At 52.2% G+C, this 141,091-nt stretch overlaps 2 protein-coding genes, 1 non-coding gene and 1 pseudogene across 6 annotated transcripts; 3 read left to right on the top strand and 1 right to left on the bottom strand.

Annotated features, from left to right (window-relative positions):
• Positions 1–19,622: 19,622 nt before the first annotated feature.
• LOC111754645 (small nucleolar RNA SNORA2/SNORA34 family) lies at positions 19,623–19,759 on the top strand. The gene has a single exon (XR_002789327.1). It is a non-coding gene; the product is annotated as a small nucleolar RNA SNORA2/SNORA34 family (small nucleolar RNA).
• A 22,121-nt stretch (positions 19,760–41,880) lies between these two features.
• On the bottom strand, positions 41,881–69,358 carry LOC134477947 (uncharacterized). Of its 4 annotated transcripts, none has more exons than XM_063257704.1 (3): positions 69,172–69,290; positions 45,052–45,225; positions 41,881–44,831 (listed from the first exon to the last, which is right to left on the bottom strand). In XM_063257704.1, the coding sequence occupies exon 3, from the start codon at positions 44,442–44,444 to the stop codon at positions 43,533–43,535; it is 912 nt and encodes a 303-aa protein (XP_063113774.1). In that variant the 5' UTR covers positions 44,445–44,831; positions 45,052–45,225; positions 69,172–69,290; the 3' UTR covers positions 41,881–43,532. The 4 variants fall into 4 exon arrangements, 1 of the variants encoding a protein (XP_063113774.1); XR_010050281.1 differs by lacking the exons at positions 41,881–44,831; positions 45,052–45,225 and adding exons at positions 49,095–50,280; positions 51,563–52,802 and having other exon boundaries at positions 69,172–69,358; XR_010050280.1 differs by lacking the exons at positions 41,881–44,831; positions 45,052–45,225 and adding an exon at positions 49,095–52,802 and having other exon boundaries at positions 69,172–69,358.
• Positions 53,425–54,786, top strand: LOC100720308 (transcriptional adapter 1-like; annotated as a pseudogene).
• Azin1 (antizyme inhibitor 1) lies at positions 69,172–94,848 on the top strand. The gene is made up of 12 exons (NM_001291480.1): positions 69,172–69,546; positions 73,394–73,529; positions 82,570–82,766; positions 84,697–84,870; positions 85,381–85,553; positions 86,776–86,910; positions 88,738–88,819; positions 89,088–89,162; positions 90,022–90,184; positions 91,520–91,632; positions 92,162–92,376; positions 92,476–94,848. The coding sequence occupies exons 3-12, from the start codon at positions 82,665–82,667 to the stop codon at positions 92,585–92,587; spliced, it is 1,344 nt and encodes a 447-aa protein (NP_001278409.1). The 5' UTR covers positions 69,172–69,546; positions 73,394–73,529; positions 82,570–82,664; the 3' UTR covers positions 92,588–94,848.
• Positions 94,849–141,091: the final 46,243 nt, after the last annotated feature.

Raw genomic sequence — 141,091 nt, 5'->3', positions numbered from 1 at the left:
TACTGAAGTAGTTGTAGTTGAGTAATAGCATCACACTGGGCTACCCAGGAGCCAAATATGGAGAAGGTCATGCTGTGACTAACACCACTTCCGGGCCTTGAGAAACACTTGTGGGATTCTAGAACCCAGGTACAAGAAATCAACACACAGGCCAGCCGGTGAACACGGGCTGACTGGCTTGCTGGCTCGCTGGCTCTGTGTGATTTTACCTGGCTCATGAGGACACAGGCACACTGCGGCCTCTTGGTACCCTCGCCCTTCTGTGGTCATCATCATCATCACTGTCGTGCTTTGTATTCTCCTCAGTCTCAGATGCAGGTCTGCAGCCATCAGTGGTGGTCTCACTGTGACGGGTCTCACTGTGGTCTCACTGTGACGGGAGCAACAGAGATGAGAGTCCAGCAAAAGGACTCCTCCAGCAGCCCAAGCTCACGACTTGATCATGAGTAATGCCTGACCACAAGAGGGGACATGTTGTTTAAAGAGCATCCCCGCTGGGGGCCATTAGGCTGAGACATCACCTGTATTTTGTTTCCACGAAAAGAGATCAGAGCCCAAAATAAAGCAGCAAAACAAAGCCAGAGACCTAATCTCTGTGGTTACAGGCTTTACATTCGAAACCAGCTGAGTGCAATTTCCATGCCTTTCCTTGCTAGATTCTCTTGACTCTGAGCGCTAAACAATTCATCAGTTGTTTTCGCTCAATTTAGACTGTTACATCCACTTCCTCCCGAGCTGGGGAACAGAAGCTGGCTTATCCAGAGGAGTGAGGACAGGGCCGGCCTCAGCCTCAGGCTGTGTAGCTGTGATGCATGGAGGCTGGTCCTTTCTGAGCCCCAGCAAGTTGCTGTTCTGAGTCTGGATTGGCTGTCAACATTTTACCCAGTGACTTGAGAAATCTCCTGAGTTGCTTCACTGTGAAGCATCTGCCAGGCCCCCTCCCTGGGGACAGCCTCCTGCTGGCCACATCCTGCCTCACTTGTGACGCTGGCTCTGGCCAGACTTTCAAGTGGCACTACGTCCACACTCCCACAGTCATGACTCATTTGATTTGAAATTCACCTCCCCATGATGACTTGTTGGATTCCTTACCTGACTTTTGTCTTCGCGGGCCAGTTTTCTCCTCTGTGTACTCACTAGGTGCCTGTTGCTTTATTCAGAGGGACATTAGATAACACGCCGCATGTTCTGCTGTCTGTGAGCTGAATAGATCACAGCGACCAACAGGGAACAATGAAGGGAACAATGTGACTGGTGCACTCCTGACCATGGTGTGCACCTGTTATTTATTTAGTGATTTTTGGACCAAAGAGTTAACCTCAAGGCTTTCACTTTATCCATTTGCACGGGGGTAACAGCTCCACTGTACCTGGGGCTGGAACCACGATGTTTAGGAATCGATGCAACTAAACTAAACCACAGGGGCTGAAATCCACGTGGACTGGAGTCCTATAAGATAGAGTCTACAGTGAACCCCGAGTTACCACCGGCCCCGCACTGGTTACCACCAGAAAGTCTTGAGTTATGACCCAAACACCAGCTGTTTGTGCAGCTGTGGACAAAGACTTGTGATGCCAGAAAAGCCTATGTAAGTGTGAGTTCAGATGTGCGGGCTTGTGGCTGTGATTTTGGTCAGTGCTTTGTATAATTACTATAATTACTGCTATTAAAAAAGCTTGAAAAGAAACCAAGGAAGGAGGGAAAGGTAAGGGAAGCAATCTCAGCTGAAAAGAAGGAAACCGGGGAGGCATTAGAGAGTGACGTCCAGGTGAGTGATCTCGCTGATATGTACAGCATGTTGAAATGTACGGCTTTGATGATCTCACAGAGACAAGATTTGTATACAGAAACTAGCATTGCTACAGATGTTACTCGGGTGAGTAAGTCATGACCAACAGTAGTAGATGAATCAGAAGGGCCATGGTTAGTGTGGATACACAAAAGGCAAATGGCAGGTTATACCTTATTTGAGTCTATAATTTGTGAAAAAGCGAGGGCCATAAATACTGATCTCCTAAAGGATAATCCATCAGCAAATGATAATGGTGAAACATTTTGTGCCAGTGAGGGGTGCTTTCACAATTTTAAAGTGAGAATATAGCTAGGCACGGTGATACAGCTAGTGCTGATTAAAAGGGCTGCTGAAAATTCCATACCCCACTTCAGAACGACGACAGAGAAACGGCTTTTGCTCTCAAGTTTTCAACTGTGATGAAACTGGCCTTTTCTGGAAGAAAATGCCCAGGAGAACACACACTTCCCAGAAGGAAGGAAAATGCCAGGCCACAAGCTGGGAAGGGAAGACTAAACTTGTTGCTAGGTGCCCATGTGAGTGGTGAGCTCAGGATAAAGCCTCTCTTGGTTCATCACTCTGAGACCCCTGCAGGGTTCAAAAACATAAACTCTTGAGAATAGGCTAGGGCTCATGTGGAGATCTAATGCAAAAGCTTGGGTAACCAGAGTACTTTTTCTTCAGTGGATCAGGGAGGCTTTCTGTCCTACTGTTAAGAAATACCTAGAGGACAGAGATTTACTACCCAAGGCTCTCCTTGTCGTGATCAATGTTCCTGCCACTTGTAAGATGGGGAAGAACACATGGCTGAAGAATCCCCAGGGCTCTTGGTTGATTTCCTCCCACCTAATACAGCTCCTCTCTGCAGCCCACGGGCCAGCACATTATAGCTGACTTTAAGAAGCTATACACCAAGAGCTCTTCCTGAAGTGCTTCCAGAGGGTCTCAGACACAGAGTTAAGAGTTCTGGAAGGAGCATTACAACATCCTTTCCTGTGTGGGGTTGATTGAGAAGTCCTGGGCCAGTGTCTAAGGACACTCAGATCTGCCTGGAAGACAGTGCACCCTAGAATTATACAGGAGAGGGACTCTGAGGGCTGGGTAGAGGAGCCCGAGCCTTCAGCTGACCCTGTGCTGATGACACTGTCACTCCAGCAGAGTCCATAGCCTTGCAGGTAGACATGGTATGCTGGGGACCTGGTGGAGGAACACTCAGAGGAATCGTCTACAGAGGAACCTCAGCAACTTCTGGCTGAGCTGAGGCACTTTCTGAAGAGGAGAGGGGCACCAGCAGTCAGCACAGCAAAGTTCTTCTTCAGAAATAAAGGAAATCCTGGAAGAATGGCCAGAGCTACAAACGTTTATAGAGAAAGCCCACCCAGACAGAGAACAAGCCAGCTGCTGGATTCACTTGGTTAATGACTGTCACGTTATACTACAGAACAGTGGTAAGAAAAGACAGAAGCAGAGAGCCTTAGACCAGCCTTTAGTTCTGAACAGGTTGAGCCCTAGCGAGCCAGGAGCAGGTCCTGGAGGGCTACAGGCTTTCCCAAGGGGAGAAAGGACAGCAGAGAGCGGGATTCCTGACGTTCTTAGAGATGGACAGGGACTCTGCTTCCCACAGTCACCACCTCCCGTCCACCCTCCCTCTGCAAGCCACAGGTGTCAACTTGAATGGTGAGTCAGTGTGAAATTGTTGCTTCTGGGAAACTAGGCATATTCTATAACCTTTTGGTGAACATACTAGGAAAATGGTTGGTGACTCTGGTGAGTTGTGCACATTATATAATCCTTTTTATTATGAAAAGGTTCATGAAGGGGAGCTTTAAGAGGTTAGGGATGCATTATGTGTATTTCCATTACGTTTTCTTTTCTTTCTTTCTTTCTTTCTTTCTTTCTTTCTTTCTTTCTTTCTTTTTTTCTTCCTTCCTTCCTTCCTTTTATGTTAGTATAAATCTGCATTTTGGGAGGAAGTTAGTTGTCATTAACTCCAGAGCCCAGCAAAGTTCCCATGGAGCCCTAAAGGGTGGGGATCGCCTGCCACAAAAAGTTTCATTAGGGACGAGACATAGCAGTGTGTGTAAACTGTGCTGGGGAAGAAATCAATGTCTGAAAAGTAATTCCTCCAGCCCATTGTTGCTTATGAGAAAAACAGTCTTGGCTTACAACCAACATGAGTTACAACCAACCCTCACAAATGAATTGTGTTTGTAAGTCACAGGTCCGCAGTAATTATAATTCTACCCGGGCAGCACGATGCCAGTTTTGTTCACAAAGGTGTGTAACACATACATTCTTTAGAGTATTACTATTGATAAATTATTCATTTTAATTTTGTGAGTTTTATGTTAAATAATGAGGAAAATAAAAGGAAAAATGTCAAAGAATGAAGCAATGAGTTTTTAATATTGTTTATGAAAAAGCATCAAAGTTTTCAACATTGACTGTTTCTGGTGTACTAAGTCTATTTTTCTTTTGTCCTTATGAGACAAGCTTTCACTGTGTAGGTCAGGCTGCCTTGAACTCACTTTATAGCCTGAACTGTCTTGAACTTGCAGCCATCCTCCAGCCGCAGCCTCTGGAGTGCTGGGATTACAGGTGTCCGCCACCACATCCAGTCATACGAAGTTGAAAAATGACAACAGAAATAATTCCTAAGTGATCTACCATGAATACACCAATAGAACTCTACAACAAAAGTCGTTTTCACTTCAATTATCACACCTAAGGCTGTCTTCACACAGGCCAACGGCACATTCCAAATGCATGTATTGATTGTACTGACGGCACGGAAGACTTGCTCTCCCTGCCTTTTTGTAGGACATACTTGACACCTTGCTGGTCTTGCTGTTTTGTCAGGAGCCTCTTATTATATTATATGATGTGTATTTAATAAGAACATAAACTATCAATAAAACGATATTAAATTCTTAATATATAAAATATATATATTTAGAATAAATATCACCATTTTTACATCAGCTATGTACATGATTACAAAACCTAAAAGATAACATCAGAAACAAATTTCTGTATAAAACTACAATGAAAGCACCCATAGAACCCTACAACAAAAGTAACCTTTCCTTCAACTGTCACATCCAGGGCAGTTTTTGTATTTGTCCATTCCATCCACACATCTCACTGACACTGACAGCACACATGCTTAGCTTTCCTTCTGTCTGGCAGGCCATTCTTGTCAACTCTCTTCCCTTCCTGTTTTATTAGGAGCTTCCTGGTTTATTGTACAATGCACATTTAGCAGAAAAATAAGATCTCAATAAAATAAAATATCAAATATGTAATGAGTGCTTACAGTAGACATCATTTTCACACTGGCTATTTACTTGCTTACAAAACCTAAAAATTACATCAAGAAATAAAAGCCTGGGGCTGGGGATTTAGCTCAGCAGCATAAGCACCTGCCTTGCAAGCAGGCGGTCATGAGTTCGATCCCTGGTACCAATAAAAAAATTGCCTGACATGATGTACAAATCTGTCAAACCATGTGCTGATACCAGCCAGATTATCAGTTTTTTTTCTTTATTGGTGTGTGGTTTTGTCATTAAACCTGAGGCAACTTTTGAATGTCCTCAGTGTCATCATTATTCTACAACCTCAAGCCCACACCCATCAGTTTTCCATAAGTGCTTTACATTCCTACAATGACAATGAAAAAGCCCTGCTAAGCACAGCAGTCCTATGAATGTTTTCTGTTCAGCTAGTGCAGTGTCATAATAAATACATTTTAGAATTTGATTACTGGTTCGTATAGAATGTTTTACCTATATTTCAGCATTTGTGTATTTCACTACATATTGTAGCACTTTGTCTGTTATAAACAGTTTCCAACATTGCCTGGAAGTGTTGCCATTCCACTGAACAGGTTTTACCCCTGCCAGATCCTGTATTTTCAGACACAGGTTTTTTTGTGGGTATTTTTGAAACAGGCTCTCTATATGCAGTTTAGGCTGGCCTTGAGCTCACTTTGTAGTTTAGGCTGGTCTCGAACTCCCAGTGATCCTGCCTCAGCCTCCTAAGTGCTAGAATTACAGGCATGCACCACCACACCTGGCTCAACATGGTTTTAACATTGTATCATTCCATTTGGTTGTGTGACCATTTTCTTTTAGTCAACTATGTACTTATATTGCTGTTTCCTTTATCAACTAAATCAAAGACATCTGCATTCCCTGTGTCTGTACTGGTCAACCCTTGCTTCATTTCACTGTTACAAGAACTTTGACACACATGGCCAAAGTCAAAATCATTATCATCTTCATCAGCATACATGAATGATCTGTTGATTCACTTTTGACCGCCCCTAAAATTTGAAAGTCTTGTTTTTGATATGTCATTGTACTGAACTGGACTACTTCTATCAGAAAAATCAAAATAATGCTTTCTTTAAAATAAATCATAAATGCATAGAAATTTAGCAAGGAGCATTTCATGGGTAAAATTCACGTGTTGCTGCTCCAAATCTCCTGTACACATCTTGCCATTCAGCTGCCAAGTAGGTAAATGCACAAATGGGTTTTTTCTTTCCCCAGGAGCAGCTACTATGAGTCACACCCACATTCAATTATGTTACAGTGCAAGTTTACACAACAGAAGAATGATGTGGGTGTATCTTACCCCCCATGATGTTTAGGTAAACATATGCAAAACCTGTTAAATGGGAGCATACCTGTCGGTAAAAATCTCAGTTTGACACTTTTACACACATGTACATACCTTGCCACTTATCATACCAAGTGGATAAACATGAACATTGCTTCCTGTATCCCCCAGATGCAGTTACTGACACATAGCTGGTTCCTATTATGTTAAAGTACAAACTTACAGCAAAAACTGTGGCATGGGTTGTTGTAACCCAATATTATGTCCCAAGAGCTAACTGGTGCTTCTGTGTATAACAGAAACCAGTGCTGAGCCCCTTTTCTGACACCCGGTCTCAGGAAGACCAAGGGGCAGGTAATTGAAGTTAACTACTTGAGGCCCTTTCCATCCCAGAAGAAGCAGTGATTTGACCCGACAGGGATAGATTCTGATTATGTTTTCCATTCCAACCTGGAGAGCCTCAGCTAGCACCTTAACTGAGCACTTACGATGGAGAGTGTAGCCCACCTGCATGAGATCCTATACCACATTATGTCAAACAAGGGGCCAACTAGACAGGAAGTGCTGAGATGGGTTGTGACCATGGAATTTTCTGATCATGTTGCCTGCTGCTCTGTTGGAACAAATAGCTAAACATGCTGCAGTGCCAGCTCAGGCACAACCTTCAGTTAGGACACATCCTCCAGGATACAGCACGTGCATTTGACCCAACAGCCCATGAAACAGTCCTGTTCCCCCAGCAGGAAGAATAAGCACATCCAAAAACCAAGGATGGAAGGAGGAGTGGCCCTGGGAACTCTCACTCTCAATGAGTCTCCCAGTGGCACGTTGTGTTCTCTGTATCCCATTCCCTGGCCTTTGCTTAGACTCCTAGATCACAAAGAACCTCACTGCCAGGGACCTAGCAGGAGTCTGCGTGATTATCAGTGATTGTGGTTTCCTAGGCACTTGTGCATCCTTGTGGCCAGAGATCAGAAGACAAGAAAAGGAGCCAGGGTCTTGGTAGGGGCAATTGACCCAGGGGAAGGCGAGGTTATTATCACACAGTATGGGAAGGGAGGAACATGTGTGGGACTCTGGCGATCCTCATGGGCATGTCTTGGTATTTTCTTGACCAAATATGATCACAAATGGGTAGATACAAGACCCTGGCCTGAGGAGCACAGTGACTGTGGCTCAGACCCTGCAGTGGTGGGTTTGGGTCAAGCTGCCAGGTAGGACTCCACAGTGAGAAAGTGTGGCTGAGGTGAGGAGAATATAAAATACACAGAGGAGGAAGGTGATGGCAGTCAATTCTGGCCACAAGCCTAGCTGCAGAGATGGGAGTAGTAGCTCATCTCTCCAAAAGTGTCACTGTAGGAAGAGAGTCCTACAGATCCTGGAGAAGCTGCTTTTTAAAAGTCCTCAGAGGACTAGGGATTTAGCTCACTGGCATAAGTGCCTGCCTGGCAAGCATGAGGTCATGAGGCTGATCCCTGGCACACACACACACACACACACACACAAAGGCCTCAGAGAACACAGCCAAGGGGTGGACTGTGGTCAACACAGAGAAACAGCACCTAAGGCCTCCTTCTAGGGAAGGGGTGTGGGGCCCAGCTGCAGGGAAGAGCCAGCGGGCAGCCTGCAGCTATCATCCTCAGGGTCCTGCAGCAGCGTCAGGAATTCAGATGACCTGAGGGCACTTTTCCCCAGGCACCAATCCCCCTCAACCCATCAGGGCCATGGGCGGCTGACACTAGGGCACAACTTTTGCTGGCACTTACAACACAGTTCAGCGGCGTCTGTCCTGCCCTACTTTTCCCCATCCTCTTACAAATGTCGATCCCTAATAAATATCTTACACTCCAAATTCCATTTGGGAATGCAGCATTTTTGTGTCTTGCCTTTTTAAAATGAATCTTGAGACCCTGAACTGAAATGATAGCCTTAACACCTTGTTGGCTGAGACCATCTGTCATGTCGTCTTCATATTTCAATTTGTCTATCTATCTAATCTACCTATCTGTCTGTCATCTATCCATCTATCTATTAATTTGAGACAGGGTCTCACTATGTAGTTTAGGTTGGCTTTGAACTCAAGGGAACCCTCCTGCCTCAGCCTTCTGAGTGCTGAGACCTCAGGCCTGTGCCACTAAGTCTAGCAATTACTAACACTTTTTACCCCTCTCGTCCTAACCAAAGATGCCTCTCTTTCTTACAGGTTGAAATCATCCAAGAGAATCAGCTCACCAATATGTTTGCAGCTTGAAATGAAGGGAGAAGGCAAGATGATGTCAAAATATTTACATATTGAACTTTAGGAAGCGATTCTTTCCGCTGTCTGAGACACTAATGTATTCTGTATACTGAGCTCAACTACAGGTTTCCAGGAAGCCGAGCAGACTGTTCCATTCTTGACAGTAAAGATCAACTCTATTCACAAGCCTGGGCTATTTGAGGATAGAGAAGGATAAAGCCAGGGAAGCATGCAGTAGTGTGCCTCCTGTGTGGAGCAGTGCTGAGGGCTGGCTGTGTTTATGGGCATCATGTAACCTTGGTGCAGCTTAGGAGCCTTCAGTCCTCTAAAAGATACAGGTAGCTGTGGGTAAATTACCTAGGGCTTTGTTAAATGGCTGAGGTCTGACAGAGGTGTTTTAGGGCGTGGAGGATTTTCTGGGAATTGAACTCAGAGCCTTGGACAAACAAAGCATGTGTTCTGCCACGGAACTATATTCCCAGCCTTAAACCTGGTTCTCCTGGTTCCCTTGTACGAGGTCAGCCTGTCCCTGGAGCATTCCAATTTCCAGAACTTTTCCAACTGCAAAAGTCAACCCTGCCCAGGAGGGTACCCAGGGATGACTGGGTCATACTCTGCTGCTCACACCTGACTCACTCACAGAGCGTCCCCAAAAAGTAACCCTTAAAATCCTTTCCCCAAACTGGTGTCTCTTTGGCTGCAAGGCAGTCCACCCTCTACCCAATAAAACATCTTTCTCATAGCACAATGTCTGCTCTGGCTTTGAGTGGGTTCCGGTCAATCATCTTTCTTCCCAGGTTGCTAGAGTCCTAACGATTACTAACAGGCTGGGGTGGTGGCACACACTTATAATTCCAGCACTTGGGAGGCTAAGGCAGGAAGGTCGACACAAGTTCAAAGGTAGCCTGGACTACACGATGAGACAGTCTCAAAAAGCAAACCAAAAAGAAAGAGACAAGAAAGAAAAAGACAGAAAAGCAGGCAGGAAGAAGGGAAGAGGGGAAAGGGAAAAAGAAAGAGGAAGGAAGGGAAGGGAAGGGAAGGGAAGGGAAGGGAAGGGAAGGGAAGGGAAGGGAAGGCAACACATTAACAAACAGTCCTGGGCCCGTGGCCTGAGATGGTAAAGAATGACATGCACTGTCAAAAGAAATCTCCTGCACAGTGAAAAGAAAACCCACAAACTGGGAAAAAATCTTAGTGAACTGTCCCTCAGACAAAGGACTTCTGTGCAGAACACATAAAGAATTTTTTTAAAATGAGACCCCCAAAATTCAAAGACCCAATCCAAAAATGGGCATCTGAGATGAATACACAATTCTCAGATGAAGAAATACAAATGGCAAATAGATACATGAAAAAATGTTCATCATCATTACTCATTACAGAAATGCAAATTAAAACTACACTGAGATTCCATCTCACTCCAGAAAGAATGGCCAGAATCAAGAAAACTACCAACAACAAATGCTGGAGAGGCTGTGGGGAAAAAGCTGCGGACCATGGAGGGCAGGGCTGCTGTGGTCCCTTCTTACCTGGGATGCCCACGAGCGAGGCCACCAAGCCCACGTAATCATCACCAGATGGCCCTGCATGGGAGGCCAGCAGACCAGGGCAGTGTCAGGGGCTGGTGAGGGTGCTCAGCCAGCTCTAAGATGGGAAGGGACACGGCTGGCTCCTGAGCAGCTCCCAGGCTGCTGGGCCCTGGCACCCCTGCCCACCTTCTTCTCAGGATCTCTGGAGAGAAGGCCCTGCAGCCACCAGACGTCACTGGCAACGAAACCACAGAGCAGCTTGGTGGTGCCCACACCTGGCCTCTGAGCATCCACAGCCAGCAGCTCCTAACGCAGCCGCCCTCCTAATACTCAGCCTGGGAGGTGGGCCTCAGGGGCTCTGTGCATCACTGGCGCTCTGTCACTCCCCAGCAATTCGGGGCCGCCAGCCACCTACAGTGTCACCAGCTCCTGAAGCCGCCACCTTCATCATCTCCATGGCCTGTGGCATTAGCAGCTCTCAGGGCTCCAGCTCCGCATGGTGCCCTCACACATGATGCCCTCAAGATGGCGATGCCAGCTGGCGACAGTCTGCTGCAGAAAGGAGGAGCATGTGGCGCAGGGGCTGGGGAGAGGGGGCTGCTCACTGGGACTCCCCAGCTCAGCCCAGACTTCCTGCTGGGTCACGGGGAATGCGCTGCAGGGCAGAGTCACCTGTGAGAGATGCCCCACTAAAACCTGCTGCGGCCAGCAGAGGCCCTGGCCTGGCCTGGGGTGCAGGCTGGAGCTAAGCCAGTTCTGGGGGTGGAGGGAGCCACAGGAGCTAAAATTAACGAGTCTCTTGAAGTGTGTCATCCTTCTCTCCTGTCTCAGGAGGACAGTGTGGTCAAGAAGGGAGTCAGAGCCGGGCACTCCCAGCACTCGGGAGGCTGAGACAGGAGGCTCACCACAAACTCAAGGCCAGTGTAGGCCACATAATGAGTTCAAGGCTGAAAGAGTTTGCAGTCTATGGTCATGGATTCCTCTCCACAGCCTTGGAACAAAGGCTACATTTTACTTTATATTTTCTCTTTTATCATGCTGAAAACTCTAACAAAGGCAGGCCTGGACTACATACTGAGACCCTGTCTCAAAAAAAAAAAAATGAAGAAAAAAGAAATGGTAAAGGCGGGGCTGGAGGTTTAGCTCAGCGGCATAAGTGCCTGCCTTGCAAGCAGGCAGTCGTGAGTTCGATCCCCGGTACTGGTAAAAAGGAAAAAGACAAAAGAAAAAAAAAAAAAAAAAAAGAAATGGTAAAGGCAGCCACACCTAGTGTGCAACTAAAGAAACTGAGTCCAGAGAAACAATGATGTCACAAGTTAGAGTTTTCTTGGGACACAGTAGGGTAAAAAGTGCAGATGTCCTGGCCCCTCATGCCCTCCACCCCACTGCTGGGGATCCCTAGATCACTGGGTCCTAGGTAGACTTTCCTGTGCCTCAGGACAAAACTCTTTCTCAAAAATGAACAGGGAAAAAAAATGAACAGGAATTAACACATTTTCTGTTTCCTTATATACCAAATAAACCGTTGATGCTGGTTGTGTGTGTGTGTGTGTGTACACAGCTGCTATGGTATGCGTATACACGCATACAAACATGAACGCATGTAGGCACGTGTGCACACATTAGACACTGGGGTTTGGATCTAAACTGTCCCCGAAGGCTTGTCTGTTGAGGGCTTGGTCTGCAGATGGTGCTGCAGCAGCTGGTGGAAACTTGGAGACACAGGGCCTGCTAGGGGGTCCCTAGATCACTGGGTCTGTGCCCTCATTTTTGAGGGACCCTCACTGCCTCACACTTTATGCTTCCTTGGGTGTCAGGTGGCGGTTTCCTCCCGTCATGCACATCCACCACGACGTACTGCCTGGCCCCGAGCACCCAGCAGTGCAGCGAACTCTCTAATCATCTCTGGTACTGTTATGCGGGTGCAGTGTGTGTGTGTGTGTGTGTGTGTGTGTGTGTGTGTGTGTGCGCGCGTGCATGTGTGAAGGAAAAGATTGCTTTTTACACTCAGCCGGAGTAGAAGTGCTTGAAAAGGTTCTGACATTCTTCCTTGAAACTGGGGTGAGTTACAGGGTAACTTTGTCCTACGCCAGGTGGCAGGCCCTCGTTATCTTCAAGTCCCGAGGTTCCTCATTTTTATCAAGTTTTCTAAAGCTCACTCCCAAACATTTGAAACACAGGGTCTAAGCTCTCCTCGGGAGCCGTGGCTGTGGCTGAGTGGGGGGAGCCAGACCACCACTGCGCATTTCCCCATCCTGCCGGGGAATCGCCCAGTGCACAGCGGGGCTGTTTGCCCTCCTCACACATCTGGCAGGCTTGGCTGGCTCACTGAGCACGGCTGATCACTGGACTGTGTCCCACTAAAGTGCCACAGAGGACACAGACAGAGGACAGGGCTATGGGGATCTGACACCTGAGGCACAGGCCGCTTCTGCCTGGGACCTTCAAGGCCTCGGATGAACCTCATCCATTTGGCCTTTCTTTCTGCAGGATGGGCCAGCGGGAGTCACCCCCAGACTATGCTCAGGCCCCCAGCTGGAAGCCAGCGGCCACCTGGGCCTGTGTGTGCAACCAGGGTCCCCTGCAGATGCTGGGGTGCTGCATGTGGTAACCTGCTTTGCTGGGCATGGAATCTATGCTGGGGTGCAGCTCGGAGGCAGAGCATATATGAGGCCCTGGGTTTCATGCCCAGCACCACACAATCAATTGATCAGTCAATAAAATAAACTTTATGCAAAATAGTCACATGTATTTAAGTTACTTATGTTCATTCAAAAAATACTGATTCAGTGCCTTTTTTTTAATACAGCACCTCACTATGTAACTCATTCTGTCCTTAAATTCATGGCAATCTCCTGCCTCAGCCTTCAAGTGCTGGGATAACAGATGTGTGTTACCACCCTAGCTGGATCCACAATTTGATGGCATCCCTGAGGGACAATGGAAACTTAGGAGGTGGAAACTATTAAAGGGAGGAGGTCATGGGGGTCCTTCCTGTGGGGGCCATAGTTTGTCCCTGGCTCTTTCCTCTCTGGCTTTCTGCACTGTCTCCAGTTACCATTAGGTGACCTGCTATCTTTTTCTTTTTTTTTTTTCTCTCGGTACTGGGGATCGAACTCACGACCACCCGCTTGCAAGGCAGGCGCTTATGCCGCTGAGCTAAATCCCCAGCCCCCGATCTTCTGCCATGCCGTTCTGCCTGGACTTTGGGATTAAAGTAATGGGGCAGCTAACTATGGACTGAACCCTCTGAAACTGCAAGCCAAAAGAAACCTTTCTTTCTTCTTTTTTTTTTTTAATTTTATTTAAGGAGGAAAAAAAAACAGAAAAAGGGTACAAGTTATACAGAATTTCAGAAAGAATAAACAGTAGGAAATCATCAGCTAATAGATTACATATTGTTATCCCAGAAATAGTTGTTCAAGTTACAAAATTAAAGCAAACAAAGTGGACTTTCAAACAGTGAGTCTGCAAACAGTTTTGTTCAATGATCCAACAAAACTCAGTAATATGGTTATCTACCTTATACACTTAAATATATATGCAGTTATGTCCTTTAGAGCACTTTCTTTTCCTCTCTTTTGTACAATGACAATTACACATTTTGGGTTTTATTACTCCCACAGTTCTTATTACTTTTTTTTTGAAGAGAGTAAAACCAAATATGACAGAACAAAACAGAGTCAGTCAAATCAAAAGGATGGACATAATAGATAATGCAAAAACAAAATACAAGGTGATCAACAATGGTTACCATAATGCCTCTTGCTATCTTAAAAAGAATTGCCTATATCATCAGTTATAATAAAATTGAGAAAAACAGTAAAGAATAAAACCAAAACATTGGAGACATTACAGGGCTTTAAAAGGAGATAATAGTCAACCAGAATGGGCGTCATAATGAATCTTATTGTCTTCACAGTTGTTGCTTATACTTTCGAACTTGGTACTATCAAACAAAGCAGAATAGGGGAAAATCAAAAGAAGTCAGTCCATAGTCAAAACAAGATGGTGAGGGCAATACAGGGTTTCAAGTCAAGTTAATAGGAAGTCAAAGTGGGTTACTATAATGTATCCTGTGATTTTTTATTTATTTTTCCCTTAATTAAAAAGATAAAAAGAAAAAAGAAAATAATTTTAAAAAGGAGATTGAGATAAAAGAGGGCATAAAAACAAAACAGCGCAGGTCAAAGCATAACCATTTAAGCAAAATAGTGTTTCACCACATAAACTGACATAAAAGTACTTACCATAGTGTCTCTTTCTTTGAAATCTTTGAGTATAACTTCGTATACTGTAGCACCAAACATATCAAGACAATGTAAAACCATTCAAGAGAATGACAGTATTACAGGGTATTTACAACTAACTATCAGAAAATGAACAATGGTTTCTGTATAATCTCCTTGTCTATAAAAGTTTTTGCTTATATTATCACATATAATAAAATCCAATAAGATACAACCTGTTAAGACCTATGGAGACAGAAGAATAAAAGCTTGATGGGACTTCAAAACAAGATGATACTAAATCAGCACTAGCTATTATGATGTCTTGTTTTCTCCAAAATAGCTGTTCCTACCATCCAACCTTCTCTGCCTCATTTCTGTTGAGCTCTTTTCTGTCATTAGTTGTCAGTTTGTCTTCTTCATTTCTCTTTCTGCTCCATTCATTGTGGCCTCTCTGCCACTGTTTCTGGAATCTTGGTGTTTTCCTTTTTTAGAATATCCTGCAGTATTTTCTGTAGAGTTGAACTGGTGGTTGCAAATTCCCCTAGTTCCTCTTTATCCTGGAAGCACCTTGTTTTTTCCATCAATTTCCAGGGACAGTTGTGCAGGATATATCAATCTTGGCTGGAGGTTATTATCTTTCAAAGCTTGAATTATTTCCCCCCACACTTTTCATGATTTGATGGTTTGTGCTGAGAAGTCTGCTTTAATTCTGATGGGTGCTCCCTTGTAAGTGATCTGTTTCTTGTCTCTGATGGCTTTTAATATTCTGTTCTTATATTGGATTTCTGGAATTTTGATTATGATATGCCTGGGTGTAGCTCTGTTTGGGTTGTAGGTGACTGGGGTCCTGTTTGCCTCATACATCTTAGTATCTTTACCTTTTGCTAAATGAGGGAAATTCTCCTGGATTGTTTCTGAGAATAGCTTTTGTAGTCCATTTGTTTGTGTCCCTACTTCTTCTTTTATGTTCTTAATTCTTAAGTTATAGATCCTCTTATCATCTTCTAGCCTTTGTATTATTGCTGTTTGTTTTCTTGTTATTTTAAGAAGTTTTTCATTTCATGCTCCCACATTACAAATCTGCCCTCCAGTTCAGATAATCTATCCTTAGTTTCTTTCAAGCTGTTATGCCAGCTTTTGATAGTTTTTAGTTTCCTGGTAATCTCTTTGAACAGGCTTCACATATTCTATGTTTTCTCTATTTTCTCTATCAAACAATTCTCCCCTTTTTTTCTGTCCTTCCATTCCACCATCTGTTTTTTCTTGGGCGGTGCTTAGCATTTCTCTAACTATTCTACTTATATCTTGCTTTATTTCATTAAATACTTTGCTTTTGAACTCATCTATGAGGCTCCGGAGATATCGCTTTATGTCTGTTGGTGCCATGTCTGATATTGCATGTTTTCTTTCCTCATTCTCCTTTGCATTTACCTTTCCTGTCTGTGTTCTCAGTATTGGGGACTGAGGACCCTTTCTTGTTGCTTCCTCTTCCCATACTTTTTGTTCCTTCCATACAAGCGAATATAGGAGGCCCAGTTTTTTTCTCTTTTTGTCTGTTACAGTTTGTTTGAATCCGATGGCTAGGTGTTCCCACCCACTGCAGTGTACTAGGGAGACACAGACCTGGGCAGCCTCTGCTAGGCCCGCCCCTCCAGGTCAACCTGCTGAAGGCTTCACTGGTAGGGTGCACCTCCAGGCCCTGGGACCTGGTTTGGACTAGCCTACTGGGTCTTAGTCAGCGGTGTCACCCAGGCCAGGCACTCCCCACCAATCCCGCTTGAGAGGGAAATATGCAACTAAAGTTACTGCAGCGTCCTGTTCCAGCAAGTCTGCCCAATCCCAGTATGTTCTTTGCTGAAGCTTCCTACTCTATGGAAGGGTTCCTGATCCGCTCACTCACCACAGGTCAATTTAGGGCTCCCCGCCAGTCCCGTCCTCAACTCCATTCGGTGATTCCCACTCTGAGAGTTTTTGCGCGTCTCTCTCCCTGCTGTACCGATTTGGACGCAGCAGTGGCAGCAGGAAATTCAAATCATGGTTTCCAATGGTGCAAGATCCAGCTTCCATGCTGAGATTTTATCTGTTCCTATTATAACACCAGGATTGCATTTCCAATTGGTTTCTCTTAGCTTAGTTCATTCCTGGGTCAGCAGGGTATATCTCCCCTTGCTTAGGACTCCTCACACCGCCCCATTCCTGCATTCTGAGTGGGGTATCTCAGTGCCTTTGTAGCTGCTGTTATCTATCTGTCATGTTCTCCCAGAAGTCCCCTGTTTTTTTTTTTTGTTTTTTTTTTTTTTTGGTGGTACTGGGGATTGAACTCACAACCTCACACTTGCCAGGCAGGAGCTTATACTGCTGAGCTAAATCCCCAGCCCTCTTTCTTCATGTTGATTTTATGAGGCATTTCATCACAGTGAGGGCTGACTGACAGTCTCATTGGGAAGGCTCTCTGGAATTCAGTTCAACCCTTTCTTTCTGTGAACTGCCATACATGGTGTGCCTCTCTCTAGGATTTGTACTGGGTTTTCAATCCCAGTTGTAGGACATCCAAAACTTCTCTTAATCTCTGGCACTCCAGACCTACAATTCTAGCACTTGGGAGGCTGAGACAGGAGGAATGCTGTGAGTTCAAGGACAGCCTGCACTGAACTACGTAGTGAGCCTTTGTCTCAAAAACAAAACACTCTCCCCAGTTGCACATACACAGTTTACTCTGAAGTTCAGCAGCCTTTTTGTCAATATTACCTATTCACAAGCACTGATTATAGTGAGTCCACAGGATGCTAGAATTTAATTTCTTCTGCAGCAGCACACATTTTCCACAGTTCAGGCTGAAATGAGACATTTGCTGTTCCCCTGACTGGACCGTGGCTTCTGGTGGCCAGGTGAACTGTGGAGAGTACCCTGAGGAGTTTTGCAGTCACACACCCTCCAGGAAATGGGGAACTGCCAGCTGGGAACAGTTACAGGTACTTGAACTACCTGGAAGAGCATCCTCCATTGCTCAGAAGTCCCTGAACACTCTGGTGCTTCCTGTTCCGTGCCGTCAGAGGTTTCCTCCGAGGCTGGCCTCTCTCCCCACCGTGTCTGACCTTCACCCAAAGGCCTCTTCCGGAGCTGCTACCTGAGTTCAGGGTCCCAGTGTTAAGTGCTTTGTTCAGCACACCAGGCAAGGGGTGGGTGACTGGAGATGTCTCCTGTGAGCTTCCCTGTATCAACGCCCACTTCTCTGACTTGCCCAGCCAGACAGACTGCTCAAGCCCTGGCTTTTGGCCATTTTCCCTAGATCTTCCTTCCCTTCTGTTTTGTTTTTCTTTCTGCAGTATTGGGGAGTGAACCGAGGGTCTTCACAATGAGCTATATTGACCCCTTCCTCTTATATGAGTTTTTATTTTGAGACAGGGTCTTACTCGGTCCCCCAGGCTGGGTTTGAATGTGAAATTCTCCTGCTTCAGCCTCCCAGAGTGCAGGGATTATAGGCATGCACCATTACACCTTGCTTCTTTTCTACACCTCTAACGAATTGCTTTATTTTTCAACAATCACACTTTAAAGTCAAGGGCACAGTTTTTGAAATCACTCAAAGATAAGACTTGATAGATCTGAGCTCTCGAGCCAGGAGAAAATGGCTCAGGTTCCCTGGTCTAGAAAATGACTGGAAGGCTGTCACTCTTCCTCATCCTAGGGTTCTACCAAGTTAGCTTGCCAAACGTGGTCAGGTCATTTCTTCTATTATTTAATAGAAGAAAACTATCAGACTGAGATGAAGCTCAGATCTAGAGTACTTGTCTAGCATGCAGGAGGTCCTAGGTTTGTTCCTAGAGACAGGAACCCCAAAGAAGGGAGAGGGGGAGGGCAGAGAAGGGGGGTGCTGGAGGCCACAAATTCACAATGGCTAATTTAGATTCTTCCCTAAGGGATACAAGAAAGTTTGGTTGTTGGTGTAATCTTTTTGAGACTTCCCATTAACTCTAGGGTTGGGCCATCCTCTCCTACCCACTAAGACTAGGACTACTAAAATTAAAAAGAACCCTCCAGGGCAAGATCTTTCTTAGCAAAAAATCACCTCCACCCTCTTGAGTCATCCCAGGATTATCTGTGCCTGGTGAATCATGGCCCTCTGAATGTTCTGCCAACCTTGAGTCTTCCGATAGGCCTCCTACCTTGTACACACCCAACAAAGGGTGGCTGGTTTGGAGTGTCTTGGTCTCTGCCCACCTGAGACATTGATCTCCCAGCCCCTCATCATGCATTATTAAATGTGTCTCTCTTATTTCATCCTTTCGCTGTACCCCTCATACAGGCAGCTGGGGATCTTGGCCAGGTCCCCGATAGGGGTGGGTGTCAGTTATTGCATCCCAACCATGAAAAAAGTGATGATCACAACTATTCAGCCTGAAAAAAGGATAAAATACCGCTATTTGTGGCATGGAGAGACCTGAGGACCACAACGTTAAAGGAAATGAGGCAGGCCTGGGGCACGTACTTCATGATCTCACTCAAACGTGAAATCTACAACTGTTCCTCTCTTGGAAGGTGAGAGTGGTGATAGTTCCCGGGAGCGGAGAGCGGAGGGAAGGCGGGTGTGGAAAGGCCTGATCAGTGGGCGCGAGGCACAGTCACACAGGAGCAAGTTGTCCCATGTGCTGCTGTACAGCCTGGCGACTGCTGGACAGTGTAATGTTTGGATCAAAAATATAGGAATAAAACAGGAAGACAGGATTCTGGGTGTTTCCACCACAGAAGGACCCACTATTTATAAGGTAATTTGAAGGCGTAATGACCTTACAGATCAATGTGGCTTGCGATCTTTGCTTTAGTATTTACCTGGCCACGGTGGCAGGTACTTTCCGTGTGGCAGGGAGTTCCACGTGGCGTAGGTGCTTCCAGTGCTCCTGGGGGAACTCGGAGCTGTCCTTCCCATCCTTCTGCTGCAGCCCAGGACTGCATCACAGAGAAGCCTCGGTCTTGGGGATAGGAAAGTTCCCTCAAGGATGTGCATTTCACAGCCAGCTTGGAGGAGGGGACTCAGAGCTCTGCTGTGTCGCATTTGCCAATTTGACTGTGCCACTCTTGATCAGGGGAATGAAACTCCTGGACTACTGTGTCCCAGACAAGCTCATGTTCTCTAAAATTGAAGAATTTTAGGAACAACGGAGGTGAAGAGTAAAAGATATTTATTGAGAGACAGAAAGCTTCTGCTGGCCCTGAATCAAGGCTAGAAGTTTCCTGATGCTGTTGGTTTCAAGCAAGAGCCTAAAGAGATGTCTTTCTATGGTCTGTTGGCCATTTCAGAACTTGGGGAGTGAAATGGTCAGTTCATTAGGAAGAAAGAGCTTGAAGCAACCCCTCCTCCACCCTGGTGAGCAGCTGTGAGCGAGGCAGGATGCGGTGGTCCAGGACAGAGCCACTGGCGTTTACTGGGCCCTGAAGTGCTGGGAAACCAAGCAACCCCTCCCTCCTGCCTGTTTTGTTTTGTTGAATTTCAATATACATGAAAGTATGGGCAGCTATTTTGAAGAGAACGAGAGACTCTATGACAGGCATTAGTGACTTCCCTATTGTCTGGTTTTGAAAACCTAAATCGCCTTCCTCATTCTGTTCGGATCAGTTTTGTACTATGTTGTTTTGTATGAATTCTCTGTATGTGAAGACATGGACAACTATTTGGAGGAAAACGAGACAATATGATAGATAGTGAAGATCTCAGGTCATCTAGCTTTGAAATTTATATTTCTTACATTGCTTTCTTATGTCTTATTTTGTTCTATGGTGTTTAATTTTACCCCATTTAAAATAAAAATTGAAAAAAGAAAGCTTCTGTCTGAAGAGAGACAGAAGGGGTCCTGAGCGGGTTGCCAAGGACTCCTATCTTTTCCAGGGACTTTTATAGAGTGAAACCATGGGTTGGGGGGGACTGGAAACTCACAAAGCAGATGGGCATAAGGTGGGACATAACTATAGTTAGCCAATGAGATCAGTAGTTCAGGTAAAATTGATTACATTGGGGAGAAATGGGGAAGCAAGCCACGTAGCAAGCGGACATTCTTAGAGAGCAGTGACTCTTCCCTAGGGATTGGAATGGTGACTCCTGACTTCTCAAGGTGATCCATACCTAACCCCTAAGGATTATACTTAAGGGTGTGGTTGCATTTGTTTTGCCTTCTGCCTTGAGATGTGGCTCACAGCCAGAGGTGTGTGTCCCTCCAAGGTCATCGACATCTGGTCCTCTGTGCCAGCTTCCCCAAGGGCCCAGCCCTGTCTGACTGCCTATAATATTTCTAACTGGCTCAGGTGCCTGTAACACTCTCACAGCAGCTGCATGTTTCAGCTTCCTTGCTGTCCCCGAGGAGGTGGGGCGAATGCATGTGAGTGACAGGGCGCAGTCGCATCGTCTGTGAGGGGCCCGGGATGGAGCAGTGCACCGAGGCAAACGGGCCGGGTCTGGGGGTCGCTGGCCTTAGCCAGCAACTGTGTGACCCAGCACACACGGTCTGCGTCAAGTGGGCTCCGAGAGGAGAGAGAGTGGCAAAGAAGGGGCAGGAAACAGCCAGCGGGGAGTCTGCAGGAGGCGCGGAGTCTGCTGGGATTTTTTAAGTGCTGGATATCGACAGGCACTGCCCGGGCTCCAAAATGTATGGGCTGCACCCTCGAGGACAAGAGGACCAGGACTGGAGCTGAGCCAACTGCACTCAGGACCTTGGGGCCACACGGGTCACTGCTGTGAATCCCACTTCATATTCCTTAGCTTACACCTTCAGAAAATAACGACAGGAAGTCATCAGAACAGATTTTTACCTAAGAACGAACGACGCAGTGTCCTGCAGAGCCAGATCACTCGTTGATGGGGGTGTGCGCATGTTAGTGCACAGGGACGCAGTTCATGAACTCCTGTCCCCTTCCAGGAGCTTCTCTGTCTCCTCCTCATCTCATTGTCGACTTGTCGCCTCCTCCCAAGGGCCACTCTGGTCTCGAAAGCTTGGATCTGCAGGCTGACGTCGGGTTGCACCGGGCTCTCGCTGGTCCCGGGGTCACTTCCAGGCCAAGCTGGACTCCCCAGTGACACAGCTCATGCTGAAATTGGGGTGCCTGAGAGGTCTCATGTCTGTTCCTCTAGCTGACGCTCCTGCCATGTGGCCAGCTGGCGGGGCGGCCCTGGTTGCTCCTGGGCAGTGGTTCTTTCCCTGCAGATGCTGCGGTTGTGCTAGCATCTGTGTTGGCTTCCTGGGGGCACAGCCCACCCTTGGGGGGGCCCATAGTTGGTCAGGACCTCGGACAGGGACCGAGATTCCAAATCTATCCATCCCCTCTGTGCTCTGTGCCCCTTCTTTTTTCCTCTGTTCTGGGCATCAGGACCCAGCCTTTTCCTGAAGCCCGGGAGGCATCGCCCAGCTCCTGTAACTGTCTGGGGGTCCTGACAAGGAGAGAGGTCTTGAGTTTGGCCTCACTCCTCTGCCTACCCTCGGATCTCAGAAACAGGAAGCCCTTCCTGCCCATCCAGAGTCTCGTCCCCACCCTAGTGTGGGGGCTGGGCTTGTGGGCCCCTGCTGGCCCCTCCTGGCCCCTCCTGAACCTGTGACTAAGCCCAGCCCACCTGGTACAGTATGCCGGGTAACCACAAGCACCCCCCCCCCAAAATGTATGGCAGAGCTCCAGACATAAGCACCACTTTGGGCTGGACCTGGTCTCACAGGCCTGTAATCCCAGGCTCTGAAGGTTCAGTCCAGTCTGGCCAGCATAGCAAGACCCTGTCTCAAAATAACAAATAAGCAAAATAGGCCTCGGAATGTAGATTGCTGCAGAGGCCTAGGGTCCAGTCCTTAGCTCTGCAAACAACGAAAGCAAAACTAAACACTGGCTTTCAAAAGAAAAAATGGGGCTGGGGGAGCGGTGCAGTGGTAGAGCCTTTGCATAGCGTGGACGAGGATCCTGGGTTCAGTCCTCAATACCACATATGCACAGGCAAGTGTGGAGCTAGGGTGACCACCTCATTCAGACCTTGTTGACAGGGTGACCTTTGTAAGATTGCTAAATTTAGCCAGGCATGGTGGTGTACTCCTGTAATCCCAGTACTCAAGAGGTTGAGGTAGGAGGAGCATTGCAAGTTAGAGACCAGCCTGGGCTACAAAGTGAGCTCAAGGCCAGCCTGACCTGCATGGCGAGACTGTATCTCAAAAAGACAAAAAAAAAAAAAAAAAAGAAAAAAAAATTGCTTAGAACTACTGCAAAATAGGGGCTGGGGATTTAGCTCAGCAGCATAAGCGCCTGCCTTGCAAGTGTGTGGTCGTGAGTTCGATCCCCAGTACCAGTAAAAAAAAAAAGAAAAAACTACTGCAAAATAAACACATCCTGTTTTTTAAAAAAGATTGATAAGTTTAGAAGAAAAATGCAAACAGGATATCGATTTAAATGTGGATATCAGACAACAACTTTAGAATAATTGTGTCCCATGTTTATAATAGTGCATTATTTCTTATTCATCAAATTTAATTCAGTGTCTTGTGGTTTAGTAACAACTTCAAGTTTGGGTGAGTGCCTTGACCTCTCTGTGCTGGCATGTCCTCATCTGGGCCTTGAGGCTCACGGACTGCCACCTCCCAGTAAGTGCTGAGAGGATGCTAGTACCCTCCATGGCATGCACGGCCTTGGGGGTCATCACAGGTCTGGTCCATACCCATCTTCTGTCCTCTGTGCTGTGACCACGGGAAAGTTACTTGACTTTTCTTTGTGCCTTGGTACCGCTACCTACAGAAGGAGGTAATGACAGTTGTCACAATGCCGTGGGCACAATATGTGAGGCAGTGCATGGAATCACTTAGCTCAATCCCTGCCTCATGATGACAAACAGCATCCTGTGTCATTAACAATCATGAGAACATCGGGTGAAAGACCCAGGCCCTCCATGAGCCATGGCTCCATCACTGTCTCATTGCTGGGACAAAATACATATCCACAGCTTGAAGGAGAGGTTCATTTAAGCTCGTGTTCCAGTCTCTGGTCGGCTGGCTGCAAAGCAGGAGTCATGGCAGAAGGGCCTGGCGGAGGAGAGCTGCTCAAGGCACAGGGGACAGGAAGCCGAGAAAGGAGGGAGGAGCCGGGAGGAAGATAAATCTTCCCAGGTCACCGCCTCTTCCATGCAGACCCCACCTGCCAGTGACACATCCAGCTGGGATTCATCAGTGGTTAATCCACTTAGGAGCACAGCACTGCTGAGACCCAAAATCCCCACCACTGAGTGCTTTGGGGGACGTTGAGATCTAGAGCAGAGCAAGCCACCTTGTCGTAAGCATCTCCATCCCACCCCAGTTCTGACCCTGCCTCTGAATGCCTGCGGTCCTGCCGATTTCCCCAGCAGCTGCTCCACTGGCTGCTCTCTGCCCTCGTGCTGTTTGCCAACTGCCCCATTTCTGGACTTCTCATCCCGAGGGTCAGAGCTGCCCCCTCGGGCTTCTTCTCCCGCCTCTCTCGGGTGCTCCCTGTGGACTAACTTACACCTTCCATTGTGTTTGTCCACTTTCTGTGGCTGTGACAAAATACCTGAGGAAATCGCCCTCAAAGGGAGCAAGGTTTCTCTTGGCTCCTGGTTTCAGCTTCAGCCCGTGGTAGCTTGGTGACCTGTGCGCCTATGGTGGAGAACAGCATGGCAGGGATGCATGGCATTGCCTACCATGTGGCAGCAGGGATGAGAGCTGGAGGAGAGCAGCAGAGACAGGGCGGGCAGGCATGCGAGGGTGAGAAGGAGAAGGCCCGGATCCCAGTGTCCCTCAAGGCCACAGGCCCCAGAGACCTAACTTCTCGCCATCGGGCCCCTCCTACAAGTTCCACCACCTCACTGCACCACATGCCAGAGCCCAAGCCTTGGGGACATGTGACAGCTACACCCTAACAACCATCCTGCCCCTGAGGGCCAGGAGACTCAGCCCTGTGCGGCCAAAGCACACACTCCTCAGATCTGCGCACCCTGCAGAGGGCTCCCCAGGGACAGGCTGTCACTACCCTGAGCGGACACCCAGGTTCTGGTGGCCCCCCGCTCAGGCGGGCCCGCTTTCAGGCTCCTGCTGAAAATGAAGCAGATGGCGCAGACATGATAGAGTCGCTCAGCTCAGGGCTGTGAGCTCAGTCAATAATAACACAGTGGAGACCTGACCTCAGAGCTGCAGTGGTGGGCTCTGCGGTCCCCCAGACAGGGTCATGGCAGTAAAGTACAGCAGGGGGTCTCAGCTGTGGACCATTAAAGCACAAAAGTAAAATCTACCAAGATGCTGCGGTGAGGGATGTCGCTCAGGTGTGGAGCACTTGCTTGGCCCAGAGGAGGCTGCGGCTTCAGGCCCAGCATGGCAAGAAAAAAAGGAAGGGAAGGGAGGCTTTGTGCAGAGCAAAGAATGCTTCCAAACTGCCTCAGGTTGAGACCTAAATACCATCTAAATTTCCCTTCGCTCCTGGACAGCAGATAAAAGCACTCCGGAGTGACTTGATGTTCTTCCAAGTGCCTGTGTAATTAACTATCGCTGAGCAAACCTCTCAGCGGGCGTTGCCCATGGCATGGCTCTGTGTCCCGTTCAGGGAGCCGTCGGGGAGCCAGTTTCCCAGAGCTGGGCACTCGCGGATTCGTGGGAAAGGATTCCTGAACTCACCTGGCAGCTCGGGAAAGAAAGCAGAGAACACAGAACCTGGCCTGTTGGAGCCGGAAGGCAGCAGACAGCCGGGCTCAGAGGTGCCGAGTTACAGATGGGGCCTGCACCTGGCAAGACCTGGTCAGCAGGTGGGAGGGGCTGCCCTGCTGCCCTGGGGCTCATGTGGATGTCGAGGCCTCTGGGAACATCTGGTTCACTAGGATATTTCTTCAAAAAAAAAGTAACGAGAATATTTTGTTATGTTGCGTAGATTGGCCTTGAGTTCATAGTGATCCTCCTGCCTCAGCCTTCTGAGTGCTGGAATTACAAGTATATGTGAAACCAGAATGTACGCATCTGGCTAAAAAAAAAAAACCTCAACTGCACAGAGACAGAGAGGAGGTGTCTGGTCACCAGGGGCTGGTGCAGCTGCTGACCAACACAGTGACAGTGCTCGGAAATCACCTGTGGAGATGAACAGCTATATGATGTACCCACTGCCCCTGCACTGTCCACACCACATTAGTGACATGTTTGAAGTGCAAATTCTTTTCCTTGCACCAGGGATGAAACTGGGGCCGAGCTTGTCTGTATTTTTTTCTTTCTGAGACAGGGTCTTGCTGTGCAACCCAGGCTGGTCTTGAACTCCTGCCTCAGCCTCCCGCATGCTGGGATGACAGGTGCGTGGTTGTAGGCGTGCACCACCACGCCCGGCCTCCACTGCACTGAGATGTTACAGCCACCTTCTGCTTCTCCTGCTCTCTGCCACTTTGACTTCATCTGGTAAGAAACCCAGGGAGAGCAGGCTGGGCTGGGGAGGGTGCAGGTGCGGGGCGCCCCGTCCCGAGGCCCACACCTGGCCGGAAGTGGTGAGTCCAGGTGTTTCCAGCTGCACTCCATGTCCCTTACACACTATTAATTCCCACAGCTCTGTGGGTCTTCAGCTGCCTGTGAGACTCAGCAGAGTTTCGGTCTCTGTCAGCTTGTTTGAACTGAACTTCAAAGGCAAACTGACTACTTTTCTGTCCCCTTTGGTTTTTTGAAACAGCCTTGCTTCATAGCCCAGGCTGGCCTTGAACTCTCAACGAGCCTCCTGCCTCGCCTCCTCAGGGCTGAGGTCACAGGTGTGCACCACCGCATGTGGCTCAATGCTGGCTCCTTCTAAGGGAGGTCCCTCCTCTGCAAATCATCCTACACTAGGATGATTTCCTTCAGTGGCTTTTCACCTCCAAGAAAAGGAAATAGGAAGTGGCACCTTCTTCCCCAGAGCCATTAACACCATTTTAATGTGTTTCAGTTTTTGCATACTTGTATTTCAACAGATGACGCAGGTCTCAGTAATCAATAGGTCTAGGCTGAGGCGGTCAATAGGTGTCTCAGAGGACAGAGTTTTCTAGTTCACCACACTGAACGATGCATTACAGAGATGTGAAACTACAGATCATCGGCCCTCTTCAGAGCAGAGGAGTAGGAGCTGGGGTGGTCTGAGGTCCCCTTTCCATTCTCACTGGAGAGGGGTTGCAAATAACCCAGCGGACAGGGCTGCAGCACCTGCATCGCCCTCTCCCTCCGCTGGACGCTCACAAAAAGTGCAGCACAGCAAGCCAGGCATCTCCTGCTGGAAACGCAGCCCCAGCCCCAGCCTCTGAGACTCCCAAGATGGGGCTGCAGCTGCTCAGGCCCGCAATAGGAGCCTGACTGACCCGGGCTGTGCTCTGGGAACAGATCCAGGGGATTCGGTCCTCAGAGGGAGCCACAGACTCCCGGGAGGGGAGCTTTGTTCTGCAGCATCCTTTTTTACTCTGCCACTAAGAGAAAGTAAAAGACTCAGCTAGGAAGGAACAGACTAGGACAGACATGGCTTCTCCAAGTGCAGTCATGGACCAGCGGCCATGGTGCTGCCCAGAAGTTTATTTAAGATGCAGAATCTATCCAGGTGTGGTGGCCTACACAGCTGTAATCCCAGCACTTGGGGAGGCTGAGGCAGGAGGATCCCAAGTTCAACCCCAGCCTGGGCAACTGAGTCATTCAGAGAGACCCTGCCTCAAAAAAAAAAAAAACAAAACAGGGCTGAGGGTAGAGCTCAGCATGAAGGCCTGGGCTCCGTCCCCAGCGCCCCTTCCAGAAAGAAATGGTCACAGGCTCCCCAGCTCTGTCCAGGCGGCCCAAGGTGACCAGGTCACCTCCAACTTGGCAGAGCAGCGACGTGGGCTGGCACTGCCTAGCTTGCTCACACACTGAGCTCTTGGAGCACTTTAAAAAGCCCCGGTGTTTTGGCCGATTAATCAGCAGTCAGGTCAGCGCGGAGCTCTAAAGCTCCCAAATGACGCTGGGGTGCAACCAGATCTGAACCGAGGCTCTAGGTCTGGCAGCAGCAGAAGGCAGCCCGGGCCCCACTGCCAGGGAGGAGCCCTGCTCTGAGCTCCGCCAATCGAGCAGTCTGTTGGGTCTCACCGTGTAGCCCAGGCTGGCCTCAACTCACTATGGAACCTGACATGACCTCAGACTTGTGGGGAACCTCCTGCCTCAGCCTCCTGAGGGCTGGGATGACAGGAGTACGCCACCTCGCCCACCTCCAGCAGTTTTGATAGTGACAATGTTAGGTGTCACAGATCGTCCCATCTATCACAGCTGCGTCTCTATCACAGCCACTCAACCCTGCCAAATCAACCTACGAAGGTATCCCAATAAAACCAACACTGAAATTTTCACGTCACATAATTTCATGTGTCAAGAAATATAATTTGTGTAGGTGGTGCACACCTGTAATTCCAGCACTCTGGAGGCTGAGACTGGAGGATTTCTGTGAGTTCAAGACCAGCCTGGGCTACACAGGTAGACCTTGCCTCAAAAAACCCCAGAGAAATACTACGTTTTATTGTTTCAACAATTTAAATGTGTAAAAGCAACTCTTAGTCAAAGCCCATACCAAAATAAGTGGCAGGAGGCTGCCTGGAGCACAACCCACAATTTACTGACTCCTGAGCAAGGCTCCACATGGAAGGAGAAAGCCCTGCGGATTTGCTTTACTGTAGGCTGATGTGCGAGCTCCTCAACAGCAATGAACAGCAATGACTTTTGAAGGGAGTGTGGGGACTGGGGCGCAACCCAGAGCTCCCTCATGAGTTACATCCCCAGCCCTTTCTTGGTTTTTGAGACAAGGTCTTGCTGCATTGCAAGGATGAGGTCAAATTTGCAGTCTATCCTCTCTCAGGCTCCTGAGCACAGGATGGCAGGTGCCCTCCACCAGGCCCTCCAGTCAGTCAGCATGTTAATGCTCGGGCCTGGTACTAGGGATGGAACCCAGGGTGCTCTAGATCTCAGCTATATACCTGTCTTTTAATTGTTTATTTTGAGGCAGGATCTTATTAAGCTGGCTAGGAGAGACTTGAATTTGCAGTCCTCTTGCCTCAGCCTCCCTCAGTGCAGACATTATGTGTGTGCACCTCCATGGGAGACAATCTTGCAGAACTGAGCCCTCTAACCTGTGGGACCCGACACTACTGGGTAGTACGGAATAGGCTAGGTTAGGTTCGGACAGGACACCCAGGTGGAGCCCGCAGAGACTTGGAGAACAGTGCAGCTTGGAGACCCCACACATGTGGCATCACAAGTGTCATATGCATCAGGCCAAACTTTTCTTTGGTGTGTAATGCACATTGCTAGTCGGCCAGTGTACGGCCAGGCTTTGCCTTATCTGTACAGTGCCCTGGCCCTGCCAGGACAGAATCCCTGATCCCAGCCCCTGTTCCATTCTCTCTCACATGAGGTCAGATCCCATCAGCCTACAGCCCTGCAGCTGTTACTTCTTGAGCAGGCTGACTGTCCAGGGGCAGGGCTTTTCCTGTTTTAACTGTAGGGTTGACTTACCTGTCCCCACCTCTGTGACTCACCTGCAGGTGTTTCCCCAGGTGTCTCTTGCTTCCTGAGAAACCTTCCTCAGGCATCCATATTTCCATCTCTGTCTCTTTCTCTGCCTGACTACCTGCCTGCCTGCCTGTCTCTCTCATTGTCTTTTTGAGTCAGGGTCTCACTATGAAGTTCCGACTGGTCTTGAATTCACTTTGTAGCCCAGGCTGACCTCCGACTCACAGCGATCCTCCTGCTTCAGCCTCCCAAGGCATTACAGGCGTGCTCCATCACGCCCGGCAATCATCCATATTTCTGAGGCCATCTGCTTGACACTGTGGCAGGGTCGGAAAGCATGGAGAGTTAGGTGTTTCCAGTCACGCTGGCCAGCTGCTTCCTAGATGAGGAGACCCAGGCAATTGTTTGTAGGCTGACGTGGGCTGGGGCCTTGAGCCCCGCTTTGCTCTTGGCCTCTGCATTCCTGGCTCCTCTACACTCCAGTCCCTTCAGTGCTGGCCGCAGAACCAGCTTCCCTGTCACCCGCCCTCCGCTCGCCAGGGCTGGTCCAGACCTGTAGCGCGGCTTAACTGCACCCTGGCCCAGCCCAGGCACAGGGATGCGGAGGGCACCAGAAGCCTCGCCCGGGAGCCACTTGGGGCAGGGCACTTCCCAAAGAGAGGGCCCCTGAAGAGGCCACGTGGGTCGCTCTGCCCACTTCCGCACACCTGTCCTGCCCAAGTTCGCACAGGGAATGTGTCCACCAAGCTGCCTTTTCTCTGGGTCTTGGGGAAGAACTGGAGACGCTGGTGTCCTCAGGGTGGCTCTTCACCCAAGCACCTTACAAGGCAGTGGAGAGCGCTGCCCCACTTTCAGGTTTATTTGGGGGGGCTGTTTCTGTTTTTTGTTTTTGAAACAGGGTCTCACCACGTGTAGCCCTCAAACTCATGGTGACAGTCCTGCTTCAGCCTCTCGGGGTGAGTGCTGCGATGACAGGCGTATGCCCCACACTCGGCCATCCTGTTTTATATCTGTCGCTGGTTCCTAGTAAAGCTGGCATTCATAGCACCTTCCATGCACATGGCACATCACGATTTATAGACTGTCAGATCGTTTCATTTTAATTTTCACAGAAAATCAAGGTCACACCGCTGGGGAGCTGCATTACAGATGAAGAAACTGAGGTACAGAGAGGTAAGGTGACTGCCGGGTCCCCAACAGGAAGTAGCAGAGCCAGGACTGACGCTAAGGTACCGCCACAGCCAAATCCAGGGGAGCAGAGCTCCGCTCTTCTGAAGGCCTGAGAAAATTGTCACTGCTTGACCTTCAGGACTCACAGTGACCTTTCTGCTGTAGTCTGTGTCCTGGCCACAGCCAGCCTCATTGCAGGGGCTGCAGTTCCAGGGCAGTGTCCCTGGTCCCCACCTGAGCCAGGAAGAGGTCCCTCCCGGGCTGATGAGCAACACAGCTCCATAGGGAAGATGACTCCAGAGAAGCCAACGCCAGCAAAGTGGCCTTGTGCCAGGTGCGTCCCAGCATGGGCTCAATCGGGGGCACTGCATAAGGAAGGCACTAGATGGTTAGGGGCAGATGCCGGGGACAAGGACTGGAAACATGAAAAGAACAATAGTCACGATGGAACCGTGACCAAGAGGGAAAAGAAGTAGAATGTGGTGCCAGAGAAAGGCCGTGCAAGCTCAAAAATAAATATGCAGCCAGGTGTGGTGGCGTGCGTCTGTAATCTCAGCACTCAGGAGGCTGAGGCAGGAGGATCACTGAGAATTTGAGGCCAGCCTGGGCTGCACAGTGAGTTCAAGGCCAGTCTGAACTGAACTGTAGGGTAAGACCCTGTCTCCAAAGGACAAAAACGCATTTAGCAATCCAGAAGGAAGAGTAAAGAAGTCTGAGGCTGTGGGGGGTCAAAGTGGATCACGGCCCAAGACTGGGCCATGACTGGGCCATGGGCGGCATCGAGGGTGAGGGGCAGGAGAGAGCGCCTGAGCTCAGCTCGCAGAGTTTGGGCACAAATGTTGTCCAGTCCCATCTCACATGCACAAGGCTCTCGGCACTTTACACACTGACAGAGGAGGAGCTGAGTCGCGGGCCGTGGGAATGCATTCCCGTGGTCACTTAGCCGGTGGTGATGTCCTGTCCCTTGGTGCAGGGTGGCCAGCCTTGATGCCCTGGAGTTCGCACAGCTGGGGTCCACGGTGATGTTCACATGCGGTGAGTTCACAGCATACACGTGTATGCTGGGTCTCTGTACAGGAAGTGACAGAAACACAACTTAAGCCAGCTAAAGCCACAGGGAGACTCTGGGCAGCAGGCTGGGGTGCCCAGAACAAAGGATCAGTGTGACAGCAAAGCCTTGGGGGTCGGGGATGGAGGCCAAGATCAAGGCCCCTGAAGAGGAAACCGGGGAGCCTCCTGGCCGCCCTGCTTCTCACGGTGTTGCCACTATTGGAGAGCCCCCACTGGGCTCACGGTGAGTTCAAGGCTGCTCTGGACTTCGTAGGTGGGCAGTTATGGCAAAGTTTACACAAACACTGCAGGGGCTAAAGAGTCCTTTTTAGATGCAGCCCCATGATGGAGAGCATGTTGCAGCGGTGCTGAGCAGGCTTTAGAATCAGTCGATTGGCTTTCTGTGTTAGCCCGAGTCCACCCCAGCCTGAGTGACTGCTAGGAGCCAATGGCTGGCATGCAGAAACAGAACTCTGCACACCAACTGTCACACGGCCTGTGATACTTTGAAGACGAGGTAACATCACAACTGTGGGCACTGCCCCTCCTCAGAGTCCCGGGGATGGAACAGTTCTCTCAGGAAGAAGGATTTTTCACTGCTTGCAATGTCTCTGTTCCCCTTTCACAAGGTCTTGCTCACTAAGATGCCGTTTGCCTCAGATGCTCCTACCTTTCCCTGTGTGCCCCCGATAGGATGCACCCAATAAATGCTGGGCAGTTTGGAGAAGTCTGTCTTAGCCACAGAGCGCTGGTCGTCCCTGGCTCCGGTAAACCGTATTACTTTTGTCTACTGTCTTTTAGCCTTTGCCAGACACTCGCCCAGAAGATCGTGAGACTGACCAGCTCGATAGCCCTGGACCTCCAGCTCTGACCTCTGCAGGACAAAAGGCAGCTTTCGGCATCAGCCATGGAGGTTTAGCCTCATGGGGAGCTCTGTCCCAGCTGCCTGACTGCACAGCTGGACAAGTGTCTAAGGCTGTCAGTGACAGACTGAGGACTGCGTGGCTTGCTCCCCACAAACAGCGCAGTCTGATCATCTTACCGCTGGAACACAATACCTGACCCCCACAATGTGTAAAGGGGGAGAGGGGTGTTGTGGTTTGTGCTTTAGAAGTTTCAGTCCTTGTACGGCCAGCAGCATGGTGGAAGGGTCTGGTGGAGGAGAGCTGCTTGCCGCACAGAGGACAGGAAACGGGGAGCAAAGGGAGGAGCTGGGGAGTGAGGCACACAATTCCAGGCCCCGCCCCCTAATAACAGCACAGCTGGTTGTGGTCCCCAGTCACCTTTGACAGCCCTGCCTTTGAGCTCAACAGTACTGGCTTTTTTCTTTTGGTACCAGGGATCAAACTCCTGACCTCGCCAGGCGATGCTTATGCTAGTGAACGAAATCCCCAGCCCCCCAAATTTTAAAAATGTGGAATCTTCCCCTTTCCACAAAGATAATATAGATGCCTGTTCAAGAGCAAAAGCTACACAAGAGCTTATAACAAGCTCTCCTTACATAATTCCTTTGAGAAATCTTTTATTATACCAAAAAGAAAGAAAGAAACAAGAACCAAACCAACACTCGGACACAGGTACTCTCTCTCCCGCCCACGCATCTCTTCTGCGCTCCACACCCTACACATCTTCCTGGGAAAATGCTCCATACCACTCATCAATAACTGGGCTTCTTTTGTTAGTCAATCAACACACCAGACTGATTGAACTGGGTCCTACTGGGGGACATGGAGGGTGCCTCTGAGGCGTTGCTATTTGGACAATGCTATTGAGAGTGGCCTTGTCAGACCTTGTCAGCGTGATCTGCTACCCACACTCCTGGGGTACATGGCCCAGTCACCGGGGACACCTGTGTGGCGGCTGGCAGCCAGAGCCAACAACAACGCCTCCTGCCACTCTGATCTCCACCGCAGCCGGGCAGTGCAGGCTTCCGGGTCCGGAAGGAGAGGGATGGCATCGAGACACCCCCTCCCTTGCACGGTCCTCCTAGGTGCAGTCACCCTGCGCACGTGCATGCGTGTGTGCCCGTGCCGTGCCAGCCATCCTCCTCTCTCTGTTGAATGCTGATGACGGAAATGGTGCCAGGAGCAGATTTGGAAGCACTGAGGGGCACTCAGCATTTGCGGGGTACAGTCCGGGCAGCCGCTCGAACTTCTCAGCAGTCGCGTGTTGGAGGCACTGTGCTCATCTCTCTCTCTGTTGCAGCTGCTGCTTTGCGGCAAGGTCTCACTGCAGCAGGCTGGCCTCAGGCTTGCTGGCTCCTCCTGCCGTGGCTCCCGAGGTCCACACCGCTCACAGGCTGCAGTGACCCAGCCCGGTCTCATCGCAGAGCACGGCACAGCTAGGGCTGCAGCTCAGCATTCTCTGACCACAGAGCCCGGCCCGTGTTCCCCACACCAGGCTCAGAACTGCACGCGGAGGCCGCGGCTCAGTTTCCCTCCTTGCGATTTCTGGAGTAGACTAACGCCCACCCACGTTCTCACCTCCTTCTGAGTTGTGGCCCAAGGGGACCCCATAGCTCACACAGACTGGAGGCCCCAGAAACCCAGCCATGTGAGCAGACACTGGTTTGTGACAACAACTTTGAGCCAGAAATGAGGACGAGTTTCATTCATTCGTGCATGCAGCAAATACTTACCCAGCACCTACTGCAGGCCAGGCACTGTTCAGGCACCTGGCAGCACCACTGACCAAGACAAACCAGGTCCACATCCAGTCAAACTCACACTCATTAGCCAAGAAATAAAGAAAAGTGCCTGCAATCCCAGCACTCAGGAGGCTGAGGCAGGAGGATCGTTGCAAGTTTGAGACTAACTTGGGCTACAAAGTGAGCTGAAGGCCAGCCTGAACAGCATAGTGAGAGCCTGCCTAAAAAAGACAAAAAAAAGAAAAAACAAAACTAAACACCATAGCAATCAGGCAATCTGCACAGGGTTAAACGGTGGGGTTAGGTAAGGAGAGGCTACTGTGGATTGTGTGAATCAGTCAAAGGTTCCAAAAGCAGTGCCAGTGGCTCCGCATAAATGAGAAGTGATCCTGAGGTCCTGGCAAGAGCACCTCATGGCGGCACAGCGAGCAGGCCCGATGCCCACGCTGGGGACCAGCCGGCGCCTGTGTAAGAACAGCACTCTCGCCTGAGCTGGCCCAGGGCAGGGGGCTCCCTGTGGCTGGTGGGCAGGAGAGATCTCTGGACAGGATCATATTGGGGGCCAGAAGTGGCCTTGTGGAACAGAATCAGCATAACGGCTGCTAGGAGGGAGTGACAGGGGACTGGCAATACAGGAGGGGACAGTGAGGGACACTGTAGCAGTTTACATCAGAGCTCTGTGGGCCTGCAACAGAGTGTCACTTCTCAAGTGTCAACAGGCTCCAGCATCCTGGGGCCCCTCCCTAAGGCCCTGGACCTGGAGGGGACCCCAGGACTTGGCACTGCCAAAGACCCTTCACCCTACAACACGCGTCTGCAGATCCCACTGTGAGCACCTTGGCGGACTCCGAGTGCGGGAAGCAGACCAAGTCAGGACCTCCTGGCTGATGGCACTTGCAGGACGAGGGGCTCAGAGACGCCTAGCAGCTGAGCTGTGCTGGGAGCACAGGCTGGAGCATCCGTGGGCAACTGACACACAGGCCCCTTGGGGGTGGCACGGCCCGTGGCCGGCAGCGTGGACAGAAGAAAGGGGAGAGGAGCTTGAGCATCGGGCTTCTTTTGCGGTGTGCACTTTGCTGCTGCCGCCTCTGGACTCAGCCTCCAGAGCAGACCGGCCCTGGGGAACAGAGAGCCCGGGCCACCTCCGACCTGGGCTGGGGTCGGTCCTTGACCCACTCGTTCTGCAGCTTCTCTGGCTGATGGCCACCAGACCCTCAAGCCGAGAGCACGGTGGGCTCTGCACTTGCATCACAGATCCCTTGCACAGGTATATACTTGTTGCCTGGCCATTCTGTTCCTCCAGGAACCCTGACCAGCACAGCAATGCAGCCAGAGGTGAGGGCACCTTCGAGCTTTCTGGTGACAGAGGCAGCAACACCCGGAGCTGGTGACAAGAGCGCCCGGAGCTCGGTCCCCACAGCTGCCTCCTCCCCAGCTGTGCGGAGCTGTCACATGGTGCTGCTCTCTCAGGACCCTCAAGAAGGCGACCTCAGTCCGCTGCCTCTAGTCCTAAGGTGGTAGCAGCATCTCAGGACAGAAGCAGGAGGCCGAGTTCCAGGAACTGGGCCTGGAAGGGGGATGCTAGGCGGGAAGCCAACATGGGACTGGAATCGACCTTCCTCAGAAAGGAGACCTGTGCCCTTCCAGAAACTTCTCCACCTCTGGCCTCAGAGAAGCCAGCAGCCCCAGCCCCTGGCTGTTCCTTGCTCTGTTCCCGATGGCTTCCTTTGGCCCGGCTCCTTCCCCTCAGACACAATGAGGCCACCCCAACAGAAACAGACTTGCCCACTGCCTTGGCCCCAAGCTTCCTGCTCACTTTCTCCCTCAGCTGCACCCCGCCCCCACAACATGGCACATCTCAAAAGCTGTGACCATGGCACAGCCACCACCCTACAATCACATGAGGCCGCCCCGGTCCCCACCTTGGGCTCTCTCTGATGTATGAGCATGGTGACACCTGCCCTCACCACCCCACATGCCAGCTCCCTGCCCTTGCATCATGGCCCCTGGCTCACTGGCCCTTGAGATGGCCTGACTGGCCTCCCTTGGTCACCTGAGGGCCTTGTGTGTGCCAGGAAAGTGCTTCCAATGACATATGAGCCTAGAATCACCTGGAAGGATCCAGAAGTCCTGATGCCCAGCCCCCTCAGATTCATCAAATCAGAAAGTGGAGTGCTGAGGTCTCTAAAATCTCTACAGGGTCTTGTAAAGCACAGTCCCATCCAAGCAGCAGCAATTTCCTTCTCCAATGTCTGCTATTTCTCCCACCCCACCCCTCAAATATTTTTTTAATCTTATATCAGTGTTCTCCTGATTTAAAACTTCAGATGAGAGTAGAGGGCTCTTCAGGCTCAGACACCACTCTGTATGACACTACCATGACATACGTGTCATTACGCATGTGCCCAGGCCCACTGTGGCCCTGGGTGTCACTGACTGGTCCACGCAGTTTCACAATGGTGCTGCTGTCCCTCTGCTGGGCAACACACTGGTGTACGTCAGGAATAGTGGACACGCTGGTGTGTGAGTACAACAGTCTAATGGGAAATCTCTGCATCTTTCTCAATTTTTCTGTGAATCTAAAATAACCTTAAAATGATTTCAGATAAGTCCCTATGTTCTATGGCAGGATTCTTAACTCGGAATCCAGTTTCAGAGAACAGATGAGGCCAGGTATGGTGGTGTACACCTGTAATACCAGCACTTGGGAGGAATAGGCCTTTGTCTCGCAGAAGGGATGTGTAAGATGCTCTGAGGCTGCCAGGATGTTCCTGCCCAGCTCCCCAGAAGGACACGCTCAAGCCTTTAAGCTGCCCAGCTCACTTTGAGAAAGGAGCCCGCATGATGGCAGGAAATGCAGACCCAGCAGCACTGTGGCAACCATGCACAGCGCGTCACAGCGTTGGCATCTCCTGCCCTGAGACAAACAATTCCCTCACTGCTGTGGCATCTGGCACAGCTGAGAGCTGTGCCGCTGGGCCTGCCCGCCTGGGGGCTTGGAGAGTCGCTCTCCCAGGGCTGAGGGCAGGAGGCAGCAGGGAGGCCCGCACCGTCAGTAGGCAACTGCCCGATTTAGGGCTATCGCACTAAGGAAATGAAACTGATCTCTGGATGAAAATTAATGAATTGAGGGCCGGGGATTTAGCTCAGTGGTATAAGAGTCTGCCTGGCAAGTGCGACATCATCAGTTTGATCCCCAGTACCAAAAAAAAGACAAAAAGAAAATTAACGAATTGTGACGAACCCATATTTGATGCATCCAGATTTTAGATGTTTTCCTACTTCCCAAGGGCTCTTTACGGTTATCCTATGGGAGCCCGGAAGTTATTCCTAAGCCCTCACTACAGTCTGGTAGCAGAGAAAATCAGGACACTGGTGTGGCATCAAATACCAAGTGTCATGAAGCTGAAGCACTCAGCAATCCACCAAAAAAAGGACTAAAACCTTTTTTTTTTTTTTTTTTAACAGTGCCAGGGATCGAACCCAGGCTGTTGCCAGGTCCCCATTGTCTGGACACCACCATCACCCTTCACTGCACGTGGACCCCAGGGTCTCACTCTGTCATCTCCTGGACCCAGGAAACGGTCACACCTGTCATCTCTGTGCGCCTTTGACAAGCTCTTCACTCTCCCTTTCCTCGCTGCCCGCCTTGACGACTCTGCAGCCTGACCACTGCTGCCCTTGTCCTCTGCTTCTGCCCCGACTCTGGCCACCAAAGCCTCCGTTTCTCTCCAGTTCTGCTCCCCAGGCTCCTGCAGACTGAAAACCCGGCCCAGCAGGCATCCACCAGGCAGGTGAAGTCGCAAGGCGATGGTTGCCTCTGTCCTGCGGTGACTTTGCTTTTCCATGCGTGACCGCTGTGGTCCTCTGCTGTCCTCCGCTGTCCTGTGCCGTGGCTGGGCCCTGGTGAGGCCCCTGGAAAACTCACCACCCATCTCTGCACCCAGCATGCTGTCTCCTCGCTCGGACTCCTGCCAAGGCCCCACCACTTTGGGCCATTATGCCACTCCGCGGGCATCATTTTGGCCCCCTGGTTCCTTGTTTGGTGGCCAGGGAACGGACACAGAGCCTCATGCATGTGAGACAAGCACCTCACCTCTGAGCCACCCCCAGCCCTGACGCTTCGTGGGACTCCAGGCTCGAGAGAGCCCGAGGAGGTCTTCTCATTTTTATGTCTGCAGTGGACAGCAAACCTGGGTAAGGATGGCTGTGGTGGATTAACTAACGGGCACTGGTAACACCCAGCTGAACTGAGTCAGCGTGGTCGGCGCGTGGAGGGCCCACGTGAGGACTGTTGCCGAGAGCACAAAAAGAACAGGAGGGGAAGCTGGTGCCCTGCTGATTCTCCTGGAGAAGCTTGTAACTCTGGTTTTCCAATTTATGGACTTGGCTGTTATCATTGGAGGGGCTCTGGTCCTCGCTGTCACTGAGGACGGCGGAGGTTCTCTTCAGGGGAGCCCTGGTCCTTACCTTGAGTGTCACTTCCTGGCTCCAGTGCAGATCCCTGAGCCTGCTGGCACAGCTCCTTCACCCTGCCGCTGCAGACTTTCTGGCTTCCACTGCTGACCTTTGGGCCTTCCCAGTGCAGATCCCTGATACAGAGTGCATGAGACATTGTCATGGGCTCTAGGCCTCCAGCTGGAATTGTGCAGGACATTGCCATGGGCTCTAGGTCTTCAGCTAGACTCGGGCAGGACATTGCCGTGAGATCCAGGCCCTCGTCTGGATTCTGTGGATCTCTGGTGTGTGGCAGATTGTCCCCACTTTTTGCATTGACTCTTTGGGTGCTATTACAGATAATCCTATAAACTGTGTGTCCTGTGTTAAATCTTTTCCCTTGTAAACCCCCTCCTCAACTCCAGGTGAGACCAGCCACATGCAGCAATCGCAAAGGTGCCCTGAAGCTAAGCATGCTTTCCCGAGTTCTGTGGACTTGGCTCCATCCCTCTCTATATAATGATGCCATTTGAGCACGGCTGGCGTTGTCCCTGACTGATGACTGCAGTTTAAACTCTGGCCAGGCCAGTCCTCAGTTCACCCCTTTTTCAAATGGCCGAGTACTTGGAAGAGATGCGGCCGTATCCCAAGGAGCCCTGGATGGTCTCCCTCGTGGTGCGGTGCTCTGGGAGCCCAGCCTGCTGCCCTCCCCAGTCACACAGTGCAGGGACACTGCCCTCAGGCCCAGAGCCCACGCCATGGCTCCAGGGAGACGCCAAGGAGCCATGGAACCATGGTTTAATGCCAGCTGGAGCACCAGGCATGCATCTCACAGAGTTACTGAGTAGGAACAGCTTAGAAAACGAGGGAGACCAAAGCCCACCCCCACTCCGATCCACGGCGCTTGACTTTTCGCCATGGCCTTGAATTCACTTTATAGCCCAGGTTGGCCTCGTACTCATGGTTATCTTCCTCCCGAGTGCTGGGATTATGGGCCAGCACCACACCTGGCTCCTTTTTATAAAGAACTATAGGAGCATGTAGATAGCAAAATTTATCAACTCTTTTTTTTTTTTTTTTTTTTGAGGCAAGCTCTCACTATAAACTGGCCTTGAACTCACTGTGTAGCACAGGCTGGCCTTAAATTTGCAGCGATCCTCCTGTCTCAGCCTCCTGAGTTCTGTGTTTACAAGCATGCACCACTATACCCAGCCATTTTAACTTTTTGAGAAACTAAACTGTTTTCCAGGCTAGCTGGACAGTTTTGATCCTACAGGCAATGCACAAAGCGTCCAGCCTCTCCACATCTTGGCTGGTTGTTTTCCAGCTTTCAGTAGCCACCATCCTGCCGGCGTGGTTTCATGATGGCAGACATCCTTCCCACGCTTGTTGGCTGCCTCTGTGTCTTCTTCGGAGAACTGACTATCCCAGACTTTCCCCCATTTTCCCCCGCTAGGTTGTTTGTTTTGTTGTTGTTGAGCTGTACTTCCTTGTGGATTCTGGATATTAACCTCTTCGATAGAGGATTTGCAAATATCCTTACTTTTTTTCAGACAGTGACCGTTTTGCCCTGTTTTCAGTTTTTGTTTTCATCGGTGCGTCCTTGCGTTCAGAAGGATCACGTTCCTCATGAGGAGCTGGCCCTGAACACAGCTTCATTCATCCTTGTTCTTTGTACATCATCCCCCCGATACCCCTCCTGTTGAACCACTTCCCACTTGCAAAAGCTCCATCTCCCTGTTTCCCGCTAAGGACATAGCTCCCCGAACCTCATCAGAAGACAGCAGTGGCTGTGTAATGACAGCTGCACAGACGACACCTCCCTTCAGATGCCGGCCCAGCTGCCAGCTGGGAGTTGCCCTTCCGCCCTGTCAGCACCAGGGGTGGGCAGGCCACCAGTAGAGACAGGTGGCCAGAATGAGAGCCACAGGGTCAGGTGAGGGCGGGCAAAGATGCAGCGTGGAGTGCTGGGTCCGGAGCCCAGGGGTAAGGAGAGGCCTCCTCAGAGTCTCCTCCCAGGGGCCAGAGCCGCCAGCCTGAGCGTGTCCCCTTGCCAGCTCCATCCCACCCACCTCACTTGCCCGCCAGATCATGCAGAGCTGTTCCGGGCCAGGCGTTCATCTGCTTTTGCAAAGCTCTCACTGAGGTCTGCAGTGGAGGCGGTGTCCAGGCAGGGGAGGTCCCCATGTCCCCAGAACACATCTGTAGGGAGGGTCCTGCCAGCTCACTCTTAGAAGGTGCTGCAGCCCTAGGGGCCCCTGATGAGCCGTGGGGTCTTGGGAAATCGTGTCACCCTTCTGTGTCCCATGTTTCTCGTCTACAGCAGGAGGTGGTGGTAGGATTTGCTACGTGGTGACAACCAGAGGAGACAGTCCCCGGAATGTGCTTAGACCAGGGATGGCGAGCAGCAAGGGCTTCACAAGAATTAGCTGTTGCTGCCCTCCCGAGCCCTGCCACTGGCCCTGACACAGCCCCTCGTGCGGGCCTCTGTGCTGTCCCCTGCCCCGGGAGAGTGCATGCTGACACACGAGTTCAGTTGTCATGTGACATTAGAAACAGAGTGTCCTGGAGGAAGGGGCTCTAACCTGCCCCCCCTGGGGGGCCTATCAGGACTATGCAAATGATCAGCCACTGAATTGCATTCACCTGGGAGTCTGTGTGATCTCAGGGCTACAGAGGTTATGACAGCTGTGGACGGAGTGCTGGCCAGGCTGGTGGGTCCAGGAGGAGCTGTGCGGTGGGCACATGGCTCCAGCCATAGCCACCATGGCAGGACAGCTACAAGGCCAGTGTAGAGTGGGGCAGCCTGGAGTCCAGCTCCTCAGCTGTGTGACACAGACGCATGACTTAACCTGTCTGGGTCCCAATTTTTATAGTCAATCAAACAGAAATAACATGGTCGTATTAGCTACATCATGCTATTTTAGGGGAATTACAGCACTAACACATGTGTGGCTCTGAAAACAATTCTTTTTTAGGCTTATTAAGGTTGGGAGAGGCTCCAGCCAAGATTGATATATCCTGCAAACTATCCCTGGAAATTGATGGAAAAACAAGGTGCTTCCAGGATAAAGAGGAACTAGGGGAATATGCAACCACCAATTCAACTCTACAGAGAATACTGCAGGATATTCTAAAAAAGTAAAATACGAAGAATCCAGAAATAGCGGCAGAGAGGCCACAATGAATGGAGCAGAGAACAAAATGAAGAAGACAAACTGACAACTAATGACAGAAAAAGAGCTCAACAGAAATGAGGCAGAGAAGATTGGATGATAGGAACAGCTATTTTGGAGAAAATGACGTCTTAATAGGTAATACTGATTTAGTATCATCTTGTTTTGAAGTCTCATCAAGCTTTTGTTCTTCTGTCTCCAATGGTCTAAACAGGTTGTATCTTATTGGATTTTATTATGTATGATAGTATAAGCAAAAACTTTTAAAGACAAGGAGATTATACAGAAACCATTGTTCATTTTCTGTTAGTTGATTCTAAATACCCTGTAATGCTGTCATTCTCTTAAATGGTTTTACGTTGTTTTGATATATTTGATGCTACAGTATACGAAGTTATACTCAAAGATTTCAAGGAAAGAGACAATATGGTAACTACTTTTATGTCGGGATTATCTTGTGGTGAAACACTATTCTACTTAAATGGTTATGTTTTGATCTGCACTGTTTTGTTGTTATGCCCTCTTTTATCTCAATTTCCACTTCATTATTTACTTTTTTATTTTTATCCTTTTAATTAAGGGAAAAATAAATAAAAAATAGCAGGATATATTATAGTAACCCACTTTGACTTTCCATTATCTTGATTTAAAGCCCTGTATTACTCTCACCATCGTGTTTTTGACTGATGTCCCCCTATTCTGTTTTGCTTGATAGTACCAGGTTCGAAAGTTTAGGCAACAGCTGTGAACATAGTGAGATTCATTATGACACCCATTCTGGTTGACTATTATCTACTTTTGAAGACCTATAATGTCTCCAATGATTTGGTTTTGTCGGTTTTGTTCTTTACTGTTTTGTTCAATTTTATTATAACTGATGATATAGGCAATTCTATTAGAGATTAGCGGGAGGCATTATGGTAACCATTGTTGATCACCTTGTATTATGCTTTTACATTATCTATTATGTCCACCCTTTTGATTTGATTGATTCTGTTCTGTTATGTCACATTTGGTTCTACTCCCTTCCAAAAAAGTAATAAGAACTGTGGGAGCAACAAAACCCAAAATGTGTAATTGTCATTGTACAAAAGAGAGGAAAAGAAAGTGCTCTAAACGATATAACTGCATGTATATTTAAGTGTATAAGATAGATAATGATATCACAGAGTTTTGTTGGATCATTGAACAGAACTGTTTGCAGTCTCACTGTTGAAATGTCCACTTTACAAGCTTTAATTTTGTAACTTGAACAATTATTTCTAAGATGACAATATGTAATCCATTAACTAGTGATTTCCTACTGTTTATTTTTTTCTGTAAATCTGTATAACTTGTACCCTTTCTCTGCTTTTTTTTCCTCCTTAAATAAAATTTAAAAAAGGTTGGGAGAGGACTGCATCTTACTATGCAGTTCAGGCTGGCCTTCAACTCACTATGTGGCCCATGTTGACCTCAAACTCAAAGCACTCCTCCTGCCTCAGCCTCTCAAGTGCTGGGATTCAGGTGTGGACCACTTGTACCTGGCTTAGAATCACTCTTGTCGTGTAGCGAGCACTCTGTTAAAACAATGTATGTCAGAGCTGGGTGGGAATCCCAGATGCACAGGGCATCGGAGCACATGGCTGGAATCCCATAGTCAGGAGGCTGAGGCAAGAGAATCACTTCAAGTTCAAGGCCAGCCTGAACGAGTTAGCAATACCCTGTCTCAGAATACACACACACACACAGGACAGTTGCTAGAGAGCACCACACGTGAGGCCAACATGTGCAATGCATCGAGACCCCATCTCAAAGAATAAAGGAGGACAGCTCAGTGCTTGCCTGGGATGCACCACAAAACAACAAAATAACACAGACCATGTAATGCTCTGGACTCTCCCACCGCTAGGCACCCAGTCGTGGAGAAGCATAGTTCTATCAGGGAGAGGCAGATGGCCAGGGTGAGGGAGGAGTCAGCCAGAGATGGAAGGGTGCTGCACTATCTATCGCACCAGGCCACCCACAGCCGGGCCAGTGGACAGGAAGCTGAGGCTCATGCGTTAAGACAGCGAGGGGTGGTGTCCCCCCACCAGCACCGTGCAAAGGAGCAGCTCATGATGGAGATGACAAGCATCCTCAGCCTCGTTCTGTCCTCTGTCCCCATTCAGCTCAGAGATGTGAGCAAGTGAAGCCCACGCAGTCCTCCACACCCCTGCCAGCAGCAAGTTTCAGACACCTCCCTCTTGGCAGCTGGGCAACAGCTCCTCCCTGCCTCCCTGGTGCTTCCTGGCACCCGCTTCTGTTACATGCAAGGGCCCAACACAGTCTCCCAGCATGGGGCTTTAAAGTGTGAGGCTGAGGTTCACTCCAGAGTCCCAGGGCGCTCAGCTCCCACTGGCCCAGCTCGGGTACATTCTCTCCTCCCCCGGAGCCTGGCTGCCCTGTCACCGCCCTGGCATCCCCTGCCATTCCCAGGGCCGGGCCAGGCTCTCGGGCAGCTGGGAGAGCAGCGCTTCTCAGGGCCCTGGCAGAGTGGGAGGCTGGGACTGAGCTATTCTTAGCCTCGGAGCAGGTCTGGGCCCTGCAGTTGCTCTTCCAGGCGCCAGTTTTAGGAGCAGGGTAATTACTAACTATTGAAAGTGGGGTGGGGCACAGGTACATTAAAATTACAAACCAGCATGACAGACAATCCAGGCCGTGCAGACTGGAAGCCAGCATGTGCCAGGGGCCATGAATAACTACAGTTAGGTGTGGCCCTTGGCCTGGGGTGGCAGGAGGCAGGTCCCAGGGAGGGACACAGCAGGGCACAGTAGCGCTGAGCTGGGGGAGAAGCTCAGGACCTACTCGAGGAAGGGCGACCAGCTTCTGCCCCGTGTCCTGAGCAAGCGAGGCTGGGGAGACCGAGCCACGCACAGGGGTGCTGGGATTTTGTGTTGGCACCAGGAAAACTGGCCTCTGAACTGCATGCTGCACCACTCTTGCAAAGCAAAACCAACACCAAACAAGCAAAAAACACACAGCAGCGCGGCAGGCTACCCGGGCAGTCACAAGAACAGTTTCTACAGCAAGGGTAGCCAGCATCACGTGACCTTTCCCAGTGCTGGAATGAGTGCCACTTGGATTCCGGGCAAAGACCAAACAAAGAGATCTTCAGGCCCTGTGGCAGGGAGGAAAATAGTCCTTATCTCCCTCGCTCCTTGTCCAGCTGCATGAATATCAAATGAAGGCCCCACCGCGGTCAGGTCACGGGCCCACGCTTGTCTCCCAGCCCAGTGAAAAGCCAAGGCAGCCCGCCCCGGCTGTTCTGCACTGGTTTCAGGGGAGACAGATCCTCATGCCTGGGATCCAGCAGCAGCTGGCCAGGAACCTGAGTCCGTTGCCCGGAAGACCAAGTTCTGACCTCCTGGTTCCAAAGAAGCTGGTGTAGTGTCTGAGTTACACTCCCCATGTTGCATTGCCTGACGTACACTGGAAGAAATTAGAGAACTAAGAAAAAGCAAAGTTGTGCGTGCACGTGAGCACAGGGGTTGCGCGTGGGGCCTCGCACGTGGGAAGTCCACAGTGCACCACTGAGTCATACGCCTCTCGGTGGGGTATCTCAAAGCTGGGGCCGGAGCCAATGGACACACCGCCAGGTGTGCCCAGTCTCATCTAACCTGGGCTGGGATCCCACACACATGCAGATTACCTGCCCCGAGAACTCTGGAGCCTGCCTTTGCCTGGCTCGGCCTCCAGGCCATCTCCAGAGGGGCCTCTTTGGTGTTGGGGTTCCCATTCTTCCTCTTTGTCTCTCATCTTTCCTTTTGTGCTCCGCAGGAACATTTCTGGGGGGAACAAAGCTGCTCCCTCCGCAGCAGCTGAGCTGGAGGAAGAGACGAGACAGCTCGCATCAAACTGGGCCACAGCTCCCCTGAGTTTTGAGTGTGAGCCCCAAGGGCCAGCAGCTGGAGCAGAGCTGTTGGGATGCTCCAGGCGGCATCCAGAGTCCCCACTGCTGGCGACCTTTAGTCCTCATATCTGTAGCCCAGAACCCTGTGACCCAGGAGACAGTGGGGCACAGCCACCAGCACCCCTAGAAGTCCTGGGAGCCTTCCAGTGCAGCCACTGAACCTGCCATCAGCTCTGTCCCGGCCTCCCTGGCCCTGGGATGCAAACGGCAAGAACTGGAGCACTAAAGCACTGTAGGTTAGCATGGGAGCTGAGGTCGCTGGCTTGCGGCCCCCAGGGAATACACAACCCACTTCTGATCCAAAGAGGACCCTTGGAGTAGCCCGGTGGAAACAGCCCTGACCCACTGCGGAGTTGGACTTCGCCCAGTGTGGGGCTGTGTCAGTGCGGGCTCTGCGGTAGGGAGGCCTGAGAATCCCAGCTCGGGTCTCCTGTTCCCCAGTCCTCTTTGGGGAATTGGAGCTCTGGGACAGAACAGAGAACACCACATACTCACAGCTGACCCTGCCCAAGAAAGCAGAGTGTCTTCCCTCATACACGGGGTCTGGACAGACGAATGGTTTTAGCTCTTTGCTGTTGTTTTTCTCTGTGTGTGTGTATGTGTGTGCACACACACACGCGCACATGAGTGCGCGTGCTACAGAGACCAAGCCAGCAGGGCTCACCGCACTATTCTTGCGACAGATGTTTATAGAATGATTAAACCAGGCACAGAAGGACTTCACTACACTTTTTGCTCCAAATAACAAATCTGAGCTTCAGTTAAAGGATTCCAGAACACGGTCCGGCGCAGAGAACCCCATAATACCCTTCTCCCTCGTCCTTCCCTCTGGAGGATTTTTTATCTGCTCTGCCTCACCCCTCAGCCAAGTAGATTACAGTCCTGACCCTGGAAGCACAGCGTCTGGTCCCGTGAGCCACTGGGACAATCTGGAGCAGGAGAAATGTAAGAGTGGGTGGCAGAGACCACCCATTAGCCCGACACCATGCCTGCAACACAGGGATCTCAGCCTGAGCGTGCCAGCTGCGGGCCATCTGCAGCCCACGACATGGGACCGCAGGCCCAGGAAGACTGTCCAGTCCCATGTCCACAGCCCAGTCTGCACTGACCCTGCTCTACCCCACATGGACCCTGGGCCTCGGTCTCTCTCTCTGTAAATTGGAGGTGACAGTGGTCCCCTTGAGCTTCTGTGAAGGCGGAAATGGAGGCCCAGTGCTGGGTCGGGCCAGTGCCAGGCGCTCTGTGAATCTTGATGAATTCTGATTCCTAATTTCGACATCAGTGCCCAGCAGGGGGCCGCAGAGCCCAGAGTAGGCCCTGGGGTACCCGAGGGTCCTGCTCTACAGGCCTGCATCTCCTTCCTGCTACCTCAACATAGCCGTGGGCCGAGGCCTACAGATAGGCAGACACACGGACAGATGACCTGCACACCTGCGCTGTCCCCACGTGGCCGGTGCCTGGAGCACACCTCCCTCTGAGAATACTCCAGGAGGCCGCACTGAACTCGGCTCCCAGCCCTGGGGTCCCGCCAGGCCCTGTGCTTGCCACCACTCCCCTCGGCAGCTGGCCTGGGCCCGTCCTCCCTGAAAGGTCAATGAGCCCCTTCTTCCGCCAAGCCATGCATCAGCTCTACTGTGGTTGCTCCACGCCTGGCCGCCCCCTTGCCTGGCAGCCTGAGGGAGAGGGCTGCTGGGACCATTGCTAAGGCAACCACCTCACCTGCCACCCCAGGCCTCATCTCCTGGGCTGAGCACGGTGGGCCCAGGATCAACGTGTCCCTGCTTGGCCTGAGTCTCTCTGGGACCTGCTTTCCTCTAGCTGGTCCTGAGTTCAGGGCTCCTTTCAGTCTGAAAAGTGTCCCGAGGTGGGTGGTGGACTCTATGGCTGGTTCCTGTTAAAACACACATGGTACCAAGCACTGTAGCACCTGACCGTCATCCCAGCACTTGGGAGGCTGAAGCAAGAGGATCACTGTGAGATCAGAGCTAGCCTAGGCTACATAGTAACAAAAAAAGTCACCATTAAAATAGAATTTACCTAAATGATGTGAATATAATTTACAATTCATGTTTAATGATTTTTCTTTCACTCTAAAACATTCTGAAATTAGAATCTATACTTACAGGTAAACAATTTGGATTGGGGAAATCTTGGGGTTCCCGATCACACAGTCATTGTTCAGACAGGAAAGCTTAAAATTGTGCAGTAAGTACCATCTGTGAGTGGGAAACTTTTAATAGCTTATAACCAACTTTTTTGTGTGTATGTTTAAACCCAAGACTTCTCACATAAGAAGCAAGTACCCTGCCACCCAGCCACAGCCCAATTCTTTTCCAAGTCTTTAAGACAGGATCTTACTAGGTTGTCCAGGCTGGCCTCAAACTGGTGGTGGTCCTCCTGCCTCCGCCTCCCAAGAGCTGGGACCACAGGTGTGTGCCACCATATCTGGTACAACTGTTGTGTATATACAAGGTCAAGACAGAAATTAAAGGGAAAAATCCAGAAAAATGAATCTGTAGCTGATACATTTCATATACAAAAGTAAAACAAGAAAAAGTATGACCAAGTAACATTAATAAACAAACATACAAGACGCTAAGAAGGGGGTTCAGGAAGTAAACTGTTCTTCTCCAAATCAGTTCTACCTTTAACTTTTTTTTTAAATGAGGAAGCAACCTCATTAAGCTCGAATTTGCCAGGCAGGTGCTTGTGCCATTGAGCTATATCCCCGGCCCCTATGACTTCGGCTTCCTCATTGGGCCTGCATATCGAATTAGTTAGAGCCTTTAAAGTTCCCAGAGTATAAGATACAGAAAGTCCAAGCTGAGCAGAAGAGTAAACGCTTCATCCTTACGGATGAATCTGCTCAGAATTTCCAAAAGCCTCATCTCTGGGTGGTAATCAACCAAGACAAAGTTCTGGTGAAGACAATGTTTTTGATGTTTGGTTCTCTGGCTTTTCATTGTGTCATCTGAAACATCACAGACCTAAGAGCCATGCGACCACGTCATTCCTTGTGTGGGAAGACTTCTAAAGAATTCAAATTTGTTCTTGACTTAGATTCCTCCAGTTTTAAAAACCTCAGTCAGGCATCGTGGCACATGCCTGTAATCCCAGCACTCAGGAGGCTGAGGCAGAAGGACTGATGTGAGTTTGAGGCCAGCCTCAGCTACGTAGTGAGACCCTGTTTCAAAAAATAAAAATTTCCCAGTCTGGGGGAGGCGGGTCTTCCCTCTGGCACACAGCAGTGCCTCACCCATCCAAGAAAGACATGGAATCTAAGTCTACCAGTTTTCAGAGAAAACCCGACTCTAAAAGTTGAATTGCACTGGCCAACTACATGGCATCTGTGTGCTAATCTTTGCAGGTTACCTGAGGCTTGGATTCCGATTCCGAGGGAGGCACTGCTAACCCTTTGCAGCCCCAGGAAGGCTTCTTGGAGAACAGCACTATGTACAAAAGCTCCTGCTGAGTGAGGCCAAGACCATACGATACCAAGAGCTCCTCCTGGCATTGACCGTGTGCCGGGCCCCTGCACGTACTGCACAGTTGAATTGATACAGGGGAAAGAAATACACAGCCTACTAGACGATGAGATGATGGTGCGAGCTCTGGTATCTAAAACCGAAGACTGAGTTTTAGGAACAGCAGAGGTTGAGAGCAGAATGCATTTACTGAGAAGAAAATGTCCAAGAGAGAGACAGAGGGGTCCCGAGATGGCTGCTCAGGTCTCTGACTGTCGGGGTCGCTCCCGGCCGGCAGGAAAGACACACGACAAAGTCTGGCGGTGTGCAATCTTGCCTTTATTTGTCTCCGCGTGGGCCTCGCGAGGCCTCCTCTCTGTCACCAGCCCTTTTTCGCCGGTGGACTTTCTCTATCTCTCTCTGTGCTTCCTCTCGTGGCGGGAGAGGCACTCACTTTTATAGGGTAACAGTGGCCAATCAGTTCAAAGCGCGCGATGCGGGCTGACTGGCTAACATCAGTTGTTGCTAGGCAGACTATCTTACAGAGCGGGTTGTTTAAGTCGCCAGGGCAATCAGGGGGCAGGAAGCAGGCGCCAACTTGGCTCACTCGATGGGAGGGGTAATTTAGCTCAGGCTTTGCCTTTTCTACAGGCCTCACGTCCGCCAAGTAAGGCGACCGGTGTCGGCCGCGGCTCCCAACATCTCCCCCTATTTTACTTACTTTGAATGAATGTATGCATCGCAGCCCGCCCTGGATCAAGTGCAGAGGCTTATGCCCTGTGTTGAGGCCCACCGTAGGCCCTTGGCTTGGACCCTGGTCGGCCGCCCCCGGGTCCGCCAAGGCCTTGAGACCCTCGTCCTTTTTCCAGGGCCAGGAGTGAACTGGACGGAACCTGGATGCACATAGGCATGCACTCATGCCCCTCCGTGTGATCCCCTCGGAGAGGCATCTAAATCTGGGCAGATTCTAGTAATCCAGCGGCTTTCGTGCAGTATGGGGTAGGGCCTGGCTTAGGTCGAGTCGTGCTGGGGAGGCACGCTCTTACCCGTCATTGACTCACCTACCCTGCTGTGTGGTGTCAATAGGGAAGGAGTGCGGAAGACCCGCCACACCTAGACCCGGTCGTAGGCCAGTCGAGCGAGCCATGCGTAAGCCTGGGGGTCATTGTGCCCATCACGGGCTGCTGCCAGGGCCGCATGGGCAACCAGGCGTACTTGACGCCGGGCCGCCGCAAGGCGCCCATTAATAAATGATGTGACCCATCGGAGCAAGCATGGTCCTATAAGCAGGAGCAAGAACAAGGAGCATAGAGGGCCTAACAAGGGTAGCACATAGGGGAGCAAGCCGTTCCAGGCCCCCAAAAAGGGATTGTCCTGCAGTTCTTTTAGGGCTCATCTTGTTGTTGGGTCTGCGGTTGGCCTCTGGTGGAACAGGCCTGATCTTCAGTCGAGGGACTTGTCGCGTCAACCTCTCTGGGACCCACAGTGGTTCTCGTCCCGGTTCCTGCGGAAAAACACAAACCGCGCCTCGGTTCCAGCTAACCACCGGATCCGGGCCCATCCATTGTCATGCCATAGATAACCGCGCCTTTGGAGGCAGGCCTTGGCTTACTCCCCCTTTTTGTTTTTTATTTTTTATTTTTTATTTATTTTATTTTATTTTTTTTTTTTTTTTCATTTTTATTGGTACCGGGGATCGAACTCACGACCGCCTGCTAGCAAGGCAGGTGCTTATGCCGCTGAGCTAAATCCCCAGCCCCTTATTTTTTTTTTTTATCGGTACCAGGGATCGAACTCGCGATTGCCTGCTTACAAGGCAGGCGCTTATGTCGCTAAGCTAAATCCCCAGCCCCCGTTTCCTCGACCGGCGTTTTTCTCAGCCTGCTCGGCAGAGTAGCCGCCCATGAAAATACCGTCCGCCCGGCGGCGCGACGTCATAGGACGGTGGTCGCGACAGAGTGGAACGGGGCGTCACTTCCTGTGCCGGCTGAGAGAAGGGAGGGTTCCCCGTAGCGGCCTCTTGGCGGGGAGCCGCTTTTGGAAAAGAGCTCCAGGGCGGAGCGGATGGCTCTCTATCTCCTCCCCGCCAGAGAGCGCTCGGGGGTCCTTCCTCCTCTCTCTGCTTTTCCCGGGCGGCGCACGCACACAATTTGCGGCGCAACTCGGCATAGGGGTTTTTGGCCTCTCGGCTTCCTGCCCCACCTTCTGGTTCCTCCTCGCTATCTAAGTTGGAGGACTCTAGAGCTTGGGTGTCCTCTATCTTTTTCTGGATCTTTTCCCCCTGGACAGATCCCTCCCGAGAGCATTCCGACTTTGCCTGCTCAAAAGCCTTGCGTGCATCTATGATTTCCGCGTCTCTAACTGCCGACGGGAACCCCTTCCCCTCCCCTTCAAGGCACGCATGTATCATTTCCCACAGGGGGCGAATAGCCGGCGAAATATCGCCTTCCAATTCCGCCGAGGCGAGGTCCCCGCCTAACTTCTCCCATGACGGCAGGTTTAAATGCCCTGTGGGTAAAAACCAGGGAGCCACCCTATCTACCTCTGCTATGAATAGTTCCAGTGTTTTTTGACCTACCCTGAGGTCTCTAGCTTTTAAAAGCTTCCTAAGGGCCTTTACCAAGGGCCGCGCCTCCGCGCTCGGTAAATTACCCATCCTCAACCTCTAAGGGCTGTTACTCACCGCGTGTGACTTAAAGAACCCGTCACCTACGCGTGAGCCTGAGGGGAGTCTAAAAGCCCTGTAGGTGCGCGCCACCCAGAGCCCAGGTTTATCCCCCACTCACCTGTCCGGCAGCACCACGCTGGAGCGTTGCACACCACCGAGGGGAGTGATCAATTCCCCGTACGGGCCACCAGATGTCGGGGTCGCTCCCGGCCGGCAGGAAAGACACACGACAAAGTCTGGCGGTGTGCAACCTTGCCTTTATTTGTCTCCGCGTGGGCCTCGCGAGGCCTCCTCTCTGTCACCAGCCCTTTTTCGCCGGTGGACTTTCTCTATCTCTCTCTGTGCTTCCTCTCGTGGCGGGAGAGGCATTCACTTTTATAGGGTAACAGTAGCCAATCAGTTTAAAGCGCGCGATGCGGGCTGACTGGCTAACATCAGTTGTTGCTAGGCAGACTATCTTACAGAGCGTGTTGTTTAAGTCGCCAGGGCAATCAGGGGGCAGGAAGCAGGCGCCAACTTGGCTCACTCGATGGGAGGGGTAATTTAGCTCAGGCTTTGCTCCTTTCTACAGGCCTCACGTCCGCCAAGTAAAGCGACCGGTGTCGGCCGCGGCTCCCAACATCTGACTTCTCTACAGATTTTTATAGAGCAAAACCACAAGGTGAGGAAGGTCCAAGGTGGGCAAAAATGGGAATTCGTAAAGCTGGCGGGCATGAGGTGGGACAGAACTATGGCCAACCAGCAAGACTGCGAGCGTAATTGCTCAGCTAAGATTGATTAAATCAGGATTCAATAGGTAAATCAGTCACGGAGCAAGTGGGAGCAGGGCCTTGCCTGCAGGGGCTTGGATCAGTGGCTTCTTCTGGCTTCCTCAGGCGATCCAGGCATCCAGGTGATACCTATTTAGAATATCAGTCCCTGAGGTTTATACTTAGGATGTGGCTGCATTGTTTTGCCTTTTGTCCTGAGATCTGGCCTGCAGCACAGCTGTCTGTCTCCTCCAAGGTTGCTAGATATCTGCCCCTCTGCACTGGCTCCCTCCAAGGCCAGGCCATGTCTGCCTGCCTGTAATATTTTTATCTCCTTCAGCTGCCTGTACCAGAATGAATTTAAACCCAGAAAGCAGAAGAACCATGGCCCGGGTCTCAGTGCAGGAGGGTGTGAAGGGGACTGGAGCTCAGCTTGGAGAATGCAGGTCCGGTCTCAGTGCCTTGCTCAGTGCGGAGTGTGTGGCTTGTGCACTGCAAGTACTTCCTTAGCAGGGCATCTTGGCATACACCAGTCATCACAGCACTCAGGAGGCTGAGACAGGAGAACTGCCTCAGGTTCAAGGCCAGCCTGGGGTACACAGTGAGACCCTGTGTCAAAAACAATAAATGCTTCCTGTTAATTCTTTTGGAAAGATACCCAAAAAAGGGGAAATAGCTGGTGGAATGGATCCTCTAATCCTAAGTTTTTTGAGGAATCTCCACATTGATTTCCACAGTTGTTGCGCCAGCCTGAACTCTCACCAAAGTGGAGAAGGGTTCCTTTTTCCCCACAGCCCCTCCAGAATTTGTTACTAGTTGATTTCTTGACAAAAGGCATTCTTTCTGGGGTGAGATGGAACCTCAGCATTGCTTTAATTCACATTTCACAAAAGACCAACAATGCTGAACATTGTTTCATGTATTTACTTACCATTTGTACTTCATCTAAGAAGTGCATATTCATCTCAAATGTCCATTTTTTTAATTGGGTCACTAAATTTGACAGGTCTAATTTTTTTTGAGTTTTATATGTTCTCTCTTTATATGTTCTCCATAGTAATCCTGTCTGAGAAACAGCTGGCAAACATTTTTTCCCACATTGTGAGTTGCCTCTTCATTCTGTTGGTGGTTTCTCTTGCTGTGTAAAAGCTTTATCGTAAGATTCCAGTTGTTGATGCTTTGTGATAGTTCCTGTGCAATCACAGCTTTGTTCCAAGCCTTTGCCTACACCTATGTCTTGAAGAGTACCATCTATTCTATCTTCTCACAGATTGTTTGTTTTAATATTTACATCTCTGATTCATTTCAATTTTAGCTTAGTGCATGATGAAAGATATGGTTCTAATTTTAATCTTCAGCATGTGCAGAGCCAGTTTTTCCAGTTTATTAAAGAAGCTGTCTTTCTTCCAGTGTGTGTGTTGTACAGTTACAAATTCTCCATGCTCAATATGATAATGGTATACCTAAAATGCACCAATAAAATCTGATTGTAAAAATTTAAAAACAAGACCATGCGCAAAGGTGCAATGGTGACCTCTGTGAGCGAGCTGGAGGCGGCCAGGAAGAATCTGAACGAGGCCCTGGGGCACACTGTGAAGCAGGACTGCGCTAACTTAAAGCTGTGGCTCAAACAGAGGATCAGCAAGGGACAGTCTGACCCGGAGGCTCGTAGACTCTGGCAGGGGATACTCACGCTCACCGTGATTTCCTCCCAGCTATTCTCCTGGTCAGGTTTTGGTTTCCACACCAGAAGGTGCTGGATCTTTGCCCTGGACGGGGCCCTGAAGCCAAATGTGGAAAACCCAACGCCAAGAAGCAGCTTTCTTCTGTTCCTCAGAAGCTTCATCATAGAGTCCAGCCTCAGAATCAGTCCCCTCTCGGAGCTCAGCAGTTTGTGGCTAACATCCCACGACAATGAGGACCTGAAGCTGTGCTCCCACCCAATGATGCCCCCACCTGAGGTCGGCGGGAGGGGAGGGTGACAGTGACCACCTACGAGCATGGGCTGGACAACGTGACTGAGGAGGCCAGGTCAGCTGTGGTCTACGTGGTAGAGGGTCACCTTAGATACATGGGTCTCAGTTGTGTCAAGGAGGAAATGGGCATTTTAAATACACCTTTGGGAGCAATGTCACCCCACAGCCTTACCTGAATAATAGTGTGGTAGCTTACAACAGCTTAATAGAAAACCCTCTGGCCTTTTCTGCTCCCTTTGCCGGCCAGAATCCCTCTTCTCACCGGCCCTTGCTGCTGAGTGGCAGGCTGCACTCTCACTGGCCTGCTCCGAGGACGCACAGCCTGCATCTCTGCCTCCAGTGAGCATGTTTGGCCTTTCTGAAGCTTTGCAGGTACACAGGGAGGTCATTCCTACACATGCTGTGTATGCCCTTAACACTGAAAAAAATCATCATGAAACTCTGGCACCCAAATCATGAAGGGCTGCCGCGAGACAAACCCCACTGCCAGTGCTCGGCAGCCAGGAGGGCTTCTGCTCTGCTGACTTAGGAGTGGAGGGCATGGGGCACTCACCAGACTCAGATTATTGAAAGCTGAATGTTTCGGGGTTCACATTTCACGACTGAAATGTAGAGAACATACATAACCTTTCCTGGGGAAATGTGACCTGTAATACATTTTGTGTTGCTACTACGAAGCCATTCATGGAAATCTAACTGGTAATAACCCATGTTTCCGCGTGTTTCTTCCCAGTTATAAGGGCAGGCATTACCCAGTTCTGTGCCTGGAGTGGGGATGCTCAGACTTCTGTGCCTTGGTGTCCTGGGATCTGCATGTAAGACAGACGACATCCCAGACAAGAGCAGCCACCAGGGCTCAGCTCTCAGGATTAGCAGGCTGTCCTCCTGCCTGCCACATTGTAGTTTTTGCCTCTCCTAAAGAACTGTACTCTTGCCTTTTGGTGGAAATAAATTACAGTGTTAAAGATCCCTCCTTTAATAACCCATTTTATTTTTTAACAGGTACACAAAGTGCCCAGACAGCTTCTGTAAAGAAAATGATAGGGAGAGGATGCGCTGTTATACAAAAGTCAAATCCTTTCTTTGCATTTAAAAGCAAAAATCAAAACAAAACTCTTGAAATGCAATCAATCTTCTAAATGTGTTCCTGGTAGTGAAGTTTCTTTTAGCATTATCTGTCCCAAGACTCTGATTGACATGCTTACTTCTTCCTGTGTTGTAACCTATTTCTAATCAATGTGCCTCCTTTCTGTTCTGTATGCGCCATTTCAATACAGATTAAAATTCCATCTCCCCAGTGAAGACTTAAGTTTCAGCTCCTTGTAAATCCCCCTCCCCTCCCCATTCTTTTTAGGTTTAGTCTCCATTTCCCGTAAAAACTTTAAGTTTCAGTTTCTTTTAATCCCCCCACCCTCTTCAGCCTATCTGTAATACAATGTGCTGTCCTTAAGAAACATTTTAACTATAAGGAAGTTACAGGAGATACCAAGAAGCCCAGATGCTATCAAACTGGGTCAAAGTTCGCAACATTCGTGTGGTTTTTCATCTTTAAAACCCAACCCTTTTAGCTGTAAGGCACACAGTCTCCATATTGGCTCCTGGAGACTGTGTGGCCAGGCCTGGCCTAAAATAAAGCCTTTGCTCCCTAAATTTTAAATTTCTTGCTTTCTTGGATTTTATTCTGGGGTCCAAGCTATCACATTTGGGGGCTCGTCCGGGATGAAAGCAAGACCTCCAACTCAATTCTGAACACCTAAAAATAAGTACTCTGGAGGGATTAACTAGACCACGGTCATTTCGCACTTTGGGAGGGGATGCCCTCAATTTGAGGACTAGGAACCTCCCGAGGACAGGTCAATTGGTTTTTTGGACAGATTTCGTCCATTTGTGACGCTGCCCCAGGTGGGGAACCGCTCCATTGGGAAGGGACGCCCTCAATCTGGGGAGTGAGGACCTCCTAAGGACAGAGTCAGTTGGGTTTTTTGGGACAAATCTCATCCATTTGTGACTCTGCCCCATGAGGGGATCTGCTCCGTTGGTTAATTTGTTAATTCCTCTAGATCCCAAAATTTGACCAATTTTTGAGCAAAGGCCATTTTTGCTGCAGCTTGTCTTGTCTTGTATGTCTGTCTGTGTGTCCATTTGTTCTGTTCTCCTTTTGGTTACCCCAAATCTAACAGAACATTCTCTCCTAGGAACCCCTTCTATGAGCCCAAAACGGACAAAGGGATTTAGATATTTATGTTCAGTGTTTTTGTACTTTAGAATTGTCTGCCTGTTTGAATTTGTTACTTAGGGGCTCGTTGCCCATTTCTGTTGCAGGATCTATATGGCTTATTAGACTCAAGGTTCATAATAAAAAATTATTTCATTTAGCTCACCAAACTGTGCATGAAACAACCTTTGTTTGTGTCTTTTATGTTGTGGGGCCTTGTTTAACGTTTAGTCCTCAATTGATTACTTGCAACCTTGGCATGCCTTTTTAAAAAAGTATTTTTCTTTCTGGTTAAAATGTAAACATATGCACATATATATATGTATATTTATGGTTTTTAAGAATCATATCAACTTTACTAAGTAAAAACCAGGCCATACTGTAATTGAGCCAGTTAAAAGGTTACAGTTTTTGTTGTTGTTGTTGTTTTTATTTAAGCAAAGTTTTCTAAAGGGTTACAGTTTTTTAAAATACAGCATTTTAATGTGGTAAAAAGACATAAAATGATTAAATATGTTTTAGACTACTAAAAAGGTCACTTCAAGGATTTTGTTAATGGTTTTAATGTTGTCTAAAAAGCAAGAGAAAAAGGTAATTGACTAATAATTAAAAAAAGGGTGGTTTTGTCTTAAAGTAAAAATGTAAAAGAAAAAAATGCTTTCTGTGGCATGGCTATTGCTGGGGGCTCTTAAGCAGCTTTGTGTTGCAAATCAAGAGCAAAGAGCCCAACAGGATAATTTACAATACTGTGAGTTTGGAGGAGGAAAATTTCCAGAAATGTTATAGATTATAAAAACAGTTGAGATTTTGATTGTAAAAAACAATTCGTCTTATACTGAAAAAAAAAGGCTGATCTAAATTTAAAAGAAATAACTATTGTGCTAATGTGATTGGTGATTATAGAAATAAAATACAAGTTCTTGCATGTGCTGTAGACATCTAGGAGATTATGTGGCACAATTAATTTTGTTACCCATGAAAAAGCCCTTTTTGTTAAGTATATAATTTCAGTAAAACGATGGCCTGCCACGCGGCACCCTGGGACAAAAAGTGGTGTGCCATCCAGATGAAGCCTGCTCTCTGATCCAGAATGTCAGAACCATGTTTTCCTTTTGTCCCACCCCAATTAGACAATCAGAGGTAAGGAGGTTTCCCAAGTATCGCCAGTTGTTCTCTTTGCAATTCAGTCAGCAAAACATGTTAGACAAAAATTGCAAAAGTTTGAGAGATTTGAGAAAATGCCCCTCAGCTAGTTAATAGAGGTAGCACAAAAGGTCTTTGAGAACTGAGAGAATTTACAAGAAGCTACCAACAAGAAGATAACTAAGGTGTTAGAATTGCTCTATGAGAGATAATTAAAAAAAAAAGTACAGGAGTTTCTGGGAGCGGTTGGATACTGTAGGCTATGGATTCTAAATTTTACTGAAAGGCTTACCCCCTATATGACTCCCTTAAAGGAGAAACTCAAAATTCACTGAACTGGACTGATGAATGTGAACAGGCCTTCCAGAAGCTCAAGCGGGCCTGACAGAGGCCGCAGCCCTGGGACTCCCTGACGTTACCAACCCATTCACCTTGTTCATAGATAAACTCAGGGGTATTGCCAAAGGAGTCCTAACCCAGGACATTGGCCCTTGGAAGAGGCCTATAGCCTACCTCTCCAAAAGACTATCCGGTGACAGGAGGATGGTCCCCCTGCCTGAGAATGCTAGCTGCTGTGGCAATGTTACTTAAAGAGGCTAAAAAACTTATGGACAGATGATTTCTGTGGTGATCTCCCACAGTTTAGAGACTTTTATCAAAACCCCTCCTGAAAAATGGCTCTCGAACGCTAGAATTTTACACTATCAGGCCCTGCTCCTAGACCCAGAGTCAGTAGTTTTCAAGACTTCTTCAGCTTTAAACCTAGCCACCCTTATGCCCCTTATGCCTGATGATGACCTGGAGGAACAAAGGACACCTCTCCATGAGTGTGCTGACATCCTCGAACTGCAGCAGAATCTATGGGCTGATCTTACTGACCAGCCTTTGGGAAATGCCAACAACTATTTCAGTGATGGAAGCAGCTTCATCCAGAACAGCAAATGAGTGGCCGGGGCAGCAGTTACCACAGAAAAGGAGGTACTCTGGGTTAAGCCGTTAGAGCCTGGCACCCCTGTCCAAAAGGTGGAACTCATTGCTTTGACTGAGGCGCTAAAACTAGCCATGGGAAAGAGGGTAAACATCTATACTGACAGTAGATATGCTTTTGCTACTGTACATGTACATGGAGCCATCTACCAGGAGTGAGGTCTCTTAACCTCAGCTGGGACTAAGATAAAAAAATGCTCCACAGACCTAGACTTGCTGGCAGCAGTCTGGCTGCCTCAGCAGGTTGCTGTTATTCACTCTAGGAAACAATTTGGCAAATCAGGCCACTCGAAAAATAGCCACTACATCAGAGGGGCCAACCGAGGAGGTAACTGCTCTGATGTTGGTTCCTCCCAGTTTATCAGAAGCGGTCTATGTAGAGAAGGACCTGCAATTAGCATCTCAACTTGGAGCAAAGTCCCCCACCCCAGGGGGCTGGTACCAGTTACCTGATAAACAAGTACTGTTACCGGAAGCACTAGGTGGGAGCTGTTACACCAGGCTCACCAAACTACCCATTTAGGAGGAACTAAACTTGCTGAATTGTTCAGAACTCATTTTTTTATTCCAAAACTCTCCAAACTGACCACCTCTTTGAGTTCCAGATGCCCAAGGTGCTTGTTAGTCAACTCAGCCAAGAGCTCTACGCTGGAGACCACCCGACATCGAGGAATTGTCGCAGGAGAACATTGGGAAGTAGACTTCATGGACATGGTAAAGCCTGGTTTACAGGGGCACCGCTATCTCTTGGTATTGGTAGACACCTTCACTGGCTGGGTAGAGGCTTTCCTTATTAAGTCCGAGTCAGCCTTAGTGGTAGTTAAAAAGCTATTGCACGAGATCATACCTCAATTTGGCCTCCCAGCTTTCATAGCCCAAGTCACCCAAAAGTTAGCCCAGGCATTAAAGATTAATTAGAAACTCCACTGTGCCTATTGGCCACAAAGCTCAGGGCAAGTAGAACATATGGACTGAACTCTCAAGGACACTTTAGCTAAGCTGTCTTTAGAAACTGGTGATAATTGGGTGAGCCTTCTTCCTTTTGCACTGTTAAGAACTAGATGTACCCCATATGTTTCTGGAATTTCCCCCTTTGAGGCTATTTTTGGAAGGCCCCCTCCACTGGTCTCCAGACTGTCAGAGGACAAATTAGTTGAAATAACCAAGATCTCATTAAGTCCCTGAAGACACTCCAGCCTGTGTTGACCTCGATCCACCAAAAACACCAGGACCCGCTTTCAGAGACGCCACTTAAAGCACCCATCGAGCCAGGAACTTCTGTCCTGGTATGACATCACCATCGAGACTCCCTCCAACCCTGTTGGGAAGGACCCTTCACCATGGTTCTCAGTACCCCCACTGCCATCAAGGTAGCAGGAAAAACTGTGTGGATTCATCATACTCATGTAAAGCCACTGGAAACAGCAGACAACGAGGGACATACTCAGTGGACTATACAACAGACTGGTAACCCCTTGAAGTTAAAACTGTCTGAACATAGATTATACCAGTCATGAACTGCTTTAGCTTGTTTGCTTTTGCTCCTTCTATCCCACTGCTGGGGATTTTAATAACATTGATGCTGACCTTGCACGGCAGCTTTGGTTCCCCTGTAAGCAAAGAACAATTGTTGAGATCTTTGTATGGGAATCCCTGTGATTGTGGAGGGGGCTATACTAAAGGTAAAGACACCGGCTGGGGGGAATTATACATACAATAGAAAAAAAAAGGATCATGGTCCTTCCCGCATGAATGATAAATTATATAATATAGTCTATGGGCAGATTGTGGGGACAAGTTAGCATTCCTTGTTACTATACCCTAGTTAAGATTGCTGGTTATGCATGGCACAGGGCTCCCCCATGCCCCTTCCAATCCCCACCAATATTTCTCTGAACATTCTGGAGGAACAAGATTACTTAAATTGTAGTGCTGGTCCCCCCTTCAGAGTACAACCAGTAGGCTTTAAGAACTCTGTCTCCAAGGAGGTTTTCATAACAATACCTCCGACATTGATGTGGGGTTTGTTGCGTTTATTAATTGTAGTTCCATAGTTAACCAGGCTACCTCCCTTTATCCCGCTGAAGGACAAGTATTTATGTGTGGAGGAAATATGGCCTATACTTTCCTCCCAACTAACTGGCCAAGGATTTGGCCTCAGTCACAACATCAGAGGGGACTGTTGTAACCTAGTTCTAACCAATGCGCCTCCTTTCTGTTCTGTATGCGCCGTTTCAATAGAGATTAAAATTCCATCTCCAGTAAAGACTTAAGTTTCAGCTCCTTGTAAATACCCCTCCCCTCCCCATTCTTTTTAGGTTAAATCTCCATTTCCTGTAAAAGCTTTAAGTTTTAGGGGCTGGGGATTTAGCTCAGCAGCATAAGCACCTGCCTTGCAAGCAGGTGGTCAGGAGTTCGATCCCCGATACCAAAAAAAAAAAAAAAAAGCTTTAAGTTTCAGTTTCTTGTAACCCCACCCCCACCCCCACCCCCTTCAGCCTATCTGTAATACAATGTGCTGTCCTTAAGAAACCTTCAACTACAAGGAAGTTACAGGAGATACCAAGAAGCCCAGATGCTATCAAACTGGGTCAAAGTTCACAATATTCCTGTGATTTTTTTCTGCTTTAAAACCCAACCCTTTTAGCTGTAAGGCGCACAGTCTCCATATTGGCTCTCGGAGACTGCATCACCAGGCCTGGCCTAAAATAAAGCCTTTGCTCCCTAAATTTTAAATTTCTTGCTTCCTTGGATTTTATTCCAGAGTCTGAGCTATCACACCTGGTGATACGGTGTGATAGATGCTGGTGCTACGGTGCCCTGTTAACTCTCTGGGTGGTGTGAAGAGCCCCTGACTCCAGGTGCTTGGAGGGGAAGCAGGTGACGTCCTGGGGTTTGGGGTAACTCTGCTCTTCCAGGGTGAAATGAGAAAGAAGCCACGTGATGTGACGCAGGTGGTGCTGAAGGGACACTGAGTCCCCCAGGCTGTGGGGACCTCGCCTAGCACTGACAGGCACCAGGCACTCCCCGGGTGAGAGGCGAGATCTCAAAGCTGAGCCTGGAAACACAACGTCCCAGGTGTTACTGGAGCTCTTCATGGAGCCCGGAACAGTTCTGCACAGACTTTGAAACACATCTTTTTATTTTGTTTTGTTTTGTTTTGGTTTGGTTTTATGACACAGGGTCTCATTATGTAGCCCAGACTGGCCTTGAACTCAGAGTGATCCTCCTGCCTCTGCCTCCCAGTGCTAGGATTACAGGCTTGTGCCACCAATCCCATCGCAAAACAGATCTCTTGAGGACAACCACGGGTCTCCAGCCTGGTGCTCTGAACCCATTCATAAAAATAGAAGTCACTGCTGCCTCCCCTCCCATAACCATAAAGCCCTTCAGCAGGTTTTCTGGAAAGGAATATTAGTGCTTACCCAGCTGCCTATTTATTCATGTGCAAATGTCTGTCATTCTCTTGTCTCTGTCTTTGATATTCTCCCAGGTAAAGCCATGGCCCTGAGGGTACACAGAAGTCTGTATCAGAGTTCCATTCTCAATAATAATGGGTTGTGAATTTAGGGGAAATTCCTTCGTGGATAAAATGTGTTGGAAACCAGGCATGGTTGGGCACCCCTGTAATCCCAGCACTAGGGAAGCTGAGACAGGAGGCTCACTATGAGCTCAAGGCCAACCTGGACAATGTATTGAGATCCTTTCTCAAAATAAACCAGGAGAGAGGGTTCACTGAAGCCAGCTCTGGAAGATATCCCAGGACACGGATCTTCTGTCCGCAGGAGTAGGGCTGGCATGGTTGGCCCACCTATGTCCCCAAAAGGCTGAGGCAGGACAATCACTGCAAATTCAAGGCCCAGCCTGGGCTACATGATGAGTTCAAGGTCAGCCTGTACTACACAGTGAGAAAGAAAGAGTGAGCAGAGGGGAGGGGCACAGAGGACAATCCAACCTCCACACTGCTGGGTCACACCCTGGCTCCTCTCTACTTCTTGTGGGAAGCAAGCCAGCCTCCAGCCTCCTAGGCTGCCTCTGCATCATGGGTCGCTGCTTTTGGGAAGGGAGTGGTGGTGGTGATGAGCTCCAGAGAGGGAAGCTTGGAGATGGTGCTTACCTCTGAAAGGAAAAAGCCCCACTTTTCAAGTTCCACTTGATGGTGCTGGTCCAGCGCACTGACAAGTTGGGTGACAGAGGAAAAAGCAGATAGCATTGGGCTCACAGTGGGACTCACTGCTGGAGCTTGACAGATGGGGACCCAAAGCAACCCAGCAGACTGGAGACTAGAAGGCTGCTCCTCAGCAGGGCTGGGTCCGGGAGCCTTCTCGGCCAGCAGGGGAGTCAGACTTGATTTATTAGAAATGGGGTGCAAGCCAGGCATGGCAGCACACACCTGTAATCCCAACACTTGGGAGACTGAGGCAGGAGGATCCTTGCAAGTTAGAGACCAGCCTAGGCTATGAAGTGAGCTCAAGGCCAGCCTGAACTACCAACCACTGGGCAAGCAGATGAAAAGATCATTTCGGGAACATCAGTGGAAGAATTATGAATAGGGCAGGAAAAATTGGACTTGTTCAGATTTTACAACTAGTCAGATAAATGATGCAGATCTGGATGAGGAAAGAGAAGAAAAAGATGATTTCAAAATAAAAATAAATAGCTGGATATAGCAATGCATACTTGTAATCTCAGCTACTTGGGAGGCTGAGGCAGGAGGATCACAAGTTGGAGGTCAGCCTGGGCAACTAAGCAAGATGCTGTCTCAAAAGTAAACAGTAAGAGTTTCAGAGGCAGCTCAGTGGTGGCCAAGGGTTTAATCCCCAGTACCACAAAAACAGACAGAACTTGCGTTAGATAGGGGAGGGGAAAGAAAAGAGAGTTTAAAAATTTTAAGGTTGTGATCCTGGTTGACTAGAAAATTATTTCAAGAACAGGCACAGGGTCCATTTCAGGGGAAGAGAGGATGATGACGAGGGCGGCATGGGGCCTGAGCCATGAGACTCTCACAGCCACACAAGGGTCACTGTGTAGAACAGCGATTGCAGGTCAGAGATGAAGCTGTAAGTCTGACGGCACAGACACTGACACTGTCAAGGGCTGTGGATGTAGCTCAGGGCAAAGGCCCTGGTTCAGCACTCAGGACTGCAAATACAAGGAATCTTGAAAAAGTTAGTACTGTACTTAAGGGTTAAGTCACCAAGCTACGCAAAACCAGAACTCTCTTTTTCCTTATTCTTCTCGGGCTGATAGGGTCGACCCGGGCCTTGTCCCTGCGAGGCAAGAGTCCTCCCTCTGAGTCACATCCCCAGCACTGCCCAGACCAGCAGCTGCCCTACAGGGGGGGTGGTCAGTCCTCTGGAGTTACATACAAGGCTATTTTTGTGAAAAATAAGTCATTTATGTCCCTCCCATTGATTTTTAAAAACCTAGTATTTTATAGTGTTGCATGAATTTTTCTTTTGGTTACAATCAGATAAAAAGCAAATTTAGGCTGAAATAAATGTTCCAATGAGCACTTGCAAAACTTCAAATTAAAAGACAAAAATTGTTTGGTGGGTTTTTGTTTTTTTTTTTTTTTTTTGGTATCAGGAATCAAACTCATGACTTCGTGCCTGCCAGGCAGACACTTACGCCACTGAGCTAAGTCCCCAATCCCTAAAAGACAAATATTAAAAGTCTTATCAAGCTGGGTGTGGTGGCACAGAACACTGTCAAACCAACTCTCAGGAGACTGAGGCAGAAGGATCGCTACAGATTCGAAGTCAGCCTGGGTACAGGGTTCAAGGCCAGCCTGAACCACATATTGAAACCATGTCTTATTAAAAAAAAAAGTCTCAATAAAATGTAGTTTCTAATTACCATTATGAACAATCATTTCGGAAGCAGAACTAGCTCCTGGGACAACACACAGGCTAGGTTATTTATTAAACAGTACAGAGAAAGCCACAATTTGAACTAGACAAGATTATGCTTTATATGTCTGATTTCCTAAAGGGACAGCCAAAAAGCTTAGGCAACTTGCCAGGCGGTTGTTTTGAGATAAATACAAACCTATCTTGCTATTTACTGTATTACTCAACAAACAACATACTTGTTAACAGCTAATGCCCACCGGTACAGTGAACATGAAACAGATGTCCAAGGGTCCCCTGGGGTCCGAGGAGTCCAGAAGGGCAGGAGAGCACAGAGCCAGGGTGGCCTCTCTCCTCCACCTCGTTCCAGTCAGGCCGGTGACGTGTACTTCACCGACAACTCGGATTAGCGCCCTGGCTTTGGGGCCGGTTTCTAAATCAGTGCCCTCAAATTAGCAGTGAGTAATCTTGTTGTTTTGCAAAGCAATGAAAGACGTCATGGAGCTGCTCACCAGTGACTGAGGGCAGTTACACGCTGGCCCACATCTGATGACACACATGGCACTGAAACGCAAGGACAGCCCCGCCCCTGCCCCCATCGACACTGGGCACTCTGCTGGCCCCGTGGGGCCATTCTGGAGTTAAGTTACCCTGTGGACAAAGAGACAGCTGGCAGAATGCCTACGGCCCTCTGACTCGGGACTACGTACTGTGGAAAGGTTAAACACGCCAATACAATTAAAGCAGAGGCTTTCTTAGAAATTACAACCCAGGATTTTTACCACACACACTTCAGAAGTAAACAGTATCTGTTACGCTGCTTATATCTGTCCAGGAGATTGAACCCAGAGCCTTCCCACTGAGCTAAACCCACAGTGCGTCCATTCTTTCCTTTCCCTGAGACAGGGTTTTACTACGTAGCCCAGGCTGGCTTCAAACTTGAGGTGACCGTCCTGCCTCCGTCTCCTGAACTGAACACTGGGATTCCAGGTGTGCTCCACTGTGTTCTGGTTACTTTTTTATTTCTGTTGAGAAGGACCTTACTAAGCCTGGGTTTCTTAGGCTGGGTTTGACTTTCTAATAATTCCTGCCTCTGTCTTCCAGAATTCTGGGATGACAGGTGTACGCCGCCACGCCTAATGGCATCAGATCCTCAAGGTGAGTCAGCTTTTTAGAAAGTTATCAGTGGCCAGAAACATGTGACAGATATCTGCATGTCTTGTTTCCCTTTGTTTTTGGTGGTGCTGAGACTGAACCCAGAGCCTTGTGCATGCTAGGCAAGTGCTGTACCCTAACACTGAGTGACACCCCCAGCCCTTGCTGTTTCAAATTGTGAATGTTTTAAGCATTAAAACTTTTAGTTTTCTGCACCACAGAAACAGTAGCCTTTGGAAGGAAGGCTCCCAAACTCACCCGCAAAGCGCTCCTGATCAGACCATTTCTAGAGATGTCCCTGCATGTCACTAGGAATTCACCGTAGCACTAAAAATTCTTGAGCTGGCACCCGTCTCGCAGTGGTAGTCTGTGCAGCCCTAACACAGCAATGCAGCTGCGATGACTGACCAGCAGGCAGAGCCTGGCTCACACCCCTGGCGGTGGGGTCCCCCCAGGATAATCTTGCCGTGCCCCTGGCGGAAGGGCAAAGGCAGGGCAGAAAGAGGTGGAGGAGACCAGAGAGAGGGGCTGAGTCCTTTCGCAGCCCCCAACACCCCCCGCCCTCCTCTTGCCATGGCCTGGCCACCTCTCACCCGGCTTCTCCTCCTAAAGCTAAGGCACTGGGGGTCCAGCTCACACTAAGACGTCAGACTGGGATTTTTACCTTCATTACCATCAGGCTCCTCCCCTTTGTCATGCATGATTTGTTGGAGGCAGACGACTTTAGCTCCCCCTAACACTTTTGAGTCTTCACCCGTAATTCAGCCTATTTATTGGCCCACACCAGATTGGCATCCATGGACCTGGGTGACCTAAGGCTGCTAGTGGTAGCTATTGTATCAGTTCACCTCAAGGCTATTTCCTGTGTTCCCTGGCACTACCTGGGCATGAGTAAGCTGACTTGGCAAAACCACCCAAACCCCAAACCTCAGGCATAATTAAGTCTGCTGTTCTCATCAGGTGATCATCCTCTCAGACCCACATAGGCTGCCATCCGTTCTGAACAAGAACCTTCGTTGTCCTATTGCCCTCATTAAAAGCCAATGATATTCTTTAAATTTGGATATGTGAACACTCAGCCCCTGGGTGCACATTGTTAATAATAAAGCTGCCAATGGGCAGTTGCTCCCCAGCGTCGATGATGTTGGATTAGGCACTGGTCCAGCACCCTCACTTGACAGGAGGTCAACACTCCCAGCTTCCACTGCCTGCTGTCCTCCTAATCCTATGAACTTGAGGGAAAGGTCACAGGTAACTTTCTCAGGCTCTCATCATTCTCCACAAATGATTCCACTTGCTTCTCCAATGTTCTCCATGCCAAAACTTAAAGAGCCTTTTCCCTTCCCACCTTAGGACCCTTCTTTCTACATTGCAAGTGTGATCACTACTGTTCCCAGTGCCTGTGGGATAAAAATCTAAGTTCTGTGGCACCGGGGACTGAACTCATAACCTCACGCTTGCCAGGCAGGCATTTATGCCACTGAGCTAAATCCCCAGCAAAAATCTAACTTCTGAAGTCACACTGCAGGTTACCAACGATGTGCCACCTGCCCAGGTCAGAAGCCTCTTTCCATCTGTAAGGACGTGATGACCCTGAATGCAGCGCCACCACACAGCAAGCGCCCTGCTCTCTGGACGGCTCCACACTGCATCACTGATCCTTCTCTTCTGGCTGCTCCCTTGGTCTTTTCTGTCTTGTCCTCCTGGCATTTCTCTAGGTCCCGTGCTTTTATTCCCTTTTCTGTGTACCTCAGCAATTTCTTAATTATCATGTTTGGAAGGAAGGCTCCCAAACTCACCCGCAAAGCGCTCCTGATCAGACCATTTCTAGGGATGTCCCTGCATGTCACCATAGCTCAAACTCTTTAGGCTCAGAACAGCCTCATTTTACCCCTACCTCTCTTTGTCATTTGAGTTCTTTCTGTTGATAAGTTTGACATCCTCCAATTATTTGACACCTTCCATTTTCCCTTAACACCTTACTATGCCTTTTCTTTACCATTCATTCTGAAACTCTTCGTAATATTTTTAAACTTCTGTAGAGTATGCCCTTGTCTGCCAAAAATTTTTTTCAATGTCATCACTGATGCCAAAATAATTTTTTTTTGAGACAGGGTCTCGCTGGCTTTGAGCACACTTTGTAGCCTCCTTAGTACTGGGATTACAGGACTACACCACCTCATCCTGTTTCCTTGTTTGCTATTTGAAGCAGAGTCTATGTACAATATGTAGTCTAGGCCTCAAATTGGTGATCTCCTTTCCTCAGCTTCCCCAGTGGTAGGATTATAGGCTCTGTTCCAGTCACATCATGATCTCACCCAAACCTACCTTTTTCTCTCCTTTGCCCCTACAGAAAACCCACTCACAGTTTTCTTTTCTTTTTTTTTGGTACCAGGGATTGAACTCACAACCTTGCACTTGTCAGGCAGGCACTCACCCCGCTGAGCTAAATCCCCAGCCCTCTCAGTTTTCTTAACCTGGTGGCTGCACCATCTTCTCATCTGTTTGCCTTGGTAGAACACCTGCTCTCAGAATCACCATGCTTCCCTTTCCTGGAACCTCAGTGTTCAGTATCACTGAGATTTTCCTCAGCAGTCTTTTTCACTCAGCTGCAAGTAATTTCTCCTTCTATTAAATGGCTCCTTGCAACGTTTCATCTGTCCATCTATCAATAACTGGGTTGTTCTGTGTGGATGTGTTATTACCCTCCTGGATTGTAAGCAACAGTCAAGTGGTGTACTCGTCCTCATCTGCCTTCCTCTGCCAAGGGGTCTAATGAAATGGCTGTTCTGACCCAGAAAGAACTTTTAAAAAATGGAAGGGAAAACCAATATACATCAGAGCAAAATAAGGAAAAAAGTCAGGACTAGAGTTCGCAGCTTCTGATTTCTATTACTCTGTTCTGAGATATCCTTTTCTCTCAGGGTCTTTTTTCCTCTCCCTTTTCTGACGATGAACGAATCACACACAGCACTGCTCTCGAAGTGGAGGGCAGGTTAGAATCAAAAGGGAAAAAGTCATGATCTCAGCCTCCAAGACCTGTCACTACATAGTTCACTTGTACTCTTGCAAAGAGTTAGTGCGGGAGAACTGAAGTCTCTGGTCACAAGTGCTGAGTTAAGAAAAAAAGAAAAGAAAAGAATAAATGCAAAGCTCGCAGGCCATCTTAGACGCACTGGTAAAAATATGTGTAATGAGATTCGCTTTGCGCGGGTAATCCCCTCTCTAGCATTGGTCCTGCACTGGCAGGCGCGGCTCTGCGCGCCAACCCTGTTTAAAATAAAGACCTGAAAGCCACGTCCTCCAGCAGGAACTTTCCCACGACGCCGTGCGGCAACGTCTGCGAACCGAGGCCGTCCTCAGCGGCAACAGCCCGCGCGCTCGGCCGCGCTTTTGGGGGCCCAAGGGGGGGGCACGACGCACTTCAGGGCCAGGGCGGGGCCGGCCGCAGCGCTCTGTCCCTCTACACCCTAGAGAGCGCGGGAAGCGGTGGCGCGGGCGGCCGCACCTGCGCCGGGGTCGCACTGCCCTCTAGCCCTCTGCGCCAACCTCCTTCCTCTTCCGCCCCCGTCTCCCGGGCGACGCCAGTCCCGCCCTCCTCACCCCGCGCGCGGCGGCCTTCTGTGACGTCACCGGGCCCCGCCCCTTACCATAAAGACTGGCGTCGCCGGCGCCGCCTTCCCACACTCTGGCTTGTCCGTAGGCCGCCTGTTCCCCTTTCTCTGTGTGTCGCTGCCGCTCTGCCTCTTCTTCCTTCTCGTACTGCCGCTCTGCAGTCTGTCAAGGCCGAGTCCTCTTCCGCCCGCACCTCTCTCTCCCTCCTGCCCGCGTCGCCCCATTTCTCTCCGGCCGCCGCCGCCACTGCCGCTCAGCTGGTGTCGGTGCCGCGCTTTCCCCACGCCGTCCCCGCAGCCTATGGCCCAGGCCGCCTTGGGTATTTCTGCTCAAGGTAACCACATCCCTCTTTAAAAATTCCGCCGAAAAAGAGAAGACGCTTTACCCGACTCTTTGGGCCGTTATCCCACGTGAGTACCGGGCCGGGGGCACAGACGGCAGGGGTCCCCGCGGCGGGCCCCCGAATATGGCGGACGCGGCATGGGGGGCGGCGGGCGGCGCGGGTGGGGGCCGGGGGCTCCCGCGGCCCGCAGCCCTCCCCTCCCCGTCCCTCCCGTGGTGCACTGCTACTTCCGGGAGGGGCCCAGGTCCGGCCGGCGCGTTGACGACGACCCGAGGGTTCCGGAACCGGGCAATGAATGGAGCGGGGCGGGCGCGCAGACCGCAGCTGACAGCGGGGCGGGTTGCGAGTGCACCGGGGCAGCGTGGCCCAGCTGGCTGGGGAGTCTGGGAGCCCTGCGGGCCATTCTGGAAACCTCGGGCCACCGCCCCGCCCTGCGGGGCTCCGGATTGGGCCAGGTCGCCTTCGCTCACCCGGTCCCTCCCTGGCCCTAGGTTACTCACCGAGGCTGCGTGTTCCTATGCGGCGAGTCCCGGGCCGAGGGAAAAGGGGCAGCCGAAAGGCTAATCCGGTGCCAGATGGGAAGTCCTGGGGATCGGGGGATCCAGCGCACGCCCCACTATGTCCCTGCAGGTCGCGCTGTGCTTTGTGATGGCTTCCCAACTGTATACGTTAAATTGTTCTGGGTCCCGTTGTTTCCGCCATTGAATCCTCAGCTAGGGCGAGACCAGGGCTCTTAACCGAGCTTCTGCTTTGCTGCGTGCCAGAATATGGCTGATGGCTGCCTGGCAAGGCCTAGTGATCCCGCATTTTTTACTCCTGCCGATCCTGAAGACAAGTAGTCCCTGAGGAGTTAACTCTGATCGGTGCCAAGATACTTGTGAATGAAGTCAAGTCATAAATGCCTTCCTGGTTTTTATTATAAAATATTTCAAGCACAGGAAGGTGAAAGAGGAGCATCTGCATTGGGCTACCAGTTAACCTATTGCTGTATCTGCCCTGTCATCCGTCCCTCTTTATTGTTCCATGTGTTTTACAGTAAGGTGGACACCTGAAGGCCAGCCTCCTCCAGCGTTAGTGTGCACATATTAAATAGGATTTTATTCAGTTTACAACTTTGTAATTCAGGGAGTAAAATTCACATGAAAATAAAATTCACAGATGATGAGTCGTGACCAAAAAAAAAAGCTGTATATAACTCTAACCTGCATCCCATCACTGTGGCCCCAGAAAGCTCTCTTGCTCTTTCAGACGTAGTTCCAGTCTCCACAGAAGCAGCCATGATTATTTTTTTTAAAAAAATTTAATGTAAATGGAATCAGTTTGAATCCTTTGTGTAAAAGGCTTTAATTTAGCATGTTTTTTATATTCTTACTGAATTTATCAGCAAATTGTTCCTTTTTATTGCTGAGTATTATTTCATTGTGTGAATCCCTTGCTTAATTTTTTGAAAATAGATTTTATTTTAGAGTAGTTTGGTTTCCCAGAAAAGTTGCAAAGATGTAACAGTTCCCACATCCAACATCCTATGGTCAATCTTGCTGGCATTTTAACGCTTCAGGGTACATTTGTCAAAAGTAAGAAATCGGTTTTGGTATTAATAACCTCTAGGTTTCTTTTGGGGTTGTCAGTTTCTCTTTGTTGTTCTTTCTCATTCCCAGAGTCCAGTCCAGTGTATTACATTGTGTTTAGTTGCCTTGGTTCTCAGTCTTTTCTGCTGCTAGTTTTCCAGCCTTCTCTTGCTTTTTCTCTTTCTTTCCTTATTTATTTAAATTTTGGTTTCTTGAGACAAGGTCTCACTGAACTGTTGTTCAGGCTAGCTTTGTGTAGCCCCCGCTGGCTTGGAACACCTGCCTCAGCCTCCCAAGTGCTGGGGTTACAGGAATGTGTCACCACGCCTGGATTCAGACTGGGATTTTGAGTTTTTAAAATAACAGTGATGTTGGAAATAAGTAAAGACAATATGTGCTCAAAAATGATAATTTTGAGATACTAAGTTTTAAGTAGTTTACAGTCAAAGGGCTGGGAGATTCATTGTACTTGACTGGTGACTGCTTGCTGATTGTTGTTTGGTTCCTCCTGTTTTCTCAATGTTTTTTAAGGGATTTGATTTGGTGCAGTGTTGTGTTGGACCCAGCTGATATACACACAAAAATATCTTAACTGAGAATAATTATCTTTTTCTGTACTGCCTTTTGTCTGTACCCCCATCCCTTGGTTTTGATTTTTGAGACAGTCTCACTGTGTAGTTCAGGCTGGTCTTGAACTCATATGCCCATGCCATCTTCCCAGGGATCATTCAGCCTCAGCCTCCTGAGGTATGTAACACTGCACCTGGCCGCATTTCCGTTTTTATGTATTTTTTTCTGGCTATATCTGGGATTGAACCCAAGGGCTTAGCACTGAGCCATATCTACATCCCCAGCCTTCTTCGTGCTTTTTCTTAACTAACCAGATAAACATTCCATCTGTCTTGTATGCAAATAGCCATCTTGTCTATGTACTCTTTTTAACAGCCATTAAAATATGACTTGCAAATTTTGGGACCTCAGTTCCTTCCTTTTTGTTGAGTGAAAATGTGTTTCACATTGCTGCTGTTCAGTTCCTTAAGCAACAAAACAGGTAATATAGTAGGGAGAGATGAGTAATATTTCACTCAGCATAATTGTCTTGTTTCTTAGGGTAATTGAGAATGAACTGCATCCTGCACGATTAGGCTTTTTGTTTATTTAAAGCAGGGCGTGGTGGCACATGCCCTTAAATCCCAGTACCCTGGAGGCTGAGGCAGGAAGATCACCATGGGTTAAAGGCCATTTTGAATTATATAGCAAGACCCTGCCTCAAAATTCTCTAGTGTAAGAAGAATTGAAATGTCTATAGGGTGGGTAGTACATAATTTAGAATGTAATGTAAATTTGTATTCATGATTTCAAGTTGGTGTGGGGCCTTTCCTCACCAACTGTGATCATCCCGAAGATGCTAGGTAGGTAGAACATTTTACCTGCTACGCGTGACCTCCCCTTCTTGAGGTGAGAGAAACTTTAGATGTGCTGGTGGTGTTTCTGACACCCTTCAGATTCCTGCCCTTTCATCTCTGGTTTCCTATTCCCAGTTCTTTCTTAACATCCCTTTTGTAGCAAACAAGGGTCAAGTTATACTATGTGAAAACAGTATAATCCAGTGGCAAAGGAAACATAGATGTAACATTTTAACGGAGAGGTGATTAACCCAGCCAGCCAGTTGTGAGTGGTGTTCAGTTCTAAACTTTTTACCTATTGTGTAGTGTCCCAAGCACTCTCACATTCTCTTGCGTCTAGTGGCAGTAGAATGAACTAAAACTAGATGGGCTATGTAAGAGGAGATAAACCAGAAAAGGTTAGTTGCCTAATGTTAAGGATTTTTCAGTGGTTATTTCCGACACTTCATGTCTGAGATCTTAAAACATTTTAGTATTGTAAGAATTTACACTTAGAGCAAAGGAGGATTTGAACTTGAGGAGTAAAAGGATGTTCTGGCTAGGTCCAGATGCTGAGATTGTGTACACCATCGTGTATTAAGGTTTTGCTGATACAACGGGGTTTTGGAGGTTGGTGTGGGATATCTGTAAATTTTTTTAACTTTTAGGCTAGTACACTTAGGAGACAGAAGCCAAAGTCATGTGATGGCTAGGTACTCATCAGTAGGTAGGTAAAGCACCTCGATACGATGACCACGGTGTCAGGTTCTGAGAACTGTATAGTGCAGCAGCTTAGAAAGGCTTACTGCATAAAAGAATGCTTGGTACTGTGTTAAAGGCTTTGAAAGCATTTTGTCTAATGGGACTTCAGTGGGACACACTATTTTTCACGTCAACCTGCTTGAAGTGTAAACTCTTCCTCGTAACATGGACCATCTGCTACCTTTATTTCCTTGTCTAGGGCGAACTTTCTGACCGAGTGTACAACTACCCAGAGGGCCTAGGAGAAGTGCTGTATAGGGAGCAGTTCGACTTCAACGCCGAGCCCCCCTGGGAGCCTAGCTGATGATAGGGGTTCCATCTCCTAACTCGTCCATGTGAGTACCTTGTCTGCGGAGTCCTAATGAAATGAAATTAGGTCCAGTGACCTTGAAGTTCTTCGAAAGTTCTGTCAGATTTGACAGCTACAGGTTTTAGCTACAACTGAATTAGTTGAATGCATTTTTAGTAATCTCTGAATCGCTTATCATTTGTCTCAAATACATTACAAATATTACTATACTTAATGTGTTTTTGGTTTTGTTGTTTGTTTCTTTTGTCAAAAGTTCTAAGAAATTGTACTAGCTCAGGTTTTAACATAAGTTGGAGGGCGATTTTTGGAAGATAAGAGTTTATCACATCCTTCTGCCAATTGATTTAGTGGGTGCAGATGTTTAGACTAGACTAGAAAAGTCACCTCTGGTGCTGGGCACGGAAGCCAAGCTTGCATGTTCCCTTAGGTGCTGTCTACTACCAGGTAGCTTTGGCCGGCTTGGTGTTTCGTGCATGGGTTGAATTTGGAATTGAGACTCCTTGCAAAATGGAATTTCTCAAGAAGTAGTTGTTTAAGTTTGAACTACTGGCTCATGTAGCTATGTATTATGCATAGACTTTCTGTTAACTGAAACTTGGGTTTTGGTATTTTAATCTAGATGTTTTGCAGTTGGCCAGAAAATTGGAAGGAATACCCATTTCAGGAAAGCTGAGAATGTCCATTTCGTATTTTAGTCTAATCTACTACAGAGTATCGCACGTCCTGTCCTAGTTGGATACAGTTATTCACACATGCCAATCGTAATCCCAGCACTTGCAAGGCTGAGGCAGGAGAGTTTCCCTGAGTTGAGGCCAGTCTGGACTACACACCGAGACTCTGTATTGGAGTGTATTAATGTAAATCTTTCAGATATATTAGATGTTAATTCACATTATCAAGGCTAAAAACAAAGCAGGTTTAAAACGTTGTCTTGAAAGTCCTATGCAGCTTCTCTAGTCTGACTTTTCCTCCTCTCCGTGCAGAGTTGAGCACAGTGCTCCTTTGAATGACAGCTGTAAGGCTGGGCTAGAACAGCTGTCCTAGCCCCAGCAGGTGCAGTGGTCTCTGCTGAGTGCCTTGCTGTCTTTAGTTGTGCGTTGGGGTGTTTTGGCGATTAGTGCTAGCACCACCCAGGACAGAAACACAGACCCCAGACCGGATCAGTCAGTGCTGGGATCAGGCCACCTGCACACAAGTGAGGGACAAGTGGGGTTGCTGTCAGCTCGCACTAAGTCGTTACCTGAGTTTTGTTGGGCTCTTTGCCTGACAAGTGGGACCCCAGGCTGGCTTAGAGATTGACAATGCCTTTTGGAGTGAGGTTGATTGACTTGGTCCAGAATAGATGAGAGAGTCTGACATGGAGCTTGTTGAGGTGACTCAGGAGTCTGAGGCAGGAAGATCTCCACAAGGAAGGCCAGCCTGGGGCACAGAGAGAAAAGGCGTGTTGAAGAGCAAGTTCATCTTTTACGGAAGACCATATTGAAATACAAGCCTTCTTTTAGTTCCTTGATTAGAACCTAAATCTCACCATTTACTTACTATTCCTAGTGATAATTTCCTCCGAGGTGCCACTGAGCGGATACCTTTGGAAGCCCCAAAGGGAAAAAGTAGTCCTCAATGTGGAGAGTAATGGTGTAGGGTTTCACCGCAGTGCCCCTTTCTTGGGGCGATGAGGAAGACGTGCCCGGGGACCCGGTCTCTGGTTTGGGTGCCTTGTCGCGCTGTACGCCCACAGTACCATGCTCATAGTTTTTTTATTGTGATACCGGCAATTGAACTTGATGTTGCACTTGCCAGGCTGGTGCTGCGCCCTGAGCTGTATCTCTGGTCTGTTCATACCATTCTTAAATCCAAAAGCTCTTCAACAAGATTCTTACAGCTCTCTTGATGTGATTTATTCTAGTTTGGGAGGAAACCTTGACCTGAATTAGTGTTGACTGAAACTTTTTTTATATGATTGCATTTAATGTTAATTAATATTCCAGGTTTTACTTTAGAAGAAGTGTGATTATGGGGTGTTGACTGATTCTAGGAGAGTGTTGCTTAATGTATCCACATAAACGTGACCCTACTGCTCCTCACACATGTTACACTTTAGCCCTGCAACCTGACAGATGATGAATGCAGAAGGATGTGTCGTAGGTTTCCCTAAAATTAATAAAAATGTGAAAAGCCCACTCTTTAGAAGTGTGATTCCCATATGTGACAGTTAGCACTAGTGGATGCCAGGATGCTGTGGTTTTCTGGTGTGTCACAGCACTGTTTGGTGATCATTGGCAGAGTCTAAAGCAGTGCCCTGTGGAAATGACTTGCATGGCACCGCTGTAGCTGTGAGCTCTGCAGAACTAATGCTTAATGTCCCTGTACCCACATAGGCTCTCAAGAAAGTCCCAGGGGACCCCACAGGTGGCTTCAAGGTAAGCTTGAAGTCAAATGACCACCTGAATTTTAGTATCTGTAAACATTGGAAGTTACTTATATCTTTCAAAGCTAGGTTGTTCATTTTTTGGTCTTGTTTCATTTTGTGTTTTGAGACAGGGTCTCACTATACAGTGCAGACTGGCCTTGTAACCACTTATATAGAACCTAGGATGGTCTCAAACTCATGGCCATCCTGCTGCCTCAGCCTCCTACGTTCCAGGGTAACAGGCGTGCACCACCACACCTGCCTTCAAAGCTAGTTTTTAAAGTACGCACAGTACTTTTCTGGCTACTGAACGTGGCCTTAGTACCATATTCCATCTGCAACACACTCCCATCTTCTAACACTGGACACATCTTTTTACAGATGTTTTGCCAAAAGTATTTCAGATGGTAGAAATTCTTTGATGTCCTTTTCAAAATTTTCCTAGGACTTTATGCTGCTGTAATGTTTTTCCATTGAGCTAGTTTTTAATACATATTAGTTCTGACACCAGTTTTAATTAATACATTAGCCTAATTGAACACATTTTATTTTTTTAACATCAAGTACCTTTATTAGAAAAGAAGAAAGTTATGAAATACTTCATCTCTTTCTAATTGAACATATCTAAATCTTTCAATTCAGACGAAGTTTTACTAGCAGCTCTACTCTTTGCCTTTACCAGTGGATCTGGTTATGAGTTCATATTTTACCATAAACATAACCCTTCATAGTAAGTATAGGAAAAGGATTCAGTGAATTGAATAAATGCACTCCTAAGTTTGCTTTAAAAATGTACCCTACCTGTCATGGTTAATTGTCATGGTTAATTCTGTGTTCATGTAGGAATGTAAAGCAGCAGTTTATTATTCAATGCCTTTAAACTATTATTGAAATACACAGATTTTTAAGGTATGTATGTCTCCCTGGTATACATAAAGTAATATTTAATGTTGTGTTTTTACCCATAAGGTAGCAGAGAAATACTCTGTACAAGCACAGTGAATAAATAGCGTGTTAGATGAATGAGATCTGCAGGCATGATGTTCTTGCTTTGGGGAAGTGTAGAACCTTTTCTGGGAGGGCCACAAAGATGGGAGATAGTGTAGCTCAGTGGTGAAGGGGGTGGAAAGGGTTCCTATTTATTGCACAGGGCACTTGAGCTGCAAGATAACAGTGACTGCCAGCCGTGTGTCAGCACTGGCTGCTCCCAGCCTGCTCTGTCTGCTACCTCACTCACCCAGCGGCCACTCCCACACTGAGGACGTTTGTCTGGCTAGACTGCACCGGATCTCCTGGTAGGTTTAGTGGAATGCTGGAGGCTGGCCACCTGGAGGGGCATTTGGGGAAAGGCTCAGGAGGACAGGTGCTTGTGCTTTGGCTCTGTCCCGGGGTCACCATGCAGTGGGTCACACACCAAGTGAATCCTTCTGTCTAGTGCAGCATCTCCCCGCTGGCATGTGGTGTGCTGAGTCATGAGGGTTAGGCCAGGGTCAGCCTGCCCATGACCTCAGCAGCTGGGGAGCTAGAGATGCCTGGACCTGACTGGCTTCCCAAGGAGTCACAGACAGCAGACTCTTTCTCTTAAACTTTCTGCCTTTATGGCATAACCCTCATTCAGAATTTACCTCCTGTACAGAGTCCAATAACCTTTGTTTGTAAATCAAACTTTGTTACCATGAGCAGAGTCATTCAGAGGATGGCGGGGGTCCTAAAATTCCATATGTGGACTTGCTCTCTAATGCTGATGAGAACAGCATTGTTGAACACTCGCGTGTTCAGTAGGATCCACCAGACAGGTGGCTACCTAAATCTAATAAATAAGGCTCAAATGCAGTTTGGGGCTGAGATGGACTCCGGATTTTTTTTCCTCAAAATTTCATTTCCTTAGTTATGTGAGGCTCATGCTTGAAACACTGAGGAGCTCATACCAGTAAAGAAATCTTAATGCAGAAAGTTCTCCTGGGAAGAACTGCTAGCATCAGCCACAGTGAGCTTGTGACTGTTAATAGGAACCAGACGGTCGCACCTTGTTCCTTCTCTGGGTGAATTCTGTAGTTTTCCAGCATGTTAGAGTAACAGTCCTGTTATACTCGGGAGTTGCAGAGAGAACAAGTACATATGGGATACATCATCATCATCATAGTGTGAGTTAAAACGGTCACCCAAGGAGTCATACAAAGGAAGTTCAATAAGTCTGTCTACAACACTAAAAACTTAGAAAATCTAGCTGCTGGCCTGAATCCCATGGCAATAACCAGCATGAGTTCAACTGAAAACCTAGAGCCCATGACAATGAAAGTGTGTCCCAAAGATCTGCGCTGAGAAGGCCCAAAGGTCAGCGGTAGAAACTAGAAAGTTCTATGCCAGCAGGGTGAAGTTTCTGTGCTAGCAGGCTGGAAGCTCTGTCCTGAAACCAAGAAGTGACACTCAAAATAAGGACCAAGGCCGACCTGAAAAGTCCCACAGCCATCCTCAGTGACAGTGAGGTCCCAAGCTTCCCTGATGATGATAAACAGCCAATTCCATATTAGGAAGCCAGCGTGACAAGCTTCTCCTTGAGATGAAGCAGCACACATCTTCCCCTCCAGAGCCAGGAAGCAGTGCTCAACGTAAGGACCAGGGCTCCCCCAAAGTGAACCACAGCCATCCTCTGCAACAAAGTCCTGAGCTCTTCCAATGATAACAGCCAAGTTCTTATCAGGGAGCCAACATGACAAGCTCCTCCAGGAGGTGTTGCTCCAAACAGCAACACCACTTAGAAGAACCCACAGTGTTCCTCCGCTCTCTGGGTCTCCCTTTTATGCTGGTTGCAGGCTTCATGTTGGCCCTCCATGCTCAGCACCACGCTGATTCAATTCAGTGGTGTTAAGTGGACCACCAGTGCCAATCCTCTACAAGTCCCCAGGTAAGCAACCCTCAAGTAGCTGTTTCTCTGGATGAGGGCACAGACAACAAAAAGATAAGGAAAGATGGCTCAGGGACTGCCTCTTACAACTTAGCATCAGGGTAGTGTGTGCCCTAGGCTGTAGGACTCCTGGAAGGCCACAGCCAGCGTGAAAAGTAGCTGCCAGACGCTGCCCCAGGATTGCATGGGATGGAACACCTGGAGAATGAGGGGCTGCTGAGTGGACACAGTCCTAACCTGTTTTGTGGAGGTGACCTGCTGTCCCGTGGCATCGTGCATAGGCCTCCTAGGCGTTCCTCAGATCTTGTTGCTTAATTGATACAGTGACTATACTATAGATATTTGATACATAATCTTTCTGTGGGCACCAGAGTACCCAGGCAGTAAAGTCTGCTCTAAGCTAACCAAGACAATAAATGCATGTTTTTGTTTTGCAGTGCCAGGGATTGAACCTAGGGCCTTCTCACAGAGCTACATCCCCAGCACCAAAGGAAAGAAAGTCCAGTTTTGAAATTTCGAGATAGGGCACACCCCACCACCACAGCCATCTGTCAGGGGATATGGCTGTGGTCACCTGCTCCAGCTGAGCAGCTAGTTGCACATGCAAAAGTAATGTTGCTATGGAAATCCCATATTCATTTTGTCCTTAAAGTATACTTTTTTTTGTACTGGGGTCAAACTGACAGGGTTTCACTATGCAGTTCAGGCTGCTGTTGCACTCATTAGATGTGACCTAGACTGGCCTCAAACTTGAGATCCTCCTATCTCAGCTTCCCTAGTGAAGATACACTTTTTTGTGTGGTGGCACACACATGTAAGTCCCAGAACTCCAGAGGCTCAGGCAGGAGGATTGACACAAGTTTAAGGCCATTCTGGGCTACATAGTGAGTTCAGTCAAGGTCAGTTTACACTGCATAGTAAGACAAGTTTTTGAGACAGGATCTCGCTGTGCAATGTGTGTTTTTGTTAGCCTTCCGGTGCTCTGCAGCCGATTACAGAGGCAGTCAGTGTGTGAGGGAGGTTTTGCCACTGATGACAGGACACAGAGGGCCTCGACCACTGCTTTTCAAGTGGGAGCTGAGTGCCCAGTCAGTCCTGAGGGACTGCAATGGTATCTGTTTCACAGGATCTTGGGGCTCCACCTTTACAGAGTAAAAGCCCTGTTAGGAGATCATCGAAAAAAGGTGTAAGATTGTGGCTACTCTCCTGCCTAGGCGTCTGGGACGGTGTTCAGGGTTCTGTGCACCTTTCAGCTCTCCCTGTTCTACTTTCAGGGAGAGTCCACCCAGGAGCGCAGCGTCAGGTGGGCCAGCACCGCTGGGTTCATCCTGCAATTACCCGAGAGTGGGGTCAGCACCCTCTGGCCCGCACCCAGCCATAGACACAGCCTCTGGCGGAAAGTCAGGCTGCAGATTGCCTGGGATGGCAATTGCAGTTGGCTGCAAGAGGCACCTGGGAGCTCCCCTGTATGGGTACTACTCGGACAGTTTTTGATAGGTGTCAAAGTGGGCACGCATTATGCATGTCATCTTTAAGAGGGATACAGAATTTGGAACCTTTCGAATTTTGCCTGAGATCAGACTTAACATTTAGGGAAGAAGTTAGATATGGTGACACAGGCCTGGCATCCCAGCATTCTGGAAATCTGATGCAAGATCAGAAGTCCAAGCCTGAAAAAGAGGAGCAAGATGAAAATACTGAAGATGAGAGTCCAGGGGTGTCACTCAGCGCTCTGCTGCATGGATGTCTGGGAGGAGTCTCCAGCACCAAAGAAAGAGGAAGTAAGAGTCAGGTGGAGAGGAGTAGAGAGTGAAGGCTGTGACGCAGCCCCAGCAGGATATTGTGATCAAGAGTCATGGGAGTCGGTGTCTGAAAATGAGTTTTTGGTTGCAGTGCTGAATTTCCAAGCTAAGGATTCTGTAAGGCATAGGAATGCGGAAGCAGGTTTTTTATTTTATCTCGTTAGTTGATCACCAGCATGCAGCTTGAAAAAGTACTTGGAAAAAACATTGCTGTGATCATACTGTTACAGAAAAGCCCAAAGAGTGGGAACAGCCAAGCACATAGAAGGGGGACCAAGGGGCCTGGAGCTTTCTAGGTACAGGGCTTCTGCGAGGTGCAGGAAAGTTGCCCTTCCTGGGCTAAGGGAAATGGAGCTTGAGGTTAGCTTGTCGTGACCTGAAGAGCTAGACTGTCGGGGTACGGCTGCGGTTCTGCGGTGGCCCACAGTGACCCAGTGAGTGAAAGGGTCACGAGGGCATCAGTGGATACATTTGTGTTTGTGTGTCTACGTGGTTAAAGATAATGATTAAATTTTCTTTCTTTGGAGCCGACTGTTTAAACCTAACGAGCTGGGCATAGAGGTGCTCGCCTCTAATGCCAGCCGTTGGAGGCTGTGAGGCCAGAGGGTCACCGAGAGTTGGAGGGCAGCCTGAATGGCGCAGTTAGTGCCTGTCTCAAAATGCTTAATACAAAGGTCTTGCCTTAGTCTTACATTTATTTGCCAAGGCGTTTATCTTTTTGTATGAGTGGCCTTTTTTCGTGTCTTCTAGTGCCTCATTGAATGTAGTAACCCCCTAAAATTGATGTTCTACTGGAGTTAACATTGCTTAAAATAATTACGTGCATCCTTAGCCTAAAATGCCTGCTTTCTGGACACAAAATTTACATCAGTCCTGTTACAACATCCCTTAGACGAAGTCTAGGGTGTAATTTAACTTACCACATAAGTATAAGCTCTCATGCAGATAAACCAAAATTAACTTCTCCAGTAAAATAAAAATAACCTCAGCTTTATTTAGTTTCCACCATAGGATGAAAGAAATTTAATGAATGGAACTGAATGTAGTTAGCTCCTTGGAAATACAACTGTTAGTTTTAAAAATTAAAACTATTTGGAAATCAAAAAGTCAAAGTTTGGCTTGGGGACCCCTGAAACAGAATGTGCCTCCTGGTAGGCGGTGAGGAGTGGAGGGGCCATGGAGTAGGTTGGCAGATTTGGATAGGCTGCTGGGGCAGCTGCTGTCTGGAGGGCTTGTTGTGTCTTGTTTACATTCCAAGAAGTCATTTCCTAGGTAACCTAAGGGCCAGTGAAAGTCAGCAAAGATAAGTTGGTGTTTCAACGATGGGGTCCAGAGGGGAGAATGGGTAACCTGGGGAACAGGGAAGGTGTTTTGGGTGGGTATGTGGGTGGATGGGTGGAGGAGGAGTTAGCTTGAAGCTTTCCAGAGATCTTAGCTTGTTTCAGGTTTCCAGTTACAGTGGTATAAGATTTATTTAAACAGGTGTTTTACAGAAGCCTTTCAGGGAAGTAACTAGGTCATCATTGGGTTAGAGAAGTGAGTGGAAGATTGTACGCAGAGCCCCCTCTGCAGGTTTTGTGTCAGTAATTTCACCAATCGGATCACCTGAGAGACCTCCACTGGCTCTGCTGATGTTGCCAGCATCATTTTAGCTTGAAATCAGGACCCAGGCAGTCAGGTCACTGCCACAGATTGTCCCTAAGGCCACCTTCCATGCACAAGGCTGTGAGTCTGCAGCTCCCTGGTGCTGCCATGTAGTATAGCGCACATGTGGCTGCGTTTCCATAAGCTGCATTGAGCTGGTTTTAAAATGGGTAACAGATTTTAGCACTAATGTAAGGTTTCCTAAGTGTTATGTGGGAGCACACTCATGACTGAGCAGTTTCCTGCCAGCTCCCGCATGCTCACCTATTGAATAATGCAGATTGTGATGTGACTTCTGTTTTGGCAGTTTGTTGCATATTCTAAGGACCCAGACATAAGCTTGGTGGCCCATCACTTGTTTTTCCTGGTTTATGACTTTCGGCTTTGTGGAATACGGCTGAGATGAAAGGATTCGTTGACGATGCAAACTACTCCGTTGGCCTGCTGGATGAAGGAACAAACCTTGGAAATGTTATTGATAACTATGTTAATGAACATACCCTGGTAAGTTACACCCTGGTGCTACAGAGGGTCAGCACTGTTCTATCTCTCAGCTGTTACTCTGACAGAAGTGCTTGGTTGTTACTTGATTTTTCCAGGTGGATTGAACATGACACCAACCCCACCACCACCATCCCCTTTGAATAATGCCGGAGTTTATTTTTAGCCCATGTTATAAAAGAATGCTTTATAAAATCTCGGCCAGGCCTCATAGCGCCTAGTTCTTCCAAAGGTCTGGCTTGTGTTTCTCGGCAGAATGTGAGGCACATGCTGCTGCCCAAAGTTCACTTGCACAGAATTTCACTATTTCTTAAAGTTGTCTGTCTGCATTTTATTTATTTATTTACTAATTTACTTGATACAGCAGTTGGACTCAGGACCTTGCACTTGCCAGGCAGGCACTTGTGCCACTGAGCTAAATCCCAGCCTCAACTGCATTTTAGATGATAGAATTATTTTCATTTACTGACTTCATGATGGAATTTGTTTCTTTGTGGGAGGGAGCTCATTTTCTGAACTCCCCAGATTTGTTGGAGAATTACCTTCACGTTAAGTCAGTGCTCAGTAATACCATAATCAGACTGCAGGCTGTGCTCTCCTGGGTCCACGGGACCTCCGCCTCCCCTCACCCCCGCAGGGCCTTTCCTCCGTGTGTTCTCACAGCAGTGGAGAGCTGGTCGCATTTTGCTGACCTTTCCTTGGCCGCTTCACTGTGCTGCTGACTTTTGTAGCACTTCCTAGAAGTAGCCACCCATCCGCCCTGGGCCAGGCTGCCCTCCCGAGGACCCTCTCTGGCTGTGGCCCCAGGACGTTGCCGAGCCAGTTGATCTGCTGGTCTCCTCCCTCACGGCTGCATTCCCTGACTCCTGTCTTCCATGACGCACGGAGCAGTGGCTGCCTCTCCATCTGCTTCCCCACTTCTGCTCTTCCCTAGGCCTGTTTAGTTCTACTGCATGCATATCCGTCACATGAAGGCTCCCCAGCAGGCACAATTACTTAGTTTTCCATTGCTCACTACGAGTTTTCAGTCTCACACGTTTCCGAGGACACTGAAAATGGGTGTAGTGGTGCAGGCCTATATCCCAGCACCCTGGAGGCTGAGGCAGGAGGACTCAAGATTAAGCTCAGCCTGGGCAACGTCGTAACTCAGTTGACATCTTGTCTCAAAGTAAAACCATATAAAAAGAACTTAAAAGGGCTGGAGATACAGCTCAGTGCAGAAGCCCCAGGTCTGTTTGTCAGGGTTTTGGAGGCTTTGGTTTTTTGAGGCAAGATCATGCTCCACAGTGCAGACTGGCCTTGAACTCACAGGTGGTTCATGGGTCTGTCCCTGCCTCAGTCTCCCGAGTGCCTTTGGGAGTATCAAGTCAGTTTATTGTGTGGAGGGAAAAGTGTCCTGGGTGGGCCTTTGGGACATGGGGTTTTGTTTTTTGGGATAGGATCTCACTGTTACCTAGCTTGACTGATCCTCCTCCTCCTCCTCCTCCCAAGTAGGTAGGACTACAGCCATGCTCTGAAGTATGTTTGAAAGTCTAAATCTTTTTGAGCTTTCCCTACGGTATTGCCAGATTATGCCGTGAATGCTAAAGTCGGTCTGTTGTGAGTGGCAGCAGCCCCTGCCCGCCCGTCAGTCACCCCCACACTTCTGGGCTGATCAAGGCTGCAGCATGTCTCACACAGCGCCCTGCTTCAGTAAAGTAAATCAGAAAAGGCAGCCACGAAACAAGAAAAGTCGGTGTAAATTGATGCATTTTAAAACCCCTCACTTTTTGTATGCCAGTGAAGCACAACAGTGTCCGATTGATCAAGGAAGGTGAGAAGCATTCAGGCCCCTTTAATGCTCGCGTGCCCTAGTGATTACTCTTCAGCGGTTGTCCAGTACGGAAGGAAGCCTGATGTTTTCGCTCCTCCTTTCCCTCCCGTATCGATGCAGACAGGGAAGAGTGCATTTTTCGTGGGGGATCTCGGGAAAATCGTGAAGAAGCACAGCCAGTGGCAGAGTGTGGCTGCTCAGATCAAGCCGTTCTACACGGTGAGGAGCAACTCAGCCCCGGCTGTGCTGGAGATCCTGGCGGCGCTGGGGACGGGCTTCGCCTGCTCCAGCAAGGTGAGTCTTCCTTCCCTGCTCACACATGCACCCTAACCCAGCGGGGCAGTAGCAGGAAGCGGGGCTTCGGAGGGGCTAAATGCAGACCCTCGGGTCATCTGCTGACTTCTCGGCTGTGGGAGTGAAGGGAGGCTGCAGGCGATGGCCCTTTGGAAAGCTTTCCCTTTATGAGACAGAAGCATACTTGTTCCTTACCGTTAGGCCAGGATGAGCTCTACTTCTGACCGTAGTATATGTCTGGGCAGAGCAGGGTGGAAAAGCACGAGTGAGCGAGCACACACTGATAGCAAGAAATACAGCCTTAGTCCAAGCAGAAAATCACTTCAGAGGCCCAGGAGGGGGCAGTCGGTGGTGGAGCTCCTGTCTGGACACAGGAGGCCTCGGCCTCAGGCCCCAGCGCTTCACAAGGGAAGTGTGTGTGTGCCTGCATACGAGCATGTGTGCGTGGTCAGCTGAAAAGCTGTTGAGAGTTTTGCCAGTGAAGTGACAGTGTTAAAAATGTCTTCACAGAATGAAATGGCTTTAGTGCAAGAATTGGGCGTATCTCCAGAAAATATTATTTACATAAGTCCTTGCAAGCAAGTTTCACATATAAAATATGCAGCAAAAATTGGAGTGAATATCATGACATGTGACAATGAAATTGAATTGAAGAAAATTGCTCGTAATCACTCAAATGCCAAGTAAGTATAAAAGCTAAGTGCTTGAACATTATGTTACTACTGAGGGGATGCGGACTGTGTGTGGCCTGGGAAGAAGGGCTTTCGTAGGAGAGCAGCATTGTAGCGTAATTATGCCTTGACTTGTTGGGGGTTTCTGCACTGAAAATGCTGACGGCATGTCACGCCTGCTTCTGTGCCCCTTGGGGTGGACATGGGCTGATGGGCCTGGCCTGGGAAATAATCTTATGATCTGTAGCTTGGGAGGAAATGCGCGGTGATCAGGTTAGTGCCACTGCCGTGTGATGGGTTAGTGTCTCAGAAGGACATAGGATGGTTTTTGTTAGTTTGTTTTTACTGACTTACTATTAAGGTATCATGACATTAATTATCCTGAAAAACATTTGAATGAAAGAGGGAATTAGGGGCTGGGGATTTAGCTCAGCTGCATAAGCAGCTGTCTTGCAAGCGCATGATCGTGAGTTCGATCCCTGGTACGAGTAAAAAAAAAAAAAAAAAAAGAGGGAATTGTAGCGAATGACTTTTTTTAAAAAAAAGGCCAGGCCTGCTTAACTGTGTTCAGATGTCTCTGCTGTGAGGCAGGGAGCTAGCGGTGCCTTCTGCACCCTAAGCTTCGGTTTCCCTGAGCACCCGCTCATCAGTGCTCCTTCAGGCAAGGCACTAACAAGCACTAATGAGGGTCTTGTAAGTCAGCCTTAATCACTTTGTCTTGGAGGGCATAGCAGAAAGATTTGAGACATATAACAACTAAAACTTCCAGCAGTTCCTTTCCCATTAGAAATCTAGGATGTAAGAGGTTAATAGCAGTGTGTGATTGAGGGTTAGCCAACTACTTCTAAGAACTTCACAACCCTCCTATTTTTATTGAAAGATCGATGACATTGCTATTGAATTTAGTCTTTCCAGGTGGATTTAAGGACCAGTGGACTTCATTTGAAAGTAATGTAGTCTTTCATTACAGAACCCAACTTAACTCTGGGTACCACACCAACCCTAACTCGCTGCATTTTCCAAAATCCTGTCCTTGGCAGCTTCTTGACGTAGGCCCTAATTGCTAGTTTTTTCTCTGTACAGGATTGTTTTTCATTAGGTTCACTTGATTCATCCATCGCTGGATTTGGGAGCGCTGGCAACATAGTCAACACCCTTCCTACCGCCTTCAGGCTTCACATGTGCTGATGATGGTGTAAACAACTCTGCCCCAATCATCTTCCCCTTCTCTTAGGGTCTTACTACATCTTGCAACGGAAGATGATAGAGGAGGTGAGGAGGGCAGCATGAAGTTTGGCTCCACGCTGAAGAGCTGTAGGCATCTCTTGGAATGTGCTAAGGAGCTTGATGTCCAAATAGTGGGAGTTAAGTGAGTATTCCTTCCAACCTTTTCTTACAGTGAGAATGTTTCTGGTTGTTGATTTAATAAAGACTTCATTTGCATGAAATCCAAAGTTCTCAATGTCTTTTAGTTATTAAATAGGTTTTCTTTAAGTTTGGAAAAAACAAATATACTTTCTGCTTTGTACTGCCTCCAATAAAGAGGCAAAATAGTCAGTACAGAGTAATTTAAACCGTCAGCTCCAGCCCACACCACCACGGTCCCCGGTGCAGAGCTCCCACATGCTAGATTACAAGTGAGTTATAAAATGGCACTCAGCTTCTAGGCTGTGTATTTTATTTCCGTTTCTCATCTGACTTTTCCTTTTACTCCTTCAGGAACATTTCAGTTAATCTTACGCTTGCTGTTTTTTATTTGTGGAAACTTGGTGTTTTTATGTGAGGCCAGAGAGGTGTATCACACACTGCTGTCTTGACCACCAGCCGGTGGTGCTCACAGGAGCTGTGGCTGGCATACAAACAAACCTAATCACTTTTATTGGTCTTTGGACTTAACTAGTAGAATTTCTCAAAAGTTTATAAATGGACCAGATCTAGTTAGCTGTGTAAATTTGAATAATTAATGTCCAGATGGAAATACTTATTTCATTAATTTAGAAGAAATTTATATTTATAGTTTATCAGTAATTATTTGATTGATATCTCCCCCCCCCCCCCCCCCCGCCTTGAGACAGGTTCTCACTATGTAGTGCACGCTGATCTTGAAGTCACTGTGTAACCCAGGGTGGTCTTGAACTCACGGCAGTCCTCCTGCCTTGGCCTCCCAAGTGCTGGGGTTACAAGCGTGTGCCCCCACACCTAGCTTTGCATTATCATTTCAGTGTTTCCTTGGGCTCTAATGGATGGCATCTGGTCTGCTGAATCAGCACCTTTCACTGAACAGCAGTGCCAGCCTCCCAGTGGGCGTGAGATGGCCACTTGGACCACGTGTGGCTCAGGCTGGTGGGGACAGGTGCATTCAGTTCAGAGCTGCCAGCAGGGAATTATGGCCTCAGCATGAACAGGTCAAATGATTGAATCAGATCTGGAAACAGATACCACTAAGCCTCAGGAGGCTTCATGAGGCTGCACAGCTTAGTGTGTCCTTCTGCCCCGCTGCACACATGTGGCAGGTGGCCTTCCACATGAAAACCTGAACCTTGCTGTGTTCTGCACGGTAGATAGCATTGTTGGGGTGCTTACATTTCCATGAATTGTGTCATCTGTGGACCATTGCTAAGTCAGGCCGCAGCAAAACTGTTTCAGCTAAACTTCAGGGGGTTTGTTTGTTTGTTTTTGTTTTTTTTTTTTTTTTTTTTTTTGTCGGTGCTAGGGATCGAACTCACGGCCTCAAGCTTGCAAGGCAGGTGCTTTTGCCACTGAGCTAAATCCCTAGCCCAGTATTTTCTAAAGCTTGTAGTATCACAATAAGGATGGCCTACCTGAGTGAGTTTTTATTTCTGTCTCACAATAGACACATGTGCACTTGGTCAGATGACGTCAAATGTTGGAAAGGAGGGTGTTACGATCCCATGGGTTGGTGCTGGCTACTCATGATACATATGTACGTGCAGAGCCGAACCCGCAGGCGCTCCCTCTGGTGACTGGTGCCTGGCTCGCAGCAGATTTTGGCTGTGGCATTGCACTGATTGGCCATTGTAACTTGAGTAGTTAGAAGCTTCCCTACAGGCGCAAAATTAGGTTCAGAATGGTGAATGGTGGAGGAAAGGAATTGTGAGAGGTTCCTTGAAAACTTACATGTGTTGCTCTTTACATGTGTTAGCTGCTTTACATGTGTTACTCTTCTTTCTTTCAGATTCCATGTTTCAAGGGCTTGCAAAGAACCCCAAGTGTATGTACATGCGCTCTCGGATGCTCGGTGTGTGTTCGACATGGCTGTGAGTGCTTTCAGTTGTTGTGATATTTGAAGTCAAGGCTGTGTTCAGGACTTTTCCTGCCTGTGTGAATTAACTGTCCTTACACTTAAGGACATGCATCTTGCTTTTAATAACATGAGGGTTCAGGACCCCATAGAGTCAAGCTTTTCTAAGTAGATAAAAGAATAAAATAGGTTATTTAGTACATTAGTACGGTCAAGTTTGAGGGGGCACTGCATTAATGGGTTACATTTTGGAAAAGCATTTAAAATCTTTGTCTCATCTGTAGGGAGAATTTGGCTTTACAATGAGCATGTTAGACATCGGCGGAGGCTTCACAGGGACTGCATTTCAGCTGGAAGCGGTAGGTGTTTCAGGGACCGGACTGAGTAGTCCGCTTGCTTTGCTCCTTCCTCCCTGGTAGAGATGATTGAACCATGGTTAGCTGTGTCCTCGCCGAGCCCAGCTGTGAGTTTTCTGAGACAGTGGCCCTAAGTTGCCCGGGCTGAGCTGAATCATAGGCAATGAGACGGTGAGACGACCAAACTAACCTTAAAGTTTGAAATGCTTTGGCTTCTAGCACATTACAGATTTTTTTTTTTTTTTTTTTTTTCTGAGCCAGGGCCTTAGGAATGGTAGACAAATGTTCTACCGTGAGCTGTACTCCACCCCCTCAGAGGTGTTCAGGGACTCCAGTGTCCCAGCTGCACTCCCAGATTGAAGCAGAATTGGCTAAGTGTGCTTTGGTCCTCCACGCTCCCTGCCCATCCTCTTCCTTAGGCTGTAGTTACTAGAAACTGCTTTGAAACTTGGCAGCTTTGTTGCTGTCAGCCGAGTATGCTGCAAGAGTTTTGCCTTTTTGTTTGTTTTTGAGACAGGGTCGGTCATGCAGTTCAGGTCGGCCTTGAGCTCATTTGTAGCCCAGGCTGGTCTTGAATTTAAAACAGCCCTGCTGCCTGCTGGGATTACAGGTGTGCACCACCACTCCCAGTTGGAGTTTTGCTTTTCTTGTCTGCCATGTTGATAGCCATAAAATAAACTTGAGTTTGAAAGTCTGCATACTTGTTGGAGGATCACCTGGTAAACAGCTGCATTTCACAGCCTGTAACTGGAGCTGTGGAGTTTCCTTAGGAAACACAGTAAGGTTCCGCTGTTGGTCTCTTCAGTGTTGTGAATTCTGTAGTTGAGTGTTGAAGCCATAACCCGGGATTTGAACTCTGCAGGTCAATCGCGTTATCCGCCCTCTGCTGGACGTCTACTTTCCTGAGGGCTCCGGCATTGAGATCGTCTCAGAACCTGGAAGCTACTATGTGTCTTCCGCTTTCACACTTGCAGTCAATATCATTGCGAAGAAAGTTGTTGACACTGAGAAGTTTCCCGCTGGAGGTAGGCTGCAGCGTCAGGTGATTCCAGTTAGTCTGGATGTGAGTAGGTGGGCGTCGGTTACAGGCAACTCTTCCAGCCTCCAGCAGCCGGAGTACAGCTCAGAATGCCAGCCCAAGTCCTGTTGCAGATGCCACACAAGTTCAGGCTCTCCCGGCCACTGACACCTAGACGTGGGGGCTTAGGCGAGCCGCAGGGCTCATTCTCATTGCCTGTTAAAGCCACTGCTTGATACCTCTTGCCTCGGGTGGGCCCGAGGTAGCACTTGCATGGTACTGTCCTAACCTGAGGGCCAGCAGAGAGCCCTGCCAGTCCATCTTCGGCTCAGGCCCCAGGATGGCGTGAGATGGTCTGTATAACACCCAGCGCCACTGTCCTGAATCTCCACCTGGACAGGTACCCAGTCCCTGGGGAGATGGTGGGTTCCTCTCTGGATGGTGGTTCCAGAACATACTCTAGGCCCTTTGACGTTCCTGAAGAGCAGAGCTTGGCTTAGTGTCCTCTGGGTGGGCTCTGAAGAAGTCCATCAAGACCTTAGGGATAGGAATCATGTGGCCCCTGTCCTCATATTGATGGGGCTGGCATTTTGTTTTGCTCACTCAGTTAGGGTTAAGACAGGATTTGAGATTATGGCAGGTAGTGCCTGTCATCAGCCTTTTGCCCACCAGCTTTGGCATTTGTCAGTGAATTCTAACTCCGTTACCCAGACGATGTTAGAGCCTCTAAGTAACCTTTGCCCAAACACATCTACACGTAATGTTACTCACTGGGATTCATGGAGACCTACAGATACAGTCAGCAGGTTGTATAAATGACATACAGTCATTTATACCCCAGTTGCTCCCAGTTTACAAGCTTCATTCTGGTTGCAGAATTCATCCCCAATCCTGGTCACAACTGAATGGCAAGCATTAGTAACCAGAAACATGGAAGGAATTAGGTTCATGAGCCGTGGTACCTAAAATTCTTTGTTTCGCTGGCCCGGCCGTGGGTGCTTTGGACGCACCCTCTGCAGCACTCTCCAGCATGGCCCAGTGGCTGGTACATGGGGCACCCAGGGCCATCCTCCCTCTCCCGAGCCTGCCTTACTGCCGTGGGCGCTTCTGTTTATGGCAGCCCGCAGTGCAGCGTGGACTATGTGTTGAGGCTTTTAGGCCGAGTTTTGTTTTAAGGTATGTCAGCATATAGCAATAGTGTTACTGATTTAAAGGTTTTGAGGGGGGAATACTGCATTAGTTTTATAGATAATAGCTCTATTTGGTAATGTAGCCTATATATACAATATCGTAGACATTTTACTACAAACTTACCTTCTTCTTTTCTGATTGATTTCACTAGAAAAAACCAGGAGCGGTGAGCCAGCCTTCGTGTATTACATGAATGATGGTGTTTACGGTTCTTTTGCGAGTAAACTGTCTGAGGACTTGAGTGCCCTCCCAGAGGTTCACAAGGCAAGTCGCACTGCACTGCAAGCCGTGCCAGAGCTGCGTGTTCATTTAAAGCCTCGCTGTGGGGGAGGGAGCACCTGGGTGGTGGAGTCCGTCTGTGTGGCCGGCACTGGATTCAGTCCCTAGCCCACCACCGCTGCCACAAAAGGGGGGTGGGGCCTGGATGTTATCCTCCACCCTGCAGGGCTGGGGACTGAACCCAGGGCCTCCCCGTAAGCTGCCACTGCCCGTGCTGGCCTTGTATTTGCAGTCCTCCTGCCTCAGCCTCCCAGGTGCTGGGCTCCTACCATGTTCCTCCATGCCCAGCCCCTAGTTACCTTAAACAAGCGCTCCTGTACTTGAGGAAACTCTAGGGTGTAGATACCCCCTCTAATGAGCACCCCAACTGTGGCTGCGTTCCAGTCAGCTGCTATGGTTATGGTACACCTGGCAGCCCTTCCTTTGCGGGCTCCCGAGTGAGGCCACTGCCTGGGCAGCTGCAGGCCCTTTGTGTGAGTATGAGTAAAGGTCACTTTCTAAAACCTTTGCACAGAAATACAAGGAGGGTGAGCCTCTCTTCCCAAGCAGCCTGTGGGGTCCGTCTTGTGACGAACTTGACCGGGTCGTGGAGAGCTGTCTTCTCCCGGAGCTGGACGTGGGCGACTGGCTGCTCTTCACCGACATGGGCGCAGACTCCTTCCCGGAGGCCTCTGTGTTCAAGGACGTGCCGCGGCCGGCCATGTACTACATGATGTCATTCAGCGACTGGTAAGGCGCTGGCCTCAGCTAGGTGGCCGGGAAGCTTTCCGGGCTGCGATCGCAGCACAGTGGCTCGCACACGCTCCTGACCTCGCCTCTCCCCTGCAGGTGCGAGCTGCAGGATGCGGGCGTGGCTGCAGACACCGTGATGAAGAGCTTCTTCTTCGTGCCTTCTTGCCTTCAGCTGAGCCAGGAGGACGGCTTTGCCACCGAAGCCTAGAAGGCACCACGCCCTTCTCTTGGTCTGAGGTTTCGGTTGCGTGGGTCTGGTCTACATTCCAGGGTGGAGAGCAGTCCAAACTGTCTCACTCTTCATCTCCCAGAGACAGACATCAAGTCGTAGCTGCATGGGACCAGACGAAGTCAGTGTTTTTCTAGAATTCGTTGGAGTAACAGAGAGGGTTAGATAATGTGTCCAGATTAACCCTAACAGTTTGTCCTACCCTTTACGCTTTGAAAATAAAATATGCAACAAAATGGATGACTTAGTGGAGATGGAAGCCCACAACCTGGGTTCCCCATTCAACCGTTTACATAAAAGTACACAGTTTTTATACTGAGGATTCATGTCCAAAAGTCGTGTAAAGTTAAATCTTCTGCCCAGGTAGAGCAGATGCCAGGGGGGAGACGAGTGTGGCTTCATTAGATACGTTTAGTGTATTTAGAGTGTGTAAATTTGTGCTTTGAACTGTAGTTTAATGTAAAATTGCATCATAGTATTTGTTGTATTTGACCTAATGTAACCCTTGTATGATTGCAATAAAATTTTGTGTAGATTTTACTGTTTTTTTCAGCTAAAACTTTGGGAAAGGGGCTAGCTAGTAGTAGCAAAGGTAGTTTTGAAATAGATGTGTATATGATCTGTTTTGAGGGTTATTTTTCTTTATAGCTCATTTAAATTTAGTTTGGCTCAGTACGTTTTTGAGTTATTTAATTAGTAATTTAAAGTGTGTGGTAAATCATCGTGAAGTTCTGATTCCTTGCAGAGAGTTGATGTGCAGTTAGCATGATGTTTAACAGTCCTAACCCTGAAATGTTACCCCTTCCTAAACCATTGTGATGCTAACCAGGTGTTTCTGTATAGGCAGAATGCAGAGTTACTTAGTAAATCTTTGAATCACAAATCTTTTTGGCTGACATGGAGGATTTCTGTTGAGTACTTTAAATAAACTTGGTGGGGAGGGAAATAAAATTGCAGAGAACTACGAGCACTAAAACGCAAAGAAGGGCTACATCTGTATCCAGAAATCAGATTTTCCTTTATTGCATGAAGTATTTAAGTTTAGAATGAGGAGGGGAAGACGGGGTCACATTTCAATTTAACTGCAATGATTTCAAACTTAGAATTTTTTTTGTTACTGATTTGAACTCTTTTGTAAGTTTCTTGCTATTTCCCATTTGTTTGGCTGAATGATTTTAATTCTTTGCATACAGAATTTTCTGGTGGTTGGGAAGGAGGTTAATGTCACTAACCCTGCAGGCATCGCCGGGAATTTGCTTTGATCGCTGCTAGTATATTAGCAATCCTAAGTCTCAGAATCACAACAGTACTAAACCACAAGGGCGCGTTTTGTCCGCGACTTCCTCTGTTCAGATGTGGGGTTTCTGTCTCCAAGAGGAAATGTGACTTCACTCTGGTGCCAACGGACAGAACCCCCACCTATGCTGCATGGAGGAGGCTTGGGAGCCCTGCAGCAGCTGGTTCCACATCTTGACTTCAAGGTGGAAGCAAGTTGGCCACAAATCTCTGATTTGACTCAAACCAGTAGGTGCTTAATATTTATTTGATTAATGCCCACTTGAATAGCATGGGTCCTATTAAAAGTGTAGGGCCCCAGTCCATTGTCATCTAATCGCCTTGGACTTTTCCAAGGTACAATATGGGGTTTTGTCCAGAACTCCACAGTACCATGTAACTTTTTGTTAGAACAGTACCAAGGAGGAGTGGGTCCTACCTTGACCACCTGTTGGGGTGCAGAAATGGCCAGAGCCTTTCCAGGGCGGCACCGCTCCACATTCTGGGCTTACCGGGCCGGCTCCAGCCCTAGGCCTGGCGACTGTGCTGTCTGCTAGAGAGCAGCTCTGGCCTGCGGGCACCTCGTGTGAGTGACAAGTGAACTTGGAGAGACATTGTATTGTATCTGAAGACTGTTTGCCATAACCTAAAGTTTCGACCTTGTGTATTCCAATTTGGTATGCTAACAAAGTAATGTAAAATCTTTTTAATATAATATTGTAATCTCAGTTCAAAATTTAACTGAGAATATAAAAACCCAAATGGTTTCTATATAGTAAATTGAACTGTAAAAGGTACCTTGTGTGTGATTCTGAATACACAGATAAAATGTTTTTATTTCTCATGTTTTACTTTGATGGCTTCTCCTGAAATAGAGCTGAGGTTTTACATCCTTGGTTAAAGCCTCCCTCAGAATCGTGTTTTATTAAAACTGTGCTAAGCAGTGCAATGGCACTGGTGTGACACTGCACCCTAATGCTGTGTGATGGTTTGTGCGTGCAGCGAAGCGGCTCTGGAGCCTCCTAGCCACACAGTGCACACCTTGGGTAGGAAAACCGGGCTGCTGATCCATTTTGGCTTGCAGAAGGTCTCAGGTCCCCAGACGGTGGCATGCCCCGTCTCAGTTCTCTGGGAGGCAGAAGCAGAAGGATCACAAGTCTGATTCCTGTGTGGGCAAGTTAAGACTGCGGAATTTATATGAATTTTAACATTAAAGGTTTTTTGCTGGGGCGACATGATCAGATAGGCTATAAGTTTAAAGGTGGGCAGTTGAGCCTGCAGCCAGCTGGTCACGTGGGTCCCGCCTGTCTTCACCAAGCTCCGCATGCTATAACTGCCTGAAGGCTCTGCTCCCTGCGGGTGACTCAGGCCAGAGGGCCCTCGTTCCCACCAGCCGAAGGGTCTGGCAAGTGACAGGTGCCTCTGGGTAGTGATGTTCCTGCTGTCCCGCTGGGGCCTCATAGCTGGGGCCAGGAGGAGGGGTCCATGGTGTGTCGCTGCTTGTTCTAAAACAAGAGCTTCCCATGTACCTGGCAGAGTTCTCCAAAACTGCAAGTGTGCCACCCTGAGCTCTGCCCGCCAGGCCGCAGCTGAGACAGGCATCCCCATCTGCAGGCCTGAGGCCTGCTCTGAGAGTGGCTGGTGTTGCTGTCCCAACTAAACCAGTTTCCCTCTGAGAGCAAGGCCGAGACCACTTCTGCAGTGCAGCAGGGCTGCCAGATCTCTGACCCGCTGCTGTGTGCTCAGGGCCGGCCACCCACCCCACCCCCGTGCAGTCACTGGTCTTGCTGAGGGGAAGGGAGTGTTTTTTGACAACTGAGGCACAACTTGATCTCTGGAGCTTTCTTTTACTAGGACCGGAGTCCATTCTGGATGAGGGTTTGTCATTCGGGATCAGGGTTTGTTGTGTTTTTGATTTTTGTATTTTGTTTTGTTTTGTTTTGTTTGACATTTTGAGACAGGTTCATCATGTAGTTCAGGCCAGTCTCAAACTCGGGGTGATCCTTCTGCCTCATCCTCCCAAGTGCTGGGATTGTAGGTGTGTGCTAACTACCATACCTGGCTGCATCAGAGTATTTGGTTTAGTGAAACCATAGAAAACGGAAGAAATTCTAGTAATGCTCAATCTTGGGGTGCATGGATGCTCCTCTTGCCTGAAAAGCATACTGGCCAGGAGCCACCCACAGTCTGAACATACCTGTGGTTTGGACCTGCGCAACAAGGGGGGAGGTGAGTTTCAGCCCTGCGCACAGCGTGTTAGGTGGAGAAAGCACACCTGCGCGCACACGCGGTTTATGAAAGTCTGAAATCGGTGTGCACTCACCCAGGAAGGATCTTGACACCAGGGATCCCAGAGGGCCACTGCCAGCCAGAAGTGGACAAGCTGGGGCTCATCCTATTTCAGACACGGGCTGACCGGACTATTCTTTTTTTTTTTCTTCCCCGACTATTCTTTTGCTGTGCTTGAGGGCTGCCCGCCTGGCCTCCCAGGTGTGATGCTTCTGTCTCCGCCTCCCGAGTAGCTGTGACCACAGGTGCACCCTGGCTCCTGGCCTGACCTTCAGATGCAAAGTAACCGGAGGCCAGAGAGCACAGATAGGGTGCCACGCACACGCCAAGCGACCCTTCTCCCACAGGCGCTGGAGCCACCCCACAGGGAAGTGTGGGTCCTGGGTTTCGTGGGCTTGTTTCTTCCATCTGTTTTCTGCTTTGTACTTGGGGCTTTCTGGAAGGTTCGCCCACCTTGGTTCTCCCACCGCGGCGGTTTTCCATGTCCAGGCCAGGGCTGCAGAGGCGTCCTCCTGAGTGAGGTTCCAAGCAGCCGCCTCGGCCCGGGTCGTGGGGTCAGTGCCCAGGTCCTGCTGGGGAGCGCGGGCCCTGGTCCCGGCCCGGGCAGTTTCCAGGTGCTTGAGGGGGTGGAGGGCGCGTCCACACAGCCCCGGTCCGCAGCAGGAACCTGCGCGGTCTCTGTTCCCGGTGGCTGGGCCGCCCACCCACACGCATCGCCTGGCGATGCCCAGAACCGGGATTCAGGCCAGGGCAGAGCCCTGCAGGGCGCCCGGCCTAGCCTGCTCCGGACCTTACCGGAAAACAGCCCAACCTGGACCCCCAAGGGACGCGCGGGACACCGGTCCCCACACGCAGTCGTTCTGCAGCGGCGGCGCGTGCCACCAGGAGGCGCTCGCGGACCGCTTTCTCCCGGGCAGTCCCGGACTCCCCTCCAGGAAGCCCTCGCGTGACTTCCGCCGCCCCTGCCACTGCCAGCCACGGGGGCCGAGACAGGAGCGATGGCGCCACACGTCCAGCCGGCGCCCTGCCTCGAGGACGGCAGTGACTGAAGCTTGGCCACACAGGCACCTCTACAGCCACTCGGGGAGGGTGGCACAAGTGAGGGGCCTGGGGGCCGAGGGGCCGGCACAGCAGAGACTCTCATCCGGGGGGGACAGTTCTGCAGGCTGGAACAGCTCTGTTCACTCTTGCAAAAGGAGACAGGGTCTCCTGTGCGACCTAGGCTGGCCTCGAACTCAGCATCCTCCTGCCTCGGCCTCCCAGGGCTGGGATGACAGGCATGTGCACTGCGACTGTTCCTGTGGCCAGCAAATGGCTGGGTCTCACCCTGGGCCCGCGCAGGGTTTGCGGGCGGGTCCCCACGTGTCCTGGTGGGAGCAGCCGCCAAAGCTGCATCTCAGACCCAAGCCCCCCAAGGCCGCTGCCTCGGTGTCCTCTGCCTCCCAGGGTGCCTGGCTCTGTAGGGGTCCCCTTGGCCCCCCTTGCTGGTGCGGTTCCCATAGCGCAGACCCCCTTCTTTGGGGCTTTCCAATTTTGAGCCCAGTCTCTGTTGCCTAGGCTGGCCTGGAATCCTGGGGTCACAAGATCCTCCTGTTTCAGCCTCCCAGTTGGAAGTCCAGGCGGGGTTTTGCTACTGCTGGGGGGGGGGGGGCTTGCTCATCCTGAGCAGCGTTCACCCGATGTCCAGCTTCACCCCGGCCCCTGGGGCCACATTTTGGGAACCTGGGTCAGACGGCATGGCCTTGTCTGCCGCAAAACTTGGTTTTTGCTTTTTTTTTTTTTTTTGCGATGCTGGGAAATAGAATCCAGGGGTGCAGTGGGCTACAAACCCCAACCCTTCTTTTTTATTGTATTTTCAAGTGAGGGACGTTAAGCTGCCCAGGCTGGCTGCAACCTGCCTTCTTCCTGGCTCGGCCTCCGGAACTGCTGCGAACGCCTGCACCCGCCCTGCGCTCTCACATTGGAATCTCTGCGGGGTGGACCCGCCGCACCCCGTCCACGCTGGACACTGTCGCGAGGCCTCACCCTCAGTCCGCTGCCCGCCCCGGACTGCACCGTCGCCCCGAGGCCGCCCCTTCCCTGGCTTCGCCCTCACGCGAGGTCTGAGGCCCCTGCAGCGCCCCCGCCTGGCCCCCCCACACTCGCCCGGCGTCCCCGCCTGTGCCCGTGGGGTCCCCCGCGCCCCTCCTCTCCGCTCCCGCCCCACCCCGCGCCACAGGGCGCCCCGGGGGTGCCGAAGGGTCCCGGCTGGGCTGCCCGAGGGGCCCCAGAACGTGCGGCCACAGGGTGCCCGGCCGGGGGCTGTTGTCTAGGTGCGCGGCCTCCCACGTGTCCCTGGCGCGCGCGCGCACACACACACACACACACACACACACACACACACACACACCCGCTGTCCCTGGCCTCCCCCCCCCACCCCGAGGCCGCAGTGTCGGCCACCCGCGGGAGGTCAGCAGCCTGGCGCCCCTCCGCGTGGCCTTGGCCGGAACCCTGGGGCGGCTCTGCGGGTCTCCACGGGCACCCCGACCTCCAGGGGCTCCCTGTTCCGGGGTCCACACGAGGCTGTGCTTGAGCAGCACCTTGGCTAAAGGGACAGAGAACCAGGACAGGACGCACGCAGCGGGGCGCCCGGCGAAGGGTCAGCAAGGCGGGCCAGCGCTGCCCGCCTGGAGCCCGCCCGACTCGGCCTCCTGGCGGGGCGGGGCGGGGCGTGGAGGCGCAGCGGTCGGGCCCGGAGAGGGCCGGCCCTCGGCAGCCTTCGCACCCACCGTGGCAGGAAGGGCCGTGGACCGTCCCCACGCAGGTCCTGAGCGCTGGTGCTGGCGGGGCGACTCCCAGGGGACCCGGCCGGCTCCTGCGGGGTTTCCCACCGCTGACTCAGCGGGCCTCCTCCAGCGGCGTCACGCCCCGCCACACTCGCCCGCGACGCCCTCCCGCGGGTGGCACAGGGTGTCCCGGGGTGTGGGGGCGGGGCCTTCCCCGAAGTCACGGGGCGCGGGAAACCGCACCCGGGATCCAACGTCCCGCGGCGGGGGAGGGGAGGGGCGGGGAGGGAGGCGGGGGCCAGACCCGGGCGTGTGGCCGAGCCCTGCCCTGGGGACAGAGGAGCCGCCGCCTCCCCTCCGGCCGCTGGGAGGAGGGGCCGCCCGGTTAACCCGGGTTGTCTGCGGGCGCAGGGGCCTGGAGGTGACGCCACGGGGCAGACCCATAGCGGGCACGGTGCGCGCGCCTGTGACAGGCACTGGGAGGCCGAGGCAGGAGGGTCTCCCCATTTGGAGGGCAGCCTGGACTACACGGCGAGACTGTCTCAAATGAAAACAAGGGAAGGGGGAAGAGGCTTGGAGGGGGCCTTGCTGCCCAGGGAACGGTGTCCCCCAGGGGCGCAGGCCTGCGGTGGCCCTGGCCCCAGGGCGGCGCTGGGCAAAGGGCAGAAGGAAAACCGGTGGATTCGCGCTAGAGCCCAGCGGGGCGGGCTGCGCCCTTCTGGGGCTACCGAGGCCCCCAGTCTCGGCTCTGGCTCGGGTCGGAGTGTGCAGCCCCACGCGAGTCTGCTCAGGGCTGGCTGTGCCCGAGTTGCCCTCCCCACCCCCGCACCCGCCCGCGACTCCGTGACCCTTGGTGACCTCCAGCTGGGACTCCAGCCCGGCCTCTTTCCGGGACTCGGTTTGCAGTTTTCCCAGCCGGACCGGAGCGGGACTCCCGGCCTCGCGCAGCGCCCGAGGACTCCACGGCGGCGCCGCGACGGGAGCAGGGGCGGCCGCGGCCCCGGGCGTGCGCTTTGCCTTCTGCAGAGGCCCAGGGCCAGCTCCGGCCAGAGACCTCGCGGGGCCAGAACCAGGCTCTGTCTTTGGTTTCTATTTTTCTTAAATCGAGCTCACATCCCTGGCAGCTCCACGCCCAGCGCGGGCTTCACTGACCCCTCCCCGCCCCCTCCTTTGCTTCTGCAAAAGTTTGGGCTCCCCCTCTCTGCCCCGCCTGCTGTTTGAGCCTGGTTTCATCCACGCTTGGGGTTCCCAGACCGCAGAACTCAGGCTCTGGCTGGAACTCGGGGCGCCCCGCCCCCTTCCTGGCTGGCCCGCCGGGCTTCCCGCGTGACCCGGCTTCCTGGCGCGCCCCCTCCCTGGGCCTAGCCTGCCCGATCTGCTTTTTGACCCGGCCTGCCCCGCCTCTTGCTCTGGGCGCGACCTGCAGGTCCTGCGGTGGAGCCCGGGTGGGCAGGGCCTAGGGGATCCAGATGGGGCTCTGGAGCTCGGGCACCCAGCGCAGGTACAGCCCCAGCCCCTGGCTGGCATTTCCAGGCTGAATCTCCACTCCTGGAAAAAGAAGTGCCCCAAGGAGGTGGAGGAGGAGGAGATTCCAAGGTATCGGTTCGGCTCAGCGGTACAGCAGGTGCTTCCCCGGTGCAGAGGCCTGGGCTCTATCCCCACAACCTCGAGAAACAAAAACAAGCAGGGCGTGGTGGTACAGGTTTGTAAACACAGCACTCAGGAGGCTGAGTCAGGAGGATTGCTGCAACTTCCAAGGCAGTGTGGGCTATGTAGTGAGTTTAAGGCCAGCCTGAGCTGCAGAGTGAGACCCTGTGCCAAACAACAACAAAAATAATAAAAGTTAAGAGGTTCTTCTTGTGCAGATAAAGGGTTCCTTTCGTGCAACTTTGGGGACCAGCAGTGTTGACAGTGAGACCCAAGGCCAGGATATGAGTTAGCCAGGACTGTGAGAAGTCATCAGGGACTTTCTGGGGTCAGAGATGACAAAGTCTGTGCAGACAGGAGAAAGCTGGGGATGGGTACACCTCCCTCACTCCGGGGGTGGGGGGGGACACAGCTGTCCCCCAACCGGGACTGTGCTTCCCCAGCAACCAGTCGGCTGCACAGCTCAGAACCCTGCCATCGGGCTGCGGCTGAGTGCCCGGATCGCCCTTCCTCTGTGGGGATGGGAAGCCACTGTTACGGGCTAAAACCTGGGGTCAGCCTAAGGCCAGCTGAGTTAGATCAGCGTGGTGCTGAGCCCACCTGGGGAGAGCTGCCAGCCGAAAAGGAGACCTGGAGAGGAACAGGGAAGCCTTGTGGGTTCTCCTGAGTGGTGTTTGCAGCTGTGGGTTTTCCTGATACAAACTCGGCTGTTATCATCAGAGGAGCTCAGGACCTTGTCACTGAGGATGGCTGCGGTTCACTTTGGGGGAGCCCTGGTCCTTACTTTGAGCATCGTTTCCTGGCTCCACAGGGGAAGATGTGTGCTGTTAATCTCCAGGAGAAGCTCGTCATCTGGCTTCCTGATAAGAACTTGGCTGTTGTCATAGCTGGAGGAGCTGGGGACCTCACTGTCACTGAGGATGGCTGTGGTGCTTTTCAGGGCAGCCTGGATCCTTATTTTGAGTGTGACTTCTCAGCTCTAGCATGGAACCCTCAACCCACCAGCACAGCTCCTTCACCCCGCTGGCATGGACTTCCTGGCTTCCACTGCTGACCTCTGGGCCTTCCCAGTGTGGATCCATGAAACGCTGGTATGAGTCCTCGTGGGCTCTTAGACCTCCAGGTGGACTCATGGGAGGCACTGTGGTGGGCTCTAGGTCTTCATCTGGACTCATGCAGGACACTGCTGTGGGATCCAGGCCCTTGGCTGCATATTCCGGGTCTTTAGTGTTATGGACACATTTCCTGCACTTTCTGTGTTTAACTCTGAGTGACCGTCACAAAACACTGTTATAAAGTCTGTGTCCTGATTGTAACTGGCCTCACAGCCCCTGCCTGTAGCAGGCTCTCTAGGAACGTTTTCTTGGCAGTAGGCTTTGTGTAGCCAGAACTTGTTCTTGGACTTGCAGCTGTCCTGCCTCAGCCTCCCAAGTGCTGGGCTGACAGGTGTCCAGCTGAGGGATCTCTGACTACCCACTTTGGGGGGGGTGTCCACCCTACTTCTGGGCCCAGTGACCTGAGGAGCAGCCCACAGCTCCCAGGCAGATGCCTTCTGTGAGTGCTCCGGTTCCTGGTCAAGGAAATGACGGTTATGGACGCGGCGCCCAAGCGCGAGGAAAGGGCCTGGGTGCCGCCCCTGCGTCTCTGCACTGCAGTTGAGGTTTGCATGGAGCTGCGTCCCACGGCAGGCACACGTGACACTCAGCATCCTCCTCAGCCCTGTCCTTTCCAGGGTCCCCTGGTGCCCGCCTGCCCCCATCTAAGAGTGGCCAGGAGCTGTGCTCAGAGCCAGGACTCGATCCTCACCCAGGGCGTCCGGGGACTGGAGGCTCTGTCGGGACCTGGGGCCAAAGGCCGAGAGGGAGAGCCAGAGACACCCCCACACCATGCTGGCCTGCACACTGCAGGGGGTCCAGTGGCCTGAAGGAGCTCACAGGCTAAATAGCCATCTCTTTACCTCACTATGAAACCCAGGCTGGCCTCCAGCTCGAAGTGACCCTCCTGCCTCAGCCTCCAGAGTGCTGGGGCTTCAGATGTGTCCACTGTGCCCTGTTCATGACCCTGCTTTAAACTATCCCCAGAAAGTGCCGCAGCGTTGCGTGTTGGGACTTGTGGGTTACCCTAGATGTGCAGGGGTGGTCACCAGGCACCACAGAGACCGAGTGCCAGCGCTTTCCAGAGTTCCCTGAAGGACCGGGGGCAGGGACACCGTCCCACCTCTGCCCCCTCCAGCGCCCCGCAGCAGAGAGGACAGAGCTGGTCACAGAGGAGGACAGTGCATCTGGGCAGGCCCTGCCGTCACTGGGGCCTGGGCTTTTCCAGGCTCACCCCAGAAACCACCACCTCTGGCGGCTCCAGGGCACCCAGGCTGGCCCCTGGCTTTTCCTGAAAGGCCTAGAGGGACAGTGAGGGACCAGTGCCCCTGCTCTGGGGAGAGGACAGGGGAGTCAGCCTGCTGAACACCTGGGCGGGACCTCCGCTCCACACAAAGACAAAGTGAAACCCCGGGGTCAGAAGACGGTCCTCTAAGAGGCCACCAACCAGATGACAGCACTCCCTGTCTCCCAGGATGTCCAAGGGTCACAGAATAAAGGTGAGTGAAGGACAGGGGCGCCCTGAGGTGGGAGTGCCGAAGCTCAGAGCCATCGCAGGTTTCTTTCCTCCTGTGGTCACAGAGGCCTTCTGCACCCTGGTTTCCAGGGGTGGCCTCCCATTGGCAGGGGAAGTCACAGAAGTCAGATGCTGGCCAGCTGCTGGACTCGAGCTGCTTTTGAAGGATACGCGTGTCTCCTGGTGCGGCTCACTGTGTGGCCCTCGAAAGGAACCGGCCACCTTGGGTGTTTATTTGCTCACACCGTGGCTGCTCACTGTCCCTGGAAGGGAGGCAGAGGCGGGGGTGTGGCCCCAGGACGAGGGTGGTTCCAGGGTGATGCCCCGGGCCTGGCTCAGCCCCTGGGCGGCTTCTCTGTGGTCTCTGCACCCGCTGCAACACCCTGGAGCTCTGGAAGCAGCCTGTGTGTGGCTGCGGCGAAGGCCAGAGGCCAGGCTGGAGCAGCGGCAGCGACACCACGAGGGCCTGGCCTGCACCCCTCGCCCCGAGTGCCCATCGTCCCATGGAGGGTGGCGAGGCTGTGGCGCCCAGGACACAGCTGGTGACTGGTCACCGTTCCTGGCCTGTAGGACAGACGGGGAAGAAGCTTCTGGTCGGTCGGGGTGGGGGAGCGGAGCCAGGGCGGGAGGGCGGCCTGTGTCTGGCTGATCTCCTGGGCTGCCGCTAGACTCTTTTTTGCTTTCTTTCATTTTTTTATGGGTACCGGGGATCGAACTCCCGACCGCCTGCTGGCAAGGCAGGTGCTTATGCCGCTGAGCTAAATCCCCAGCTCTTCTAGACTCTTTGTTTTCGTTCTTTCTTCCTCTGCTCCTTGCTTGCTTGCTTGTAGCTAGGCTCGCCATGGAGTTCAGGCAGGACTCGGACTCGGAGATCTTCCTGTTTCAGCCTTCTAAGTGCTGGGGTCACAGATGCTCACACCTTGCCCAGGCAAAGCCGAGTTCCAGAGAGGTGGTGGGCGCTTCCTCGGGCACACAGGCCCTACAGCCAGGCCCAGGCTCGGCCCTGCTGCCCCGGGAGAGTTGGCTTCAGCTCAGGAGGAGCCGTGAGCCACCTGCCAGCTCCACGTCCTCAGCCACCCCCGCACTCCCTGGGACTGGCTGTGGCAGGAAGCAGCTGCTGCCAGCCAGGGCTCAGGCCTCCCCACGACTTGCTGGGCTGGCCTCATGGTGGTCCTCGGTGCTCTCACCCAGCAAGGGCACTGGGAGTGGGCACTGGCCCTGCTCTTGGGCCTCTGATCTTTCTGGGAAGAAGCTTCCGGTCTGGGCAGAGGGGAGCCAGGAGAGAGGAGCCAAAGCACTGTGACTTCCTTTCCCCCAAGCCCAGCAGTTACCCCACTTGCCGTGTGCTAGACTACCGTCCAGTAGCTGGAGCCGTTCAGAGGGAACCTTAAAGCCAGCCAGGCATCGCACACCGCTAAGCTCAGCACTCTGGGAGGCTGAGGCAGGAGGACTACAAGCCTGAACCCAGCCAGGGCAGCTGAGTGACAGCCAGTTAGCTGTGGCCCACACTGGGTGTTTCCTGAGGTTCTCGGCGCTGCATGGAGGGCTGACCTTGTGCTGGCCACAGGGCCTCGAGGGTCCCCTTGGGGACTATCACGGCAAGGGGCTGTCCCCAAGGAGGAACCGCTGGGCAGTGTCAGGGCCAGGACAGGCCAGAGAGGGAAGACGAGACAGCTGGTGTCAGCCGCTGGGGTCTTGCAAGATGGTGGACAGTGGGCATCTCTCAAGACCCCTCCCCTCAGAGCCCATGTCCAGCACGCTGCATGGATGCCGGGCTGTCCCTGTGCAGACCCCGAGGACCAACCACCATCCATGGGGAGTGCTGCCTGCCTCTGCCTACAGCTGGCCGCTGCCTGGTGTGTAGGAGTCCAGCCGTGCCGTGATGCCATCCCAGACACCTGCATCTCTGCTGCCCGGGCCTCTCATGGCCCAGGAGGCACCGTGTCAGTTACCCACCTAGGACATCCGGCCCTATCCAGCCACCGGGCCCACGGCCAGACTCTGGTTCCTTTCCCACTGCCCTAGGGCTACCGGCTTGTGCCGGGTACCAGGCTCCAGGCACATTCCTCAACCACCCAGTCCTCAACCATCCAGCCCTTTTTTTTTTTTTTTTTTTTTTTTTGGTCTTTTTTCGTTTTTATCGGTACCAGGGATCGAACTCACGACTGCCTGCTTGCAAGGCAGGCGCTTATGCCGCTGAGCTAAATCCCCAGCCCCAGCCCTTTTTTTTAAAGAGAAAAAAAAAAGAACAGAAAACTCAAACAATAAACAAACCTATAGGACAAACCGAAAAGCAGAGTGATACAGGTTTTCAAAACAAGGTGATGGGATGTAACAGTGGTTGTGATACTGAACATGGTCATCCTCAGAAGTCACTCAGGTTACCAGAAACAGAAATAAAACAAAACAGTGAAAGGGAACAAAACCCTGGATTTCAAAACCGAGACAGAAGGAAACCCCCACTGTGGCTGTAATGTGTGTTGCTACCCTCCAGATAGATGCCCAGAGCAGCCAGCCCCGGCCTGCACTCGGTCAAACAACACAAGCGGCAGGTTATTTTACTGGGATGACAGCCTGCCTTGCTCGCGATCAGCCGTTGCTCAGGGTCTTGCGGAGGGGCCTGCTCTTCTTGTCTCCCAGCCGTGGACCAGCTGCGTGGTCTGGCTTCTTGAGTCTCTTCCTGTTCCCCACAGTGGCTGCCCAGGTGCATTTTTAAAACTGTGGTAAAAGCCAGGCGTGATGGTGCACACCTCCAACCCTAGCACTCAGGAGGCTGAGGCAGGAGTATGCCCAGGAGTTCGAGGCCACCCTGAACTGCATAGCAGGACCCTGTTTCAAAATGAAACAAACTGCAAGCATCCAAAATACAAAACAAAACAAAGTTGTAGTAAAAGATATATAATGTAGAATTCATCATTTACCCCTTTTAAAATGTACGATTTGGCGGCATTTAGTACATTCACTGGCCTGTTAACCACCATCCAGGCTGGAATCTCGCCGTGGTCACCTGGCCCTGGAGTCAGTCCCCAAACCCCTCTGCTGCTCCCACAACTGTCGCAGTGGAGCCACGGCTCAGGACAGTTTTTCCACATGGACGTGGCCGGTGTGGTCTCCAGCGCCTGGCTCCTCTCTCAAGTGCACCCGCTCCTCTGTATGTCTCAGTGTGGGGCATGGGGTACAGGGTGCACCCCGTCAGCAGATGGTGCTGTGTGTTTCCTCCTTGGGACCTCAGTGCCCCATGCCACGTTGGGCCTTGCGGGCAGCCATGGGCCCAACACCTGCTCTCGGCACCCCTGGGTGTCTTCTGGGAGAGGAACCGAAGGCTTCGTGTGCCCAGAGGACCAGAGTGCCCTCCCTAAGGCTGTGGGCTTGCGGTTCATTCAGTGTTCACCCGCCCTGCCCCTGAGCTGGGCGCCCACGGGGCCTCTGCTGCACCCTGCCCCCCCCAAGTATCCCCAGGAAGTGGGGATATTGTGCCTATTGTGCATGTGCATGTGTATGTCCGGCTCTCCTCAGTGCCCAGTGGTTAGGCAGACTGGGCCGGCTGAGCCCTGGGTGTGGATGCGTCCTGCATGGGCCGCCCAGCATTCCGGACTGGGAGCCACTGTGAGGACCTGGTCAGGCAGGTAGGCAGCCGGCCTCCATGGAGGCTCTGACACAGACTCTCTTGGGGCCAGAGCTCCAGCTCAGCCCTCCTCTGGATGTGCAGGGGGATGGGAGGACAGCACCCCTCCATCCCTGGCTTCTCCTGGGGTGCAGAGACCACAGACTCACAGGCTCACCCCCTGTGAGCACTCCAGATGGCATCTCAGCCAGGATGACGCCCAGATGGGGACTTGGGTGGCCTCTGTGTGTTGGCTTGGGCCTCCCCACCCCAGCTAGAGCAGCCATTCTCGGGCAGAGGCTCCGGGTCTGAACCCCTTCAGGCCACCTTTTACCCCTGTGACGCTACAGTGTTCTCATGGCTCCCTTCCCTGCCCAGCGTGACCTCAGAACCGCTGGCTCTTCCGGATCAGAACTCCGACCCCCAGCCCCTGCCCCCTGGGCTCTCAGCCTGAGTGGCAGCAGGAGAGGACATCCAGGCTACTCTCCCTCAGCACACCAATCTGGCCATGTCAGGACTCCAAGCCCTCCCTCGGGGGTGACAGTGGAGGGAGGGGCTCAGGTCCTCTGGAGCCTGGGTTTTCTATGGACACCGCTCTGCCTGCAGGGCCTGCTGAAGCCAAGCCTTCCACTGGGATTGCTCTGTGCAAATAAGTTGAGTCCTTAAGAGCTGTAATCAGCACAAAGTGAAGCTGCCCCAACACTCAGAGTCGGCCTAATACCTGCAATAAAGGATCAGATTTAGTAGAGATTGTGGGCGCAGAGACCAGAGCTAATGTTTACCCTGTGCTTCCTATGGCAGGATGCTGCTGGTGCTTCACCGATTATTCCCCTTAATCTCTGCGACCTAATGAGAGGTGATCCTCAAAGCTTCTCACCAGGGAGGCCACGTCACTGCAAGCAGGGATGCTGGCAGTGACGCTGGATCGGAGAGGTGAGATGCTCAGAACTCAGCAGTTCCTCTGGCTCACACGCTCAGACACAAAGTGAAATCAGGAAGTGTGGCCGGGTCCCAGGGAGCGCTGGGTGGCCGAGACAGGATTTGAACCCAGGGAGATGTGATTCTGTCACCAGACATGGACCTCGAGAGGCTCCACAGTGACCCCAGCTGCCACCTGCCATTCAAATGGAGAAAGCCCCCACTTGACCAACTGAGCGACTCCACTCCAATTTGGAGGTTGGTGTGCACTGAACACCCCATCTGCAGCCGTTCTGAGGTCACACTGGGCAGGGAAGGGAGCCATGAGGACACCGTAGCGTCACAGCAAGTCCCCAAGCCTGAGGTGCTTGGCCAGCAGGTGTCACGGGGTTTGTGCTAGAAAACCATATGCTGGGCTCAGGCAGGGCTGACCAGCCTCTGGATGCATCTGGGCAGCTTTTTAAGAAGCCTCTGCATTTGTGTTTGTCTGTTTGTTTTTTATCTTTTGGAGACAGAGTCTTGCTATGCAGTTCAGGCTGGCCTTAAACTCGTTTTGGAGCCCAGGCTGGTCTCGAACTTGCACTGATCTTCCTGCCTCAACCTCCCAAGTGCTGAGATTACAGGTGAACGCCCCAAACCCAGTTGGGTTATTTTTGAAGTGGCGAGACAAGCATGCCACGGTAGATCTGAAAGATACGGAAGGCGGCATCACAGGGTGGGTCCTTGTCCTATTCCTGGCCCTGTCCCCCAGACCCCCTCTTTCCCTGTTATGGTGGCTACAGGGCCCGATCTCATGGCCTAGCGTGGGGACAATTCCAGAGCTGGGCGCCATGGATGAGTCGGGCTTGGGCTGTGCTGGGGGTGACACGACAGCAACTGTGGGGATCCCTGGCTGTGTCTCCAGAGAGGAGAAGGCTGCCACAGTGACGAACTGCAAACAGCTCAGATTTGGCTTCCAAACCCCAAACTGCAGTCTCGAGAAGTTATGTGATCTCGCCAGGTGTGGTGGAGTGCACCTGTGATCCCAGCACTCAGGAGGCTGAGGCAGGAGGCTTGTTCACTTTGAGTTCAAAGCCAGCCTCAACTATAAGACACGGTCTCAAAAAACAAAAGAAAACACAAAAGAGTAAAACATTAAAGCATTAGGAGAAACACCGGGTCTTGAGACAGAGGAATCCTTTCCAAGCGTGCAATCACTCAGAGCCAGCTCTTGTGAAGGAATGATTGATGAATGCGACTGTGTAAAAGTTAAAGCTTCTAAAGAATGAGGAGCAGAGGGCGAAGACACGCCGGCTGGGCTGGTGGGTGTGAGGGAGCAGTGTCCACGCCAGGCCAGGCACACAGCCGCCACGGTGCAGAGCTCTGACCATGTGACAGGGGAAGGGGTTGGGCAGCACCTGCATGGGGGCTGGTGGATGGGCCGTAGAGGCTGTGGCCTCCCGCCTGGGATGGAGGACACCTCCAGCCTCCTCTGCCGCCCGGCTCCTGGGGCCCAGCCGTCTGCGCAGCTCTGTGCTCTGCAGGGTAAGGCGTGGTGCGAAACCTCCGAGAGGTGCTGAGTGTGGGAAGCCTGGGGGACCTCTGGGACCCAGGCCAAGCAGAGGCTGAGCAGAGGCACTGGAGGGCTGGGCTGGGCAGCTTCCAGGCGGATGAACTCATCAGCTGCCCCTGCCCCTGCCCTGGCCCCGGCCCCGGCTCTAGCCCGGGGGTGCTGCCTAAGCCCGCTGTTTCCGGCTGGCCTGTGACTCAGCCAGCTCCCCTGAGTTGCACCGGTCTCCAGCTCTCTCCCCTCCTGCAGGTGGGACCTTGGCCTGGTGCAGGGGACACTCAGCTGTCCTGGGCCAAGCCCCGACCCTCCCCTTGCTGCTCCCCAGGACCTTGAGCTGTCACTCAGATTCTCAGCAGTGCGTGACCTGCTGGGCCTCTGCTGTCACCTTCATCCTCATGCACTGTTGCCCTGTGCCTGGGAAAGGCCTTTGTCCCCTTGGGCCATGTCAGCTGGCTCTGTCTCTGTGACTTGCAGCTGAGCCCTGAGCTGACCAGCGCCTGCCTGGCTCCCCGGGTGCTTCCTGCTCGGCCTGTGACCCCCAGTGCTGCCCAAGCTACTCGCCTGGCTCCACCCCAGGCCAGCCTGGCTACCCAGGAGAGGGTCAGAGTGGCCCTGTGAGCTGATGGCGACAGGCTGCTGTCATCAAGGCCCCACCTGAGGGGCTCTCCACTTGCAGACAGAGCAGCAGAACAGTCTGAAGGGAAGCTGTCCCTGTCCCCAGCTGTCCTCCCTGTGGTGGCCTGGTAGAAAGCATGTGGGAGTGGCTCAGGTAGAGAAATGTCTGGTCCCACAGCCCGGAGGTGGAGGCCGGGCAGGGCAGGTGGAGGGAGCAGCTGGCTGTGCGCCTCAGAGCTGCTGGCGTTCAGCTGTGAGCCTCGGCCCCTCCCAGCGGCGTCTCCCTGCGTGTGGGCCACTTGGCTCATTTCCCTGGACAAGATCTCCGTCACGTGGGACCCCAGCCCAGAGCCTCTGGTGCTCAACTGTCTTGACTCCGCTAAAACCAAGTCCCACTTACAGGCAGTCGGGGTCACAGTCCTGGGGGTCATGGGTCCTAAGAGCCGCACAGATCCTGGGGGAGTTGCAGGTCCTTAAGGTCACGGGCACTGGGGGGTCATAATCCTGGGGTCACAGGTCCTGGAGTTAGGATCCCATAAGGTCTTGGTGGGCACCATCAAGCCCCCACCATGGGCCCTACCCTTGCCCTCTGTTTTGTTTCTTCGTTTGTTTGTCTGAGACAGGGTCTGGCTAAGTATCCCAGGCTGGCCTTGAACTCCTGGCGGTCATCCTGACTCAGCCTCCCAAGTGCTGGATTACGGGCATGCACAGCCATGCCCAGCACCCCCTGCCCCATCTTCCTTTTGTCCTGTTGCTGTCTGGCGGGCCTGCTGTGATCACCAATCCAGGTGACCTGTGCCCTGGCCAGCCTGGGCTGCTTGTGACTCCTTCCTTCCTCCCCAGCTGAGTGCTGAGCCCCCCCAGATGTGCAGAGCGAGCCCCTCCTCTGCCCAGCAGAGCGTTCCTGGCAGCCCCAAAACACTGCCCGCCTTCGCTCCTGGCTGCCCTGGGCTTTGGCCTCTGCGAGTGTTCCTCAAGGTCTGTCTTCCTGGCAGGCCAGCAGGTGCAGGGCAGCTCCGGGCTCAGGGCTCGGCCAGCCCTGAACATCCGTGGCCCTGCCTCGGGTCTGGGAGCCCCTTCCTTCGCCAGCAGTGATGCTGCCCTGTAGCCCAGCACTGGCTGAGCGTGCCCCGGTGCACCTTCAGAGGGCTGTAGACAGACAGGGCATCCCGGGAGCTGCTGGTGGAGCTGGGTATGCGGCAGGACCCTGGGCCACGAAGGTGCCCAGCCTTGAAGTCAGGACCTGAGGGGACAACATGCAGGCAGCTGGGCGGGTGAAGTAAAGGTCCAGGGGTGCAAGAGGACACAAGGGGAGAGGAAGCAGGGCGGGCCCCCTGTGGCAGGCGTGCCCGCCCCTCCTCCTCTGCCCAGCACGCCCTGTCCCGGCCCACAGCCTGTTTATTAAAACCTTCTGTGTTGGCCCCAAGCCCTGGGGGCCCAGCTCATCCTGGCCTGGGAACGAGTGAGCCAGCAAAATTCCTGACAAGCCTGGGCTGGAGAGAACTGGCCAGGCCTCTGTGAGGCTGTGCAGGCCCTGAGGCCAGTGGAGAAAGCAGGCCAGGTGTCATCAGCGTCACCTGACCGGGACCTCCTAGCCAGCTCTCCCTGGGCCCTGTGAGGATCCAGGCAGCTGTGAAAGGGCCAGAGGCGGCTCAAGGCCCAGCTGAGCCAGGCCCCCTCAGCTGTGCTCTGCTCTCTGGGATGGGCTGGTTTCCCAGCCCACCCTCCTCCCCCAGGACAGGTGAGTCAGAAGTCCCCGGGGACCGTGCAAGCAGCAATTACCCTGTGTCATGCCCAGCACCAGTCATGAGGTCCCGCCCAGCGCCCAGCTGGTTCCCAGCCGCAGCCCCGACAGGACAGGACAGAACGCGCCATGCGGGCCCTGGGCCAAGCTGGGTCAGGGCATGTGTTTCCCTGGTGGCCCAGGCCTGGCTCAGCTGCGTGCCCTGCCCCCGTGGCTGCTGGCATCCATGCAGCAGGGCTGCTCCAAAGCCCAGAGGGACGTAGCCTCCAGCTCATCTGGCCCTCACTCTGGTCCCTTTCTCACCAAGGCCCGAACTTGCCGATGGCTGGCAGGAGCACTGGGCTCCCGAGTCGGATCAGACGCCCCTCGGTTTTTCCCCCATGTGGGCACAAGGACGCCAGGCCTCGAGCCACACAGGCCTGGCAGGCGTTCCCTCCTGGTGGCAGAGGCCCAGGGCAGGCGGTGCGCAGCTGCTTTCTCACTGCGTGGGGGACTACACCCCAGCAGCCCACAGCCAGCTGCAGGAGGGAGGGTCCAGGCTCCAGCTGGGCCCCGGTGTCCTCCTCCCTCTCCTCCCAAGCCAGGCAGGTCGGCATGCTTTCCTCCCCTCCTCGCCCACTCAGGACCCGGCCAGGAACCCGCCCACCCTGTCCCGTCCTCCTTCCCGGCACGTTCAGCCTGCCGGTGCCAAGGGCAACATCAGGTCTTGGGCCAGGCCCCGGGACTCCCAACCTTGCCCAGCTCCAGCTCTCAGGGACCCCAGTCTGGGACCCCAGCAGCCCAGGCAGGAGCTGAGCCGAGCCCCCGTCCAGCCCGAGGCCCCCAGCCACAGCCCCCTTCCCTCTGCCCCCCCCCCAGCGCATCCACAGCGGGTGGTCAGCATTTTTGGAGAGGCAAGGGTGGAGGGCAACAGAGGGCATCGGGGAAAACATGACCAAGATGCCCTCAAGATGCCGCCGGATAATAAAACCAAGGCTGCCAGCCTGTGTTCCCTCCTTGGATTCCAGGATCAGAACACAACTCAGCACCCCGTCCCAGGAGCGACACCCCAGAGGACAGGACTTAGGTGGTGTCGCTGTCCGGAGCTGCTGCTGTCAGGAGCTCCCGGGCTCCTAGACAGCAGCAGGCCCCTTCCCAAAACCCCACCTCACCCTCTGCCTCTGGCCCTCCACAGCGGCTCGGGGCCTGCAGGCACAGGAAGTGACCTCTGTCTTCCCTAAGTCATCCAGCGGGGCGGGTCCTGGAGTGTGCGGCAGGCCACGCAGGCTCCCCGCAACCAGGTCCTCATGGTCCTGGTCCAGAAGGGGACGAACCCGAGTGCTCCCGCGTGTGCTGCTCTGTCTGTCCATGCAGAGCCAGGACAGGACGGGGCTGCATGAGGGGACAACACAGGCACCGTGGCCCTCCAGCTCTCTGTCCCTGCCACTTCCTTGGTTTCCAGCTGTGCCACAGGTGGGTGGTCTCCACCCTGTGCTGACCCTCTGTCGGTCTCTGCTGTTCCAGGTGCAGAGTCAGCCTCCAGGGGCGTCTGGTCCCAGTTGTCATGTGGGAGGGAAGTGGCAGGGCAGGACAGTCACCAAGACACACTGCAACCCAGGTGCAGGGTCTAGGGAGCCCACGCTGGGCAAGGAGGCCCAGGAGGCAGGGTTGGGGCCAGGTCCCCACCAGGTGCAGTGGCACAGGCGTGTAATCCCAGCTATGTGGGAGGCTGAGGCAGGAAGATCTCGAGTTTGAGCAATTTAGCAAGACTGTCTCAAAAAAGAAAGAGTTAAAGAGAGAGAAGGAGGAAAGGAGGAAGAAATCACTGGTGTGTTCTTACCATGCTTAGTCTCTAAACTTACAGGTCCTGTGACACACTGTGCCCACCAATCCAGTCGGGGTTGTCATTGATGCACTGTGAGGTTCTTCTTTGGTCATTAATAAGCAGGGACCTATTTCTGTTATCAGATCATAATCTTGAATATTGTGCTTTTTTTTTTTTTTTTTTGGTCTTTTGGAGACAGGGTCTGGCTACCCAGTTCAGGCTACCTTCAGCTCACTTTGTAGCCCAGGCTGGTCTCAACCTTGCAAGGATCCTCCTGCCTCAGCTCCGGAGTGCTGGCATGACAGACATGCACCTGGCTTATTGTGCCATTTCAATATGGATGCTTTCCTGTGGAATCCTGGGCTCTCCCTGTGTTCAAGGAGGGGCCCATGACAGGTGCTGCTCTGCCAGCTGCCGTGGGTGCTGCCTGGCACTGTCCAGACGCAGGGCAAACCCGTCCCTGCTCCAGTCACTCTCGTCACCAGCACCAGACCTGTCAAGCGCCACACCCGGGCACAAGGGAGGTGGTGAGTGTGGTCGCTCCCAGGCAGGGACGAGCTCTGGGCTCCCTCACAGGAGACAGCAGGACTCAGGGCACCCCCACCACCACCTGGCCACTGCCCTCTGCCCAGCCCCAAGCTCTCGGCTCTGGGTACCTGGCAGAGCAGACTGCTCAGCCCCAGGGACAGGAGGCCAGTTCACAGGAGGAGGGCGAGCTGACATCACCTCTCATCAGCAGCAAGAGCCGGCGCTTTCCTCCAGCCCTGCCTGTGGCTGGGGCTTTAGGGACCCCAGATCCAGAGCCACGACACCATCCCTGCCACACGACGATGCCCCACTCCACTGCTGAGCACCTGAGGCCCAGCCCACGGTGTCCAGGGTGCCACCCGCCCTCCTCCTGGGCTCCCGTCAGCCTCTTGCCAGCCGGTCTCTCCTTCCACTGCTGCCTGGGGACTTCCTAGGTGGCCAGAGCTGGCCTCACACTCATGAGCCGCCTGCCTCAGCCTCCCAAGGCATATGCCCCCAGCTCCGGCTTGGGTTTTTCTTCTGAAGCCCAGTTCCCTACACCCATGAGGACCACAAGGAACACCTGGCCCTTTGTCCCTGTCCCTTCCCTGCTGGGCAGGTGCCCTCAGGGCTTTTGCATGTGGCTTTTTCTACCTCCATCCTGCTGTCCACGTGGTTCCTCCTCCCGCCCTGACCCCTGGACACTGGGCAGCTCCGCTTCCCACTCCCCAGCAGTGGCTGGGCAGTGGCTCTGCTCTTCCTCTGTCCCCATGGCTGCTTCCCTGCAGCCTCCGCCCCGAGGCCCTGATGCAGCTCCTGCCCAGCCAGGGGCCCAGCCAGCCGCCTGCCCAGCCGCCCTCACCCACCTGCCGCCAGCTGGCTCACGGGGTGGGGCAGGCAAAGCTCCCACCCCACAGGGCGAGCTTTTTTTAAACCCAGGCTGGGATGTGACGGCAGCCGGTGGCAGATGTCGCCCCAGTCTGCTTTCCCGTTCCCAGAGCCCGCCCCCCACAGCTGCCACAGGAAGCGGCCAGCATGGCTCGCCAGGAATGAAAGCAGTCAGCCTCGGGGCACAGCTCGGGGTCCTGGGGACCAAAGGAGGACGCTGCTGTGTCCCACGCTGCCTTGGCCGAGGTCCAACGTCTGGGGAACCGGAAACAGCGGAATCTTGTGTTCTGACTGCACTCTGTGACCCCACGCTCCCACAGAGGGACCCCATGTGCTGCCAGGGTGCTGAGAAAGGCAGGGCCGTGGGGAACCTGCAGAGGCATGGATCACTGCTGCGGATGGGTAGAGATTGGAGCCTGACAAGCCCCAGGCTTGTCTTGGGGGACCATAGGCCCGGGGGTGGCACCAGACCCCCACAAGGGACATCTGCGTTAGGGAGCCAACCAACCCCCAAAGTGCTGACTGTCTTTTGCTAGCGCGTGACATTTAGGAGGGCTGGCATAAGGACTGGCAGCCCTGGCATCTCTTAGGGACAGAAGCTCGGTCCCGCCTCTCCATGCAGCGCGCTGGCCCCTCAGCAAGCGTGTCCTTGGTGGCCCTTCCTTCCCGCCATCTGTTGGCTGGCACGACGAGCCTTAGGGCTCGGACCACAGCTGCAGGGCAGAAGCCTGTGGTGCTGTGAGGGCCTCAAGCAGGATCTGAGGGCCCTCTCATGCGTGTGGGCCACGTCCTGGCTCCCTGTCCCAGTTTCCACCACCGCCGGGTGAGCCACCACTGGGGCAGGCGGGAAGCTGAGCTGCAGCTGTGCATGGACCCGTGAGGGTCGCACGGAGGTCACAGAGAGAGCGCCCCCACTCAGCACCCCCAGCTTTCCGTGCGGTTGGCTCCCTGCACCATCCTGGGCTTTTAACCCGTCCCCAGCCCCAGCCCCAGCCCAGCCCCAGCCTCTGCTCCACTCTGCCTGGGGGCTGAGGGTGAGCTCTGGAGTCTTCTGCAGAAGCAGACAGGAGCAGCCCCCCACCTCCTGGCTTCCAGCCAGGGCGTCCCCACGGTCCCAGGCAGCCCCTGGAGCTGAGGAGGAAGCCGCCCCCTCTCCCGAGAGCTGCTGGGCGCTGAGTCACCCGGCCCTGCCCGGCCTGCAGCGCCCACGCGGCCCTCACTCGCCACACTTCCTCCCGGCTCTTCCCACGAGTCCTCGCTGTCACCAACCCCCAGCAGCCACCCTGCGTTCCCTGCCAAGCAGGAAGTGCGTGGTCTCTGGCTTCCTCCAGACTCCCAGGGAGCCTGCTCCTGTCCTCCTCTTCCCGAGGCGGCCCTGCTGTGGGGACACCTGGCCTTCCCCTGAGACAGGTGGCTGGGGCTCCACCCTGCTGTGCCCCGCTCTGCCCCACTCCTCCTCTCGGATACTGCCAGCCCTGTCCTCCTGGGGTCCCCCTACACCCTCTCCATTCCCCCTCCAATCCGGGACACCCGCCTCATCCTGCCATACACTGAACCCCAAAACATGGGCTCTGGAGGCCCCAAGGTGTCCGAGGCCCTGACTATGTCCCTCAGGAGGAGTGGGGGAGACAGGGAGGGGCCACCCAGTGGGCAGCTAGGAGGGAGGCTCTGCAGACCCAACCCGGGGTTGACCCATGCCTGCCACAAGGGTGTTACCAAGCAGGGGTACCCCGCCAGACCCTGCCTGGCACTGCAAATACAGACAAGAAACCAAGTGGCCATGCTCAGGAAATTGAGTTTGAGTCACAGCGTGAATCATCTGAGAATCCAGGAGCCAGTGTGGTGGCACATGCCTGTCATCCACCGTGCTGGAGGCTGAAGCAGGAGGATTGCAAGTGTCAGTCCATCCTGGACCACCCAGCAATTTATCAAGACCTGTCTCAAAGTACAAAACACAAAAGGGCTGAGAATGGAGCTCAGTGCAAAGGCCCTGGGGTCAATCCCAGTATGGGAAAGAAAGTGTTACCTAAGCCTCTGCATTCATGATGATCTGTTAAAGCAGCAACAGGCAGCAGACACAGGGAGGAAAGACAGAGTCTGGGTGGGTGGGACGCGGGCACCTGGCTCTGAAGAGAGCACCAGCTCACTCATGCATGTGCGTGTGTCTGGGTGTGAGTGCGTGTGAGTGTGTTGGGAGCGGTGAGGCCAGGCTGGTGTGCAGGGCCCCAGTGAGGGAAGTCACCATCATGAACCCCATGAGCCTCGGTTGGCTCCCGCTCGTCAGTGGAATGACAGGGACAGCCGCACGGGTGAGTCCCCGAGCCAGTGTCCGTTTAGGGGCCCGTCTGCCACCACCCTGGAGCCCTGGGGTGAGGAGGGCACACGTGGGCTGGAGTGAGGGCACACGGTGTGGTCTTCGCCCGGACCCTCTTGAACCTGCAGCTTCCTGGCTGTGGGGACCCCTGGGGAGCCCCACCCTTCCTTCTTCTGGTGAGAAACTCTGGCTTGGAGGGGCCACTGGTGACCCCAGAGCCCGTCCTGGTCCCCAGAGCCTGGTTCCTTGGGCCTGCCGCTGCCTTGGGTCACGGGCCATCCCTGCTGGTGTCCCCTGGGGACATCATGGCTGTCACCTCCCTCCAGCCCCTGGAGGGGGCTTTCTGCAGGCCTCTGCAAGTCCCCACCACACTGCAGAGGACAACACCCCACAACCCAGTGGTTGGGACGGGCGCATGGGCTGGAAATGCTCTTCCCCAGGCATTGGTTCCTGTACCCCTCTGAAGCTCAGCCCAGCACCTGTCCACACAGCCTTGGGGCACAGTGCCCACACCACCCCACCTGCCACTGCCACCAGGTCCCCCACTCCCACCTCATGGAGCTGGTCTGTGTCACCCTGAAGCCACTGCAGGACTGGGCACAGCGGGCACCGCAGCTCCCGGGTCACCAGTCCTGCAGCCCCCTTTCGGGCCCACTAATGGCCCCAGCCAGCCAGCACCCAGCTCACCCATCCCGTCCGCGGCTCCTGGCACCCGCAGTATCCCCCCGAGCCCCAGACAGGAAAAGGGGTACCAGCTCTGGTCTCAGGTGTTTCCATTTCCTTTCTGTGCTCTGCTGCCATCTTTCCAAAATTAAAAAATTGAAAAAGGCTTTCAGTCAAGGTAGACGCTGCTATCAGGACACAGAAGACCAAGGCAGGCGGGCGAGGGAGGGGGGGGGGCGCCCTGGGGCACTGGGCGAGGAAACTCCAGGAGCTGGGAGCAGAAACCCGGCCAGAGCCACAGCCACAGCAGCTCGAATGCCGGTTCACTGGGTGGAAGAAAAAAACTTCTCCAGGCCCTGCAAGATGCAGGAGCCCATGGATCACACAGACCCATGGCGGGGGCCAGCCCATCTGTCCTCTGTTAAACACACGCATCGTGCAGTGTTCTGGGGTGCAGTGAAATTGCCTGCCATAAACAACAGATTTTCATTTGCTTATTTTGAGACGGGGTCTCACTATGTAGTCCAGGCTGGTTTCAGACTTGAGGCGATTCTCCTGCCTCAGCCTCCTGAGTGCTGGGACAACGGGCATTCGTCATTGTGCCCAGCTTAACTGATGGAAGCTTTTCAACTCCAGAGAGGGTACAGTGTGTGGTCCACAGCCTTGCAAATAGGATGCCCCGTGTCCCAGGGCAAGTGGGTGAGGCGAGGTGGAGCCCTTGGCGTCCTAATAATAACAGCTTCTCAGACTAAAGGCCGCTCTGAGCACCCAGCACCCTTTCCCCTCTGTGTGCACTGACAGAGCTGGGTCAGTGTCACCCAGGTCCCCAAGGCCGCCCTCCTGCTCTTCCTTCTGGATACAGCGTCAGGTGACAGTGCTTGGCCTTTTCACACAGGACAGGGGCGGGAGAAGACAGGTGAAACCGAGGCACGGATTGACATCTGCAGCATCCAGGGTGGAGAGCGTCTGCATCGCTAGAGCTGTCACAGACTGGGTTATCTCACACCATTGTCCTGTGAGGCCGCTGACTGGGGCTCATTTCCCAGGCCAGAAAGCAAAAGCTCGGAGAGCTTAAGAATTCACCCGGCATCCAGTGTGGTGGCACAGTCCCGTAACCCCAGCTCTCAGGAGGCTGAGGCAGGAGGATCGCCACGAGATCCAAGCCAGCCTGGGCTCCATGGTGAGTCCAAGTTCAGCATGGACCGTGTCCAAAAAAGAAAAAAAAAAAAACAGAAAGGGCTGCCTGTGTGAGTTTTTTGGCTGGGCTGACTGTAAGACCTACAGGCTACAGGACCTCCAGGACTTACTGTCCCCCTGTGCCGGGTGTGGGCAGAGGGCGGTGTCCTCACTCTATCCTGGCCTCGGGACCTGTTGGCCGTCTGCAACCTCCCAGCCTTCACGTGCTGGGCATCCCAAGTGTCTCTGTGGACATCGCTGTGTGTCTACAGACCAGACTGGCCTGGAGCTCAGAGACTCTCCTGCCTCAGTCTCCCAAGTGCTAGGTTCACAGGCCTGCGCTGTCCAGCCTGGCTTCTCTTTTGTTGGTTTATTTTGGGGAGCACTGTTGGCACCTCTCTGGGTACACTGTCTTGGTTCTTCTTCAGGGGATGTGGATGGTCCCTGACCTGGTATGTGTCACTCTGTGCCTCTTAGGAGCCAGGTCATCAGGGGTCTCCATGCTCCAAGGCAGCACGGTAAGGAGAGGCCCCAGTGCTCTCCGTGTAGACAGTGCCTGGCCCCAAGTCCTGGGGCACCCTGGGCAGAGCTACAGCACCTACACCCCAACTCCTCTTCCAGGACTTGACCATGAGGCACCCCTGGGTGGAGGCCACCTGGCCTGGGTGACCTGACCACCTGCTCCTCCCAGGTCTCCAGAGCAGTGTGGCACAGCTGGGTGATGCCCCTCACTTAGGGCACCCAGGGAGGTCAGTGCAGGTGCAGTGCACACCTGAGAGACCAGGCGGCCTCAAGGGTTTATTTTTTTTATTTCTTATGCTTATATTTTTGTGGTGCTGGGGACTGAACCTGGCTCTCCATCCTAACCCGCATCTCCAGCTCTTTTACAGACAGGGTCCTGCAAAGTTGTTCAGGTTGGCCAAGAACTTTGGATTCTCCGGCCTCCGCCTCCAGCCTCCTAGAGCTGGGATTACAGGCTTCTCCCCGCCCTGCTCTCTGCTTGGCCATTTTAAGGGATCACTGGGTCGCTGCGTGGAGAGTGACCAGGAAACCCTAGAATGGGGCAGATTTGGGGCCTGAGGGTGGTGGGGGTCAGAGTAAGGGTGAGTCTGATGGGGGGTAGGGATCCATGCTGGATTCTCCCTGGGATGCTGGCTGGCCGGGGCAGGCGGGGGTGGGATGGGGGGTGGGTCCCCTGTATGGGGCCAGTCTGAGGCGGCTCTCACCTCTGCCCCCATCCTGGGCAGGCCTCCAACTCCACACCCGGGTGACACTGCTGGCCTCGGGCGTCATGTGGGAGGGGCAGGTTAGGAGGGGCTGGCACAGTGGGGCACCCTGAGCCGGGCAGGGCAGGGGCCTGCGCAGCTGGGACGCGCTGGAGCAGCCAAGCGCCCACGTAAGGGGGACCCCAAAGCCCAGGCGGCCGGCCAGGAGGGATCCCAGTGATAGGCCGGGGGAGGGAACACCCGGGTTCCCAGGAGGATGAGGTCACCCAGCAGCAGCCAATCAGGCCTCTCTGCACCAAAGAAAGGGTTTTTCCAGGCCAGGAATGGGCGGCTTCACCGCCAGGAGGGAGGGACCTGGAGCCTCGTCCTGGCTGGAAAGGGACAGGCGCCCGCTGTCAGGAGAGGGGGCACGGGTGGGGTGGAGGGACACGTCTGCGTTGGCTGGGGCCGGCACTCCGGGCTGGGAGGCCAGCAGCTCCGACACCCACCCGGGGCTCAGCCACCCAGGCTCGGCCACCTGGGTTTTTCTTTTCTTATAAAAGGTAAACAGCAAACTTAGCTTAAATTCCTTCACCCCAGATGGAGATTTTCCCAGTAAACTAGGACCCGGCAGCCTGGAGGCTGAGGCAGAAGGATCATGGTGAGTTTGTGAGCAGCCTGGGCTACATAGTGAGACCTTGTCTCCAAAGAAATAAAATAAAACAAAGCAAAAACAGTAACGCAGAATCCTCTGTCCCTCCTAACTGGAGGGAGCTTTGGCCTTGGGCGCCAGAAGGTTCCAGTGTGGGGGGGGGGGGAGTCCCAGGCACATTTCGGGGACATGGTTACAGGGGTCCTGCTCCCAGCCCAGCACTAAGGGAGGGTTCACGATGTGGGCAGGTTCTGCCAGGCTGCTCGATGGCCTGGCCCCGTGGGCCCAGGTTCTGAGCTGGGGCAGAGACCTGGGGTTCAGAGCCCCTGCATCACTGTCAGCTCTGCAAGGCCCCCAGCCTCTCTAGGATCCACCCCTAGAAGACCCCACCAGGCACAAGTCCAGCACCCTCCTGCACCCACCTCTCCAAGACCCTCTCCAAGCAGGGAAGGAAAGGCAGGGCTGCCCCCCCGCCCCCTCCAACGTCCCCACTCTGAAAGCCATTGAGTCCTCTCCATTGTAAACCCAAATAACAAGTCCAGTCATCCAAATATTGTAACCCTCCTGACAGTTGTCCTCACAATCCAAAAAGTTATATTTGTATCCCATTGAGACGCCATTGGAACCCCTGCAAGTTAATTCCAATCTACACCACCAATCAACCCACAGGGAGAGTAAAAACACCAAGACATGTTCCAAGTTAAGGGCAGCCAACGCGTCCTAAATCCAATCCTCCTGAGGACACGCGGACAAAGGCCCTGATCCTGGCCTCTCCCAGAATTTGTTATCTTGTGAAGAAGGGGGGTGGCTCAGGGCTGAGTGATACGTGAGGAACTTGAGCTGGCTGGCCAGGTGCAAGATTGGCACCTCTGTAAATTGCAGAGATAAAAATATGCAGCAGGACCAATCTACATAATTAAGGTAGCGGTGGGATTGTTTTGGGGGCCATTGCTTTGGTTTCTGATGTGCAGACTCTTGTGCCCTGGGAAGTTGTAGCCTCTTATCTTGAGTCTCTCCCAGTCCATGTTCCCGGTGCTGTTTGCTCTAATATCTTGGTGCTCATACCCTGTACATATCTGTATGGTGAGGAGAACGCTACTCGAGGAAACAGGACTGTCTGCTGGTTTTAGAAATTACATACCAGCACCTCAGCTGGCCTTATTTGCAATGCTTAGAGCCAACTAAAGAGAGAAGGCAATACTTTTTACATATCAGTACAAGGAAATGAGTCTCCGAATAATCATAGTCACAGTAATTGTTTTGATTCAAAGGGAGACACTGGAGTTGTCTCCCACACTCTCTCTCTTGTTTTTGAGACAGAGTCTCCCTGTGTAGTCCACGCTGGGCTTGAGCTCTCAGAAATCCTCCTGCTTTGGCCTCCTGAGTGCTAGGATGACAGCATGTGACGCCCATTTCTGAGCAGTCAGCTGAGAGTGGAGCCTGGCACTGAGGTGTCATTGAACCTAGACCAGAGGCAGGAGTCCCCAGCCCGGGCTTCTCATGAGGTCCCTGAGTGCCAGGGATGCTCAGTCCCCTCAGGTCCACAACTGTGCACTTGATCAACCTGAGAGAAAATGTTTGAAGTTATTTCTTTATTTGCTTGTGGTACTGAGCGTGGAACACAGAGCCTTCATCCCGAGCTACAGCCCTTTTTATTTTTTGAGTCAGTTTCTGTATTCCTCAGGCTGGCTTTGCCAACACACCTGACTATTTGAAAAAACTTTTTGTCTTCGGTACCAAGCAGAGACACTTTTCCTGCCATTGCTCCCTTACAAGGCATGAAATGCGTTTACCTGGCACCACTCAGGTCACGCTGAGGCGGCCTGATGCGCGTGGAAGGGCGTCCAGGTTCCCAGCATGTGAGTGTCACAGGTGTCTTCAGGCCCCCAGGAAAGGGTTCCCCTCAGAGGCTGAGAAACAGCCCGCTGTGTGGTGGTGCATCATCCCAGAGCTTGGGAGGCTGAGGCAGGAGGCTTGCCGTGAGTTCCAGGTCAGCCTGGGCTTCCTAGGGAGACCTTGCTTCAAAAACAACAATGGAAAAGAAAGGACTCCCACCCCAGCTTCCTCTCCTGGAACTTTCTGGATTATAGGAGCCCGAAGTGCTGCAGGCAGGCGGCTGCTGATTCTTGGCCCCGACCACTCTGGAGCTCATCCCCACACTCCGGACCCTCAGCCCAGGGCTGCTGTGACCCCCAAGAGTGCCAGACACTCCACGCAGTGCTGCCTGGTCCTGGTCCCGCTGTGCTCAGCACTGGTGGACCTGACATGTTATGGCTGCGTCCCCTCCCCTCAGGAAGACACCCTGAGTCATCAGGTCACAGTCACCCTGGAGCCCCTGGCTGTACGGGGTTCCTGTCCAGAGGAAGCCCAGCTAGATTGCACCCCAGTCACCCTGGGCCGGCCCAAAGCAGAGCCGAGAGGGTAGGCAGGGCTCACAGCAGTGGCCTCCACGCATGTGGCTTCCGTGGCACCATGTGGACTGGGACCCTTTCCTGCTTGTGCAGCACCAGCCCCCCTGGTCTTGAGGCCGCACAGCTGGGCCTCCATCCCCGCCCTGAGCCTCCCAACCCAGACCCTGCAGGGCAGCAGCCTCACACTTCCAGGAGAGACGGCTGACACCCACGGGCCTCGCCCCTGCCGGTCCTTCCACCTCCACCCCTGCTGACTGGACATTAACTTTAGAAGCCAGTGCCCAGGGCACATCTTCAGCCCGTGCCGCAGGCTGCGGGTGCGAATCCTGTCTGTCACTCACTGGCTGCGTGACCTCTCAGAGCCTCGCCTTGGTCACTGGTGAGGCAGGATGACACAGCCAAGTGTCAGGTGACAGCACTCCAGCCAACTGGCCACATGATGAGATGGCTAGTGACGCCACGGTCGCCTGTGTGTGGGTTCAGGTGTGGCCAAAATCAGTGGAAGACACGCTGTCGCCACGGCCCACAGCAGCCCAGTGTCCGATTTCCTAAGTGTCCACAGCTGGGCGGCTGCTCCACGTCCTGATTCAGATCACTTCCAGAGATTTCATTCAGTGCAGACACTGTGGTGGGCTTCACCTGCCGCTTTCCTGGGGCTGGCACCCTGTGGCTTCGTGCTGGACCCCAAAGCCAAAAGGCCATGAAAGGGAAGTGTCTGGAATCGATTCAGGACTCTGGGGCGGTCAGGACTCCCCGGAGAGAGGAAGTGGCAAGGCTGTGGGACTAGTGCAGGCAAAGTGAGGGGCGGTGTCCGAGGGGACCCACGGCCACGTGTCCCTCCCTGTCACAAGTGATTCCACTTCAGTGTGTGCTGTGATGAGCTTATTAAAATCTAGAATTTACTGGGTATGGTAGTGTACGTCTCTGATCCCGCACCTGGGAGGCTGAGGCAGGAGGATGCCAAGTCTGAACCTGGTTGGGCAACTTAGAAACTTAGTAAGACCCTATCTCACAGTTTAAAACAGAGATGCATGTAGCTCAGTGCGAAGACCATGGGTTCAATCCCCAGCGATACAAGCTCCCAATGACCCCCTCACAGGGAACCCCAGCCAGAAGGTCAGTAGTCAGTAATGTGGAGAAAGCCCGCCTGCCCCCAGGGCCCGGGAGAGCAGGGGGGTGCTCGGGCCTAGGTCGCTCTCAGCTCCGCTGAGCCACCGTGGAGCTCGGCCTGGCCCCGCCTGCAGCTCCCCAGCCCCAGGTCCCTCCTGCTGCTCACACCGTACACGCACGCACACAAGCACACACACACACTGCCTTGCTCCCCAGAGGTCCCGCACAGGTGGCCTCCAAGCCTCCCCTCCTGGGCATGGGGCAGCCCAGGCTGGGCCCAGTGCCCAGGGCTCCACCAGATGCCCATCAGCTGCTGCTGCAGGTCCAGGCCTTGGGCAGGGATCTGGAAACCGGAACCAGAGCCCACGATGGGCAGAGCTGGCAGCCACAGGGAGTCCAGAGCTGGATGGCCGCTACTGGGAAAGGTGTACACCACAGTCTGGGGCCCAGCGGCCACACTGCCTGTATCGGGCCAGGGCTCTGACATTCAGAGGGGAGAGGCGGTGCCAGGGCCAGGTCGGATTAGGCCCTGCTCCAGCAGAGGAGGCTGCTCCCCAGCAGACATGAAGGAGGCACCAGGCCAGGCTGGGGATCGTGCCCCAGAGATGGCACCAACTGACAGATGTGCTCAAGGACGGAGGCCTGGGAGACGCTGGCCCCATCCGGCAGAGCCCCGGTCTCCCTCCCTCTCTCTCTTTTTTTCCTCCTTCCTTCCCTTCTTCCTTCTTTGTCCTGGGCACTGAACCCAGGGCTCACACGTGCTAGGTGTGTGCTGTACCACAGACTTCCACCGCAACCCTTTTGTTTTGTTAAGTTTTGAGACAGGGCCTCCCCAGTCGTCTGGGCTGCCCTCAGCCTCCCCGGAGTAGCTGGTACTCCCGGTGTGCACCCTGGGACCGCTGCTCCGCAGTTGTCATGGAACGCGGTGAGCTGATGGCTGTTCTAAACCTAAGACGGTGAGGTGACAGATCAGGGCAGGCGCTCTGCCCTCGTACACCTTAGCGCGTGTGTGAGTGTGCAAGACAACAGTAATGAGTCTGCACAGAAGCATGGGGCAGCACTGGACAGTGCAGAGGATCATGGGAAGACAGGGCCGAGGGGAAGGAAGGCACCCAGGCCTGCAGAGTGGGTGCCCCCATGGGAGGCTGAGAAGAAGCTAGTTGGGGTGGCAGGAAGACCACCAGCGGGGACACACAGAGCCTCTGGGAGCCACGGTCCTGCTGACCAGGGGGACCAAGGAGGGCAGGAGAGGCCAGGCAGGCCACTTCCCAGAGGGGCTGAAGTGTGGTCCCCGCCTGACAGACCTCACCCAGGACCCGGGGACAGGCGTTTTGTAGGGGTCTCCCTGCAGAGTGGCTGCTCTCTGCAGAGCCTTGTGGACGTGACAGGAGCGTCCCACAGTCCCAGCCAGCTTCTCTCCCCATCTGCACGCCTGAGACAGGAGCATAAATCATAGCCCCAGCCAAGTGCCTGGGTTTCCAAAGCACAGAGCAGCCCAGGCGGAAAGAAGCTCCCTTTATCCACCCCAGCACAGTCCAGCTCTCACTGGCCTGGAACTCAAGGTGGAGCCCGGGCTGATCTCACTCTCCAGTGATCCCAGGGATCCTGCCTCAGCCTCTGTGCCGGGATGTTGGGCATGTGCCACCACACCCAACCAGAGCAGCCTAGCCACAAGGGCCCCCATCTGGCTGGGAACCCACAGCCCCGGAGATCTGCACCTGCCAGGACCCAGGCCCCCCCCCCCAGCACCCTGTGGCTGGACTCAGTCCCAGCACCCCAGAGCAGGTCCCAGAAAAAAAACGAGGACCTGCAGGGAGGCCCAGATTGCCTTGGCTGTCCACCACAGAGGCTATCCTGGGCTCTGCAGTCAAGGTAAACCTCACAAATGTCCGTGGAGACCGAGGACTGGAGGCAGACAGCGCAGTGAGGGTGGCCACGCTTCAGAGCTGTGTCCAGACCTCCGCCCCCCAAAGCAGGAGGAGCCAAAGAGAACCACAGGCTTGGACTGGGTCACAGCAAGAGGACACACCCTGCCAGGCTGGGCGCTCCGGGAAGGCTGAAAGCTGCGGATCTTCCGCCCTCGGGGTGGAGGGAGGGGACGTTATTTTCCCTTCTCACCTCTGGACTGTTTATTTTAGAAAACAACGGTGTGGGGGTGGGGCACAGCAGAGTCTCTGTCCAGAGTACACAGGGGCCTGGGTTCCATTGCTGGTACCAAAACCATAGGTCTACTGTATTGGAGCACACGTGTGATCCTAGCACTCGGGAGGCTGAGGCAGGAGCGCTCCGCTCCGAGAGCTCATCAGCCCGATGGTCATCTGTTGTGCAGTACATGTGAACGTATTGCTGTGCTCCTGAATCAGGCTTCTGCTCATACATTTTCCGGTTCAGCTTAAGCTGAAGATCAGAGGGCTAATACAGTAGCTATTGTTTTTTAAATTTTTTTTTTGTCTTTTTCCTTTTTATCGGTACCAGGGATCCAACTCACGACTGCCGCAAGGCAGGCGCTTATGCCACTGAGCTAAATCTCCAGCCCCATGTTTTTTAATTTTTTTATATCTTAACTTTTTTATATCCATATACATACGCTGATTCAGATTCTCACACTAACGCACTATGATGTTTACACGTGTGTCTTATTTCACTAATGAGCATGGTCTCCTGTGGCATCTATTTATCTGTAAAAGTCTCCAGTTTATCCTTCTTATGGCTGTGTAGTATTCCGTGGTATAAAAATACCACATCTTTTTTATCCATTCCTCAGTCAGTGGGGTGATTGTTTGAGAAATGAGCCCATTTCCAGGGGTTTTGACTTAATAGGACCAGTATGGCTGCCAAACTTTTAAACTCCTGGCTGCCTCCTACATTCCCAAAAGCACTTGATACAAAGCCAGTGACAAGGACACTCAGTGATGCACGCCTCGGACAGCGCGTGGTCACCTGCACCCCAGCCTGGGCAGCAGTGCTCACGCCTGCACATCCCAGATTCCAGAGGAGCCACTGGCTTTGCACTGAGACACCTCCAGCGCCAAGCACCCTCCCGTCTACCCTGATGGGGAACACGCAGGTGAGAGTGCAAAGCTGCTGAGCCGGATATGTGAGGTCCGGGCCCTATGGGCCTGCAACGGCGGATTTAGGGACTAAATGGTCCCTGCTGTCACTAAGTGGTCACTGCTGTCACCGAGGACCTTGGTGGGGGCCACGGCAGGGTGAGCAGGATGCCGTCCCGTGACGAAACCACGCTGTCCACAGAACAGGTTTCCACGTGGCTGCCGGGCGCAGACACAGCCTGCAGCCCCACACCGCAGTGTGAGACTGCCACACAGAGCCTGGTCCTGTGCTGCTCTCGGGAACCCCCGGAAGGGCTGGGGTGGCTTTGTGGAGGGCCCAGTGCACCGACAGGCAGACAGATGCAGGCTCTGGGCATCCACGCAGCGAGGCGCCCACAGCTAGTTTTGTCTCTTGCAGCACAAACCAGCGGGAATCAAGAGCTCTGCACCTGGGCGTTTGGCGTTTGGCGTTTGGCGAGGGCGTCTACATCCTCAGGATCCAGCCCTGGAGCAGGTCAGGGTCAGGGCGGCAGCGCTGTCATTGACAGCGAGGGCGAAATTACCCCCTTGCACTCTTTCAAGTAGAAATCCATTTGTTTGTTTGTTTTTCAGACAGGGTCTCATTGTGCAGTTCAGGCTGTCCTTGAACTCACTATGTATCCTGTAGGCAGGACTTGAATTTACAGTGATCCTCCTGCCTGAGCCTCCTGAGTGCTGGGATGACAGGCATGTGCCTTCAAGCCTGGCTTCCAAGTAGAAACTGGTAAATATGGAACCTACATTTTCCTACCAAATTTAGTTCCCAGTTGTGCATTTAAAAAATCACATTAGCTTATTAGATTTGCTTTTCATTGTTCTGTTTTGTTTTTTGCCAGGATTGAACTCACAATGACCAGGTAAGTGCTTTGAGCTGCTGGCCTAAGTCCCCAGCCTATTCTTTCTTTTAATCTTTGTTTCTGGTGGTACTGGGGCTCGAACCCTCTGCCCGGCACAAGCTGGGCAAGCCTCCGCCATGGAGCTACAACCCTGGCCCGTTTTCCTTTAATCTTTGTGGTGTGCAGCGCTGGTTTTCTGTGCACGAAGCCTCAGCATGAAAAGGTGGACTAACTGGAGAAGCCTCGTTGAGAAACAGCATGGTGGTCAGGGCCACAGCAGCAGGGCGGGGCCACGGCTGCAGACCTGGAGCCTCCAGGCCTTTGAGGGGGTTTGGGTGGTGCCGTCTTCACCACTGCCCCATCCCTGTCCTTGTCCTGCCTCGTGTGGTCCCTCCTGCCTTGTGTCCCCACTCCGGGCAGCTGACCCCTGCCCCGTCCTGGAGCCCCATGAGTGGCCAGGCCCAGGGGTCCCTGCAGCCTCTGCAGGCATGGGAGAAGACAGGGTAAGGATGCCAATGGGACTCCCAAACCCTCACAGGACCCCAAAGTGTGCATAGTCAGAAGAAGGACAGGGCTCTGGTCCCACAGGAGCAGCTCTAGCCTCCTAACTCATGGGCAGGGCAGGGCAGGGCTTGAGAGCTGGCACCCTGCCCGTCCTGGTCCTGTCCCATCCAAATTGACTGCAGGCAGGGAGTACCCCAGTGCTGTCCTGCCCCTCTGATGCCCCCAAGCTGCCAGGCTCTGGATCCCGATGGGGCTTCAGGGCCGCTTGGGTGCCTGCAGCCTCCCTGGCCTGGCCCAGACCGTGATCCTCCGTGGATCCAAGCGGTCCACCTGGGCATCACAGACATGAGCGAGGGGATCACAGCGGAGCCAGGGGAGCAGCCACCATGCATTACCAAGAGGAAGAGCCACAGAGAGGAGATTCGTGGTTTCTGCTCGGGACAGGACCCCTGCCCCGGCTCAGGTGGTAAAACGCACTGTGGGGGTCACTTTCCCATGGAACCCTCTCCTCCACCGCTGGCGTCGCAAAATTCTTACAACATATCTTTCCCGGGGGGAGGATAAAACTAAGAAACACAGCTGTATTGCAGAGGCCAGAAAATAGCCGGGCTTCGCCACATGATTGCCCATGTTCACCCCTCTGCCCTGCGCTCCTCACCAGCCTGGCGCCCAGCAGCATCTGAATTCAAAGTCCCCTCCAGGCCAGGCCGTGCGCGGTCACCGCTGGCCGCAGGTGCTCCCCTGGACCTCGGGCCATGGCGCCGTGTTGTTGGCCTTTACCCTTGGACGCCTTCAGCTGGCCAGGGCAGCTGCAAGGTGAGCGCCTCAGGGCTTGGGACGTGTGGCGTGGCTGCTTCAGGGACAAGGAGGCCACTCGGAACTTGGGGGACTTTGTTCCTCCTCCTGTTTCCTGTCACGCAGTTCAAGATGCATTTAGAACTCAGAGAACAAAGGTTGAGACCACATCCTCAGACCTGCCCTGCCCATGACAGCTGGGCCACTTGTGTTGTGCTGCGTGGCTCCTGAATTCCCAAACGAGAGTTACTGAAACTCAACAATGACTGACATTATTATCATTTTTTAAAAATTGAGATTAAAGCCTCCAGGAGGCTGAAGCAGGAGGATCATAAATTCCAGTCCAGCCCAGGGAAGTTACATAGCAAGACGCTGTGTCAGAATTTTAAAGCTGGGAGGGTGTAGGGCTGCAGCTTAGCGCCAAGGTCCTGAGTTCAGTTCCTGCTACCATGTATGAAATTCAGATTTCTCTTCTTGTCTTCTGATGCCATTCTTGAAACTCACAGTGCCACCAGCGCTTAAGCCCAGCAACTCCCTCTTCTGAACTCTTGGGGCCCCTCTGGAGCCCTTTCTCTTATCCCGGGGCCCTGCTCCGCTCAGACCTGGCTGCTGTCTGAGGCTCTCCCACCTGGCCCTCTCTGTCTGTCCCACGAGGCTGGCCTTGGGCGTGTCCAGCCCCAGCCCCAGGGCGCTGCTGTCCCTTCATGGCTCCCCAGGCCCCTTGATGGTATCTTTGTCCCTTGGGGGCCGGGCAGGGTCTGCAGCTTGCTGTCACCTGTAGGAGTCCCAGGCCTGGGGCAGCCTCTTTCTGCCCAGCCTGCGAGCTTCAAGGTTCCAAGTCCTGAGCCCAAAACCGTAACCTGAGCCCTCTGTGTGCTTCACTTGGGTTATGGCGTGGTTGTTGTTATTGTTTTGGGTTTTTTTCTGGGGTCTTTTTTGAGGTAGGGTCTCTCTACGTAGTTTAGGCTAGGCTTGAACTCAGTGATCCTCCTGCCTCAGCCTCTGGAGTGTTGAGATTACAGTGTGCGTGATTACACAGGATTGCACGGGTCCTGACAGTGGGGACCTCGGCTGGGCCCACCCTTCATGGAGGTGACAAACAACTGGACCTTTCCACACGCACCTATGGCTGGGGAAGGGGACCAATGCTGGGGGAGGCTGAGCAGTAAGGCCTCTGAGCCCCTGAGTGGGACAAGTTTAGGTCTTAGTGACACACAGAGACCCTGTCCCACTGTCAGGATCTCCAGAGCAGCACTACTGACGGTAACAGGGAGATGGTGCACAGCTGTCATCCTAGCACTTGGGAGGCTGAGGCAGGAGGACTACTGTGAGTTTGTGGCCCTGAAATAAAAAGCAACAGCACTGCTGATCTGGGGGACAGAAGGCCTCTTGGCATGGGGTGGCTTATGGGGGTGACATCCCCGGCTCTGCCCACGAGATGGCCACAGACCCAGTCCTGTGTCCCCAGGGCAAGCAAAGCCGCCCTTAGAGCCTGCCCTGTAGGCAAGCTGAGGAGGTGCCAGGCCTCTTTGCCAGCCAGGGGTGCAGAGAAGCCCGGGAGGATGTCCCTGGGGCAGGTGAGGAGAAAAGACACAGCTGAAACCCAGCTGCTTGAGATAAAGGGAAATGTAACTCCCAGCCTGCTCGGGGGCACACCCACTGAGTTCAGGTTCCTCAAATCCACAAAGGAATTCTAAGCAACAACAGAGGTTACCAGTAGGGCAAATTTAGCCGGGCGTGGTGGCTCATGCCTGTAATCCCAGCACTCAGGAGGCTGAGGTAGGAGGACCGTTGTGAGTTCGAGACCAGCCTGAGCTACAAAGTGAGCTCAAGGCCAGCCTGAACTGCCTGGTGAGATCCTGTCTCAAAAAGACCAAAAATCGGGTAGAGGTAAGAAGGGATCAGTCACTGAGAGGCAGCTCCTAAGAGACAGGAGGGGACCCGAGTGGCTGCCACAGAGCCGGCTTCTCAGGGAGTGTTATAGAGCAAAATCACGAGGCCACTGTGGGTCAAAGCTATGATCAACCAACAAGACTACAAGACAGCCCCTCGGGCTGGGGATTTAGCTCAGCGGCATCAGCGCCTGCCTTGCAAGCAGGCAGTCGTGAGTTAGATCCCTGGTACCCATAAAAATGAAAAAGACAAAAAAAAAAAAAAAAAAAAGACAGCTCCTCGGGTGAGGTGGGTCCAATGCAGAAGCCGTCACTAGCAAGTGTGCATGGAAAATACAAAGGCAAGGGGCTGGGGGTTTAGCTCAGTGGCATAAGCGCCTGCCTTGCAAGCAGGCAGTCGTGAGTTTGATCCCTGGTACCAATAAAAACGAAAAAGACAAAAAAAAAAAAAAAAAAAAAAACAAAATTAAAAAAAAAAGATTACTTTAAAAAAAAAAAAAGAAAGAAAATACAAAGGCATTTTTAGGAAAGGATGGGTCTGGGGTCCTGGTCACCTCTCCAGGTGACCAATGTCTTCCTGGACTTAACTGGACCAGGTGGTACCAATTACCACACAATCTCAAGTTAGTGCTCAGCTCTCTGGGTGGCCCAGCGGCCTGGCCATCATATCTTTAACAATGCCTGGCTTTTGATGGACACGCCCCAAGCCACAGCTGTGCTGATCCCCATCTTCCACCCTGACCCCCTTGAGGGCCAGCTCTGTCTGACTGTCTATGGTATTTCTACCTAACTTAGCTGTCTGTAATACTTGGAGGCTGAGGCAGAAGGATCTCCAGTTCAAGGCCAGCCCAGGCCACTCAGCAAAACTGTCAAAAGACAAAGGGCTGGGGTGTAGCTCAGTGGTGGGGCACCCCTGGGTTCAGTACCCAAGGTCACAGCACCCTGCTGCCACCCACCCACCATAGGCAGTGCACACAGACACCGGCCCCACTTAAAGCACCTTTGCTGCCCCAGCATGGGTGGTGGTCTCCACATCCCAGTGAGACCTGGTGGCAATGTAGCCTGGGCACCCACAGGGACACAGGATACCACCCATGATTACTCTCCCCATGGGCAGGAAAGGGCAGCTTCCCTGGGCAAAGTGCCACAGAATTCCTGTCCTTCCCAAGAGGTTCTGCAGAGCCGCTGCATATGCTGTCTCCTGGTGACACTCCCAAAGGTTACAGAAGGGCTGCAGGCCTCCAAAGGAAGCAGTACAGGTCTGCCGCCAGGTACAGTTGGGCAGGTTGGAGCCTGAGCAGCCTGGCCTAGGAGGAACAGCAGGGAAGGAGCAGGTGACTCTCCAACTGCCCTAGGTGCTTGGCTCACTCTGAGAACCAGGGACACCCCAAGACCGTCCACTTTGTGATGCTGGGAGTTCCTTGGACCTGCGCAGAAGGCTGGTGGCCACAGCTCACCCTCTTCTTCCCTGCTCGGCCTAGGTTTGATTGGGAAAGAGGGGCAAGCTGGGCCTGCTGGCCTGCATCCATCTGTCTGTCCCTGATTAACCCAAGCCCCCTGCAGAGTGTCTCACCCTCCCTTCTGTCCTTCAACCCCTGCACACCTTCCCCTGCAGGCTGGGTCCAGTGGGGACGCCCAGGAAGGGGGCTCTGTGAAGGCTGCATCTGAGCCAGGTCCAGGGTAGGAACGGCCACACCCAAGGGAAAGGGGTGGTCAGGGCACCCTGAGCAATCAAGATACTGAGACCGCCCTCCTGGTACCAGGAGGCTGAGGCAGGAGGGTCCCTATGAGTTCAAGGCCAGCCTGGGCTACACAATGAGTTCAAGGGCAGCCTGGGCTACATAGCAAAGCCTTATATCAAAAGAAGAGACACAAGAGGGTGGGGGAGAGGAGAGAGAGAGACAGACAGACAGACAGACAGACAGACAGAAAGAGAGAGAGAGAGAGAGAGAGAGAGAGACTGAGAGACCGAAGAAGGTCCCAATTCAAAGACTCCAGCCAGACTCTGACCTGCACGTGGAAGTTCTGGGTTCAGCTGAAGAAGACAAAGCCCCAGACCCCCTCAGGAGGGGAGGGTGATCCCCGTTTACCAAGCCCAGTGAGTGAGGCCGGGCCCTCAGAAGCCCTGGAGCCCTTGTCTTCTGCCTTCCAGGCAAACACAAGCCCTGGATAAATAGATCCTGCCCAGCACCTCTTCTGCCACAGAGAGCCTCAGGGCGTGCAGGCCAGCGCCACCTTCCCAAGGGCCCCTGACCACTCCTGAGTCAGCGAGGACCTACATGGAGGACAGAGGGAACCTCACGACCCGCCAGGAGCCGACTGCCTGGGAACCCAGCTGCCTGGGGACTCGCAGGACTGATTTATCCTAGTGCCCGCGCCGATCAGCACGTAGCAGCGTCTGGGGCCAGGTGGTGTGGGCGTTTGGCAGCCACCGTGTGCAGCCAGGGAGACGCAGGGGTCTGCTGAGCCCCCGCACTGTCCGCTCTGCCTCCCACGGACTCCATGGAAACCAAGCCCCGCAGTGATCAGCGCCCACGCCCAGCTCCTTGGCCAGCGCAGCACCGTGCAGGCAGAGGAGGGCCGGGTGCCAGCTCCCCCTGCAGGACCACACGCACCCCCACCACCCCTGGCTCGGCCTGTGCAGCCCTTGCTAGGTGGATCAGTGGGCCCCCCCCCAGCACCTATACCCTGGGAGCTCAGGTACGGATGGTGACACAGGTTCCCCGTGCCAGCCTCGAGGCCCTGACTCAGCAGGCGGGAAGGGGGGCGGGGAGCGGGAGGCTCTAGGAAGCACAGCTTGGGAGCTGGCGGGGATGCAAGTGGGTGGGGCGGCACAGGGAAGGGACGTCCCAGAACAGCCTTCCACAGCAGGGCGAGGTGGTACCCGACTGTCACCAGCAATCCAGGGCCAGGGTGAGCGTAACCCAACCAGGAGCGGGCACCTCCTTACATCCGCTCCAGGTCCTTGCCTGCCTACCCTCTGCAAACAGCTGTGCCTCAGAAAGTGTTTGATGAGTGACCAAATGCATCTATTTAACAGCTACTAAAACTGCTGCAAATTGTGCCAGCCGGCGTGCTAAGGGGCGTAAGGGCGAACCCACCAGATGCAGGTCCAGAATGGGTAGGACACAGAGCTGGCTCTGGAGCAGGGCAGCAGGTATGAAGGTCAGTGAGCAAGGGCGAGGAGCAGTGGAAAAGGTTAGGGAGAGTGAGGGACCCCAAGACACTGTCACAGCTTAGATCTCAGCCACCCTCCAAAGCCTCAAGTGCTGGGGGTCAGTTTGTGGAAGGTGGAGGATTGGTAGGGGCTTCCAGGGGACTGGCTGCTACGAGGTGGGGCCTGGCAGGAGGAGACAGGTCCCAGTGGGAGGGGAGGTGCCTCTGGGAAGAGGTGAGGCCTGGTGAGAGGAGGTGGAGCCTGGTGGGAGGGGGCGGAGCCTTGGGAGGGACGGGCCTCTGGGAGGTGGGGCCTGGTGGGAGGGGCGTGGTCTGGTTGGGGAGGCGGGGCCTGAAGGGTCCTTCTCCCTCCCCAGCTCCTCCTCTCTCCCTACTTCCTGTTCCCCACACAGTGAGCAGCTGTCCACCGCCAGGCCTCTCTGCCATGTAACCCTGCTTTGGAGCCAGTCGATCACCAATAGTAGCAGAAGCCAAAATAAGTGTCTCCTCCTTTACCCTGCGAGTGTCGGGCACTGTGCCTGTTATAGAGAAAGTGACTAAGATGACCCCCTGGACAGGGGGCTCACAAAAACTCTGGTCCAAGGAAATCCCTGTTCCTGGAACCACACAGCCCCTTGGAGGTGTCATCTGCATTTGTCCCAAGGCTGAGTGCAGGACAGGGGGCTCCGGGATCCGCGGTGGGTAGGGTGCAGCCTGGTAACCTGAGTCCCAGTGCAGCAGAGCGGTACTCGAGAGTAGGTGAAAGTGACCCTGAGTCCTGCTCAGAGCCACTGAGCAGCCTGGGGAGATGGCGACCCCAGGCCCGACCCGACTGCTCACCAGACCCACTGACATGGACGCTTGGGCTCGGCAACCGTAGCTGTACTGGAAGCAGGGACAGTGCGCTGGGCCCAACATGTGCTGGTGCTGGCCGAGCCCCAGAGGCGCTCAGTGCCACGGGCTGTTTGGCTGCTTTTCAGACCTCTGCCTGTGAGCCTGTTTCCTCTTGTGCTTAGCAGGAGGATATGGAGGGGTCCCTCGCTGCTGCAGCCCCAGCCCCAAGGTCGCACTTGGTGTCCCTGCTCCAGCCTTTTCAGCATCATGGTCGGTCACTTCCTTTTCTGTCCTCCACCAAAGTCTGATGCAGCACTGAAGGCCCGAGCACCTCCGGGATCCGTCACCAATGCCCAGCGACTCAGGGCACCATGAACCCCAAGAAGGAAGCTTCCATCTGGGCTCAGCCGTGAGGTGTAGGCACTGACGGAGGGACAGGGTGGCCCTGGTGAGCACTTGCAGGCATCCGGGGCTCTGCCCTGGCATCACTGGGGAGAGGGGGCTTCGGGGGAGTCAAGCTACTGTTAGGTGGCCCCAGCCTCTTCTGTATCCCCAAGATGCAGCTGCGCCTGGCCCACTTGTGTGCCTGTGGTCTGTTTCTCTTTTGGGGGAGCTGACGATAGATTCCGGAGTCTGCGGGTGCCATGCAGCGTCCTGGCTCCTCTCTGCCTCCTCCTGCTGCAGCCCTGCACCTCCAGCGTCCCCACCCTGGAGCCGGGGACAGACAGCCCACAGAGGGCACAGGCCTGACACCAAGGACCCTCTATCCCCACAGGAGGGGACAGTGCCCCTTCCCGTGCCTCACTGAGGCTGGTGTCCTCCTGGATAACAAGGAGGAAATGGCAACTAAGGCAAAGCCCTGAAGTCCCCTCTGTCCTGCCACCCAAACCTGCTCCCTGCTCCTAGAGAGGCTATGTCCCGAAGTGTCACCTCTCCCCTTGCAGCAGGCTGTATTCACAAAGGAGGAGTCATTCAGGTGTGGTGGCACCTATGGTCCCTTGGGAGGCTGAGGCAGGAGGACTGAAGTTTGAGCCCTACCTGGGCAATTAGTAAACCCCCGTTTCAAAATAAAAAATAACAGGGGCCTCGGGTTAGCTCAGTGGCATAAGCACCTGCCTGGCAAGCGCAAGGTCATGAGTTCAATGCCCAGCACCACCCCCCAAAAAATAAAATAAATAAAAATAATGCAGTACACTGGAGTAATCCCAGCACTCTGGAGGCTGAAGCAGGAGGATCACTAACAGTTTGGGCTCAGCCTGGGCTACAAAGTGAGTTCAAGGCCAACCTGAACTACATAGTGAGACCCTGTCTTAAATAAATAAAAAATAAAAAAGGCTGGAGATATAGCTCAGTGTGAAGGACCTGTTTTTAATCCCTAGCACTATGAAAAAAAGAATAATGACCACATAATCCCAGTATAACATAGATTTTCAAAACCTAAGAAAATAACTTTTTTTGGGGTCTCTTTGAGACATTGAGGATTCCACTATGCAGTTCAGACAGAAATCCTCCTGCCTCAGCCTCCTGAGTACTGGGATCACAGGCATGTGTCACTATGCCTTGGCAAAACTGTGATCCAAAGTGGATTTATATTAATGTCCTCGCTGGTGGAATTTACTTCACATGTGTTTGGGGGACACACCTCTTCCTCCAAGCGGCCCACTTTCTGAGCCACTGGGTGCCAGTACACAGAGGAGTGGCCACCGTCCTTCCCTGAGCCCTGGACACGAAGAAGAGCCTTTCCCCTCGCTGGAGAATGCCCAGAAAGGACTCAGTTCTTTGCAGACTTGTGCTGGCGGGGTCCATGGTGGGGCTTAGCTGGGGAGCAGTCCCCCAGTCAGGCAGAAAGGACCTGGAACTCTAGCCTCGGCTTGACTCTCCATGGCTGAGTGGATTCTTAGATTCCAGTGACTTCTCAGGTTCTAGCAAAGTGCTATTTAGTTTTGAAACAGGGTCTTGCTGTTTAAATCGTCCAAGCTGGGCTGGAACGTTGCATCCTTATGCCTCAGCCTCCAGAGTGCCAAGATGACAGGTGTGCACCACCATGTCAAGTTGAGCTGGGCATTTTGGGGGCCCCTGGGTGCTGCAGATTGAGGTCCACTGGTTGGTTATGGATTTTGCCCTGGAGAAAGATTCCACGCCCCTTCAGTAAATTCTATTCCACCGAAGGCGACCTGGATCCACCCCGAAGCCCCACAGCCAGCCGGATGCCACATCACCGAGCAGCTGGGTTCTGATCCCACCCAAACTGGGGCAGCAGAGCCCGAGCAGCCACTGCCCGAATCAGCTTGACTGGCCACCCAGCTGTCACTGCCCATGGGTCCCCTTCCCCAGGGATGAGAACCAGGCCTCAGCCATACAGAGCAGAGCTGTGAACGCCACAGCGAAGGCTCCTTCCCACTCAGACCCAGCAGGGACCTCCCTGTGGACCACAGGCTGCGGCCAGCCTGGGAGGCCACATGGCCACTGTCAGGTCTGCTGGGGCTGTGTGGCCACCAGGACCCACCGCAGCACAGTGGCCTGGCTCATGACAGCTGTGGGCCAGGGACGGATTCTCATGCTCCCTGGGTCTGGGTGAGGGACCCTAACCCTAGGTCAGGGGACAACCTGCTTCCAGCCATGCAGGGGGACCCTGGGGTGAACCAGCACCAGTACCCAGAGCTCCAGTACCCAGAGCTCCGACTATCTCCAGAGCGGTTGGACTGAACAGAAACGGGAAGCAGGACATAGCTGGGTGGTGCAGCGCCAGCATGGCAGTGCAGTCCCTGGGTTCATTCAACCCACAGCACCACAAAAAGAAAAGAAAGCAGGCAAGGTGTGGCATGCGCCTGTCATCCCAGCACTCTGGGAGGCTGAGGCAGGAGGATCACAAGTTTGAGCCCAGCCTGGGCAACTTAGTGACAGCTGAGACCCTGTCTCAAAACAAAGAATAAAAGAGGGCCAGGGATGTAGCTCAGTTCGAAGGCCCCATGTTTGCTTCCCAGGACCATAAGTCAATGGGAAATAGCCGTGGCGCTTCAGGCCCGGGACAGGAAGACATTGGCAGCACTGGGCGAACTCCTGACACTGAAGCCACCCTTGAGGTCTGGGATCAGAAGCCCAAGCTCCTTAGAGACTACAAGGCTCGGCACTGCCTTGGCCACCTTCGGATCAGCCCTGCGTACCCCATGCCCTGCAGAGTCGGGCCCCTGAGCCAGTGTAGAGAGTCCAGGCCCCTGAACTGGGGTGGCCATGGGTGTGGTGGGGCCACAGGATGGAGACATAGCCACACTCAGCTCTGGAATTCTCTGTCCATTCCTGTATCATCAGAGCTGGGGGGGGCGTTTGCTCCTGGACAGCAGAGTTCTACACATCTTTTTTTTTTTTTTTTACCGGTACCAGGGATCAAACTCAAGATCACGCACTTGCAAGGCAGGTGCTTATGCCGCTGAGCTAAATCCCCTGCCCCAAAGTTCTGCACATCTTTGTCGGGAGCTGGCTATGCCACAGTGGAGGGGGGGGCTCAGCCCTGTCTGTTGGGGGCAAAGGTGGCCATGGCAAGATGCCAGGAGAACTGGTCTACCGCCAAGTGAACCCTCAGGGAGAGGGAGCCCCAAACCTGCTGGGCGCGCAGCGCTCGAGAGGGGTTGGGACTTCGGGGCTGAGTGCTGAAGACCTGCGGGGCCTTGGGGGCAGAAAGGGATATGTTACATTTTCTCCCCTTTCCTTTTCTTTTTTAAAATCTCAGGAAATTGGAGTTACATAGTTCTAAGCATTTCCTCCATAACTCCTGTGAGGTTCTCTTACTTCACTCCCCTACCTCCAAACCCTAATTATATTTTGTGCTCATCACACCCACTGTAACACACTTAATATATCTGTAGATATTTATACAGATCTGCTTGCGCAAGGTGTCTCGTGTGGACTCTTTCTCTACAGAAGATGGGGAGGTGCCGCGTGCTGTATTGTTCCTGTGGCTCTTCCTTAACACCGGGTGTTTCAGTCCTCCAGGGGGAGGTGACACACACGTGTGTGTGGTCTGGGGTGGGGGGGAGCCTCAGGGCCTTCACACTGAGCTACAACCCAGCTCTTTTTTATCTGAGACAGGATCTTGCTGACTTGTCCAAGCTGGGCTCAACTCTTTGATCCTCCTGCCTCAGCTTCCAAGTGTATGCTGCCACACCTGTGGCTGTTTTGTCTTTCTACTTGTGGTTCAGAAGGGCAGATGTGCCCTTCTTGATGAATCCCGTTCTCTAGGGATGAAACCCGACAGTACTTCAGCCGTTACAGTGAGCACGCTCCTGGACTTGGATGGAAGCTCCTTCAGGTATCTGAGATGCGCTCTCAAACTGTGGTGAATGTTCACATTTTAAAAATCGCAGTGAAAGACACAGTGCCACGAACCCCCCCGAAAATCTCCTCCTCACTACAGACACGCTCCCCCCATCATCCTGCCACTTTCCGCAGCAGCTCTGGTGTCCCACTTATGGAGCATCGTTAACTGCACTGTCCTGGTGGCCTCTATGTCCTGAGTCAGTTCAAATGATTTCCTTTTCCTGGTCATCTTGACTTTGGGAAGAGCCAGAAGTCACACAGTGTCGGGAGGGGTGACGAAAGTGGACGTGGACACAGCGTCATTACTCGCCAGCTGCCTGCCCATCCAATGGCGCTCAGCAGCAGCGGTCACCATATGTATTGATCATGCTGCATGAAGACGCTCACGAAAGAGGACTGCAGAGCTGCTGCGGGAAGTGGCAAGAGCAATGGAAGTGAGGCGGAGGATTTTTGAAAGGATCACAGCCACGTGTCCTTTACTGTAACCCACTTTATTTTATTAATATTTTTGAGACAAGGTGCTGCTAGGTGATCCTCCTGCCTCAGCCTCCTGAGTGCTGGGATTACAGGTGTGTGCCACCACACTTGGCCTAGTGTGATCCATTTTATTAATTTATTTTATTCTATTTGTTTACTTTTTTTTTTTTTTTTTTTGAGACAAGGCTCACTATGCAGTTCAGGCTGGCTTTGAGCTCGCTGTAACTTGGGCTGGTCTTGAACTCACAATCATCTTCTTGCTTCAGCCTCCCAAATACTAGGTTTACAGATGCACACCACCACATCCAGCTTGTGTGACCAATTTTAAAATTTAAACACTCATTGCCTTTTTTAGTCGTTCCTATATTGAATAGTCTTTATGGGCTACAGGATGTAGAGTCCATTGAAGCTGGAGATTGATCACATGTGTGGCCAGCCCTGAAACCACAGAGAGCTCAAAACAAGCCAGGTAAGCAAGCTGTTTCAGCTCCAAGCAGGCAAGGGGCCCAGGCCAGCCAGGCAGACAAGGTGCTAGGCAGTGGGCTGAAATTGACATCCTCCTCCTGCGTGTGTAAATGAACATCCCGCAGGGGCTGGGCAGTTCCTTCCCTCCCATCAGGAGAGATCCCAGCTTTGTCTCTCCTATATTTTCTCATCCTTTCTGGGTTTCTCACTCGGGAAGCTCTAGAGCTGCAGCTGGTCCTAGCACAGGACATGTACTGGCACATTCCTGCTCTTGGTGGGAGCTGCTCCAGATGGACTGCATGCTTAGCATTCCTGAGGCCCTGGTGTCAGTCAGCTCTCCTACTGCTGGAACAGAACACCTGACACCCACTACCT

This window comes from Cavia porcellus, unplaced genomic scaffold (genome assembly GCF_034190915.1).
Source record: "Cavia porcellus strain 051 isolate PalLab524CR breed Dunkin Hartley unplaced genomic scaffold, mCavPor4.1 scaffold_10, whole genome shotgun sequence".
NCBI lineage: Eukaryota > Metazoa > Chordata > Mammalia > Rodentia > Caviidae > Cavia > Cavia porcellus.
Note: the sequence above shows the minus strand (reverse complement) of the source record. Positions and strands in the feature narration are given on the sequence as shown.

Excerpts from the sequence above, each read along its gene's own strand:
- LOC134477947 (XM_063257704.1), bottom strand. The coding sequence starts at position 44,444 with ATGCTGGCTACCCTTGCTGTAGAAACTGTTCTTGTGACTGCCCGGGTA.
- Azin1 (NM_001291480.1), top strand. The coding sequence starts at position 82,665 with ATGAAAGGATTCGTTGACGATGCAAACTACTCCGTTGGCCTGCTGGAT. Across the intron at positions 85,554-86,775 it reads CGTAATCACTCAAATGCCAA|GGTCTTACTACATCTTGCAA; the intron begins GTAAGTATAAAA and ends CCCTTCTCTTAG. Across the intron at positions 91,633-92,161 it reads CCCTCCCAGAGGTTCACAAG|AAATACAAGGAGGGTGAGCC; the intron begins GCAAGTCGCACT and ends ACCTTTGCACAG.